The sequence below is a fragment of the Tasmannia lanceolata genome, unplaced genomic scaffold (genome assembly GCF_043159265.1).
Source record: "Tasmannia lanceolata isolate RefF3 unplaced genomic scaffold, GAP_Taslan_0.1 ptg000015l, whole genome shotgun sequence".
Taxonomy (NCBI): domain Eukaryota; kingdom Viridiplantae; phylum Streptophyta; class Magnoliopsida; order Canellales; family Winteraceae; genus Tasmannia; species Tasmannia lanceolata.
Window position 1 is genome coordinate 32,973,365 of NW_027518692.1, and position 132,983 is coordinate 33,106,347.

A 132,983-nucleotide genomic window follows, 5' to 3' on the forward strand; every position below is an offset into this window, starting at 1 on the left:
TTACGTGCCTAGATGGGTCCCACGTAGGCTGGAATAAATTAATTAGATATTTTAGTGAATAATATCAGATATATTTAGTAGTTATTTTAGATTAGGATTCCTACTTAGATTAGGATATCTTTATTTGGCTATTTCTATTATTATCATAAGATCTTTCTAGATCTTTCTATGTTTATTATTTTCTATGTTTATTTGTAAGTGCTTTATATAAGCACATGCTACTGTTAATGAAAGGAAGAAGAAATCTTAATAGAAATTGTGTCTTTTTGCACAAAGGAGGATTGATCCTTCCCTCGAAGTGGATCAAGAGGCCGATCTTCCCTCTAAGAAGAACAATAACGTTACGAACCAAATCGGGTTCGTAACAATTGGTATCCGAAATTCGTAACAATTTCGGATTTCGGTGGAGATCGAAACCAAATTTTCTGAAATTTTGAATTTCGGCCTTTTCCAAATTTCAGCCGAAATTTCAGTCCGAAATTTTGAGATATTGAAATCTTTTTTTTTTAAAAATATGTTACAAAATTTCGTCCGAAATTTCGAAATCAATTAAATATTCTTTTTAAATTATTACCAAATTTCGACCAAAATTTCGGTTTTTGGGAAGTCCGAAACCTGTACCGAAATCGAAATTTTAAACCATGGTTATATGTTTTACTATATACCTGTACACACCCCATTTTGCTTCGCCTAGCTAATGGAAAGCCCACGGCGGCGAACCCTATGATGAATCTCCTTATTGCTAGGAGTAGTGCCTTTTACGGGTGATGTAGGATGGTTTGATTTTTTTAATCTTTTAGAGTATCTTTAGTTAGTTAGCATGAGTTTAGAGATAATGTTTATCGTATTTTAGAGATCATGTTTATCGAATAATTATGACTGCACTGAGAGCGTAGCGGTTTAACAGTGTCGACGTCTTGAAACTGCCAGAGACGCTGTGAACCCAACTTATCTCGACCCCTTGGATCTAGTCATATTATCCTGGAATAGATCACTACATTGGGCCAGAACAGTTCATTAGATTTGATCCAAATGGAACCCTATCCAACATGTGAACCGTGGTTACAGGCTAAAATGGCCAGGATTCTCTTGGAGGGCAAGAGTAGAAGGACAAAGGATTTGTTGGGATTGATTCACACTAATGTGTGTAGACTGCTTTTCATCTGATGAGAGGTGGGTTCGTTTACTTTGTGTTTTTCACCGAATATTCTGAATACAGTTGTCCTTACTTGAAGCGACGCAAATCGAGAACCTTTGAGGAGTTCAAATGGTTCAGAAACGAAGTAGAGAACCAACTGGTCGGTAAGTAAGGCTCTTCCTCTAATGGAGGAGTAGAGAATCTCTTGGATGGTCTTGAGGACTACATACGGGTGAGTGGAATCGTCTCTCAGTGGACTCCACCTGCAACATCAAGGTTGTTGTAAAGAGGAAATGCCAAACCTTGTTGGGCATGGTTTGCAGGTGAGCTTCACAAGTGCACTTATGTTTCTTTGGTGCTACGCCTTAGAAATAGTGTTCTATATCCTTCATTAAGCTGCAACTAAGTCGATACCAAGGACTCCATAATGGATATGAAAGGGTTGAAACCTTCAATGAATAATTTGAGGATTTGAGGTCATCAGGACCATGTGAAAGTCATAAGCACTGAAAAGGTGGTTATGGGAACCGAAAGGTGTGTCCTTACTAGATATCCCAGGAAATAAAGGGTTACTGAATCAACTCAAGCAAGCAAAATTGTTTTGCTAGCCAGAATGCCGCATTCTTGGAAAAAAAGTTCATCCTGAAAATAGATTAGAGAGATACGGTCGCCATGGATGAGCAGCCTGAAAGTTCAATATAAAAGACATATGATGGTGAGCGTAAACCTACACACTAATTGCTTCGGATCACAACATTTATATCCATAACCACAACGTTATTGGAATTCTTTTCTATATATGCAGGAATAACATTCAAAGGAAGCCAAGGTCCTCGGGGCCAAATCCAACTTGCCATCTCGAAATTGCCAGCATCTCCTGCATTTACGGGGAAGCAATATGTATTAAATGAACAACAGAACAAATAATAAGTAATAATAAAATATTAAAATGAGGCCGTAGAAAGAATGATTCAAGTGTATTGATTGGCAACAAATCTGAGAAGGCGAACTTCATACTAGTGTTAATCCGAAGTGGTCAGTGTAGTTCAGATAGAATCCAACTTTTGATTGATTCGGGCACTTGGAACTTGGGATCCTAAGGATCAAGATATGGTCTTTATCAACCCCATTGAATGTCACTCGGAGGGTAAAACGGTCATTTTCCCTAGTTTTTTCCTTCTAAGGAGAAGGGGATTCTCTCAACGTCATCAGGTGGTTAAGAGGTTCTCGTGTGCCTCCCCGGAGATTCGCCGCCCTATTTGATGAGATTCTTGATAGATTGGGTTCGGCCTCAGTCTCTTTCTATAGTGTTAAATGGTCGACCAATGGAGAGGCAGATAGATTGGTTAGACAAGGAGTTTCAACGGAGCGTCTAGAGCTTTTTGATTTTCTTCCCCACTAACCTTTGTTTTCTCTTGTTCTAGCATATTTTGGGTCCTTCTCGGTCCTTTTTAGCTAATGAAATCTTTTCGCCGTTAAGAAAAAGAAAAAAAAAGGAGTATTTTCTCCTCCTATTCTACTTGAGTCAACAACAAAGTTCGAGCTTGGGCGAACTACTGGTTTTGGTAGCCCGAGGACTATTAAACGGGTCTCCTTACTAGGAAACCTACCACCGCCACAAACTGTTACTACGCGAGACGAGTGTTCCCTACGAAAGATGTCTCTCTGATTCTCTGTATATATATACAACAGAGAGAGAGAGAGAGAGAGAGACCTCCATCCGAATATGCCCACAATCACAAAGCTCTTCAGCTTGCAAGAAGCCTCGGAACATAACACAAAGGAGGACTGTTGGGTCGTCATAGATGGAAAGGTAAATGCAAAATAAAGAAAATCTCTCCATTTCACAGAATGATAGACACTTTTTTCTGATGGATGACTCTTGGGTTTTATTTATTTAAGGCATATCTAATGTTTCATGGTACTGAACTATTGATTCTTGCTCTTCTGAGTTGGGTTTGCAAAGAAATTAGGTTGTGGGTTTGTTGTCTCTTTGCTCTGAGAAAAAAGTTTTGGGTCTTTTGTTCATCGGTTTAATGTTTTTATCTGTTTTATGCTTGTTTGAACTATTGATTCTTGTTCTTCTGAGTTAGATTTCCAAGGAAATTAGGTTGTGGTTTTGTTCTTTCCTTCTTCTTTTTTTTTGGCTCTGGAAACAAATTGGGGGACTTTTGTTCATGGATTTAAAAGTTTTGTATCTGTTTTATGCTTGTTTGATGCTTTTCTTCTTGTTATTTCTTTGAGAAGCGACTCCTTATAGAATTGCGTTTGGTTTTCTGATGGGTATTAATTTTTCTATTCGATCAGGGAATGTTCACACTCTTAATCATGTTTTTCTTTGGCTTTCCAAGTTGGGTTATTTCATTTGTGCACCTGATCTACCGAACCCGCTAATGTAATTGTAATGCCCCATTTCTTCTTCTTTTTTTTCCATTTGTAGAAAACTTAGTGTTAGGGTTATCTGTACATGTGGGTTAGTCAAAGCAGTTGTGATGGGATGTGAACTGTCATTGGATAAGCAGAGAATACATTGCTGATAATTGCCTGTGAACTAGATATTGATAAGGAACACATCTTACCAGCCATATCACTCTCTAGGAAAAGGGATGATTTGATAAGCTCTTTTACGTTTCATCTGATATTAGCGATGCCTTCCCAATTTTCCGTGTTATCGAAGGACTAATGCCAATGAAAATCAACTTCAAGGTTTATGAGTGAACACTTACACGACTATGATTTGGGCGGGTATGACTAATGCCAGTGAAAATTCAACTTCAAGGATTATGAGTGAACACTTACGCGACTATGATTTGGGCGGGTATTATCTCTCGTACTCTTGTACATGCTTATTGAGTTGAAAAAAGGGTATGCATTTACATCTAATGGTGGGGATAGTCCAACATTATTAAAGGGGAAAAAAACTTATTGGATCTAAGCTTAGAAGCACGAAGCGGGGGCGGGGGCGGAGGCAGGGAAGCGTGGGGTCTAGAAGAGTCTAAGTTTGGCAGCGTGCGTGTAATATTTTCTTTATATATCTTTCAAAATTCAATTAAAAAATAATAGTTTCTAACCATTTTCATATGTATCTTTCAAAATTTAAGTACAACTAAAAGCTAATTCCTAACCATCTTCATTTGCATGCACTCGTTCCTCTTGCCTTCTGAAGATGCACAAGCCTTTGTGCTTGCTCCAATGAATTACTTTGAAGAGTTAGAAGAGTTTAATGTACGGAAGTTGGTGATGGTGGGACTTATAGATTAATACTAGCAGTCTGGGAGCGTCATAAGAGCGGTTCCTGTCTCGTTGGGGTCGTGCTCCCTGGAAGCTCCTTCCTAAGGAGCGCCGAATCGAGGTTTCGAGATGGGAGCGGCACCCTGAGGGAAGATTCCTACTTCTAAGGATCTAAGTACTTCGTTTTATCTAGCTAAGGGCATTCTAGTGGCCTAAAGTTCTCAAAATGGACATTGGTAGTGGCGGCTCATCCTGTCATGAAAATTAGTATGATAAACCAGTTTCCTTAGTTTTTATGGTACATATATACTGTTTATTTTTGTTGAGAAAATCCGTCGGGCAAATCCAATCCGATCGTGCACAAATTAACGGAAAAGTAGAAAATAAAACTAGCCACAAGATAAACACCAAGATTTATGTGGTCCGGCCAAGCCTGCATCCATAGGCGAGAAACAAGATCTTCCACAATGAGAAAAAGAATATACAAGGATTACAAGGGATTAACCCAAAACCTACAGACCCGCAACCCTTTCCTTGTCCTCTCAACCAAAACCTTACAAGATAAACCCGAGGAAGAAGCCCAAAGATAAATTCCTATTGCCCAATAAATGTAAGTTGATGGGTAGATCCATGGAGCGTTGTTGAGTCATGCAAAGGTTTGAAAATTTGATTACCCCAGTCTTCCCTTGCATACACCAATTGAGCTTTGGTATTAGTACTGCGTTGCTTCATTAATATGTAAATCTCTCCATTTCACAGAATGATAATCACTATTTTCTGATGGATGACTCTTGGGTTTCATTTATTTAAGCCATATCTAATGTTTCATGGTACTGAACTATTGGTTCTTGCTCTTCTGTGTTGGGCTTGCAAAGCAATTAGGTTGTGGGTTTGTTCTCTCTGCTCTGGGAAAAAGATGTGGGTCTTTTGTTCATGGGTTTAATGTTTTTATCTGTTTTATGCTTGTTTGAACTATTGATTCTTGTTCTTCTGACTTGGGTTTGCAAGGAAATTAGGTTGTGGTTTTGTTCTTTCTGTTTTTTTTGTGGCTCTGGAAACTAATTGGGGGACTTTTGTTCATGGGTTTAAAAGTTTTGTATCTGTTTAATGCTTGTTTGATGCTTTTCTTCTTTTTATTTCTTTGAGAAGTGATTCCTTATAGAATTGCGTTTGGTTTTCTGATGGGTATTAATTTTTCTATTCGATCAGGGGTTGTTCACGCTCTTACTTATGTTTTTCTTTGGATTTCCAAGTTGGGTTATTTCATTTGTGCACCTGATCTACCTAGAACCCGTTAATGTAATTGTAATGCCCCATTTCTTCTTTTTTTCCCATTTGTAGAAAACTTAGGGTTAGGTTTATCTGTACATGTGGGTTAGTCAAAGCAATTTTCATGGGATGTGAATTGTCACTGGATAAGCAGAGGATACATTGCTGATAATTGCTTGTGAACTAGATATTGATAAGGAACACATCTTACCAGCCATATCACTCTCTAGGAAAAGGAATGATTTGATAAGCCCTTTTATTTTTCATCTGATATTCGCGATGCCTTCCAATTTTCCGTGTTATCTAAGGACTAATGCCAATGATAATTCAACTTCAAGGTTTATGAGTGAACACTTACACGACTATGATTTGGGCGGGTATGACTAATGCCAGTGAATATTTAAATTCAAGGTTTACGAGTGAACGCTTACACGACTATGATTTGGGTGGGTATTATTCTCTCGTACTCTTGTACGTGCTTATTTTTTTTGTTCTACTGGAAGTTCAAGGAAGTATACACTTTTGATTCCACATTCTGGGGTGAGTTGAAAAAAGGGTATGCATTTAATGATGGGGATAGTCCAACATTATTTAAGGGGACAAAAACTTACTGGATCTAAATGCTTCGTTTTATCTAGCTAGGGACATTCTAGTGACCTAAAGTTCTCAAAATGGACATTGGTAAGGGAGATAAATTAGTTTCCTTAGTTTTTATTGTACATATATACTGTTTATTTATTTGATATTGTTGAGAAAATCCGTCCGGAAAATCCAATCCGCCCTAGCCGCACCTCTTATTGCCGCCATGCTCCAAAGAAGAAATCGAGAGCCTTTATATAACTAGCTAAAAACAGACTTTCCTATTTTGCTCCACCGAATAGGAAACAAGACATCTTTCCCAACAATCTTCACCTTGGCTTGTTTCCCAACCACCTAAAGATTTTCCGTTGATGTCCTTTCCGGTCCACTATCGTTACAAACCACCATTGGCCTTCTGAAGTACCAGCTACACACCCCTTGAATCATCCCAGTTCTGAGTCCTCCTTATTCGATCAATACGACCAATGCACATGTGTAGCTGCCAACCTATCGACTTACAATCATGGAGAAGGATCTCGATTCGTCCTCCCCATCGCAGATACAATCACTTACTCACCATCGTCTGCAACCTGAAAACTTGTCTCTGCACCAACTGGGTAAGGGACCCTATATGTGCGCACTTCATTACCCTGTTTCTATCTAACCATCGAGATCTTAGGAATACTAGTCACTGTGTCCCCGACTAGCCGATATAATCCGCCACACTTCCCTCATTTCATCAGAACCATTTAGCTGCGTGTGATTTTCATGGCTCCACCTGTAACTAAATACCTGCAACCCCTACAGTCCAACTAGCTAAGTGATACTAGATTCTATTGCATCTTTGGGACATACCCCACACCACTCAAAGTACGAATCACTCCATCGAACATCTTGATCTTCATCGTTCTAATTCTCATGACATCACAAGTAGACCCGTGACTCGTCATCCTAGAACACTTCACTTGCCCTTGTCTCCTTCCTGAATCTAGAATCCACTCATTATGAGCAGAAGTGTGATTACCTCTGGAGACTGTGAGAACTTCTCCATCCTCTTCGCTCTGCTCATCCGTTACAATTACCATATTTATAGAACCATTGTCCAATTGGTCCGCTCGCTTTGGAAAACCCCGCTTGATGTGTTTGTATTCCTTGCAACGGTAGCATTGCATGCCCTTTTGTGTTGGCCCTGGATCTTGACCTGCCTTTTTTTGATCCCCCTGTCAGATGACCTTCCTATTTGATTCCCTCCATGAACAACCAATCCATGCTCTCGACCCCCATCAAGAACAGGTTTCTTCCGCATCTCATTCGGTAAGAGCATGCAATAAAGTCGTTACTAGGTTGTCATACGAATCAGGAAGTGAAGTAACAAGTAATAGAGCATGAGATCATACCTTGTTGTCCAAGCTCGCTTTCTTTGAATTAGCTTCCTTCCACCTAGATTGTCTCCTTCTTTCAATTTCTTCAACCTTGTGGATCTGATCCACAAGCTCGTTGAACACAGTCATGTTTTGCAGAAGATCTCCACCTTCCTACATCTTCAACCCGTACAATTGCTGCTTCTGATACAATTGGTTTGCCAAGCCTTTTGACTTGTAAAGCTTTTCTAACTTCTCCCATAACTTAGGCACTTCCTTTTTCCCCCATAACGTTAAACATAACGTTATCTGCCAAACACAATCGAATTGTGATGACCGTCTTCAACTCCATGTCTTCCCACTCGGCATTTGCCATCTTCTCCGCCTTCCATCCTTTTCGTTCAATGCCTTAGCAAATTCTTGTTGAGAAAATCCGTCAGGCAAATCCGATCTGATCATCCTACCCGATTGTGCACAAATTAATGGAAATGTAGAAAATAAAGCAAGCCACAAGATGAACAGGAAGATTTACATGGTTTAGCCAAGCCTACATCCATGGGCGAGAACCATAAACCCGCAACCCTTTCCTTGTCCTTTCAACCAAGATCGTACAAGACAAATCCAAAGAAGAAAGCCAAAGATAAAACCCAATAGAAAAAACCCAAAGTGAAAAACCCAAGAAAACCCCTTTCTTCTTCTTCTCTCTTTTCCTTTCCTTCTCTCTCTCTTTCTCTCTATCCCAAAAGCCCTAGCCGCACCTCTTCTTGCCGCCACACTCCAAAGAAGAAACCGAGAGCCTTTATAGAATTAGGTTTTCCTAAAACCTAAAAACAAACTTTCCTATTTTGCTCCACCGAATAGGAAACAAGACATCTTTCTCAACAGATATATTCCCATCATCTACATTTATATATCAGGGTTACTTTCTTTATATTCACATTTACGCACAATATGAACGACAACAATTTTCAGGTGTAAGATTTAGGGTATACTTAGGGACAAGATTAGATTCTGGTTCGATAAATGGTGCTCTTCCACCCCTTTGAAGGAAACTATTTCCGGAACTATTTGCTTTGGCCTTTTCTAAGGACTATTTTGCATTGGTGAAGGACTATTTTGAGCGGAGAGTAGGTAGGGTAATATGGATGCCCGTCTTCAGGAGAAATTTCTTTGAGGGGGAACTAACGGAAGTGGGTAGATTATTGGAGACTCTGGAAGGATGCTGCATAAAGTCATGGGGGGAGGACAAGAGGGTTTGGAACTACCGTCATCTTGTATCTTGCACTGGATCTTCCAAAGCATCCAAAGTCTGGAGCACCCAGGGTATGCGCTTTCGGCTGGGCGGGTTGTCTCTAAAGAATACATACAATAGACTTCTTGAGAGCTCGGGAGTTATTGATCATCGACTGTTGTGCGTTATGCTTAGTGGCTGGAGAGTCCGTTGACCACATATTCATACACTGTAGGGTGGCAAGAGAGGTGTGGAGTAGGGTATTGTCCAGGTTTGGAATTTCATTGGCTTTCCCTGCTATGCTAGTTGAAGTTTTGGAAGGTTGGCCTAATGTCCCGTGGAGAAAGAAAGGGAAAATTCTTTGAAACCTAGCTCTTTTAGCAACAATTTGGGTGTTGTGGAAAGAGCGTAATGATCGCATCTTCAATGGGTACTTAATGAGAGTGCATTTTCTATATAATAAGATTATTGCCTTGGCCATATCTTGGGTGAGATCGCTACCCTGCTTCCAATTTATATCCGCCTATGATTTATGGTATGGTTAGCAGGGGATTTGTCGTGATTCATATCAGGAACCTAAAGTGACACAAGATTGGGTTCCCCCATCTCAAGGCTTCTAAAGTTGAACTTTGATGTGTGTAGCATGGGAAACCCAGGACCGTAAGGAATTTGAGGTGTTCTAAGGGACGAGAATGGGTCAAGAGAGGGGGGGGGGACATTCATGCCCCCATTGGTATTGTAGATGCTAATGAAGCCGAAGTGAGGGCCATTCATCAAGTTATAAAGTTCATAGAGGGCGAAGACCTAAATAAGGTGGTGATAGAGGGGGATTCACTCAACGTGATGTGGCTTGAAGGGTCCCATTGTTATCCTTGGAGATTCGCATCATTCTTTGATGAAATCCAAGATAGAATTGGCGGTGTTAACATCTTCTACCATCATGTCAAGCGTTTGGCTAATGGAGTAGCTGATAGGTTAGCCAAGTAGGGTATATTATGGGGGTGTGTGGAATTGTTTGACTTCCTACCTCCATAACCTTTTTTGGTTCTCTTCTCCCTATGGCGGGGCATCTGATTGTATTTCCTTTTCGTTTTCTTTTTTTTTGCTCTTTGTTGTGGACTGCCTCGTTCCTTGCTTTATTTTAATAAAATGCCACCATTCAAAAAAAAGGAAAAACATGAACGTAATTGTGACTTTCATTTCAATAAAGTAATTTTATTGCTCAAAAAAAGATTTTCTTTTTCAAACGGGTTTTGCTAAAAAAAAAAAAAGATATTCATGTACACTATACATTCTCAAAAGCTAATATTGTAATATAATTGCAAGGATGTGTTTGGTTGTTACATCAATAGCTAAGCAAAAGGCAGAGTAAAGAACAATCATGCTGACTTGGATCATGGGTTCTCGTGTAATATTATTACCCTGGAGGTTCTAATATAGGCATTGGGTTCTCGTGTAATTGTATTTACCCTGGAAGTTCTAATGTAGCCATTAATGAATTTTGATAAATATACCCACAATCTCGCACACCTTTCTAAAACATCACAAGCATGTGTGACAGATGTTTGACCGCAACCAGTCCTCTCTTGCGGGCCTTGGGACAGTCATGACTCATGACGTGTCAAGTTATAAAGTTCATAGAGGGCGAAGACCTAAATAAGGTGGTGATAGAGGGGGATTCACTCAACGTGATGTGGCTTGAAGGGTCCCATTGTTATCCTTGGAGATTCGCATCATTCTTTAATGAAATCCAAGATAGAATTGGCGGTGTTAACATCTTCTACCATCATGTCAAGCGTTTGGCTAATGGAGTAGCTGATAGGTTAGCCAAGTAGGGTATATTATGAGGGTGTGTGGAATTGTTTGACTTCCTACCTCCATAACCTTTTTTGGTTCTCTTCTCCCTATGGCGGGGCATCTGATTGTATTTTCTTTTCGTTTTCTTTTTTTTTGCTCTTTGTTGTGGACTGCCTCGGTCCTTGCTTTATTTTAATAAAATGCCACCATTCAAAAAAAAGGAAAAACATGAACGTAATTGTGACTTTCATTTCAATAAAGTAATTTTATTGCTCAAAAAAAGATTTTCTTTTTCAAACGGGTTTTGCTAAAAAAAAAAAAAAAGATATTCATGTACACTATACATTCTCAAAAGCTAATATTGTAATATAATTGCAAGGATGTGTTTGGTTGCTACATCAATAGCTAAGCAAAAGACAGAGTAAAGAACAATCATGCTGACTTGGATCATGGGTTCTCGTGTAATATTATTACCCTGGAGGTTCTAATATAGGCATTGGGTTCTCGTGTAATTGTATTTACCCTGGAAGTTCTAATGTAGCCATTAATGAATTTTGATAAATATACCCACAATCTCGCACACCTTTCTAAAACATCACAAGCATGTGTGACAGATGTTTGACCGCAACCAGTCCTCTCTTGCGGGCCTTGGGATAGTCATGACTCATGACGTGTCAAACCACTAAACTTTCACCTGATTCAACGGCCAGTCTCTTGCTGATTTCAAATTTCCCCTTCATGCTACTCTATGAAGGCAGTGTCCTCAATTTATTCATAATTACCTTCATCTCTTTCTCTATAACCAAATTCATACACTTTTTTCAGCATTCATAAGCAACATGCCCACTTTTATCAAATTCAAGTTAACAGTATTGTGTTGTTTGTTTTGCCTCTAATCACATCCAGTTTCCACTAAATTCACCCTCAGTCACATCATAAGCAAACAAACTGTTAACTTGAGTGTTAGAACCTCTCATACTGTTTCAACAAAGAACCAACTTGAGTGCTAGAACCTCTCATACAATTGGTTTGTTGGCTGCAGATAGCACCACTAGTCCTTCAGTTAGGTAAATTTGAGTCTCCAGTGGAGAAAGTCTATCAAAATGACATTCTTGTTTATCATTTTCTTTCAATTTTCAGTGCCAATTGATAAGTTTCTTTTTCCCACTGGCCACAATGGCTACCAATTAATCTTGGGTTTGATTTTTTTTTTTAATCCAAAAATGATATCGCATATTCATGTGTTCATCGTAACCATGTATTCCGTTGTGAGTAGCCAACTCCCAGTACTCATCAGCATAATCATCGAGTGACTTATTTCATTGGCCAATATGCTGAAAATTTTCTTACAAGGGGTCTTGCTCATAGTCGACAAGCAGAAGCCTTTCCTTTTACTTTCATCTTATATTCCCTTGCTACTACTACTCTCCTCAATCTTCCATGCGTCTTGAACTCTATGTTACCAAATAGAGGCTTTGCTTTCTACTTACTCAACTCAACTCAACAAAGCCTTTGTCCCAAGCTAGTTGGGGTCGGCTAAATGAATCATTTAGGAAAAAAATTCATGAAGAAGGTAAAAGGGATCTACCCGGCTCTAATCCTGGTTCTAGTTGGGTTCTTCTACGTGGATCATTTTCTTACATTCTATCCTATCCGAGGTTATGTTCTCTGTTATGTTCCTAGCTATCAAGTTTTTCCTCATTGTTTCTACCCATGTTATTTTCGGTCTACCCGTACCTCTTTTTACTCCCTCAATTTGGCACGAGTCACCTCTTCTCACCGGAGCATCCAAAGGCCTACATTGGATATGTCTAAACCATCTTAAGCGGTGCTCTCTCATCTTCTCCTCGATTGGAGCCACCCCCACCTTTTTACGAATGTCTTCATTTTTAATTCTATCTAACCTTGTGTGGCCGCACATCCATCTAAGCATTCGCATCTCCGCTATACTCATCTTATGCACATGCTGCTTTTTGGGCCCAACATTCCGAGCCTTACAGCATGGCTGGCCTCACAGCTGTCTTATAAAACTTTCCCTTCAACTTGGTAGGAATTTTACGGTCGCACAGAACTCCTGAGGCAAGCTTCCACTTCAACCAACCTGCTCTTATTCTATGGTTAACATCCTCTTCAATCTCTCATTCCTTATGTAGAATTGAACCAGGATATCGAAATATATCTCTCTAAGGTACCTCCTATCCACTAATATTTACTACGTCATCGTCCCGCTTTTACATTACTAAAGTTGCATTCCATATATTCTGTCTTAGTCCTACTCAGTCTAAAGCCTTTAGATTCCAAAGTAGTTCTCCATAACTCTAATTTAGCATTTACTCCTGCTTTGGTTTTGTCGATTAATACTATATCATCTGCAAATAACATACACCACGGCACCTCATCCTGGATACCCTCCGTAAGCTCATCCATAACTAGCGTAAAAAGATTAGGGCTTAGAGCTGATCCTTGGTGCAGTCATATTGTAATTGGAAACTCACTAGACGTGTCATCCGTGGTTCTAACACTAGTTATTGCTCCATCGTACATATCCTTAATCACATCAACATATTAAGTAGGCACTTTTTTCCTTTCAAGGACCCACCACATAACACTCCTGGGAACCCCTATCATACGCTTTCTCCTAATCAATGAAAACCATATGAAGGTCCTTTTTGTTTTCTCTAAATCTCTCCATTAACCCCCTAATCAAGAAGATAGCTTCCATAGTCGATCGTCCGGGCATGAAACCAAATTGATTCTCTGACACCTTAGTCTCTTTTCTTAGTCTATGCTCAATTACCCTCTCCCAAAGCTTCATGGTGTGACTCATTAGCTTAATTCCCCGGTAATTGGTGCAACTCTGAATTTTCCCTTTATTCTTATAAATAGGTACTAATGTACTCTTCCTTCACTCATCAGGCATCTTCTCAGTCTTCAAAATATTGTTAAATAATCTAGTTAACCAAACTAAACCCACATCACCCAAGCATCTCCAAGTCTTAATAGGAATATCGTCAGTCCTCCTAGCCTTACCTAATTTCATATTTTCATAGCTACTCTTACCTCTGATGTTCGGATTCTACGAACAAATCTCCGATTTGTATCATCAAAAGCATTATCAAGTTCTCCCAAATTTGCTATAGGTTCTCTATTAAACAACTTATCGAAGTAACTTCTCCACCTCTCTCTCTTTCTTTTTTTTGATGACGTAGGATGTCCCCACCCCCTTCGGGAGTAGGACTAGTCCCTACGGATACACGCAACGACCCACTCACCATGTGTATCAGGTAAGTCGGGGGCGGGATTCGAACACTCGTCAACAGGGAGCAAACCCATGACTTACGCCGAAGAGCCAACGCCTCGGTGGGTTTCTCCACCTCTCTTTAACCTCGTTTTCTTTTACTAACAATCTTTTATTCTCATCTTTGATGCATTTTATATGATTCAAGTCTCTGCTTTTCCTTTCTCTCATCTTAGCAAGCTTGTAGACATCTTTTTCACCCTCTTTCGTACCTAACCTGTGTTACAAATCCTCATATGCATTGCCTCTAGCTTCCCTTACTGCCTTCTTAACTTCTTTTCTAGCCAATCTATACTTCTCCATGTTCTCCTCATTTTTATATTTATGCAAGCATTTATAACACTCTCTTTTAGACCTAATCGCCTTTTGGACCTCCTCATTCCACCACCATGTGTCTTTAGACGGCGGCCCACTTCCTCTAGATTCTCCAAGTACCTCCCTAGCCACTTTCCTGATATAACTAGACATCCCATTCCACATAATATTAGTCTCCTCGTCAAGACTTCAAGGTCCTTCTTTAAGCAGTCTATCCTTAAACATCTTTAGTTTTTACCCTTTGAGATCCCACCACCTAGTCCTCGGATGTCTAACATCTCTATCTTTTCTCTTCCAACGTTTGATGCATATATCCAACACCACTAGCCTATGTTGTGTGACTAAACACTCCCCGGGTATGACTTTACAATCTTTGCACGCAACTTTGTCCTCTCTCCTAGTGAGGATAAAATCTATCTGGCTACAGTTGTTTCCACTGCTAAAAGTTATCAAGTGTGAATCTCTTTTCTTAAAAAAAATATTTGTTAACATCAAATCATATGCCAGTGCAAACCCTAAAATATCTTCTCATGCCTCATTCCTATTACCAAAACCCAATCCTCCATGATCCCTCTTAATACCTCCATTAGTTGTTCCCACATGACCATTTAAATCTCCTCCTATAAATAACTTCTCTCCATGTGGTATTCCTTGGACTACTTCATCCATATCGTCCCAAAATTACCTCTTGATAGAATCATTTAATCCTATTTGAGGGGCACACGCACTAATAACGTTAATCCTCTCTTCACCTAATACTAATTTAATTAGAATAATTCTATCACCCTTCCTTTTAACATCTACAACCTCATCTCTTAGGCTCTTATCTATTATGATCTCTACGCCATTTCTATTTCTCTCCTTCCCTGTATACCATAACTTGAAACCCGTATTTTCTATTTCCCTAGCTTTTTCTCCTATCCATTTAGTCTCTTGAAGACAAGCTATATTAACAAAATTTCCTTTGCTTTCTACTTAGCGTTAACAAAATGAACTTTTCATTCTTGTGGCATGTTCTTCAAATTGAAGAAATCTTCTACACTATTTAACAGTCAAAGAAGGTATCAGGGTCCATCTTCCCTTACAATTCAGGCACTTCTAGCTGAAATCCACAACCCAACGCTCGTAGTCAGTGGTATGCATCACCTCCAAATTTTTTATTGGTTACAACGAAACCTATTCGTGGATTAGCCATTTAATATCCTTCTCCCAAATTTTCTATAGGATTAGGTTGATCAAGGCCTCCATGATTATTGTCCCCATCTCGATAATCATCAATCTTTGTTGGATTTGGATTTGTATGGTTATCCTCACCTTTGACTGATTTTGGTCACTATTTAGTCAATTTATAGTCGGACTCGGCCATTTTGGCTCTCTCTATGAAAATCTTCATCAGTCCATGTCTGTCCATCCATCCATCTGTTCCATCATCTCAAACATCGCATCATCCCTTTGGCTCTCTGACAGCCCCATGGTGTTTCATTCCCATTGTATGTCGATGTAGTGTAGGATTGTCAAAAACCTCATAATCGACAAGTTTTTTAAAGAGTTTCTGCATACATGATTTTATATTTCCTAGAAATTTCTTCGAAACGACCAAAATGTTTCCATTTCCTTCCACACCAAAATGAAATCTACATGATTTCCTTTTTTTGTCATTATTTATCCGAAATTTTGACCGCAATTCCCAAAATTAGACCAAAATTCCCCGATTTGAGTGAAATTCCTGAAATTTGATTGAAATGGTCGGAAAAAAAAAATGGAAAGATGTTATTATTTGTATTTCATTTCATCAATATACAAAATGATATTTGGTTGGCAACATCATTTAATTGCAAAACAAAGCTATGTTGTATCAGTACGGATACGAGTGTCAGAATCCGACACGGGTATCGAGTGTCGGATTCGGCAAACCTAAAAAGAATGATTCAATTTTATTTTTTTACATAATAATATGGTTATAACAAGTAATATATAAAATTTTCAATATGTTTAGTGGATATAATATTTTATTTTCATTTAAGAAACTTACTATTAGGATGGGTAAAACTCAATATATGTGGTAATTGTAAAGTTGTGGTAGTAGTATTCAGAAAAAACAGATAAGAAAGATCTAGAAGTGTCTAAAAGAATCCTGAAGTATTGGAATCCAAGATGTGACTGACATGGATTCTTCGTCCATTTGGAAGAATCCATGCAACATGGCGGCAAAGTAACCATGTCTTATGCATGGGATGTCAGATCTGCATGGGACCAATAATGCCTCATAACTCTATGCGGTTTTGACATAGAATTGGGGGTCCTTAGAGGGGAGACTGGTCGTTGCGCTTTCTTATACTTCATTACATTGTAGTTCTTTATCGACTTTATTGTTCCAGACACGTGTGACATGTGTTCAATGTGATTAAGCCATTATGGATGTCTTTCTTGCTGATGTGATGGCTTCTAAGTATTTGTGCTTATCTAGCATTTCCTAAGTTTGATATTAAAATTTCATCATTTGTACACGTTTCTGTGATTTTATAAGATTTACACCAAAATTTCCACTGAAACTGAAATGTTTCTTTTTCCATGCCAATTGAAACCGAAATTTAGAAGCTTATCTACAAAAACTAGGGAGGTGTAATGGTAATTAGCAAGCTCCGTGAAATCATAAACTTCTTTGGTACCAAAATTGATGCGGCCAACCGTAAAACAGAAGGGAAATTGATAGAAATTAAGAACAAACAACGGAATATAAAAATCAAGAAAGTGATTCGAATCACTTTCCAGCAAAAGTAACTAAACAAACCTCGACAATAGGAACATATGTACAAGTCCATAATCCTCTAAAAGCATGACTAAGTCTTATCCTTGATCTAAGACCTAACTTGACATAGAAACCCAACTTTAAAAAACCCAAACACAACTTGCACACCCCATGCTTGGTGAATTTGTGGGTTTCTCAAAACCACTTAGAACAACTTAATTAAATGACTAAGACCTAAAACTAATAAAACAATGGTTAGGCGACCAGGCATGAAAGAAGGCCCACCCAAACCCACTTAAATTCTTACCTCAAAATTCCTAACATTAATAAAACAAGATTGCAATCGAAGCCACAGCTCCTATTCATATGCACGTGGTGGGCCCATCTAAAACACCTTAAAGTTTGAAAAGGGTCCTTTTATAAGATTGTTGGAACTCAAGTTCGAGCTCTGCTCTGAACTTCTTTACTTTCATCGTCTTTGTTGATGATTGTTGTCCATCTTTGAAGTCGGACTCAGCATCACCAAGACATAAAAAAATCCCCTTCGGATTCATGCTTGCCTCTTCAACTTTGGGCTCCATGAATTTTCTTTGGAGTATAACATAACGAAAGCTTTCAACATCAGTCTCTTTATTTCTTATCTTCAACGATTTCTTCATCTTGAACGACACAATTTATTGCTTTAGTTCTATATGCCTCACACTAGACATTCTATGAAAGGTGGGAGTAATTCTTATCTCCATGAAGCCAAATTGCTCTCGAATTTTGCCTCCAACTTATCTACTCCATTCTCAATATGTTTTTAATATTCATCATAAGGTTCATTCTTTCTGTTGGAGTTCCACGCAAAAGCTAATAGTCCCACATCGGTAAAGTGAAGTGGATGGGGATGGGTTATAAGGGAATGGGCACCCTCCCTCTAACAGCTAGCTTTTAGGGGTGAGTTCTACCCGGTTAATTCCCCACAAATGGTATCAGAGCTGGGGCGTGGTAACTCCCGGGAAGATCTCGGTAACCCCGGTGTGCCTCCGAGGACGGTGAAATTCCCTCGGAGAAGATCTCGTGGTTCCCATGTAGCTGCCGCGTGGAGGAGCGAGATGGTCCACGTTACTTCTGCGTGGAGGGGGAGATTGTTGGAGTTCCACGCAAAAGCAAATAGTCCCACATCGGTAAAGTGCAGTGGATGGGGATGGGTTATAAGGGAATGTGCACCCTCCCTCTAACAGCTAGCTTTTAGGGGTGAGTTCTACCCGGTTTGATTCCCTGCACTTTCCATGGCCACATCTCTCTCAATTTGTGGTTTCTCTTCCATTCAGTCAATGCTTCCAACTATGTTAAGAAAATGATTTCATCCATCTGTGGATATGCTAAATTGGATCGTGGTTTTGCAAATGAAATATCTTGAAACTTTTAGCAAGTTTTAATTCGCTTTTGACCAGCTGATTCCAATTTATGAAGTTGCTTGCATTATGTTTATAAAGGCACGGTTTTGCTTTTAATTGAGAATGATTAAGTCATTCACTTTTGACTGATTTTAAATCAAATGTGCTCAATTTTATTTGGTGGTAATTGACGCCACTGTTGATAGTTTTTTTTGGATTTTTTAAACTATTTTAATCTTAAGTTTTTCTAAAGTTGAAGATGAATAATTCAGAATCCAGAATTTGATGTTTATGTGTTACTCATTGTTAGGTTCCACCTATGTTATGTTTTAATTTGCAAATTGTGTGATCTTTTATTTTGCCTTGATCGATACGATTCCATGAATTACTGGATTCTCTGTTTATTTTCTCCCCACTTTTCCCGCTCAAACATCATCACCTTTTCCTTTGTACAAATTGTGATTACATATGTAAAGGCATGAGAAGCTGGAAGTTTTTCTTTCAATTTTACATTCTTACTCTTTATGGTTTATACAGGTATATGATGTGACAACTTATTTGGATGAACACCCTGGTGGAGATGATGTCCTCCTCACTGCGACTGGTATTTTGCTTTTTCCAAAATTGACTCTTTTAGCAACCACTGCATGCATTTTCTTCATTAAACAACAATGTCACCCTAACATCAAGAAAAAAAATTTAATCCTTAATTATTTACAACACCTTTTTTTTAATTAATGGAAAACTTCATTGAAAAATCAAGCACGTCCCTACGGAGATGATCAGGGAAAACATAACAAACCAGCCAACTCAAACATGGTCCTCAAAAGGAAAATGATCTCTAACAACCAAAGACCTGAACCATTCAAAAAAAAAAAACCCCGAATTCCCAAAACACCACTCTGAGCCAAAGACCTGCATCTGGGTTGGGCCGACTGGAATGAGTGATGAAAGGAATGGTTGCATCACATAATAATATGTAACTATCATTTAAAATTTTATTATCAACATTTAAAATTTTATTATCAACTTAAACCTTATCTGATTTTTAATCATAATTTTCTTATAGGGAAGGATGCAACTGATGATTTCGAAGATGCCGGGCACAGCAAAGATGCAAGAGAGCTTATGAAAGACTTTTGTATCGGAGAGCTAGACCTGTCTCCAGTTATCCCAGAACTTGAAATCTCTGGGAAGAAGCAAACTGTGGGCACTGCCAACAAGGTCCTTCCTAAGGCATTGGACTACTGGGTCTTTCCAGTAGCCATTATCAGCGTCTCAGTAATAGCAGGTCTGTTTTATTTGCGTAAGAAATAACAATTGAGATTCATGGTTCATTCAAATAATAATACATTTTTATAACTATTTCAAACAAATTTTGGAACACAATAAAGAGTAGAACTTGGTGCAGATGAGCACCCTTACAATTTTGTTGCCTATCACATATGAACATGCATATAATACATACATAAACAGCTTATATAGGTATATTCATACATATGTCTGTAACTCTATATTATTTACTGTTGGAGAAGAAGGCATTTATAGCCGGCATGATCTCTGGGCGACGCTCATGGAGGAATTTACGGAGGCCGTGTTGGCTGTATTTCTCACCTTCCTCTTGGTTTTCTAGTATACCCGCAGTACGATGGGCTTTGTTGATTCTGCAAGAACCATCCAAATTCATACTAGTTAGTGAATTATGATGTTGGCTGAGCTTTTTTTTTACCATAAGTCAAATGAGAGAAAGAGAGAAAGATGACCTGACGTCGGGATTCATGAGCATGTTCCTGGTAAGCTGGAAAATACACATGCCTGTAACGAAGGTCATGGCAGCCATTAATGGATACACCTGATACCAGAAATAGAGCACAAGTTATAGAATATGCGTATAGTTGATCTGTTGTATGGTTCGTTTGTGAATTATTATAAGCAAAAATGGTGGAAGAATCAAAGATATCAAAACATTGAAAAATGAATAACATACATTCCAAACATTCCTGGTCCGCCTAAACCGAAACTTACCCATAAAAAAAAGAAAAGAACGCACATTCCAAATTATCAAAATTCCAAGGAGCTGTTTGGATGTTTTGGGATTTTTTCCCCATGAGTAAACTCATTTTCCTTCGTGTGGAGGGGGGGGGGGGAGGTGTTGTTGTTTCCATGAAAAATATTATTTTTCATAATTTTCTATTCCTTAGATTCAAACGCCCGCCCACGGGAATGACCCATCGTACCTTGTATTGGTAAGAATACTATTAAACACTTAAGATTATCAGGTAATTACTTCTCGGGGACTTGAACAACTTTTACCAGCTAATTGGCTATTTAGAAAATATAAAAAGAGTTCCTTAAGGAGCCCGTTTGGATATGCGGATTTTAGAATCTTGGATTTCCTTAAAATTATAGATGAGAGACAAAAGAAGAAAAAGACCAGCCGTCTTTTTCTGATTTCCCACCCTTTGCGACAGCAAGAGAACAAGAAATCATCACATGTTTCCAGGTTTTAGAAATCTCAGGATGGGGGAGAGATTTCTAAAACCTGGATTTCTTACTTAAAAATCAGAGAAACGTTGCTCGGACAGCATACAGCATGCTGTGAGCAAAAGGCAGGAATGCCCATATCATTTCTCAATTATAACTAGAAAATAGCACTGGCCTCTTTCGATACTCTGTAAAAATTAATTGCATACAAGGCAAGAAAATATAATCTCATTTGCATAAATTAAAATAAAATGGGGCCCACCTTATTCAAAAGTCCAAACAATTTATTTGTTGGGCACTAAAATAAATAAGTTATGCCCCAAAAATCATCTCCATATTATGATCCTAACCCTACAATGGGATGATACCAGATGGGAGACTTAAGATCATCCTACGGAGATGATTTTTGAGAGTGAAAACTCGACTCCCGTATATCTTAAATCGACCCCTAGCCCTAGGGGTCGATTTATAGAGGGACTGCACATGATAGGAAACCTCTATAGATCGTAGGGTTAGATTATCCTATGGAAATGATTTCTGGGGCACAACCTATTTACATTGTAGGCCCAATAAATGGACGGTTCGGATCATCCCATGGAGTGGTGGAGTGGGTCGTACTGTACTTTCTGCAAAATACTGGAATATACATTACAGACACACCATATAGAAACTCTTTTATTTTAGAAATACATGCAGCTACATGAGGACACCATGTAAACTCTCTCTAGTGGGTATATAAAAGAGAACATACCTCTGGTTTGATCCAACGAGTGGGAGCCATTGAACGATGGTTGTGAAGAAATGAATGTATATATTTGTATGGTCTGCTGACTGGGCGATTATATGCACAGATATTGTGTTTATGCTTGCAGGTTTATATAGAGTTCAATGGGAGATAGTAGAGTTAGACTTTTTCATTAGATTTCAATCTCTTGATTTCAATGGGCTCCCCAAGTTTTGATTCCTTCCACCGAAACCAGGTGCTTAGCCTCTTGTTTTAACTTTTAACCCTCCCAAGTCTTCCTCTTTGATTTTTCCGTCTCTACATGTTGAAATGGAAATTAAATATGAACTCTTGTTTTTGATAATGGCACTCCTCAATTTTATTTTCTGACTGGATTTCCATAGGCTCTGTTCTGTTATGTAACTTTGGGCGGAAAGTAAAAGGAAAACAACCTAAATTCCATAGAAATGCCAAAATTCGGGCGCTCTGTTACTTAAATTTGGGTCTGAGGGATTCTGACATGGAATCCGTCAAATCCTACGTGTAATGGCAAAATCATCACTTCAAAATCCACAAAATGGAGCGGAAAAGAGAGGTAGCTCGTCTTGCTTGTAGAAAATCGTGTTATCTAGGGTTCTCTAACGATGAACAAATCCGTCCATCTCTCCCTTTTCTCGGAACATCTTTTCTCTTCATTTTCTTTTATTTTTTGCCACGTCATTTCCGTGGGATTCCAATCCAAGGAATGCAACAGAACAAAGCCATAGCTTTTTTGGAATTCTAAGCTGTAACATTTCTTAACAGCTAATTAGCATAGTGGAGATTGAAAGGGGTGGCATTATTGAAACAAGGGTTATGGTGAAACACAGCACTAATAAGATCAATATTGTCAAAATAGTTAGGGAATGGTATTTTGGGGTCATTAAGGCCCTGTTTGGATTTCCAAGAAAAACATTTGACAGAAAACTTATTCTTGGGAAATTTTTAGAAGGTTACTGATATTTGCCCTACCATGTTTTGATAATGAGACAAACTCACTTGGTCTTTTCCTTTTTAATTGGATGCTGGGAGCTTTTTGGGAATTGTAATTGCTTTTGACAGCTGGTTAAATAATAAAATACAAAGTGAGTTTGTCTGATTATCAAAACATGGTAGTGGGAATATCAGGAAAATGAATGATTATGGTTGATTTAGAGGGATATTGCCATAAATTAAATGTCCCTATAGATAAAATTTGAGTAGGATTGGTTCACATTATCTTTTTAGTACGTAAAAAAAATAGGAAAATTTTCTTTCGAAATCTAGTGTGCAAATTTAGTGAATCAATGTCCGGAATTAGGGATGCAACTTGGGCCGGGTTGGGTCCAGCACTAGCCCAGTCCGAGATAGCATTCCCTGATCCTTAACCCGTCCCAACCCGAGTCTTGGCTCAAGGATAGTCAACCCTAACCCATCCTACCTCCAATGGACCAATTCTATCAACCCTAACCCGACCGCCTAACCTGCCTTATTTTTTTGCAATCCAAGCAGGACCTAAGAATTTGCAAATCATGATAAAATTAGAGGACGGAGTTCGGGTTGGCCAGGGTCTTAACTCTTAAGTCTTGACCCTAACCCAACCCGACATTACATTGCCAAATTCAGGTTTGTCGGATCAGTTCCGATCCGGGTTGAGCCCGAACCATGAACCTAAAATTTTTTTTGGGTGGGCAAACTGGGGTTAGGCAAGACCCCACCAGTATTTAAAAGGAATAACCATTGGAATCCTTGAACTTAAAATTGGGTTTCACATCAAAGACTCAGCAAGAAGGGTCCACGCTTATAGTCCCCAAATCACAGTCTCCTCCACAACAAAGGCGAGAAGAAAAATAAAAGAATCCCATGGCCAATCCTCCAGTCCAGAAGAACACCCTCTACGTAGGTAAGTCTCTATGCCCACATACATTCATACATACATAGACTCTGATGAATAATTTAGTTTATGTCTATTTGTTTTTCTATCAGGGGGTCTTGCAGAGGAAGTGAACGAGACAATCTTACATTCAACTTTCATCCCTTTTGGAGACATCAAAGACGTGAAAACCCCCTTAGACCAGGCCACCCAAAAGCACCGTTCTTTTGGGTTTGTTACCTTTCTTGAGAAGGAAGATGCTGCTGCAGCCATGGATAATATGGACAGTGCCGAGCTTTATGGAAGGGTTCTTACCGTGAATTATGCTTTGCCTGAGAGGATCAAGGGTGGAGAGCAAGGATGGGCTGCGCAACCCCGTAAGTCCTAACCCTAACCCTAACCCTAACCCAGCTTTTATTTTTCGTTTTCTAATTGAATTGGGTATTTTGGGTTGGGTTTTGGGACTAGGAGAGAAAACCTTAAATCTTGACCCACACAACCCAGTAAGTCCAAACCCTAATCCTAGCTTTATTTTTCGTTTCATTTTAATTGGCTAGGGTTTTAGGAATATGGGAGAAAATCCTTAAATCTTGACCCACCCAACCCAACCCAGTAAGTCCAAACCCTAATCATAGCTCTAACCCAGCTTTTATTTTTCGATTTCTTCTTATTTTAAGGAATTTGGTATTTTGGGCAGTATTTTTGGGAATAGGGAGAAACCTTTATTCCGACCCATCTTTTTTTTTAATTATTATTATTATTTATTTCTCTGGTTCTTGTTTTAATGGTGTTAAGTACCTAACCAATACACCAAAAGCTCTTATGGAACGCATTAGGCTAGGCCCTTTAAATCTGTCCCATACCAGGTCCCACCTAGTCCCAGACCAAGGTAGGCCCCTACCCAGGACCGTAATAAATGAATTAGGTTTTGAGGTTATAGTTGTGGGAGAAATTCATTATGTCTTTTTTTTTGTAATGGGTCATAGTAAATCAGGTTGAAGAAGGTAGAGTAGGGCTTGCCCTATCTTCTTTTTTTAATTTCTCTTGTATTGTTATTTTTAGGTTTTTGTTGCTTTTGACTTTTGAGTGTTGTTTTGGTTGGAGGAATATGAATTCAGTTTTATAGGTATGAGTTTGGTTGCAGTTTCAGTTTAGTAGGAACATTTTGTTTTGTTTTAATCGCTTGGATTGTTGTTAAATTTGCTGAGGAAGTTACTATTGCCATTTCATCTTTGAAATTGTTTTTTAGGTGAGTGAAATTTCACATGGATCATGAGTTTTAGGGAGATAATTCTCTTCTAAATGGTACAAAATTGAGATTTTTTTTCCTGAGGCTTTTAGTCTTAGTGGCCATAATTCTGAATCTTTCCTCGTGAGATTTGTGTCAGCCCCTCTTTCGTTCTTTTTTATTCATGTTTTTCGATTAGGTTTATGTAGCTATATCTCAATAGCCATTTTCTTTAGGTATAGGACTTAGCGACAATAAGTGTTATTTCCTTATCATATTAGGTTGTAAGGATGCTTTGCTAAAAAGTAAAAACCTATGTCTAAAAACACGGATGTGACACAGAATGCGGCCAAGAAAAATCCTTGTTGACTCTGCGCCGACGCGTCTAAGAACGCGGTTGACGCAGTCATAACTCGGGAGAGTCAAAGGAGTTTTTTATTGACTCTGTAGGGCAAAACATGGAATACGGATGTGGTGCAACGCAGAACGCGGCCAAGGTAAAAGGGAGTCGACTTGGGCGAGTTCCGAGCCAAGGAGTTTTTAAACACTGGTAAAAGCAACTAAATAATTAAAATAAATGATTTTGTTTTATAAACCTCTCTAGTTATAGAAACTTATCATGCTAATTACTTATTAGGTTTTGATGATAATAAATGTGGCTCTTTCTATGGTAGGTTGGGTTTTAAATGTTCTTTTCTGCTTGTAGAAAACTTAATTACTTATTAGATTTTAGACATTCTTGTTTAAATTCGATAGTTATGGATCTTTCTTAATCAGACTAGTGATTTCTAGCCATAGCAAAAGAATCTCTGTTGTGAGATTTTCCTTTTTGACCCTTCTACTGGTTGTGATTGTGGACCTTTTCTTAACTTGTTAAGAGTTTTAAGGATTCATCTCTAAGTGAGTTTCTTTGAGATCTTAGGTCAAGATTGAGCGGGAGAGGTTTAGGTTTTTGGAAGATCTTTGGTGAGGAAGTGTCCTTTGCTATACCTACCCTAGTCTCTATATGTTTGTCCAAGACAGAGTTTGCAATGCATTGCAGATTGTTTTGAGTGGGCATGGAAGAGGAATTGCAATTTTAGGATGGAAGAGGAATTGCAATTTGAGGATTGGTTTCCCGTTGGAACTTTAATAATGATGAAATTGTCTCTCCTAGATCTTCTTGGTCAGTTTGAAGAGCTTTTTATATTGCAAATGGGAGATGATAGGTGAATTTGGGTAGCTGATTCCCAAGATGGTTTTCAAGTCTCTTTAGCTTTCTTGTATTTTGGAAAGTGCCAATTTCTCCAAGAATTCAGTTTTTGTCAGATGGCATCTTTGCATGGGATCAATACTTTGAATCTTTTGAGAATTAGGTTCATTTGGCGAGTCGATGTGCTGTTGAATAAGGAACTGAGGATATTTATTCATTGCAAGAGGCTAGAATAATTTGGTTTGAAGTGCTAAAATGGTCTGGTGTGAGTTGGATTTTCTTAGGGTCTATCGGTCCGTTCTTAGATGGTTGGAGTTGCTGTCATCTTGGAGGACAGGCCAAGTGATTTGATCTTTGCCTCAATTTGCAGTGTTATGGAACATTTGGAAGGAGAAGAGTCATAGAATCCTTGAGAACAAAAGCTCAATTAGGACGATTATCCCTTTTTTTTTAATGGTAAATTAAGAGGATTATCCTTGAGACTAAAAGTTGGGTTATTAGGTGAGCCTTCTAAGATACTTAGGGGTTTATCGATGCAAGACCATTTTAGAAAATTAGGGGGTTTGTCTCAGTGCACGAGGCTCCCACCATTGCGGGGTCTGGGGAGGGCTAGATGTACGCAGCCTTACACTTGCTTTGCAGAGAGGCTGTTTCCGTGACTCGAACCCGTGACCACCAGGTCACAATGGAACAACCTTACCATTGCGCCAAGGCTCGCCCTCTACCATTTTAGAAAATTAATTTAAAGAAAATTACCAGGGATAAAATGTTTGCAAAATGGTCTTTGTCGCCATTTGACACATTAATTTTAATTGCAGCAGATGTTCTTTGGAGAATCTGGGGCCGGCTGGATTGAGAGGAGTCCTTAGAAATTGTAAAGGAAAGATTGTTTTGGCTTTCTCCAGTCCAATTGGAAATATAGATTCATTGCCATTCCTAATAATACATCCCGTACTTGCTCTTCCTGGGTTGTCTTTGCTAGCTGCATCAAAATTCAGCTTTAAGCATCCCAATGGTGGTGGTTTCCATCTTTGCACTATCTTCATCGTTGCGGGTCTGGTGGGAGAGAGAATTTCCACATTGGCAGAAGTTTTAGCTTTTGGGCAGGGTGTAAGGCTTTTATTACCACCCTTGATGAGCATTCAGGAAAGAAGGGGACAGGGTGGGAGGAGACTCCTTTAACGTTATCGGGTGGTTCAAGGGAAAGCATGAATACCCATACAATGCCATGTGGAAAGAGAAGTTAACTGCAGGGCTGACAAATTAGCTAATGAAGGAGTGTCTCACACTGGTCTGATTATCAGAGACTTTTTGCCAGAGAAATAATTTGGCTGCAGGTGTTATCCCTGCTACTTTTTCTGGTTTATGTTTCTAAGGTTTGTCTTTCAAGTCATGATTGTACTATTTAGCATGATCACATCGATGAGGGAAATAGTGTGATTGCTGGTCTGATTAATAAATTTTGATACTATTCACAAAAAAATGGCATTAGATATTCATTTGAAGCCGAGGCAAGTGATGTAGTGATCCCCTTGTTAAAGAGAGGTGTGAGGCTTGTGACATAGTGATTCACTTGTTAAAAGAGGGCTCTGAGAGGTTTTGACTTTGTGGCATTCTGTGCCCCTCTAACTTACTTTTTTTTTTTTAAATGATGCGCAATTTATTAATATGTAAAGAAGAGCCCAACCGCGGGGGGGGGGGGGGGGGGGGGGGCGCGAGATTACAGAAGAAACATAGTACAAATAGAAGAAACGAATTAGATAGGAGCAGTAACAAATTACGCTCAAGAAGGAAGTCAAATATCTCCGAACTAGCTCAGCTGACCTCATCACGAGCCAGATGGTCTGCCTCAGTATTAGCCAACTTCCTCATGTACTGGACTCTAACTGGAGCACCCTCTAGCTGGTCGCGGATCGCATCTAAATATTCCGCAAACCTCCACAGAGGAGGTGTGCTCTATCCATCCATCTAATGACATTAAGAGAATCCCCCAAGACCGTAAGGTGACCCACATCAGACCTATCCATGATCTGAATGGCTTGCAAAAAGCCCCCTGACCTTCCGCCTCATTAGAATCCTTAAATTCGATGGGACCAGAAAAAGCTCATTTGGTGCCTCTACCTCATCTCTAAGAAAACCACCAATCCCAGCCGGGTTGGGGTTACTAATGCTGGAACTGTCAAAATTTAAGCCACACTGGTTTAGGTGGAGTCCATCATGAGGCAATAGGCTCCAGCCTTTCCATTCTTTTTAATAAAACTTCTGCTATTTATTCAAAAATAAATAAAAATTTGCAAGACTCATGGTTATTAGTTTTTTGTCATGCTTTTGCTTTTCATTTTCCGGGGTTAAAGATTTGGCCACTATATATCTGGTTTTTCACTCATTTGAGTGTAGGAGTTCAGCCTTCAAAATTTTAATTGGACACTTCTCTAATTGTTGCTATGTACAGCATATAGATTAGAGTTTGGGTTATTTAGGGCAATGATATATTCGCACCCCCTGTAGGATTATTCGCAGCCCTTTTAACGTGAATTGATGGTAAAAAGTGTAAAAGTCTCCCTCAATTCACGTTAAAAGGGGTGCAAATCATCCTATAGGGGTTTCAAATTTATCATCGCCCTTTTATTTAGTCTTCTTTTAAGTTTTGGTATTTGAATGATTATATCAGTCCTTATGGTTACCATGATTGATGACTTTCGACTTTTGAGGCTTTAAAGTAGCATGCTGATTCTGGTGTAAATTTTCTGGACTGTGTATTTCTTCAGTTTGGGCAGATGCCGACACATGGTTCGAACGACAGCAGCAAGAAGAAGAAATGCAGCGTTTACAGGCAGAAAATCGTGCTGAAATGGAAGCTGCCGAGGAAATACATAGAAAGAAATTGGCTCAAGAGCACGAAGGGGAAAAGGAGGAAGAAACTGAGAATAAGGATGATCCTATGGCAATAGCAGAAGCAGAGGTTCTAAAACAAAGTAACTAGTTATTAGATAACATAACATAGAAACATGGCCATTCAAAAATAAAAAAAACTGAGAAACATGGCGCCATTGGTGAAAGTGGAAGACTTCTTTCTTATCTCTGCAATTACAAGAAGCTGTTCACTGATATTTTGGGATCTTATGTAATGTTCCATTCATTGAGCACAGTTATATAGGTTACTGTTTGCTACTTGGTTTTGTTGATGGAAACCAACTTCCTCAGGAACTGTTGTATTGATTTAGATAATCATTGTTGTCAATTCCTTAACCAACTTAAGTACTCCAAATGTTGCTCTCCTGTTAAAACTGATTTTGCACATCAGAAGTGACGATGGAATGTTTCAGTGGATTTGGAGTCATGAGATGCTGCTCCTGTTTTGGTATATCAGAATTTCTAGATGCTTCAAGTCATAGAGTAGCTTATTTTTTCACTTTTTGTCACCGCTGTCGCCCTTTCATTGATCCCTGAGTGATTAGTTTTGATAATTTTCTTTGGTAAATATTTTTTCAGCAATTTTATTAATGTTTTTAACCCTCAAATCTACTTTACATTTTAAATATCTTTTTTAGAAAGTCTATTTTAATTTATAGTTAGATATAAATATAAATCATTCCTTAGATTTTAATATTTTTAATAGAAAAAAGAAAAAATTTCTTATATCTTGATTCCTTTCTTTGTCTTTCTTCGACAATACCCTCTAAATTAACGTTGTGATCTTGTACATGAGTTTTGGAATCAAGGGGAAAAAATCCTTTCATTTTGAAGAGTGTTTTTTTTAGGGCAGTGATAAATCGACCCCCCAAAATGATAAATCGACTCCCCATGTGTCTATCTCTCTCCTCTTTCTCTATCTAACCCAGAGGAGAGAGAAAGACACATGGGGAGTCTGATTTATCATATTTGGGAGTCGATTTATCACTCCCCTTTCTTTATTGTAAACTGTTGCGAGTAATCAATAGCAAGGTCCGAGATCCACATCCGCATCTATGAAATGAAAGGACTGAATGCCCAACTCTGCAATAAAAGTGTTACTCAGCAAAGCCCATGTATGCGATTACTTAGCTTAGGTAGCTTACAAAGTTACAAGTAGAATCAGCAAAGCCCATGTATGGCTTCTTCTATCACTCAATAAAATGAAATGTGACCTGCCTAATTCTCAATAAAATGAAATATGATTAGCGGTGGTTCAAATGTATAGACAAAGGATTTTCTTTTTTCGCACTTCTTACTAGTAAATGGGCACACTTCTTACTAGTAGATAATGCCATAGATCTCCTGATAAGTACCCAATAATTCATATTGAACTTCAATGAACTTATCTTGGGGCAATGACATGTTAATCTATCTACCATGGCCCGCCACTGGAGTCACAAAGAACTATCTAAATTGATTTATTTCTGCTGATAAGCTTCAAATGCATAATAGGCACCACAAAAATAAGCTTCTTTCTCTTCGTATACTTATAGTTATTATTTTATTGTCTGCTGGTTGCTTGGAAGGTTTTTGGCTTTTTAGTTTCTAGGTATTGAGGAGAGGGACTCACAGGGCTTTCGAGTTTGACCGAACAGAACCAATCAAATTTAGGGTTGAATTTATACAAACCTGTGAGTCTTTTTTCCTTTTCCCATGACTAGAGAACTAGTGCTTACCAAGCAGTATGAAAATATTTATTTCACTAATCGTGAAGGATAACACAAAACACTAATAAATACTTAAATAGCGTACTTAACAGATAAACATGAAAAGAGATTAAGATAAGAAAGGAAATAGATAAATAAAGATTATCCAAATCTTGACTAGTACCCTAATCTATACTAGTTGCTTAATCTAGCACTGAACAATCCAACGGCACCAGATCTGATACATTCTAACACTGCAAGAAGCCTCCGATGATCCAGTTGGACATTTCAGAGCCCAGATGCTTTACTAGAAAAAAGTCAACAAGAACAAGAATGTTTTTTTTTTTTTTGAATGGTAGATGAGAACAAGAATGTGATCAGAATAACTAATGTGGGTGTGGAAGGCTGGCATTTGGCAACCATGGATAACCATCTAGAGGTGGCATGACACAGTTATCGCCATTGAAATATACACGCCGAGGGAAGGCCCATCCTTTATGGAAAGTGAAGGTTGAGGGGTCCTTTCGGAAGAGGAGCTCTGATTGTACATGTCCAAGAAGGCCATGAGGACCCGCTTGCATGAGCACATCATTGTAGAATTTAACTCCCCACATCATGGCAGTATCATCTGCATAAACAAATTCGAAAAGTTTCAAGTTTTAATACAAGGGGCCGTTTGGATACACAGATTTTAGAATCTTGGATTTTCCTCAAAATCCTGGATGGGAGACAAGAGAAGAAGGAGACCATCCATTTCGTTTCTTTCTAGAATCTTGGATTTTAATTAAGAAATCCAGGTTTTAGAAATCTCTCTCTCATCCTGAGATTTCAAAAACCTGGAAACACAAAATGATCTCCTACTCTTTTGCTGATGGAAAGAAGGGCAAGAGATTAAAAAATGAAGGACGGTCTCCTTCTTCTCTCGTCTTAGGATTGTGAGAAAATCCAAGATTCTAAAATCCATGTTTCCAAACGGCCCTAAGTATCTAAACAAATTCGAAAAGTTTGAAATTTTAATACCATTGAAGAAACTCAGCAAAATCAATATAAAAGAGGATGGATAACTTTGTAACTTACTTTTTGCTTGATAAGAGCTTAACAACTTGAAATTGAAGCCGAAGATCTTCGTGAGGTTGTCGAAATTGGGATGCTGGACAACTAAGTTCCACTGCGTATAGTTCATTCTGTAATTGAAATTGGAGATTGTGACTTTCACCCGCCAGTAGTTTTTGTAATTGAGCTTAACATGCCAGTGTACTCGGATTGGACACATATGGTTGGTACACCGAACTAAAGGTGCATAGTTATTTTTGCCCCAAGCGGAAAGAGCCGAAGCTAAATACGGTGACCCACCCCTGTAAAACAGTTAAAGGGTCCACACATCATCTCCTGACAGATAATTGAAAAGGTAAAAGAACACTAACAGTGTAAAAGATTGAAGAAAATGATTATCAGTACTTACTCTACACAGCTTCCTTGTTGAGTTATATTGTTTTGGCAGCCACAGGAGCATGTTGGGCAAGGGAGAATTGTTTCATTATAGAAAGATGAATGAGAGACACAGCAGGTAGGAGTTTTTTGGGAAAGAAATTGAGAAAAAGTGCAAGTAATATTCCATGTCACTGCAATAAGATATGTAAGGTAAAATCCAGTCAGAAAATAAGATAGTAACCCAATTCAAATTTTTGTCAAGGAGACTGTTATAACATGCTACAACAAAATTGTTAAATAGATGTAATAACCCTAAGCAAAATCTTTAAAATCCAATAATCATAATCATGTCCCAGTTACTAAAAGGGAAATATTAGAAAAGCAAATGGTTGTTGTGTATTATCTCCCAGAATTTTAGAAATCACTTAAAAACTCCCTGTTCTTCCTTCATTAACATGAATAGTATGAAAATCTCACAGAATTACCACAAACTTTTTACAAGGCTAGAAAAGGAAAACTGCTCCTTCAAGTTTTCATAAGTGGAGGCGAATATAGTTGGAATTTCCCCATTAAGAATTTGGTTTTTTTTTTCTTAAAGATTGATTTCCTATTAGTAATCAAATCAATTGAAACTCGCCCAACAGTGCAAGAACAGGAAAGGGCATGACTTTTGTGAGATCCCACATCGGAAAGGGAGGAAAAGTTTCTAGGCTATGTATGTGGATTCTCCCTCTCCCAGTGTAGATGCATTTCCAGCATCTACAAGGGGCGGGCCCCGCAGAGTGGTTGGGCACGGTTAGTGCTGCTGGAAAACAGAACCAGAGAGGGTGGCAAAACCCAGAACCGGACAATATTTACACAGTGGGGTTGGGGCGTCACAACTTTCAATAGTTTTGAACAAGAACTTGCTGTTTTGAAATGAGATAAGCTAAATCCTGATTAGAAAACTCTAGAGGACCAAGAAGTTCAGAGTTCCAACTTACTCAAAGCTTGAGTCACTCTTTTTCCATCGGGTGAAACAAATCGAGTCGGTTTTACAATCTTCGCGGGTCCACATGTATATCCGGGCCCTGGAGCTTTGAGAGTGAAATTATTAGGCACTTTGACAGTCCTGTTAGTCGTTCCAGCAGCGCCCACACTGAGCTGGAATGTACTCGTGGAATTGACCGGATCCTGAACCCATGAACTGATCACTCCTCCTTTGCAACAATTTTCAATCTGCTGGTTATATGGGGTTCCTGGTAATAAATCCTCAACTGCGGGATCCTTTATACAGCAATGAGGAAGGTTCACTTTGTATCTTGAACAATCACCCTGCTCTGTCGCTTGAGCACCAACCATGGACCAGATAATCTCGTTCTTGGCCCATGTCCATCCCAGAGTCCATCCTGGTGTTTGAATATGACGATATTTCTGGTAATTGTAGATTGTAACAACAGCCTGTGTAAATACAGTAACCTTGTTATCTTTTGAACAATTGGAACTTGGAAGGAAATTTTTAAAGAGAGAAAACAACTAACAGAAATCATACAACTTGGCATTACATTCATAGGTCGCAATAGATTTCAACTGGCTTCAAAATTCAAAAAGTTCACCAAAATCATGGTTCACTTCAGAGTGGATGTGAAATGTATGCCACAGCAAAATGGAAATTATAAATACCCATTTTTGTGAATACATGACGGGGCTAGAAGAGCTTAAACGTGTAGAAAATTTCAAGTTTTGTATGTGGATTGAAAACAAATAAATTATGATGTGAAAATCGACATCTTGATACAAATAGAGAAAAGGGTATTTTCTACTTTCACTTGAATACTTCAGTCCTCATGCAATTTCTACATCCAAATGCTCCCATAACATAATCAGAATGGTGCAAATTTAAAAGAACATTCCATCATACAATACTAGTTTACTTTTTATTAAAAGTAGCTAAAGCATAGAGTATGGACTATGGATCATGTTAAGCAGATGGCCAAGCATTTTATTTCCCAGAAGATAAAATGGTGGAGAATCAGATGAACTGGAAAAACATTGAGCTTCCATTTCTTTCGACATAGAATGGGCATAAAACAAATTTTACGACACATCCCAAATTGATAGGGTGTTTCTTTCCACATAAAAATGAATTTTACGACCCATTACTTCGTAAAATTTTCAAAATTTTATCAAAATATGCAAGGTATTTTTTACACCCAAATTGGGCAATTGGGTCAGCCACCCCTCTCTCGAGTCCCTACTAAACCACATTCTCCCCAACCGAGTAACCCCATTTTCCAAAAATACAACCCTTGAGTGTTTTGATCGCATGGGTAACTTCTCATTTCCATTAAAAAGATATAATAGCTCAGTAAGATTAGTCTTCCGCTAGATACTTACAACATAGCCATCCGGAGTCCATTGAATAATGTCCCATTTGATTGTGATATTTCCATTTGGATCAAGCGGGTCAAAAGCTTCTGCAACATAAACAATGACAAGACATGTCAGATGAAAACAAAACTCCTCTCTCAAGACATATCGAAACCCAAAGCTTCAATTTTAATCCTTTTAGAGAACTTCACAACGCTAATTATTAGAAATGGAAATAACACTTAAGTACTATTCCAGGCCTGTTTCAAAACCAAATGTTTTTTTTTTTTTTGTACAAACAGAACAATTTTCTCTCTATTTTTCAAGATCGAAGACTCAACGCAGAAACAAAGTTAGAACACTCCGCTTTTTCTAAAAGCATAATGAAAGATATCTCCAAATTTGAAGCATAAATGAATCTCTTCTTCTTTTTTTCACACTTCATTGTTTCCAAGATCATGAATCTCACCAAAGCTATCCTCTCAAATTGGGAATTCTTTTCATGTTTAATAAAAAAATTCCAATAAATAACAAACAAAACAATTATGGACATACAAAAGGAACCCGAGTTGAAAATAAATGGAAATGATTATTACTTCAACTATTTACATTAGTAGTATCTTTGTCTTCTATTTCATGAAACCCTAGATCTTAAACTCCTAGAATACATAAAAACAGTGTTTCAAAATGCGACCAAAGCAAATCCCAGTCGACTCGGCATGATGTGGTTGAGTACTTGGTCGATGCAGTTGAATACTCCATTGACACGGTCATAACTTGGGAGAGTCCATGGAATTTTGATTGACTTTATAGGGTAAAACATGTACTTGAACAGGAACGCGGCCTAGGTAAAAGGGAGTTGACTCGAGAGAGTTCACGATGACACATGAGAGTTTTGAAACTATGAATATATCTCTCTTCCCATCTCCTCCCAAAGTCTTCTAAAAACCCAAATGCAGCATCTCCACATAGCATTAAATTATATCTTTCATTTTCTCTTGTTAAGAAACAAAATTGCTAAATCTACAATACAGCATATATTTCTTTTTCTTTTTAAAATTTATAGTTTATGTAAAAACAAGATGCTTTACAGACTAATTTATTTTCACCAGTTTTAGCGACCCCGTCCGTAAATCTCTCAGAAAATAAAAGAATGCCAAATTCCTTTTATCAAATCACCAAAACCCAAATTACAAAACTAATTAAAAGAAGATAGAAATTTCTGCCCAAAATCCACTAGCATAAACAGGAAAACCAACCCAAAATGATCGAGAAAAAAATATTTTTCTTTATTTCTCCAATTCTAATAACCCAAATGAAAAGCCTCTTTTAAAATCTACATGAAACTTTCCTTTTCTCTATTTACAGATCATTTCAATAATCAAACTTTATCTTTTGGAAAATGTTCAGGTCAACTACCACATTGTTAGGCTAATTGTAGCCTTTAAAGTTGAAGATAATTTCAACTATGTTATTACCTGTGATCTCAAGAAGATAATTTCTACACAAGTATAAATCTTTTTTTCAATTGTTATCAGACCTTCTGAAGTAAACAAAACCCAAGAAAAAAACTAGCTAAAGCTTGGAACCCAGCAATATAAATATAAACGAGTAAACAAAACCCAAGAAAAAACGAACTGAGAAAAAGATGCTACCAGACCTGTTGAAGTTGAAATGCAGCATAAAGCCAGTAACAACACCAAAATGGTGAAGTTGGTGAGCTTTGAAATGGAGAAAATAAAACCCATCTTCTGTTTCAGAGTTTTGGGTTTTCTCCTCCTTTAAAGCTCAACAAGGTCTTTAACAAGCACTAAAAAGAGGAGAGAACATGGCTATCTTTTTCACGCCAGAGAGAGACAGTGTCAGCAAGCTTAAGATATTAATATACAAGTTGAATGCAAGACTTCGACTTGTTCAACAAAATTCACTTGGAAACTCTTCAAAATCCTTTTTTCCCTGCTTTATAGCAACTTCTTACTCTAACTGCAATCATACTCCCTCCTCAAGTCTCTTCATCTTGCTCAAATCTCTTCATCTCCTATCATCACGCCTTCTCTTACCACTTGATAAACTAATATTTCACGAGATAAAAAATGGGAAATGTTATCAGCACTACTGTATTTTGATGAGGGCACTCCTAACTTTATTAAAAGTACGGTATGGCCCTCACCGTAAGATGATCTAAACCGTCAATTAGATGGGCCACAGCCTAAATAGGTTGTGCCCCAAAAATTATTTCCTTAGGTTGATCCTGACCCTCCGATCTATAGAGGGTTAGGATCAAAACTCTAACATTCAGATCGGAGGGTTATGATCAACCTACGGAAATGATTTTTGGGGCACAACCTATTTAGGCTGTGGCCCATCTAATGGACGGTTTGGATCATCCTATGGTTCGGGCCATACCGTACTTTTAATAAATTGAGGAGTGCTCTCATCAGAATACAGTAGTGCTGATAACATTTTCCAAAAAAATTTATGGTCGCCAAACACGACCTAGATGTTTAATTTATTTGGGGTCCATGCTCCATGACCTATAAAGTAATGGCGAATAGGCATGTCAATAGACCTAGGCTGTCCAACGGATCCCTTGGATCTAACTATAAATAAGAGGGACGCAGACACATGATGTGGGTCCACTGGATCAATCCCAACCCTAAGTTTCACACGAAGAAATGTGTGTATTCTAGACCGTTGATTTGTAGACCACTCATGAGGCAACCAACATGATCTTGGTCCCACAATGAACAGAGCTCCGGTCCGCCAACTCCTACAAAATTGAGGGCTAGCGTTCTCTTGATGGAACTTAAAACGAGGCCTTATAGATTAAGGGCTAGGATCCTATCATAGGAGAAATAGAATAATCATTAGGGAGCAGCCAAGAAGTGATTTTATTTTTAACATTTTTATAAGGCCCTATTACTTTTAGATTATTACAATTGATTGTCAGTCCAAACCTATTATTGGACTCAAAATCCCATGAGAAATGCTAAATTCGCCCCTTTCCTTTCCCAATCCAATTGTTACAGAACCTATTATTAGACTTGAAATTAATAACTGTGAATCTGCTCCAACCGAAGATATTTCTTCTGTTTTTTTAGGGTTTCTCTATCCTTCTTCCTTTCTAATCGTTTTAAAATTTAGGTAATTTCGGCCGAAATTGTGTATTAAATAAAATATAATTTTAAATTACTTCATCGGATCTTGGCCCTGAGGACCAGACATTCCTTAAATTTGGGATGAAATTTCGACGAAATTTCATAATTTTGGCTGAAAAAAATAACGTTTCGGGAATGTGATTTCGGTTTCGGCTTTGACCAAAATCGGAAATTTCGGATTTCAGTCGAAAATTTAAAACCATGCTTTCCTAACAATCATTTTTTGGGTCGGCCCATTTCAGTTGATCGGATGATCTAGACGCTTCATCCATCAAGCCTAGTTTAATATTCTGCCATGAAAATAAAAAGGGAAATGATATCAGCACAGCAATGTTTTGATATTTTTACTAACTCATCTTGTCCTTTAGTAATTAAAGAGCTGTCAAAAGAGTAATTACACTTCCCAAAAACTCTCATACGTCAATTAAAAAAGAAAAGACAAGTTGGGCATCTGCAATTGTTAAAACATTGTTGTGCTGATATCATTTCACAAATCAAAACCGTTTATTTTTGTAATTCTTTATCTTAAGGGAATGTAAGTTCAGCATGGGCCAAGATCATTTGATCGCCTCATTATGTAAGATCAACGGTCTCTATTACACATACATCTATCTTTGTGGGACCCACAGATTGATCATTAGGATTCATCCCTACGGAACTGTGACACCAGATCAACCACAAAATTCAACACCTTGGAAGTTGAAAGTTGAAACCCTATTTTATTCACACACAATATCCAATAGATTCTGTACACAAGACATCAAAAACTCCAGCAAATCCTCAGAAAATCCCCTCTACAGTTCGTAGGTTTCCCGGCAACAAATCTGGGGTTCTCGGCTCACAGAATTTCCAGGCACCCACATCGATTTTACAACTCAAGTAAGATTATCTTGATTTTTATTTTTTTTTAACTATTTCTATCTTTTTATGAATAATTGTCAGGAGTTTTTTGCTGTATGTGTAATCAATCAGAAACAAATTGTAATGTCGTTTTCCTATAAGATGTATTTTGAAATGGGTTTTCTGCAGATTAAGCTCTGTCTCTACAAAAAATACATGTGGGTTTTTCTTTTTTTATTATAAAAGGATTTTCTTTGTAATTCTGATGGTAGAAATGGTGAAATTGGTTCTTTGGAGTTCAAAAAGAGGGTTTTTTTTTATTTTTAATCTAGGGTACTGATATTTTGATTATTGCACTATCCATCTTGTCTTTTTTATTATATAAACAGCAGTTAAAGGTTATTATTGATTTATTGTTCCCAAGAAGCTTTCATGGGCCAATTAAAACAGAAAAGACAAGCTGAGTTTGTGCAATTATTAAAATGTGGTGGTGCCAATATCAGTATTTCATGAATGAATGCAATTAGCAATTTTGACTGATTCTCTACATTTTTTTTTTTTTTCTGTTTTCTTGTTTTGGAATTAAATCATTATCTTTTTTTTTTTGGACAGACCCTTATCAGATTTATTAGCAAAGAATATGAGAATGAGTTGCATCCGAAAATACACTAATCCATTACAATCATCATTAATTTGAAGGAGGTCTTGAAGAAGAGAGAAACATGAAATATAAGAGGAATGAAGAGAGAATGATATTATGAAAGATAGCTTGCAGCCTTGTTTGCCTCTCTCCAAATATGTGAAAAATTCTTTTAGATAAACTTGGCAAGGATCTTCCTGTTATCAGCAACAGCCCTTAGATCTTAGTGAAGAGAGAAAAGTGAAATATAAGAGGACTAGATAGAGAATGATGTTCTGAAAGACAGAAACAACCCTTCTAACCTCCACAATAAAATTTCCCATCTATAACATTGATTGTCAATAGAGAATCTGATTGGAGTTCGAAATTCAGATTGGAGATCAAGAGAGGAAAAGGTTGTCTTAGGTCTTGGAATCGGAAATTCAGGTATTAGAGCTTGGAATCAGAGTTTCTTATCTATTGGCTGAGACTTCTCTTCCTAGTGACATTGATTCTTTATATGAATGAAGTGTTTGCCTTACTTTTTTTTTTAATCTTCTTTTGGCAAAGTTTTCTTTGTCATGGTTAACCAACATTGCTGCAATTGAAGACAAAGAAGTAACTCAGTTTATTCAGTGATTGAACATAAATGTCCAGATCCTGAGTTTCTGAACATGCTCTTCCGTCTGATGACTCGCTCCTCCCAAATTTTATCTATTGCAGTCATTTCCAATGGGAAAACTGTGGACACAAAGAGCCTTCAGTTGTTGTTCTTTAAAATTTCACATGCAACTCCTCTTTTCACTAATTGAAACAATTAACTATAATTTTTGTCTGTCCTCAGAGAAAAACTATCATATCATGAATTTTATGGCAAATTTTTGAGATGAGGAAGTCCCCTTTGGCTTAAAGGTCATTTTTATTACAATAATTTTTGGCATCTTTTGTTTTGACACAAATGGTGCTCATAGATTTATAATTCTTGCAAGACAATTATCTTTGGGCCGCGGATGCGGTAAGTACCTTGTTGGGCATTCCTAGTTAACCCACTTGAGCTGATAACCAAGGAGAAACTAGTGGAGGAATATAGAGATCTCCAACTTGGCAAGATCATTTTCTGTGAACCTGCGGATGTGCTACGCTGATAATTCATTAGTCATAGACTCCCTGCTAGGCACTTGTACTATACATTGGATGTTGATTTAGTCTGCTCGTGATCTTCCTTATTGTATGTTAACTTTTACCAGTCACATTTTTGTACATTAACCTTATATTCCTATCTCCTGTAGCTAATGCTCAAGAGTTGGCAGCTCTGTAAAGCAATTGAGTTGGGAAACTACAATTTTCATATCTTAACACTGAACAGCGATCAGAAATACTACATTGATCATTGAGGTAACCTGTTTTATTACAATTGTAGGCGAAAAATGGTGGTTCTGTTGGGAAGTTATGGGATCTCTATTGAGTTAACATTGCTAGACTGAAATTAGCAGTTTATAAACTTGCATTCCCTGCATTGTTTAGGATCATTTGGAACCATTCTTGGCATGAAAATATTCAAACAAATACTTCCCAGTTTTACACAGAGATTGAAAGAAGTCAGTAAGGTGAAATTTTTTCGAGGTAATTTCAAAATCTATATCTTTTTAATTCTCTCTCTTAATCATTCTATGCTTGCCTTTGTTGACTTCCACCTCTCCTTTCACTGTGCAGCGACAAGTTTTACATATTTCCACTCATCAACAGAAACCTCAGTAGAAGTTCATTCTGTAGAAAATGAAGTAGTGATTGCTTTGGGCAGCAATATTGGCAATAGACTTCACAATTTTAATGAAGCCTTGTATTTGATGAAGAAGTCAGGCATTTGTATCACAAGACATGGCTGTTTATATGAGACTGCCCCTGCTTATGTGACAGATCAACCCTCATTTCTCAACTCGGCTGTTAGGTGTATTACAAAACTTGGGCCTTATGAATTGTTAAGAGTACTTAAGCGGATTGAGAAGGATTTGGGTCGAACAGATGGGATAAGATACGGCCCAAGACCGATAGACCTAGACATTTTGTTCTATGGAAGGTTCAAGATTGACTCGGAGGTTCTTATTGTCCCACATGAACGCCTATGGGAGCGACCATTTGTAATGGCTCCACTTATAGATCTGTTGGGTTCATCCTTAGATAATGATACTGTTGCAAGATGGCATTCTTTTGCGAAACAAAGTGGAGGGCTATTCGAAATGTGGGAGAAACTTGGGGGTGAACCACTAATTGGAAGGGAAGGGTTAAAAAGAGTTTTACCTGTGGGAAATTGCTTGTGGGACTGGTCACAAAAAACCCATGTGATGGGTGTCCTCAATTTGACACCCGATAGTTTCAGTGATGGCGGGAAGTTTCAGTCGATAGAGGCCGCGGTTTCTCAGGCTAGGTTGTTGATCTCAGAAGGGGCTGACATTATTGATATTGGCGCACAATCTACACGCCCATTGGCAACAAGGATTTCTGCAGAAGAAGAATTGGATAGACTAATCCCCGTTCTAGAGGCAGTTCTAAAAGTTCCCGAGGTAGAAGGGAAGCTCTTATCTATAGATACTTTTTACTCCGAAGTTGCCTCAGAAGCAATAAGCAAAGGAGCTCATATTATCAATGATGTATCTGGAGGTCAATTAGATTCTAACATGCATCAGGTAGTCGCAGGACTTGGGGCTCCTTACATTATAATGCACATGCGGGGGGACCCATCGACAATGCAAAGTGATGAGAATACACTTTACGAAGATGTTTGCAAACAAGTTGCTTCGGAGTTATATGCACGAGTGAGCGATGCAGAATTATCGGGAATACCCGCTTGGAGGATTATCATTGACCCTGGTATCGGATTTTCAAAGAGAATTGAGAATAACTTGGAAATTCTTATGAATATACCGACTATCCGAAGAGAGCTTGCTTTAAAGAGCTGGGCGGCTTCTCATTCACCTATCTTGATTGGACCCTCAAGAAAGAGGTTTCTGGGTGAGATTTGCAATCGTCCAAATGCTATGGAGAGAGATCCTGCCACCATTGCAGCTATCACGGCTGGAGTATTGGGTGGTGCTAACATCGTCAGAGTGCACAATGTTAGGGGTAGCTTGGATGCCGCTAGGGTTTGTGACGCATTGTTGAAGCAAAGAAAATCGGTTATGATTGGGTAAACTTTGATTTTAACGAAGTGGACTATGTTCAACTATTGTTTGTTATGAAGCTATGTTGTTTAAATACTACTAATTAAGATTCAAGTTCTACCATTGGCGTCTAATAATATGGAGTTGATACATGAATTCATGGGAGATGTGCTTGAAAAGTTTAGATGCAGATTTGGGTAGTATTACTCAAAAGGGATTAACTCGCGCTTTCTAAGACAATTGACACCTCACATCGGGTAATTCCTTTGTGTTGGGCTGGTTGCTACGAGAGGAACCAAAGAACCTTTGAAGACAAAGCTTTTTCAAACGGGGAAGATAGTTTCCGAGATTAAGTTGATCTCATCTTGGCTTCTTCTACGTGACGACTTTAGGGAGACCATGACTCTTGATCTACAAGAAATGGGACCCAAGGAGAAAAGAGTTGAACATTGGAAACCGCCTCCACCTTGATTTAAATTAAATTTCTATGGATCCATGGGTAAACTGCGTCGGATGGCATTGGCGTAGGAGTTGATAAAGGCAAATGAAGTGGAAATTTGTGCACTTCTGTTGAGAATTTGTATTTTTGTCAGTTAGTATAGTGGTGAAGGTGACTTGGCATATGTACTATCTTAGAGCGCTTGGCAAAATCCAGGTCCTTGGAAACTAGAATAAACTAGTATGATGGGCAGATTAGTTATTAGATATTTTATCATGATATCTCTTCTTGGTCTTGATTCCTTTTTCTTGATCTTGATTCCCTATTTCCTTTCTCTTTTTCTCTTGGCTGCCATGGATTCACATCATATTTAGTCTCATAATGTGTCTTTCTGCCCCATCTTATAGAGAAACTAACAATGAAGAGAGTAGTTTGACTAGTGAGGCTGTAAGAAGATCTACTTTAGTTATGGGATAATCTCTGCTCCAGATGTAATTGTCTTGTTTTGATGTTCCTCGGATTGTCCTTGTTTCGAAATCTAAACAAACTCCTGTCTGCTCAAAAACCTCTTTTGCACTCTTTACCTATTGTCGTTGTTTCGAAATCTAAACAAACTCATGTCTGCTCAAAAACCTCTGTTGCACTCTTTTCATGTGCAAACCAAGTTGAGTTGAAAGTCAGGCAATTGAAGACAGAGTTCCCTAATCTTCTACTGTGAGGCTACCTTTTCTCAAGCAAATGAAGTTTGGAGGAAATTTCTGATTTCTAAAATGCTTAAAATAATCTGAGTACCAAACTGTCAAACAATATCTACTCAAACGTTTTTAAAACTGAAATAGTAAGGGCACAACATCTAATAATTAAACTGTGTCGTTAAACATAGATGATTCATATAAGCAATGGTGCATGCTCAACCACAAAAAATTCACATTTTTTTAATGTAAGGATGAGGATTGCATGATTGGTGTGATTTTAGGTTATAGGAGATCCAAAGCAAGGCCAATCAAATGGATGGCTTATATGAACTTTTCTATAACTCGCGCAAGTCCACTTAGTTTTACCTTGGCCGAGTTCTCATTCAAGACTGAGTTTTTCCCAACCATGGCAATCAAAAACTCCTTTGACTCACCTAAATTAATGAAAAATTGATCGTGCCAATATCGAGTCACCCGAGTCAACACCCTTTTACCTAGTCTGTCCAAGTCCGAGTTCTTGAGCATTGCTGCCTAGTGTTTTGTCGATGATGAAACACAACATGCAGTATTGCAGTAGGAAAGATAAAGAACTTAGCTGTTATTGATAGAACAATATGGAGGGAATCCCGTTACAACATACAAGAAACACAACATGCAGTATTGCAGTAGGCAAGAACATGATTCATGAAAAAATAATATTTATGCCTATATAAGTTCTTTTTAGGTAAAAATGGGTAAAGTAAGAATCCATAGCTCTAATTTATGAGTTCGCCACCCAAATAATCATTGTGAATATATTATCTTATTGATTAACCTTAGGTCCCATAAAATATTTGTGTGTGATAATCAAGGTTTTAAATTTCGGTTTCGGTACCGATTTCGGACCCAACCGAAATCTCGTAATAATTAAAAAAGATTATTTAATTAATTTCAAAATTTCAGACCGAAATTTTGTAACATTTTTTTTTAAATGTAAGGGCCTTAAAAATGATCCTATGGATCTGATTTTTTGTGGACACCCTATCTATGTGAGGGCCTTCAAAATGAATGGTTTGGATCACCCAAATAATGTGGCCCCCATTGTATTTTAAGCTAGTGTGTAGATAACTTATCTACACATGTGTGTAGGAACCGTTCTCTCTTCTAGAAAGAGAAAACGGTTCCTACACATGTGTAGAGAGTTCTCTAGACACTAGCTTAAAATACAGTGGGGGCCCACATTGTTTGAGTGATCCAAGCCATCCATTTTAAAGGCCCTCACATAGATAGGGTGTCTACAAAAAATCAGATCCATAGGATCATCCCAACCCTACGATTTGTGGAGGTAAAATGGATGTCTTTAAACCTTCACAAATTAGTCCAATTTTTGCCTCCAGAGTTCGAATGGTTAGGATGATCCTATGGATCTGATTTTTTGTGGACACCCTATCTATGTGAGGGCCTTAAAATGAATGGTTTGGATCACCCAAATAATGTGGCCCCCATTGTATTTTAAGCTAGTGTGTAGATAACTTATCTACACATGTGTGTAGGAACGTTCTCTCTTTCTAGAAATTCCGAAATTTTGAATTTCGGCAAATTCCAATTTCGGTCGGATTTTGGTCCGAAATTTGAGATTTCGCGAAATTCCGGATTTCGGCAAATTTCGGTTTCGGTCTCCACCGAAATCCGAAATTTTGGATTTCGGCCGAAAGTTCAAACCATGGTGATAATGACCACTGATTTGGTAATCTTTAATGAGAATCCTAGTTCCACATACATATGCATGCCCATTTATAAAATTAATCCAGAAAAAAAAATTAACGGCTGGATCATGGTTTGGGAAGTGACATATTCATCCCCTTCTCTTCCCCGGGCCACCCCCTCCAGTGTAAAAAACTCTGTTTCTTACAGATTGATTGTTGATAGTAAAGGCGAGTTTCTGTTCCATAGTCCCACACTCCCACTCATTCACTCAACCTACAAAGTTCATTTGTCATATAATGTTAAATTGAAGGGCACCCTTCTAAAACAGAGCTGTAAGGGTAAGGTTACACCTCATGTTTTGATTTGATGGAGTGAGACCCATCATCTCCACCCAACCCATGCATAGGGCCGGACCCACCATTTCACATCTCATGTTTTGATGGAGTGGGACGCATCATCTCCACTCAAACCCGTGCATTAGTGTTGGACCCACCATTTTACACCTCATGTTTTGAAAGAGAGGGGCCACCATTTTACACCAATTAATGTGTTCCACCATCCCCACCCCAATCATGCACAGGGTAGGACCCCTCATTTTACACCTCATGTATTGATTGCGTGGGACCCCTTTTGCACTGTGCATGGCCTAGGAGGCTAGGAAAGCCTAATGCTATTTCTAGTACTAGTACTGTACATAAAAGAAAAGAAAATACTCGCTCCCTTTCTTCCCATGGTCCACCCCGTTGTAGTATAAAAGACTAAAAGAGAAGTCTTAAATACACTAGAAGTGGGTGGCCCGGGATAAAAAGGGCTCATATATCACGCCTAATTTCTTGTTGCTCATGTTATGAACCTAATTATCCAATCTGTGTCCAGCTAATCACAAATTGAACATAAAAAATGCCTTTTTTTTATGTTTTAAACCTACCTTACCCAGATAAACTCGCTTTGTTTTTTCTTTACCAGTGTCTTAAGTGTGTAAGCCCTTATGGTCCCTTATTTTTCAAAAAAGTGCTGTACGGGCCTCACTATAGGATGATCCAAACCGTTCATGTGATGGAACACAACTTAAATAGGCTGTGACCCAAAAATCATTTCCATAGGATAATCCTATCCCTCCGATCTATAGAGGTTCCATAATATGCAGTTACTCTATAGATCAGAGGGTTAGGATCATCCTATAGAAATGATTTTTTGGGTACAACCTATTTACGTTGTTGCCCATCGCATGGACGGTTTGGATCATCCTATAGTGTGGTCCGTACAATACTTTTTGAAAAATAAGAGACTATAAGGGCTTACACCATATAAAAACTGGTCCTAAGTATAACCAAATACTAACTTGGGTATAGAAATGACTTCATTTTCTCTCGATTTCCAGTTTTGGGAACTCTTTTTTGAAGCTTCTTACAAACTGTTGAATCCTTGAAACTCCTCCAGCTTGGATTTTGGTGAAATGGGTGTTGATTTTATCAGTCTTTGAAGGGATTTAAAGAGATTTTTTTTGTTTCTCGTCGACCCATTTTCCCACCACCATGAATGCTTCTTCTCCCTCTGGAGCTCAGTCGTTTGGCCAAACAGAAATAAATTGGGATAAGTACATCTCTTTCTGTTTTGAATTGAGTTCCCCATTTAGAGTTTGTTGTTAATCTTTGTCTTACTCGTTTTTTTTGTCGTGAATTCTCTGTTGGGTGTTTGTTATTTTACGGGATCTTTTGTTTCTAATCTTCTTTTTTCTGTTTATTGTAGTTGCTCTTGCTCATAATCATCGTAGCCCAGTTGGGTTTCTTTTATTTTGATAGATTTTCTTTATTATATGTGTATGTATGTTTATATCTATGTGATAAAACTGGATTGCTCCATTGGTTATGTCTTGTATGGATCTTTATTTTGAGTGTAAGCAATTTCGAATCTACAAACCCACCAGAAAAGAGTTCCTTTTGAGCAAATTGGTAGTGGCAAGGTAATTTTTGGCTTTTTTTTTTTTTTTTTGAATGGTAAAGACCTCATTAAAACAGAAGGGGACCAAGATGGTCAATATCGTATCCTTAACTGTGTTACTATTCAGGGATCTAACAATCTACATACACTCAAGGTTCTGGTAACCATTCCCCCCAAAAAAGCTCTGGAATGTCTTATGCTTAACCTACTAAAGTCTCTAATATCTACATAAGCTCTCCACTATCAATTCTTCTTTCAGGTCAAGAGTAATAGCGAGTGGTTAAAAATAATGCTTGGATGGATGTCAAGCTTCCTTCATCTCGTGGCCAAATGTCTCAATATTCATCTTCTACAGATCTTGGTATTGTGAATCAGTGGAATGCCATGATCATGGTATTGTGGAAATGGAAACAACTTTTACTTTTAAATGCATTCTCATATTCTTTCGAGAGATCCTAATGCGTTGTTCATGTTTTCAAGGAAAATAGTCATGTTGTTACTACTATGGTGATGCGGACTGAGTATCCTCACTGGACAAACTTGTATCCCCTTTAGAGTGTTACTTTTCAAGAATAATGAACTTCATCCCGATCTACCCACATTTCGGTTGGTGTGTTAACTGTCTGACTAGATAAATTAATGGTTCCCTGGGCATTTCATCACTAGTTCAGATTCAGAATGTTTGAGAGTTGGTAATTTACTATAGTAGGCTGTTGTGTTGCAAGCTTGTCTTCTTGAAGTCATGCTAGGCAAATGGCTCCAAACATTGTTCTTTATTTCTGAATGGTGTGCAAATAAATGCATATTGATTTCAAAAAAGGAAAAAATCTGTTGCAGAATTAATTGGTCAAAAACTTTCTTTTGCACTTTGGTTGTACAATCATATGATTTGTAACTCATAAATCCGTAGAGTCGCAATTCATGGTTCAATTGGAACCTTATTTGGAGTTGACCATTGGGGAAGAAAGAGTCAAGGGGTTAAGGTTTAGATGAAATGGAGGCTCGATCTCTCCTTATCGGCCTTCAAAGTTTTGTTGAACATGTTAGGGATAGTTTGTGGGTGGAGGGTGACTCTTTCTACATCATTACTTTTGCCAAATGTTGTAGGTCGGCCCTTGGAGACAACACATATAATTGATAGAATCTTGGACATTTTTAGAGTAGGAATTTTTTTCCACATATTTCTAGAAGTGCTAATGAGCTTTTGCAGGTGCTCTCACCAGGAGTGGTGTCCATAGCTATTGTTCTCTTTATGGGGCAATCTGTGCCTCTCTTTTAATCTTCTTTTCAATGAAATTTTTTCTATTATTAACTCAGAATAGAATAAAATAAAAAAAGGGAGCCTTTTATGATTAAAATTATAAAAGAAAAGGGAATCCTTGAAAATTATGCTCCACCATATTAATGACGATTCGCATAGAATTTAACGCTATTGCTTTAGAGAAATTACACGGTGTTTGGGATTTTTTTTCCTTCGAAAAAAGACTAGCAGCAAAAAGTATTAAGTAGGTTTTACGACATTGATCAAAGCCACTCATCTTCTGGGCCTTACAATGGATGGACCATATACCAAAACCCTCCGACATTCGACAATTCTAATTCTCTGATTTTTGGAGACCATTGTTTTAATTTACATTCTAAACCATTATTTTTAGGCCTATAGGATGAATGGTTGGGCTTTTCCAAATGGCGAAAATTTTCGCGGCATGGCCTATCCACGGCGAGGATGAACAAATGAATCATCTAGATCATTGAAAAAATGGTCCCCACCTGTATTTCTGCTCACCATTATTTTTCTTTGGACTAGAATTAGGGCCAGACACAATATAATTTCTCATTGGTATTAGCTGAGCATACTTTGAATGAACTCAGATGATGTTGCGTCATTAGCTAATAAAAATTTAGTGCTTGGATTTGAAGGTTTTCTGTCTATCTCTGTTTTAATTTTGTCTATCTAAATTGGGACTATATTGTTTGAATCTTTTGCTGCTTGTCAACATGCTATTTCTATCTTTACTTGAAGTTCCTACACATACATTTCAACCCATCCCGCAGGCTGGACAAAACCAGATATTATGTCGTAGGCGCCGGTCTCTTTACCGGTGTTACTGTGGCCTTGTACCCAATCTCCGTTATAAAGACCCGGTTGCAAGTTGCGTCAAAAGATGTTGTAGAGAAAAATGCACTCTCAGTTATCAAAGGCATATTAAGGACAGATGACATTCCTGGTCTGTATAGAGGGTTCGGCACGGTCATCACTGGAGCAATTCCTGCTAGAATTATCTTCCTTACTTCTTTGGAGACCACAAAGGTGGCCGCTTTCAAAATGATAGAGCAATTTAATTTCTCTGAACCAACACAGGCTGCTATAGCAAATGGCATTGCTGGCATGACATCATCTCTTCTGTCTCAAGCCGTATTTGTTCCTCTTGATGTGGTATGCTGATATTTTTATAAGAATTTCAACATAAATAATCTTTGCCAAATCACTGTAGATCTGTAGACGTGCAACTCTTGTGTGAATCTTTTTCACCATGGGGCTGATTCTAGAGAGCCTGATAATATACCAACTGACCAAATTCTGGGCCAGAAATATGGTTTTAAATTTCGGCCGAAATCCGAAATTTTGGATTTTGGCAGGGACTGAAATTTAAAAATTTAATTATAAGATTTACAGGAAACCGAAATTTCCACCGAAATTTTGTTTTCGGCTGAGGCCGAAACCGAAATTTCAAACCTTGGTCAGAAAGCATCGTATGATGTTGCAATTTTAAAAACTATGCTTTTACAACCTCAGGAAGATGTGGGGGTTTCCATTATTTTTTCTTTTCTCTTTTTTTTATTGCTCAATTTGGTAGGAAACCTTTCTTATTTACTTTTTAGAGTTATCTGAATGGTAAATCTATTGTTCCTCAACTCAACTCAACTCAACAAAGCCTTTGTCCCAAACTAGTTGGGGTCGGCTAAATGAATCCTTTAGAAAAAAAATTGATGAAGAAGGTAAAAGGAATCTACCCGGCTTTAATTCTGGTTCTAGTTAGGTTCTTCTACGTGGATCATTTTCTTCCATTCTATCCTATCCAAGGTCAAGTTCTATGTTATGTTCCTAGCTATCAAGTCTTTCCTCAATGTTTCTACCCAAGTTGTTTTTGGTTTGCCCCTACCTCTTTTTACTCCATCAATTTGGCACGAGTCGCCTCTTCTCACCGGAGCATCCAAAGGCCTACGTTGGAGGTAAATATATTGTTCCTGGGGTGCATAATTTCTGTTATGAGAAAAAAGGATTGGTTACTTTAGATCTGAAATGGTAAATATATTATGCTTATACCTCGTAATGCTAATGAAACTATGATTTTACCTGAATATAGACAAACCTGCTCTTATGTGAATAAGATTCATAAATGCTTGACAATTCATGGCTTGAGTTGCAGGAGCTAGAGATATTCCATTTGAGACTATTATACTCATTTGTATTTGTTACTAAGATACCATGAAGCAGTTTCGGTGGAAATTTCGGCAATTTTCTTCAATTTCGTTGGAAATCTTTAACATTTCGGTGGAAATTTTGTAAATAAGGGTGAAAACGAAAATCCTAGGCGAAATTTTGGAATGTCGTCGAAATTTAAGCGAAATCTTGTAAAAATCCGGTTCATGGTAAATTTCTTTTTGGTCTTGGCCGAAATTTTAAACTATGGCTACTGATATTGTTACTGATTTTATCTTCTTATTAACATATTTGACTTGCACCATCCATTTGCAAATATGGGATCTATTGCTGATGTATTTCTTTCCTTTCCCCGCCCCATGTATTTACAAGAATGCCAAATTTAGTCTATTTGTATGCTCTTAGTTGGACAAGAAGACAAAACCAAAAATTACTGATTTCATCTATTTATTATAGCGTTAGTTTGTGATTCCTAAGATTATCAATTTGAAGCTTGAATTTGTATCGAGGAGCTATATGTAGAGGAGAACAGCCAAATCCGCCTTCAGAATCTTAATAAAGTGAAATGAATTTGTATTAGGTTAGCCAGAAATTGATGGTGCAAGGATACTCAGGTTATACGAAGTACAATGGTGGACTTGATGTTGCTCGTAAGGTTCTAAAGTCTGATGGTATTCGAGGATTATATAGAGGTTTTGGCTTGTCAGTTATGACCAAATGTCCGTCAAGTGCTGTATGGTGGGCCAGCTATGGGTCAAGCCAACGCTTCATCTGGAGGTATGAAACTGGTCCATCTTCTATGTAATGCATTATTTTCACAAGAGGCTGTTATAAATTACTGGGTCTAAAAAGGTTCTCTCTTTCAGCTGCGCTGTGAAAAAATCATGGTTTGAAATTTCGGATTTCGGTCATGGCTGACACTGAAAGTACATGAACCCAAAATTTCGCAGCAAAATTTCCGAAATTTTAAGATTTCCACCGAAATAGAGGCTTACAGGGAGGCTGATAGATTAGCAAATGAGGGAGTTTCCTATCATAATCATATCATTTGCTATCCTATGCCTGAGTACGAAGATCATAGCAGTACTTACAGTTTTTATTCTTAGCCTATGCTTCTTCTTTTTTCTTTTTTTTTTTGAATGATGAAATTTTATTACAGAAAAAGAGTAATGCTCAATGCCCGAAATGATCATACAACAACAAAAGAAAGCAGAAAAAAGAAAAATACCAGCAAAAGAACAAACAGCCTTTGCTGTTTTATTTGTGTTGTGTTAGATCTATATGTATGATCTTGGTTTAATCACCATGTTCGGCCTTTTTTGTTGTAATTTTGTGTTGATCAATGAAATCAGTTTCTTTTCAAAAAGAAAAAAAAATTCTCCAAGTGCTCTCATGGTTGGTTTCCAAACTCCTAAAGTATATTTGAGTACCTAAGATTTGGCTGCTAGACTAAATCCTTGGTCAAGTATTAACAAAGAAAAAAAAATCCAAATCTTTGGTCCTCAAATATTATTCTCTTATCAAGTTCAACTATATGGTCAGGTAAATTCCTTTTCCAACAGCATCGTGGCTGGTTTTTCTAACTATCCCAACTTTTTTCTTTTCTTGTTTAGGGTGTGTAAGGGGGATAGAGTCCAGTTTTGGGAAGATGTGTGGTTGGGTCTTGGTCCTTTGAGTCTTTATGTTTCCTAGCCTCTATAAGGTTGTCAGGGTGTCGGATTTCTTTGAGTCGTTGGGAGGAAAGGTAGCCTGGTGGTGGGCATTTAAGGATGAGGAGATTAGTGCCTTGACTGTTCTTCTTAGTCATGTCAAAGCAATGGTTACTGCTCCTTGTATCGAGGATCACCATGTTTGGGCGTCATATCTGCGAGTTTTTTATGTTTTGTCCTTTTTCTACGAATTGTTTAGGGCTCATTGCAGGATAGTCGGTGGTCTAAAATGTGGTTGGTTTATGTTCCTTCGAAGGGTCAATGTTTTGGTTGGGTGATGGCTCATGGAGAGGTTAACAATGTGGATATTCTCAAATGCAAGGAATGTGTTTTGGTGAACAGGTGCATCCTATGTAAAGCTGATGAGGTCAGTGGGAATCACATTTTTATCCATTGTTTGATGGCCATATCGGTTTGGAACCACTTCCTCAGAGGTTTGTTATTAGATGGGTGTTCTCTCACGCATTTCTTTATGTCTTGGACGGGTGGTTTCCAAGCATCTTGGAGAGAGGGAAAGGAATGCTAGAACGTTCAAGATGAAGTTCAAGAATTTCAGAGGTTTGGTTTGTGAGGTAAGGAGGATGATATCTTGTGGGCTAGTAGGAATGAGTCCTTTAGCTATTCCATTGTATATATTTATCGGAATTGGATTACTATTATAAAAGATAGGGTGCCTAAGGTTAAATGCACTCGTAAGTGGGTTCCTCATACTATTCCAACCATTAAGCTCAATTTTGATAGTGCTTCCTCAGGCAATCCCAGGTCATCTAGGGCGGGAGGGGGGGCTTTAGGAGACCACGTCGAAGAGGTTTTTCTGGCATTCTCAGGTCCAATTGGGCAGAGTGATTCCAATGAGGCCGAATTTGTGCGCTCCTTACTGGCCTTAGAATATACCGCCGATTTGTCGACAACCAGCATCTTCTTGTGGAGGGTGACTCTTCCAATGTGATTAGTTGGGCAGGGTCAATATTTAGGCCCTTGGTGTGATTCCATGTAGGTGGGGCAATCTGCCCCATTGTAATACTTTTTGCTCTTGATCAATTAAGTCTACCTGATTAAAGAAAACACCTTTGTTCTTGATTAATAAAAACTTCCTCATTTAAAAAAAATATTTTCTTTGAAGCTTTTTCTTTCCCATTGGTTTCCTGGTTTGTAACCTGAACCCATACTGTGTTTTGTCACAATTGGGTAGTCCCCACTTTTTAGTGGGAAAAAAGTGCAAAGCCGGTTTGGAAAATCAGGCTACTTTTGCTAAGTAGATTGGCGACGTTTTTCATGGCATAATATATTTTTTTTCATTCATAACTTCCATTTTTTATGCTCTGTCATTGATATTTGGATCTGGTGACAATATTTCTGCATTTTTCTTTGTGGAAAATTGAAATGCAACTCTCTTCATATGACTTCACTATTTTTAAAGTTGTTAATTGGTTTCACTGAACTTTTCATTCTTTCCTATTGGATGTTTTGTGCAGGCTCTTAGGCTATGACAGTGGTCAGAAGGAAAACGTTCCTAGCCAGTCAACAATAGTGTTAGTTCAAGCAAGTGGAGGAATTGTGGCTGGTGCAGTGGCATCCTGCATCACAACCCCTTTGGACACTATTAAGACTCGGTTACAGGTACTATTCTCGAAATCAAGTGCACCTATTTCTTTTTCCTTTTGTCATGGTAGTTTCCTCAGGTCTGAACTTATAAGCTATTTTTAAATTTTCTACCACAGCAATAGGGATAAGTTTGTTAAAGATTAAGTAAACCCCCAAAAGTGCTTTTCTTATTTACAATTTGGTGCATCTTCTTTCAATGGTTTTAATCCCCTAAATAATATGATGGAATTCAAAAGCACTACCTTAGATCTCCTATCTATTTAACACCTCTTGAGGTGAAGTTTGATATAATCTTCTGAGGCTTTTTATTTAGATATTCTTAATTTATATAAAGAATGCGTAGTCCATCAATATATAAGATATGAGTTAGATATAGAGTTATCATCACTGCTTATCGATTTTGTCTTGAATTTTATTTTTGCCTGTTGCAGGTAATGGAAAATGGAAAAAGAGAAACTGCAAGGCAAGTCATCAAAAGCTTGATTGTTGAGGACGGATGGAAGTGTTTATATAGAGGGCTTGGTCCGAGGTTTGTCAGCATGTCAGCTTGGGGAACCTCAATGATATTAGCCTACGAATATTTGAGTGAGGAACTGTCTTCTTTTCATTAATGATTATGAGATTTCTTAGGCCCTGTTCGTTTAAGATTATGCCAACCGATTGTGAGTCCAAACCCAATTACTTGACTAAACTAAACTCAACTCAACTAAGCCTTTGTCCCAAACTAGTTGGGGTCGACTAATGAATCCTTTAGAAAATTTTCATGAAAATTACTTGACTCAAATTTATGTTTAATTTTGAGTCCAATTATTGGTTTTAGGCTCACAGTCAGCATAAAATCTCAAACGAACTGAGTCCTGCTGTTACCCGTGATATTTTGACTTGATTATAATGACCCAGGCATGTTTTAATTCTCGTATACTAGCAATATTTGTCTATTATGAAGAATCTCGACGTAAAATTTGTTTAACTGTAGTAATTACTTGCATTAAAAAGACATTTTTTATTGTCTGTCCACCATACATGAATAAAAAACATTCATACATTAGCACTACATTAAAGGATACAATATTACAATGTTTTCGTAATTGCTTTAAAACTAAAACATGTGTAATGCTCAAGATATGAACAATATTCAAATTTCTGATACTTGACACTTTTGAATGGCAGAGCGGCTGTGTGTGAGAGATTAAGAGATTTAATCCTGATGGGCATTTATCGGAACTCCTACTGTTCCATTCCCCATGTAACGGAGATTCGAGATTTGAAACTCAGTCAACCTTTGCTCAACATGGCTGTGCTAGTTATGAACATGGACATTTGGTGGTGTTGGCACAAAATTGTTTCTCAAAACAGGCAGTAATAGCGGCCCCAGTCTCCTGGACATTTTGAACTGGCTGAATGACCACTCTTGTTGGTTATGTCACGGACAGATCTTTGTTGCTTTTCAGTCAGTCGCAAATTTTTTTATTTCATTGGAGATATCTACTCTACTCAACTCAACTAAGCCTCTTTGTCCCAAACTAGTTGGAGCCGGCTAATGAATCCTTTAGAAAATTTTCATGAAGAAAAGGTGAATTTCATTGTAGATATCTACAAAACAAATTACCACCTGCAACTTTATACATTACTTTCATTTGAGTTTGTAAATTTATCTTTAGCAAGGAATTCCAATTCTAGCTTTGCTTTTCACTTGCTTTTATTCTGTCTTTTGTGTGATCAATGTGCAACTCGGGTCAGGTTCAACCCGAAAAAAAGTCGGGTTGGGTTCGGATTAAGTTTTCTCAACCCGGGTTGGGTTCGCATGGAGGGTTTGGGCAACCCGACCTGAGTGAAACCCAACATTTTTTATGAAAAATTTATTTTATAAACTTAAAAACTCGTGTTGGGTCGGGTTGAACTAGGGTCGGTTTTGGGTTGGCAAAATGGGTTCCTCGGGTCGGGTAGGGTTCAACCTTGTCGTGTTGGAAAATGGGTTCCTTGGGTCGGGTTGAGGCTCAACCCTACCCGACCCGAGTTGCACCCCTAGTTCATCAATGGAATCATTTCAATAATATGACTTCCATTTCAAAGTATTTTGTAAAACTAGATGAGTCTAGTGAAAAAAATGGATTCTAGACTTTGGATTGAATTTTCAGTCCCATCAATGATTGGTGCTGTGCCGTGTGGTAGCATTCCCTCGACCCTAAGCCTACCTAACCCGGGTGTCGAGTCAAGGATGCTCAATCCTAACCCAACCTGCCTACAAATTTCTCTACTCTAGTCCAACCTTTTTTTTTTTCCAAATTGGGTCTGGTTGGATTCCGGTTAGCCTAGGGAAAAACAGAAATCACACAAAAAAACATAGAGGAATGCTCGACTGAAGGGGTGAGCCTTTGCAAAAATGAGTTGAAAGGGTTCCCACATTGTTAACTCTTAAATGTAAAAGTCAACCAATGGCCCTTTCATCTCATTTTTGCACGGGCTCCCCCCTTCAGCCTACATTCCTCAAAAACAGAACCCTAAGATTTTTAAAATCACGAAAAAAATTTGATGAGGGTGTTCCGGATCACTTCGGGTCAGATTGCCCAGGGCCTCAACCGTAATCCAACCCGAAATTATACGGGGTTGGCTTTTCTCAACCCAACCCGAGCCAAAATTGGGTTGAATCCAACGTCGGGTTCTGGTTGAACGCAACCCAAGTTGTCTCTTGCTTGTCCGCTTGTTTTCTCCCAACAAAATCCAAGCAAAAAACTTGAAAAAGGGTGTTTTTTGCTGGGATTTATTGGAATGATGCTCTTCCTCTCTCTTCTATATTTGTACCCACCAAACACGACTTATTTACATAAATATTATGCTAAAAGCCATTTTAAAATGGTAACAAAAGGAAATGAAATATTTTCCACCATTTCTTTTCCTGGCCACCGCCTTTTAGTGTAAAAAAGTAGATATAAATACACTGGAGCGGGTGGCCTGGGAGGAAAAATGGAAAAAATATATATCACTTCGTCACAAAATCTGATAGTAGTAAGATTTTAACAGCAACGGAGCTCCGGAAAGGTGAAATGTTAGGATTTGAAAAGAGTTAAAATTAGGGTTTTGAGGCTCACAATTTGATTATTTAGATTGTGCATAATAAAGGTTCGAAAGGGCGACAGTTGTATGTGGTTGAAAATTAGGGTTGGAAATTGCATATTTGATTCGGATAGGGGAATTTTTGGATTTAAAAGCGTAAATATGATTCAGATGGTGAAAAAAACTAGGGTTTTGGAAGGAAGATTGGTGAAAGAATAGGGTTTTAATGATAAATTTAGCGTAGATGGTGAAAACTGAGGATTTAAGACAGAAAAGTGGTTAAGATAGAGTAAAGTTAAGTTTTGGAGGGAAAAATGGGTTTCAGATTGTGAAAAAAATGGGGTTTGAAGGGAATTAGGGTTTAAGCTCTTATTTTTGCAATGGAGACAGGACTGGAACAGACCTTGCAAGATGGAAAGCTTCTTCGCCAGGTTAATGCCTATATCGTCGCTCATCTTCGTGATCAGAATCTTAACCAGGCATGGATTCTCTTCCTCAGTCTTTTTCTTCTTCTTTTTTCAGTCATTAACATCATGTTTTCTCTCTAATCTGTTTGATTTGATAAATATTTCCTTGTACAGGCTGCAACAGCAGTCGCTTCGGCAACCATGACACCATTGAATGTAGAAGCCCCTCCCAACAAGCTTCTTGATCTTGTCTCCAAGGTTAAAGTTTTGGAGTTGGTAGTTTGAGTAGTTTTTTTTTCTTTTTTTTCTCTTGTTGATGGTTTCTTGGATTTTTTATGTTTTGAGGTGTTAACAGGGTCTTGCATTGGAGAGAGATGAGGTGTCTAGGGGGATTTATTCTCCCTCTTTGTTCGACTCGACAGGAGCAATACCTGCTGGATATGGCTTGATTCCTGCTCCTGCTAATCATGTTGATTTCAGGTATTGTTAAATTCTACAAACATTTGTTTTTATCTTTCTTTCTTGCCTTTACTGCCCAATATATTGTGGTGTGAATAGTGTATTATACTTGATAGATTGGATTTATTTCTGTAATGACTGCTTATGAGTCTTCAATGGAACAGAACACATTTTTTCCTTGCAACTGTTGGAAGTAGGCACTGAGCAAGTAGAGAGCGTAAATATATAGATGTAAGAGTCAGAATTTTTGTGCTGGGGTTTGCTTTCCTGTTTAGCACAACATAAAAACTCCCCTGCGTCATCGTGGACTCCATTTTTTTTACCTTGGCCGCGTTCCAGGTTTTACCGCTGCGTTTTGGCCTACTGAGTCAAGAAAAACTCTGAATCCCCCCAATTATAAGCACAAATACATACTTAGAAACCATCACCAAGCAACAAAACTTTCCATAATGGCTTAATCACATTGAGCTTCTAGTGACATGCGTTGTTGTGCATGTTTAGAATGATAAAGTCAATAAAGACGTAAATTGTAATGCAGTATAAGAAAGTACCAGTCCCCTCTAAGAACCCCAACTCTATGTTAATACTACATAGAGTTACGAGGTATTATTGATCCCATGCCAATATGAAATCCCATGCATAAGATACAATTACTTTGTTGTACAGTTCAATGATGTTGCCTACCAAATATCATTCTCTACATTACTCAACTTAACTCAACTAAGCCTTTGTCCCAAACTAGTTGGGGTCGGCTTATGAATCCTTTAGAAAATTTTCATGAAGAAGGTGACAGGATTCTAACCAGCTCAAATTGACTAAGTCTAATCCTGACACTAGTTGGGTTCGTCGACATGGATCATTTTCTTCTTTCTATCCTATCCACGGTCATGTTCTCTGTTATGTTCCTAGTCCTCAAGCTTTCCTTACTGTTTCTACCCAAGCTGTTTTCTGTCTACCTCTACCTCTACCTCTACCTCTACCTCTACCTCTACCTCTACCTCTTTTTACTCGAACTTGGCACGATTCACTTCTTCTCACTGGAGCATCCAAAGGCCTGCGTTGGATATGCCCAAACCATCTTAAGCGGTGCTCTCTCATCTTCTCCTCAATTGGTGCCACCCCCACCTTTTTACGGATGTCTTCATTTATAATTCGATCTAACCTTGTGTGGCCGCACATCCATGTAAGCATTCGCATCTCCCCTACACTCATCTTATGCACATGCTACTTCTTGGTAAAATTAAATATCATTCTCTACATTAAACTCAACTCAACAAAGCCTTTGTCTCAAACTAGTTGGGGTCGGCTAAATGAATCCTTTAGAAAAAATCATGAAGAAGGTGAAGGGAATCAACCCGGCTCTAATCTTGGCTCTAGTTGGGTTCTTCTACGTGGATCATTTTCTTCCATTCTCTCCTATCCAAGGTCATATTCTATGTTATGTTCATAGCTATCAAGTCTTTCCTCACTGTTTCTACCCAAGTTGTTTTTGGTCTTCCCCTACCTCTTTTTACTCCATCAACTTGGCACGAGTCGCCTCTTCTCACCAGAGCATCCAAATAATAACATCTTTCCATTTTTTCGTTGTTTTGACAATTTCGGTCAAATTTTAGGAATTTTGGTCAAAATTCCGGGGAAATAATGACGGAATAGAAATCATATATATTTCGTTTCGGTGGGGATGGAAATGGAAACATTTCGGTCGTTTCGGGGAATTTAAAACCATGATTTCATTTATGTCATTAATAGGCTGATACCATCTGATGATTCATTTATTTCCTATTTATTAGTCATATTATTTTTTACAAGCTCTATTGTATATGTTTGTGTGATAGGTACCTAACCCATACACCAAAAGCTCCAGAACTGATGGAACGCATTAGGCTAGGCCATTTAAACCCGTCTCATACCACGATGGGCCTCTCCTAGTCCCATACTTAGGTAGGCCCCTACTTAGGACCGTATCATTTCATCACGCTTCCGCATCCACTGTCCTCAGCGGCCCACTCTGTGGTGACGTTTAGTTTAGCCTTTTTTTCCAGGTAGCCGGCCCACTCCATGGTAACTTCACTCTGCCGGCTTTCACTCTGAATTTTTTATGCCATCTAGCTCTTTCTATGTAGTCCTTGCCATAGGTCGCCCCTTCCGTGACTCGAATACGGGACATGATGGCTGCTTTGATACCAAATGTTAGGTACCTATCCAATATGTCAAAAGCTCCAGAACTAATGGAACACGTTAGGCTAGGCCCTTTAAACCAGTCCCATAGCAGGCTGGGTCCTACCTAGTCCCATACCTAGTCCCATACCTAGGCAAGCCGCCACTTAGGATCGTAACATTGTGGTTAGGGATGCCACTCTTTTGTTATTTCTGGCCACGCATATGTTGGTGCGTTTGTTTTATTATTTAAATATTTTGTAGTTAATACCAAGCTCCTTTTATCAATACTCAGGGTACATGTTTGCTCCTAATTGTTGATATAGTCTACCATGTTTTGATTAGTGAAACCAAATTTCTTACTTGCTATTGTTCAAATCAGTGCTGTGCAGGATACAAAAGGTTCTTCGAAGAGTTTCCCAAAGCATGAGACTAGACATGTATCAGAGCATAAGGTATGTACTAAATGCTGATTTCCGTCATGCCGACCATCTAAGGGTAATTTGTCTCCTGGACGACGAATCCAATTGAGAGAATCACCTTCCACAATCAGACAATCATGATCATTGTTCTCAACTGAGCGTATCCCAATCAATAAATCCTACACCTTTGCATTATTTGCATCAATGACCAATCAGGACTAAGAAAGCTCTCTTGGTATGCCAGATGAGACCCCCGTACCCGTCGACCATAGATGCCAAATGCTCGATCCATTAAAATTACGCTTCACAAAACTAGGGGAGGAGACACCCACCTTAGAGATGATTTTCTTGTGGACAAAAAAAAAAAAAAACTCGATTTAATATCAACCCAAGACCTATGCAAGAGTATATTCAGAGACATCTCTGAAGTCGTAGAGAACTCAACCTACTACACTATCAAAGAGAAGATATGCTGTTGAATGGTGTAGCATTCTTGCCGACACATTCGAAGACTTTTTAGAAGATAAGAGAAGGAGAAGAAGAAGAGTGAGGGAGAAGATGGTGAGATTCTCCACTAAAGAACTCTCCCATGAATATGATATATATAGGCCCAACTAGGTGTTACATGTGTACAAAGAGTACAATACCCCTCACAATACATGTAATGACCAATATACCCTTCTACACTCTTCAACACTCCCCCTCAAGCTGAAGTGTATATACTATAGAACTCCAGCTTGTTACAAAGAAAACTACAATAAACAATAGCGTTGCAACTCGAGCCGGGTTTTACCCGACCCGCATCGACCCGACCCGAAAATAGCCTGGGTTGGGTTCAGGTTTCATGGGTTTCGGGTCGAGCCGGGTTGAGCATTCAAAAGCCCGCATGAATCTCGGGTCGAGCCGGGTTTGAAGGGGCCCGACCCGACCCGAGTTACATAAGTTATAGTATGTACATTTTTTTCTATTGTTAGTTAAAAGTTAAAAGTAAAAATCCACGCACCCACTATTATTGTATGTGAGTGTAATTTCCGCTTCTATGAGTTGAGTTGATTCAAGTGTTTGATTCAGCATTGTTTGATTGTAATTACAACATTGTTTGATTACAGCATTGTTTGATTCAAGTGTAATGTGAGTGTAATTACATCATTGTTTGATTCAAGTGTACTGTGAGTGTAATTTCTACTTCTATGAGTTGAGTTGCCTTGCCAAACAAGAATTTTCCTTAAAAATTTGCGTCAACGTGAAAAAACCCGACCCGACCCGAGATTTATCATGGGTAGGGCCGGGTTTGGGAATCGTGGGTTTTTCGAAAAAAAACCCGACCCGACCCGACCCGAGATATTTCTCGGGTAGGGTTGGGTTCTCCAAAACCCGACCCGCCCGACCCGAGTTGCAGCCCTAATAAACAACTATAATACCCATACAACAAAAAAGGCAATAAGCAATAGTCCCATACACACCCTGCTTGGTATAACACTCCCCCTTAAGCTGGTGTGGTGAATACATAATGAAAGACATAACAAAAAAAGAGCAATGGCCACAATGAGTACAACAACGAGATGACTACCAAAACAACGAGCTCCCCCTAAATCAGCCGTAAGAGCGATCGTTATAGGGCCTTCCCCTGAATCAGAGTGTGGCTATCAAATCTCAACTCAACACCACTCAAGTAAGCCTTTGTCCCAAACTAGTTGGGGTCGGCTAATGAATCCTTTAGAAAAATTTTACGAAGGTGAAAGAATCTACACGACTATCAATCTGCACACAATAAGTATGGAACGGAGGCGCCTCGGCAGGTAAATGGCAATGAAGCACGAACAAAATACTCACACCAAAGGCGCGCACAACGAACAACAACAAAGCACCGTGAGTATACATCAGTAGAACAACACATCACCAATAGAAGAACTTCAACCACCAGAAAGGTGAGAAGAGCCAACAACCAACCAACAAACAGGGTGATAGAAAATCAGCCCATCATAACAACGATCAACAACTAGCGCTCAACAAAGGGGCACACGGCAACCAAACAACACGTCGTCTGGACAACAACAAGGATGAAAGCAACGCCAACGACCGGGTATATAGCCACCAACAATGACAAGATTGAATGCAACGCAAACAACTAGGCACATAGCCACCAACAACGACAAGGCCGAAAGCAACGCTAACGACCGGGCATATAGCCACCAACAATAACAAGCCTGAATGCAACACAAATGACCGGGCATATAGCCACCACCAATGTGGATTGCAACGCAAACCACTACAACGATAAAGGCGTAAAACTACACCAAGCAACTACACTCACCATGTAGAAGCATCAACAAACACGACTTGCAAAGCAAGTCCACCAACAACTATCCACAACAACAAAAAATCAACCACAACCAACCCAACTAATGATGATAACAAACCAACCACAACCAACCAACCAACTAAACAACACATCATAAAGAACTCATCAACAACGTTCAATACCGACGACATCAACCACCCCCCTACAATACAACCAACAAAACGGCACCAACAACAACCAACAAGAACGAGGCCACCAACAACGCAACGAATCATCCACCAACAGCGCACCACCAACAATACCAACTGCAAATTCACTATAAACGCCACCAGCAACTCACCACCAATGACAACCACATACGCCAACACCAAATCACCACTATCAATGCACAAATAAGTCACCAACGAACTACCAACAAAAGGGGTCACCTACATCAACCCGGAACCGCCAACGAGACAACAACAAACACTAAGCTGAAGGAAACAACGAACAACACGAAGAAGAAATCAACCAACCCACAAATCACATAAAGGAGTCGTACCAACAAAGAAGACGAAACTACATCATGCGGAAACGACAACACTACAACACGACAACAACAAGATAACACTCCATCCATGGAATCATTCAACACTCCTCCTCAAGTTGAGGCCAAAGGCCTTCAACTTGCAATGAAAAGAATACTCTCAAGGCACCACATCTCTCTTGGACATTTTATCAAACACTTGGCGTGCGCCTTTGACATCAACACAAACGCCATAAAACGAAACTAAGACAAAGATGGATGGAGTGGAGGGGGGATGAAGCTTTCAAAATATAAAGAATGGAGGATTTAAACCATAAAGAAGGAGGGTTAGGAAACTCAAAAGGAGCTCAAATATGGACTGAGATTTAGAAAAGAAAGGGAAAGAACCCAACAAGGGTATGGATTAACGAAAGAGAGAGATTTATAAAAGGACCAAGAAAAGAGCTTATGGATGGGAAAAGAAAGAAAAGAATAGATAAAAGGGGATCTTTCTTGTTTTTTTTTCCTTGTTTTTTTGTTTGTTTTGGAATGGATAGATTTACAAATGGTATTTACAAAAGGGGTTTGGGGATTAGGAAGCCAACTGGGGTGAGAGATTAGGGTTTAAGGGTATGGATTTATCTTGGGGTTTACGTATTCACTGTTTTGAGGGTTGAGGAAAGATTGGAGCTAGGGTTTTACGGAAAAATAGAAATGGGAGAGAGAGATTTGGTGGTTTTGGGTTTTACGGCAACCCAAAAATGGGTTTGACGCCAAAACAGAGAAAAGGGGGGTCGCGAGAGAGAGGGTAGCAAGAGAGTTGGGATTTAGATATGAAAATGAGGGTGGCTAAAAATAGAGAGAGATTTGTGGGGGCAGCACACACACAAACCAGAGAGAGAGAGAGAGAGAGAGAGAGAGAGAGAGGCATGAGGGAGAATTCTTCTTCTTTTCTTCCTTCCCTAGGATATTTGCTCTGATACCATGTTAGAAGATAAGAAAGAGAAGGACAAGAAGAAGAGGGAGGGAGAAGATGGTGAGATTCTTCACTAAGGAGCTCTCCCATGAATATGATGTATATATAGCCCAACTAGGGTTACATGTATACAAAGACTACAATACCCCTCACAATACACTTAATGACCAATATACCCTTCTACACTCTTCAATGATTGTTTCTTTCCTTCCGAATAACCCAAATTCCACATAACTCGCCTGAATATGTGGAAAATACCGCTTCGTCAGCTCCTCGGTCTTCTGAGCAATATGCCTCATGATTTGCATTTGAGGGGAATTGTCAAGCAGGACTCTTGCAAGTGCTTATAGTTGGAATTACTTAATGTTCATGTGGAAAGAAAATTTGATAATCATAGAACTGATTCATCAATTTCAGCACAGTGAATTGTCAAGGACACTGTCTAGAGCCGATTCTCAAGCTATGGGCTATAGAGCGCCTTCCGACCCTTTTTCTTCCAAATTCCACAGAAGTGGACCCCTATTTGGCCAAGGGCAACACTCCACCTTTCAAAAGGATCTGCAATGTGCTATGGGAAAACCCACTTCTAACAAACCAAGCACAAATGATAAGATCTCTCTAACTACCCTACAATGAATATAGTTGCGATCAATTAATTCTCTTGCCTCTATACACATGGCGTAATGATCAATGATGTTCCTTCTATGACTGCGCAATGATCCTTTGTTGAGTACACACAAATTCTAGTTAGGGTCGAAATACTCCAAATGCTGTGCGCTAGCGAGGAAGACACAATTGACATCAGACGTTGATAGAAAGAGTGAACAAAAACTCTCATTCATAGTCCTGGATCCTGACTCTCCTGTCCTCTCTGTCATTCTTAATATAAAGTGACTCTAGAACCTCCAAAAGCAATGCAACCCTTCCAAGCTCTTTGTTGAAGAAATTCTTGCGTAAAGTGATAGACCTTTCAGGCTCTCTGTCACAGAAATTCCTGTGTAAAGGGATAGACCAGCTTACCATTGTGGTCTCTAATAAAGGAGTCTTTGATGGTCCTCTCGAGCCCCTTCTCCTCGGAAAACAGGTCAGAAAATCTTTCTTTTAGGAGTATTTGACCACACAACAGATCTAACAAAAACTTCACACGATTCCTTCTAATTCTAAAATATGTCCCTCTGAGGGGAACTGGAAGGCCCTTCTAATATCTCTCAAGACTATAATCCCAGCGTTCCTTTTACAGCGATTGGATGCTCACCACCAAATCTAGCACCGTACTTCTCCTCGACCTCGCTCCACAACAAAGTCCTTTCCTCCCTGACCTGTCCAATCCACTTACCCAAAAGAGTTCTATTCGTAACCTTAGTCCTGGAGACCAATCCACCATAGGCCTTAGATTTGCAGACCTTCTATTAACTTACCAAATGAAATCTCTCTCTTTCCTCAGAGTCATCCCACAAAAATTTCTCTTGCAACTGATCAATGCACATACTAACACTAATAGGACACTTTTTTTTGATAGGTAAGTCAGGATCGAACCCTTGACCTAACATTAATAGGACACTTGAATATGTATGAGTAGTAAGTAGGACTCAAATGCTAGAAACAGTTGATTGCTGGTAAGGAAAGCACCTAACTCTGTTTCATTAGAATTCCTGAAGACAATAGCTTAAAATTTACACCTTTATCATTTATAAACACTTCAACAGTCTTCTATATGTTCTACAGTTGTGAGGCTTTGAGTGGTATGAGGTCTGTAGGGTTCAAGATTGGTAGGAGAGAGAGAGAGAGAGAGAGAGAGAGAGAGAGAGAGAGAGAGAGAGAGAGTACACACTAAATATTGTAGGATATTTCCTTTTTTTGGGTTTGGGCATGACGTCAGGTTTTGAACCAGGACAATGGCCTATCAATTTATTGGTATTACCGATCAGTAATTTCAATATGTGATTAGAAGAAGATACTCAAAAAATAAAAATAGGAGCGAGATAAAAAAAGGAAAATGAAATTACATTTGCAACTAATTACATTATTGTACGTATCTATTGTACTAAACTATTCATGATTGATTTCCTGCCAGAACTGATTTCCTTTGAGTAATAAAGTAATGATTTATGAATACCTTTCGACATGGAACCTATGTTTATTCTTTAGGGGTTATTGGATAATTTTTGACCGCAAAATGCTTTTGTTTATAACTTTGGGTTAATCATGTAGAAGTTTCGTGATTGTATTGCATAGTATTTGATGGACTGCTCTTATCTTTAGAACTTGTCCAATCCTCAAGAGTTATACTTCCTTATTCACTCAATTATAGGTTCCATCAATGTTATATTTGAATTTTTTTTAGGAAACTAGCAATTATCCTTGTGCAATCTTTGTATATGTGGTTTTATTTTTACTGACATCTTTTGATAATTTTATTGCTCCAGAATGGCATAACCTATGTGAGTTAAATTTTGTAGAATGTTGCTAGATGTGCAAGATTTAGTCCTGATGGGCGATTTGTTGCAACTGGGAGTACAGACACATCAATTAAGCTCTTTGAGGTTGTTGATTCAACTACCACAGTAAATTCTGAGTTTCACCTGGCTCTTAACTTATAGATGCTTGATTTGTCTTGTAGATTTCGAAAGTCAAGCAAATGATGCTGCCAGATGCAAGAGATGGCCCTGTTCGACCTGTTATCCGGACATTTTATGATCATTTACAAGTATATCTACTTCTTTAAGCCATTAAAAAAAAATCTACTACTTCAATGCCGGAATGATTTTCATAATGGGTGTCCTTAAACATCAAACTAGGCTGCAGTTCCTATCTGGTTGTATTATTATGCATTTTCTTTAAGTATTAGTGGTAAGGACTTTGTCTAGTGAGAACACTGCAATATCCCATGTTGCTTTTGTTTTGAATAGCAACAACATAATTGGCATAGGTATGAAATAATTTATGGTATTAATATTCTTGTCTATGTCATTCCATCAAAATTTTCTAGCTGTATTTCATTAGGATATATTGGAGTCTTTTCCGGGGGAAGTCTTTTTATTTAAAAATTAATTTGATCTGATGAATAACAAAAATTAAAAATCATACTTTGGATTTTGTGGTTGGTGTGGGTAGTGTGCGTGAGGGGAATTCTATTGCGCCTTTGTTTGTTGAAGCTGTTAGCCTCCACTTTTGTGTTATTTTTACTTGATATGTTCAGAAATATTAAAACATGGTATCTATAAATTTCAAGTGAAAAATTAGTTCATTTATGATGTCGAACACTTGGGTTATGGACCAAATCATAGTTACTAGAAGCAAGCATGGGTACGAGAACTGTGTACAGGGTTCTACTAAAAATTTCTGAAGCATTTTAAGTTTTAAGACATTTTTTGAGAGAAAAATATAACTACAAGTATGAGTTCAAAATTGGGATCTCAAAAAAGCACCAATACATATCATTTCCTGATGACCATTGACGTAAACAAAAATATAAAATGATGACCATTGACATATCACTAACCAAATTCTTATGGTATTCCCTGCAAACGCATTCATAATGACAACCAACTTTAAAGTTCTAGAAGGACCAAAATATCTGTCATTTTTTAGCATTAAACATCGAGTTGAAGTGACAACAAAGTTCCAAACAACCAAACCGCATGACAAACAAAAAAAAACTTATGTGAGTACATAACAATTGAAGGCTTTAAGCCACAAAAAGCAAGTCTAGCAAAACCAAATGATAAAAGGGGGAATGGTATCCTTCAAAAAAAGAAAGAAGAGGGAACGGTGAGAAAAGCGACACTTATGTCATAGGCATCTTTCCCTTGGAACCATTAACTGCATTACTCATATCTCTATTGCATCCTCCTAGACTCTGAGCTACTTCTAGTTGCTTGAGCACTTCTTGCAAAAAATGAAGAAGGCATATTGCAACTGTCGAATTGTGGTGCTAGTGATGGTGGAAAAGCAAGATACTGGAATCTATTGGCAGAACAGGACCCAGGCCATGAAATATGCCGTTGAATCCTTAAGTGTTGACTTCAAAGTGGCTACATCATCGATGTCTGGCCATGTAGCATCACCTAACTGAACCACAGCGTCATCAATAGTATGAACCTTTGGATTAGTATCACAATTCACCGATTCCTATGAGCACCTTTAATGCATTCTTCATTTCTATACCTTGAAATCAATTTCAAATTAGAATGAAATAAACACGAAATTGCTTGCCCTTAGTGAAGTTAACCTATTTCTCTTCACATTGAATGAAACTGCATGTACTCCAACACCACTTTGCTGATGAGGTGCTAATGGATTGAGAATGAATCTTATAAACTACATCTCTTAGCTTAGGAGTATCTCTCCCATGATATCACCACGATTCTAAAACTGGATTTCTTGGATTTTTCACATCCCGCTGAGCAATTAAAGTAGAGAATGTCCCCCATTTTATTGCAAAATTAATGAATTGGGCTTGTAGAATTCATCATATCTTGCTACTTTACTCTGTGCTTCCGTGAGACCATTTATAACAGCATTATCATGAGGCCACCTGCCTCTTGTAGCTGGAAAAGCAAGGTATGCAGGATCTTAAAACTTTGGGGTGAGGGCTATTGTTAACAGAATTGGGAAGCGAAAAGTCCCGGAGGTGTTAGAGAGATTGCAACGAAGTATTAAGAGGAATGGGGTGGCCATTTATTGGCACCGGAGAAGTCACTTCTACTGTATTGGGGATTAGTTCATGATTGTAGTCTATCATCATCCATGCCTTGAAGACTTGCCAGAACCTATCATTGTCACTTCATTATCTTTCGAAGTTTATGACATGGAGGTTCAAATGACGGGAATTCGCTGGCATTACCTAGTTTGTTGGTGATGACGTTCTCTGATCGAGTGTTTGTGACCAGATATGGTACAGTTACGAAGGTTTCACAAGGACTTGGTTTGGCACATTGCAGACATTTACTCAACGAAATCAAATTCTTCTTATACGGAGGGAACTAATATGATTCAACAATCTTAGAAATCAGACTCAGTTGTTTTATATTGGACAAATGTTATTTTTTTTCTTTTATTTAAGATTTTCTTTGGATTTAGTGTCATTTATTTATTCAAGCTCAAACTCATCACTAAAGTAATTGACAAGAGAACCCTCCCTCCCGCTTGCGTCCAAGGTACAGCCTTCTCTCCCGCTCTCATTCTCTTCTATTCCTTCTTCCTCCCCTCCCTTCTGTTCTTTCGTTTTTTTCTTTCCCTTTTCTTCTCTTTCTCCCCATCTTCACCTCTCGAAACTGAAATGGCCAAAATGCATACCAAAATCAAAATGCATACCGAAACTGAAATTGTAAGAGTATGTGTTACATAATTATATTTATTTGATTTGCATGCGAAATATGAAGCATGTGTTACATATAAATATTTATACAGAATTATTAGACATGTGCACCAGTGCATGTCACTAGGTGTTTGATGATAAACCATTATGGATGGTTGTCATGTGATGGTTTCTAAGTGTGTATTTGTGATTCTTCTAGCATTTCCTAAAGTTTCATCTGCATATTCTATCATTTGGATATGTTTCTGTATGTTCGTGAATTTGGATATGTTTCTGTATGTTTCGTGATTTTACAGGATTTCCACTGAAATTTCCAACCGAAACCGAAATGTTGCCATTTCTGTTGCAACCGATACCGAAACAGGAACCAAAATATAACACCTTGTCCGAAAGGACTACAGTCTCTCTCTTACATTCCTCTTCGATCCCCCTATTTTCCTTCAAGGCTGGTGTACCCCGGCGGCCACCCCAGCCCCCTTTTCAACCATATTTTTTTTCACGTTTTTGCCCTGATTTAGTGATTTCTGATGCAGGACAACGTCTTCATTCTTCTTCTTTTTCCATATTCTAGTTGCTGTTACAGCATCACTACATCTCCTTTTCACCCTAGCTATAGCTGTCGCAGCCCATCTATTTCCTCCCCTTTATTTTCCTCATATTTTTCTCGCTTTCCATATTACTTCTCCCCACCTCATATTACTTCAGGCTGAGAGCAACCCCCCCCTCTCTCTCTCTCTCTCTCTCTCTCTCTGAGGCCTTCTACATCAAGGCGACCAAGGCATGAAGCCCAGCACACCGCTCCTATGCGTGGATCCTACCATCTCTATTTTCTGCAGCCTACTCTGTAAACCTTTCCCCTTTAAACTTTGACACCCTTATTGCCCTGACCACATCATCTACCAGTATTCCCTTCCATTCATTAGATGTTGATTGGGCTATAGTTAGGTTTATATCATAGATCCAATTATGTGATACTGTATTTGAGATTGTTTATTTTTCCATTAGCTGGCTGTTTTGTTTATGGACTTGTTTGTAACCTACATTGGGCTAAATTAATTTTTATTTGATGAATGAAATCTATAGTTCAGAATTTTAATGAATACCTTACCCTTGTTTAACTTGTTTTGGGAATGTATGTCTCTGTTGTTGTTTTTTTTTTTCTTTTGAAAATGAGTATGTTTTTGTTGTTATTGATCTAAATTCCATTTTATGCTCTTAAATTCTCAAAAAGTAAACTTTGAACCCTAGTTTTGCACAGCATAGAAGCCACGCGACTTAGCTTTTCACCTTCCAACAAACTTCTTGTTGCCATCTCAAATGACGGAGACACCTTTTTGGGGCTGTTTTCAAGGCCTCAATCAACTTAACTCAATTTGGATACCTTTAATGCATTGAATGGAAACCCATTGGCCATTAATGCTTTGAATCAAATCCCATTGGTCATTAACTGTTTTTTGTTATAAAGCCTTAGCCAATAGTTGTTAATTGTGGTTGTAGACCTCCTTTTACATCAATCTTTTTATCATCCACAAGAAAGCTGACACGTGGGGAAACCATGGGATCTTTTGTAGTGTTAAAGTATAAAAGATAAATAACGCCCTTCTTCCAACAGCTTAAGCTTTTTTTAGCGTAAGCTTTTGGAGAAGTTGGTTAGTTAACATGGTATCAAAGCCAAAGGCATGTAGTATTGTAGTTCGTTCTTTGATTATTTGGGCTCATTTGCCCGTTATTTTTCTGGTCGATTTTCATTGTTCGTATCATATTGTTCTATGTTCCCCTGGAGAGTCATCATTTCCTTTTATTATTTACAGTCATTTTTAATTCAGTTTGTTTTAATCAAGAAGGATATAATGGTTCATGTGAGGCCACAACATGTCTGTCAGCCGCAACATTAGCAGTCCACTTCATGTGATTGAAATCAGGCCTCACCACCCTGCGTAAAGGTCGCGAATCTCCACTATAATATTAGCTAGCTTCCAATGTCCAGGAGCCTTACCCACAGGCCATCCCAAGGCATTTTCTGAGTCACCTTCGATGATTAATGGCCCAGATCCGTGTTGAGCGAATCATTTGAGGCCCCAAAGAAGAGCTTTCACCTCCACCTCGTTTTTTAGTCGCAAATCCCTGCTAGACCCAAAGAGGATTGGATGATGTTTCCTTTATCGTCCCGGAAGATTCAGAATACCTTTCCCATAAAGTATTCTGAATTTCATATTTTCTTCTACGTACATTTCCTAAGTTCTATTATAAAAACATTAAAATAGTGTTGGATCTGTTTGTGGGTCTGTGTGCAGTAGTTAATATTTCTAACACTGACACATCTCCATGTCCAGTGTGATGTAAATTTGTATATTATTTGGGCTTGTCTAACAACAGCCTTTAAATATAACCACATCATCTCAGTTTATAGTTAGATTATTGAGTGCAGTTTTCTGCTGCAAATTAGTACTCTCAATGGACATGATTTTTCGGTCTGTTGCAAGGTTTAAAATTTCCGTTTCGGCAAGTGGATGAAACCGAAATTTTGGAACAACCAATAAAATTCGGAAAAAATAGAAATGGCTGAAATTTCGGTCCACATTTCAGAAATCTGGGCTGACACCGAATTCATAGTCAGGGTGTCTGCTTGTTGCATTTTTTATGCTCTTAGATTTTTTATGTCAGTGTGATGATCTTTATAAATGGTTTATTTTTGTTCTATATATACTGGAATACACTTTTCTTTCTGTTGGATACGGTGATGCCAATGTATTCAAGTGACTCTAGTTCCTGCTGTTGGAAATATTACTATTTAGTCTAAACCACTACTAATACAATTGCAGCCGATCAATGATCTGGATTTCCATCCTCAAAGTACTGTATTGATATCCGGGGCAAAAGATCACACCATAAAGTACAACTCTCATTCATAACTTTGATGTCTTTCTTTCTGCCATCTTTTCAGAATATCTTGTTGAGTGTGTTATTATCATATGGGGTGGATTATTATAATTGATAACTTGAGCATACTATAGTAATGGAAGTTTAGACTGATGGTAGACTTACTTTTTCTACTTATCTTTCTGGATGCTTAGAGCTTGTTAAAAGAAGCACTATATTTCCACAATGGGACAAGTTCATGCACGCATTGTACCACAAGTGGAGCCTAATGCTTTTTCAATATGCACTGAGTCTCTAGAGAAGATTGAGGCATTTCTATTTCGTCACAACTCTTTCGGGGGAAGTCCTATTTTTTTTAATTCGTGCTGGTTTCCATGATGGTCCAAAAGGGCAAACCTTTTTTGTTGGTCAATGTTCAAATGATAGAAATGACTGTCTTGTTTATAAAATATCTCGTCCCCGGGTTCCCGGGGCATGACCAATGATCTGACCATTCTTTATTGTTCTAAGGGTTGTCCATCTTTTCACAAGAGGTGGATTTTTTAAATTTACAAGTAGATGTTTTGTTGTGAACCTCTCATATTAGGTCTCTCACTTATGAGTGATTGTAAAAGTAGCTAGATGCCACTCATTGGGAGCTTTAAGGCTCCCTCACTTCTTTTTTTTTTTTTTTTGAAAAATGACATATTTCATTGATATTGGAATAGCATTGGGACCAGGAGTCCACTCTTGCATTACAGAATATCGAAGAGAACTGGAATGGGCATACCCAGGACCAGGAAAAAGAAATCATTAAAACAAAGCAAAATCCAATCACATATCTTTTCTTCCCTTCATCATTCCATTAACAATCTTCTTTTTAAGACTCCAAATGATTCTTTCTACATCCTCATTCCTCCCTTCAAAAAGCCCTATTAGATCTTCAGCCGGCTCACCTATGCCGAGCACTTCTCCAACTCCTCCATTATGTGTTGGATTTGGAAATCCGGCATGTCAATGAGAAGGTGCTACGAAATCCGATCCAAGAATTCAGGATTTTTTCGGTTGGCAATCCTCTCTTCCACCACCCGGATACCTACCACCTTGTTGTCTTCCCAATTCAGCCGTCTCGCATCCCTTTCTTCGCTTAACAGCAGTTTGAAGAAAGGGTGTTTGTACAACGGCGAATGGGTACCCTTGACCGAGTCCATCCCACAGAGCTCGTACATAGTGAATGGACGATCTTCAGCTTCTAGTTTAAATAATTTCCACTGCTTTCGGAGAAGATCTCCCGACATCTCTTTGTGGGTTGGATCATTGATGGAAGCCCTCTCTTTGTCGTAGGTCATCGACCTAATTCTCTTGAGGATGTTTTCTAGAACCAGAATCTCCATGAATAATCTTATATTCCTACCTCTAGAGCACGAAGAAGATTCGTTATCCATATCTGCTTGATTGAGGTTAAGAGAAATTTGCCCAGAAAACCTCGAGGCTCCAAAAGCTTACTTTTGCGCTTCTTACTCCTCTTCATGACTCTATACCCAGGATGCCCTAGAAGTCTTAAAAATCCCCCTATATAGTAAAGATAAGTAAGCAAAAATAAAGAGTAGTGTTCGCAGATCATGGTGACAGGTCGCTTAGGGTAGTGTGCTCCTCACAGGGAAAATATATGGCCCACTTCCCCCTTACCAAAAAATAATGGATTTGCAATTTAACCTAAAGGCCTCTCATCAGCAGAAAATACTAGAAGGTGGGTCCCCCCATCCAAACAGCCAAAGTCTTCTAATGACTGGGGGGAATTTATAGAGAATTAGCCGCAGGTGAAGCCAACCCTGGGTGGGTGGGTGATTAATTTAAGAGATTTTGGAAACCGACTATTGCTTTGCACCCTTATCGCTCCTGAGGACTTCTCCAGAAAGGTTGAACAAAGTTTTTCCTTTGATCTTGCCACCCTCGCCTTAAGTTTTATACCAAGATTGGTCTCGCCAGAAGAAATATTCCTTGCTCTTACTTGGTAACCACCTTTTTTGCTCATCTTGGTGGATAGATCCAGCCACGAAACTTTCCGTCTAGGGGCAGGAGGGTCGATTGACTCTGACCCTACTAGAGAAAGGCAGGATTGAGTAAGGCTCTTGCTTCCAGGTCCCATCACGGCAATCTCAAGACCTTTGTCAGATCCGACCTTGGGTAGCATGCTCTGGTCCGATTCAAAATTTGAATTCTGCAGGGGGCCTAGAGTTTGCCGGAAAGCAATCCCAGAGGTTTCAAATGGCCTTCAGCCAGGGACGATGTTGAGATGTCCAAACCAGCAGGACCCAAAGGGGATTTAGTCAAAGAATACTCGTCTGATTTTTCCGGGATTTCAATCCTAATGGAATAGACGTGATCTAGAATCCTAATTTTAACAAAGGGACCTGAAAATTTCCATCGGGGGCTAAGATTTTGGCCGAAACAAAACTCATATAGTTTTGATGACTGCCTTCCATCTTTGTTTCCAGGACCTTACCAAAAAGACTCCCTATAGCCTCCACTATAGATATAGCCCAAACGTGTAACTGGATACCATAGAAGCCCACAAAGGATCCTCTCCATGAATAAATTCCCTATTCCACGGTGAGAGGGAGAGCAAATGATTCCCAGAGCCTTAGGGCCCTTGGTGAGGATATGAGAGGCCTGCAGTTCTGATTCAAACATAAATAGGAACTCATCGTCCGCCAAGATACAGGGGCATTGTAGAGATGGAATATCCCAAAACTTTTGTGCCCATAGGGAGAGGTCCTCTAAAGATCCTTTGTGGTCTTTCTTTTTCCCTATCAGACATGCTTTAAGAGAGTCCATTCAGACTTCCACTTCCCTACCCGAGATGGTCAAAATCGAGTTACCTCCAATCTCATGTGAGATAATTTTACCAGTATCAAGCCATCGATTGCTCTCACCATAATCAATCTCCAGTCAAGGTGAAGGGCGAGCACGGGTAACCCAGATAGAAGAGCTTCTGATCCGTCCCCTCACTTATTAACTCCACACACAATCACATGTACATTCATATTTGGTAGCGCACACATATGTTGATGTGTACTTGTGTAGTACTTCTGTTTGTCTTGTGCTAGTGTACGGATTTTTAGTACCCGTCCTTCATTCTTCTTGAGCATTCCTATTCAATATAATGTAAGCCTTAAATGCTTTTCAGGTTCTTTGATTTTTCAAAAACAGTTGCAAAGAGAGCTTTCAGGGTTATCCAGGTTGCGCCTATCTCCGTACATGTATTCATTTTCTATAAATATCTTTTATGTATACATTAAGCTTGGTTTTATAAGTTTGGAATGACAGTTATTGCTTGATATTAATCTTGATGAGTCTTGTTGGGAAAATTGTCGCAGGATACCCATAATGTGAGGTCTGTTTCTTTTCATCCATCCGGGGAATTTCTTTTGGCAGGTATTTCCTGTATTAGCTGTTCTTCCTTCTCTTTCTTGAAAACTTTTGAATCTCAAATCAACTTGGCATTGGTTTATAACTAACTTAATAATGACCATAATGTTGTAAGCTAGTTGTTGGTTGGCATCCCAATTTTGTGACAGTTACTTTGATAAATCTTTTTGTAACCATTTCTTTTGGTCTATCAAACCTGAAGGTAGTTTATCAAGTTATCTTATTCCTCCTTGCCTGCAGTAGGAAAGAGTGTTATAGTCCGTATCCGTACTCACAGTAGGCTAGAGTTTTAGATCCTTCCGGCTCTCGCATGGTTTAGTAAACGTCCGCTGTCTTTAGTAGTTTCAATCCCTCCGGTCACAAGCTGTGGTATAATCTCTCTGTCCCTTGCCCCGTTCCTATAGTCCATTAGTAGTCCCTATCCATCTCCCCCTGCCTATGTCAGGCACTAGTCCTGCCTATCCCCCGGCAAGGTACTAGGAAATTTGTGATCCTGGCTACAAGACCGATTGCAAGTTGATGAAATTCAGAAATCGTTTGGTTTCCTATCATTTTCTACTTCACTACAATTTTCTGATTCTTAACTTCATAGCTATGTTACAATTAAGTTGCCAATTGCCATCTTATACATTTTTCTAGTCCATTTCATTTAGGCCCTGTTTGGATTGCAGGAATTTTCTGGAAAAGTTTAGAAAGGAAAATATTTCTAAAAGTTCCTACTTTTTTAACACACAAAAAAAATAAAAATAAATGGACCAACCCTGTTAATTTCTTTTTAGAGGGACATTCAATTTATGATAATATCCCTCTAAATTAACCATAATCATATTGCAGGAGTTTTCTAGAAAAGTTTAGAAACGAAAAATATTTCTAGAAGTCCCAACTTTTTACACATAAAAAAAGATGACTTGAACTAACTCATTCCAAATTTTATTTAGAGGAGCCTTCAATTTATGTCAATATCCCTTTAAATTAACTATAACCATGTCATTACCCTCTAAGTTGTGGAAAGAAAAAAATTCCCAAGAAATTTTTTTCAATCAGAAATGTTTTTCTTGCAATCCAAACAGGGCCTTAGTGCAAAGTATAAGCATGAAATATGCCCATGAAAAAAAAACATGAAATATGTTATCTTGTCTCTTTGAAATCAAATTAAACGACATTGTCCTTGCCTATGGCAAGAGTTCATTATTATTTTGTAGAATTTTCTCTCATGCAGCACTATTCTTTTATTGGTTCATTGGCTAATTATGAGAGTTTAACACATTTACAGGGACAGATCATCCAATTGCCCATTTGTATGATATCAATACTTTCCAGTGTTACCTATCGTCAAATGTGCAAGAAATAAATAGTAATGGTTCTATCAACCAGGCATGTTGGTTCATTTCTTTAAATCTAACCGGTGAATCGACCTTCTACCCTTTTTATTTCAGAAAATTCACAGTCCATGTTGCAGATAATCCAAGTCATTTGAATAATAAGTTTATTTAGACATATTTGTTTGTTTAGGTGCGATATTCATCTACCGGTGGCTTGTACGTGACGGCCTCCAAGGATGGTGCTATTCGGGTATGGGATGGTGTAACTGCCCAGTGTGTGCGCTCTATTATTGGGGCACATGGTTCCACTGAAGCTACAAGTGCAAGTTTTACCAAGGACCAGAGGTGAATGAGTCATTCTAGTTAACCATATGAACTTGTTTTAGTAATTTTATACCAGAAATGATATATGTGATACCAATCTGTTTTATGCCATGTGGATAATATATATTAGTCAAGCTATGGTGCCTGATTTACAGTCTATTATCAATTACTATTTGCAATGTATACTCAGATCATGCTGTCTAGATATGTTATGCTTGGTATACTGTTTAGAACAGGTTCCTCTGTAACATTTTATTAACGAATTATATATTGTAGCATACTACAAGTTAAGAATAGCACAACATATACCTAAATACACCTTATAAAAAAAATTGGAAGATGATTTATGATGAAATAAAGGAGTGAGGAACGTGTATGTGAGAGACCACACATTTATAGGGAAAACCTAGGTGTTAAGGCTAGGAGGTGGGGCCTTCTTGGATTTTGCAAATCATGCATTTTTTAATTTAAATCCTGACAATGCACACTATGAGTCTTTTCACATCAAGGCTAGTTATATACTCAATCCAATTTCGTCATTTGTGATTATAATTCACCACCGAGCTGTAGACACCCCATTTTGTCAAGATCGTACTAATATCCACACGTGCCCACAAAAGGTACACACGTGTTCCATACTTGTTTAGTGATATTTGATTATTACAAACCTTTTGTACATTTTCCAATATAATATATACAAATAGATAATAATTCTGCAATTTAACCATCAGCCTTCCATAAACCTTCTGTGTGTTTAGTCATAATAAAACCACTAGAAGGGGCTGTTCATAGTAGAGAAATGGGTGAATCTATAACCTCCTACATAAAAATCATATTTTTGCAACTAGACAAGCTGATAACCAAGAGTAAACACATGCTTTATACATGGAGAGGGGGGCCTTCTTGGATTTAGCAAATCATGCATTTTTTAAATTTAAATCCTGGCAGTGCCCCTAGGTGCAAGCTAGTGCCCTATAACACTCAATGCACACTGTGAGTCTTTTCACATCAAGGCTAGTTATATACTCAATCCAATTTCGTCATTTGAGATTATAATTCACCACCGAGCTGTAGACACCCCATTTTGTCAAGATCGTACTAATATCCACACTAGCCCACATAAGGTACACACGTGTTCCATACTTGTTTAGTGATTTTTGATTATTGGAAACCTTTTGTACTTTTTCTAATATAATATATATAATAGATAATAATTATGCAATTTAACCATCAGCCCTCCTATAAAGCTTCTCTGTTCTTTAGTCATAAAACCACTAGAAGGGGCCGTTCATAGTAGAGAAATGGGTGAATCTATAATCTCCTCATAAAAATCATATTTTTGCAACTAGACAAGTTGATAACCAAGAGTAAACACACGCTTTATACATGGAGAGGGGGAAAGTGTTGGTACTTCTTTTTAGGGATTTCTTAATGAGACTTTGACTCTCCCCATTTAATCATTGACTTAGTAGAGTTGGGTTGGAATTACTATGGGAAGTTTTACCCCGAGTTCGAGATTTAAAGCTGTTGCAGTATGAATATGTTTTAGTGGTTTATTTTATGTTTTAGTGATTAGTTTTTGGGTTATGCTAGGACCCATCACGGACCACGGTTAATGCTTTCACTGTAATTTTTTCTCAAAACATGTATATGTGAAGCTATAGATTTCATGGGGCTTGACTTCCAAATCCTTCAACTCGTTTCCTTTCTACTCCTTACCTCCTCTCTATTCTACATCTTGTGTGATATTCTCCAAGACTATCCTTCTTTCTTTATTTTAATAAAAACATTGCATTCCAGGATGTTTCCTTTCATACATATTTTGTCATCTGTTGTTTGCACAAAAGATTATGGCAGCTGATATCCACACTACCATATTTTGATAATGGCACTAGGCTCTTTGTTTTACACTCTTTTAATTAGCTTTTAATAGCTGTTACAAAGTGAGTAGTACCATTATCAAAATTTGGTACTGCAGATAACAGTCCCCAAGATTATTTATGAATTTTAACGTTATCAATCTATCCAGTTAGGACACGATTGAAAAGTTTCACGTGACAGTTTATTTTGTGATTTATTATCTATTCTTCCTAAACATTCTTTATGTAACTTGAATCTCTAGGTTTGTTCTTTCTTGTGGGAAGGATTCAACTGCGAAGCTGTGGGAAGTGGGCACTGGAAGACTAGTCAAGCAATATACTGGAGCTATACATACACAATTGCGTTGCCAGGTCGGTAGATCTCTCCAAAATCTTCTTTTGGAAACCTTATAGAAGTTGGTGCATGAATGTTGCCTTTTTTTATTTTCAGAAAGTCATTTGGATACTGCTTAAACATCAAACTCATGATGGGAGGATTCACTTCTCCCAATGACTAAACTGCATAATTGAGTTGCTGGCTTTTCAATCAGGAATCTTCCGAATTTCTTCCAAACAAATTGAGTCCCTCCTTTGCGTCTCTGTTACAAGTTTGAAGACAACTTGTTTTAGAACTCTCAAACAAATGAAAATGAGTTTTTCATGCATCAGTCTACTATCTTTTCAAATAGCCTTATTCAAATTATTGGACAAAAATTACTTGCTTAGAATGTCTGGTGACAAAAATGTAATAGATGAGCCATTAAAAAAATGCAGTAAATGGGAAATTTCTGTTTGGAAATTTACTTTGCCAGAAAATCTCATAAGAAACAGTGATTTAATGAGATTTTTAGCTAGGAGATTTTGGAAAAAAGAAAAATGCCACTTTTTAAAATCAATTAGCAAAGTCTTCGGTGCGAGTTGTGACCAATGTGGAAAATTGAAAATTGAAAATGTATACCGTAGGTTGGAAAGGGCCCACTTTGATAAGGATGATTCTTGCCCCAAAAGATTAGTAGCTCTTTTCCATGTCCCCAAATTGTTTTCTATACTCCTTATCACTGGTTCCTATTGTGGTTTTGATGAAGACCCTATGCAAAGAGCACCACAAAGGTACTTAATTGGAAGCTAAGAAGCACGGGTACTCTCCGGAGGCCCACGCACCCGTGTCGGGTGAGTATATGGTGCGGGTGCTCTTGGGTACTCTTTGGGTGCGTACTCGGTACCACCCAAGCAAAACAAAAATCCAGTTTGGGGGTTTGTGTACGTATCGAGTGCGCATTCAGTTCGAATTAAATCAAAAATTAAATATTTACAATAGAGTGGCTGTCCCATTTAACAAAAGGGGGGTGGGTTGAATATATCAAAATATCTAATATATATAAATATATATCCCGTAATTAAAAACCTAACAACTTAGAAGTAACATTAGATTTTGGTGAAGTAATATTAGATTTTGATGATGTTATTTTATTTGATTGTTCTCTAATTAAATTGTTTGAATTCTTTAACAAAATATTTAATTTTTTTATTTTTATAAATATATAATAAAATATAAAAATATGTTATATTCAATGTACCCTCAACGTACCCAGCTCCTTTTTTTTAAAAATCGCGTATCCACATACTCGTATCGTGTCGTACCCACACCCCGTACCCGTATCTGTGCTTCATTGATTGGAAGTTACTCGGCTTTACACCCTAAATATCAGCTAGGATGCTAGTCCATCTCCTTCAATGATTATGCCAACTAGCAAGCTTTTATAGAGGTTTATTTTAGGATCTATGCAAAAATTGTTTGCCTCCTCTTCCATGTCATTACAAAAAACTACTTTCACTGGCAATAAAAATGTGAAATTGATGGAACATCTGTATTACCTTGATACTCTTCAATCTGTTCAAGTATAAAACTTAACACTTACATGAGACCATGACCAAAATTGAGGAGTGGGGACCCCTTTACTCAATCCCTATTGAGCTTTGAAAATGACCCACGAAGATGCTATTGATTAAAATATAGAACACGTTGTTGAGATACCGGAGAGAAACCAGTTTGACAAAACAATCCTAATCATCATGTAAGGAAATTTCATTCTACATAATCATAGACCGTCAGGTGTACCTTGTAAATTACTCCCTCCTTTCCTTCCTGATGTCTAGAGTCTATATAGTAGATGGTGATAAGTACTCGTCTAGGATTTGTCTTCCATCCATAGAGGTGCTTTGCACCGGTGAAATGATTTCTGGCAAGAGCCTCTTTATTACGAGAGAGGGAGGTATTTTTCCACAATCTTTTATAGACTTCCAACCAAACTAATGTACCTATAGGTAGGGCTGCAACTCGGGTCGGGCGGGTCGGGTTTTGGAGAACCCAACCCTACTCGAGAAATATCTCGGGTCGGGTCGGGTCGGGTTTTTTATCGGAAAACCCACGATTCCCAAACCCGGCCCTACCCATGATAAATCTCGGGTCAGTTCGGGTCGGGTCGGGTTTTTTCACGTTGACGCAATTTTTTAAGGAAAATTCTTGTTTGGCAATGCAACTCAACTCATAGAAGCAGAAATTACACTCACATTACACTTGAATCAAACAATGATGTAATTACACTCACATTACACTTGAATCAAACAATGCTGTAATCAAACAATGTTGTAATTACAATCAAACAATGCTGAATCAAACACTTGAATCAACTCAACTCATAGAAGCAGAAATTACACTCAAGTACAATAACAGTGGGTGCGTGGGTTTTCACTTTTAACTTTTAACTAACAATAGAAAAAAATGTACATACTATAACTTATGTAACTCAAGTCGGGTCGGGTCGGGCCCCTTCAAACCCGGCTCGACCCAAGATTCATGCGGGCTTTTGAATGCTCAACCCGGCTCGACCCGAAACCCATGAAACCTGAACCCAACCCAGGCTATTTTCGGGTCGGGTCGATGCGGGTCCGGTAAAACCCGGCTCGAGTTGCAGCCCTACCTATAGGCTTTCACTTTCACCACCTTTTCTTTCTTTTTTTTTGAAAATTGACAAATTTCATTAATATTAAGTTGGCAATCGGGACCAGTAGTCCCATCTTGCAATTACAAAATATTAAGGCGGACTGGACCGACAATCCGGATCCAGTCCAAAGAGATAAGTAAATCATAAGTATTGGTTTGAATACATCCCTGAACTACACAAAAGGAATCCCTATCCTGCACAAAAGACAAAAAAAACCATATGCTGTACATCTTCTTACGTCCACAAAATATGTACCACCTAAAACAACATGAATCCACCACACACTACTTGACCAGCCTCCAGGGGTCTTGGAGCATCATCTCGCAAGGCTGTGGTAATCCCCCAACTAGACTGAATTCTTTCAAGATCCTCCCTCCCCAAAAAACTATGAGAGTGATCAACATATTCTCATTATAAGGGATTGACTCCAGCATCTCTGGTTAGATCATTCTTGGTTCCGGCTTCCACTCTTCCTACAACCATTACCTCAAGAAGGGATCAGTTTTTACTAGGGGTTTTTTAACATCAAATTATGGGTCATCCTTTTTGGCTTTCTCGATTATGCCCACTGCAGATCTCGCTTGCATCGACCGGAACATTTCTCTAGTCTTTCGTATGTTTTCTTTATATGACATCCCTAATGCATCACCCATTGTCAAGAAGTTATCAAAACCTTGCAATTCTGGGTTCCCCGATTCACCCTCAGTGCTCAAAACCAAAATTCCTTTTCCTTTATCTAACTTAGCCGGTGTCTTAGACTGCTGTAGCTGACCCTGTTTATCCCTTGGACTTCCTAACCCTCAACCCTAAACATCTTCATCCAGACTTGTTCGCTTTGATTCCAAGCTAGCAATCGCTGATTGTTTTTCCTCCTCTCATAAACGTCTTCGTGTTCGTCTTTCCTTTTCCAGTAACTTACCGCAGATGGGCAGATTGCGAAGGAGTGTATGAGTTCCTCCTCACTATTCATCGTAAGCTGGGAAGAGGGGACACCCAAGCTTTGAGTTACTTCCTTTTCTTTCAAGCATTGCTTCTTAGTGGAGAGATTAGCACCTCAGTTGGCGTGGGAGATTCCTTCCTTGCCAATTTTTCATTATATTTTAAAGTTTTTAGGAGTTCCAAGTCTTCGTCCACCAAAGCGGGTCCCCCCCCCCACAAACTACTAGGGCCTTCGCAACAAATTTTTTCAGTCATAGCTGGACCAGAAGAGGGTTGAAGGATATTCAATTTGTGAAGGCTTTTTGAATGAGGCTTTTTCTTCCTAAGCCCACTTTTGGGATGTACACCCGCGAGTTTCCAACCAAAAGATGAAAGGCCGCCGCGGGTGGTCAAGATGCAGAAACTTGGTCCATAACCCTTTTTAGGTCTAAATTTGCGTCCACGTGTAGATTTAATATCCGGGCTCAGGTTTGATCTAAAAAATCTATTTTTCAATTTGAGTGATTTCCGCTCCCTAACCGATTTAAAGTTAGAAGATTCCACAATATCATTTCTACCCGCCTTGCCCTGGAGCCACGTGGCACTCCCCTTTTTGACTTCGTAGAATACAGCAAGGTCACGGGTCCCAACAGCTGGGCCTTCCTACTCCCTGACAAGACAATGACAGGATCTGGGGAACCACAAGGGTAGGTAGGAATTTCAAATTTTGAAAGTGGGGCCACCGGATCCAATTCACGTCCGGTGACCATAGCCACAGAATCCGGTAAAGCCTCTGCCGGAGAGCCTTTATCAGAGAGAGATTGTTCGATATTCCCAAAAAGGGGAAAATTGTCTTTACTGCTGATCTCTCCCACAACCGACACGGCCAAGGAATTAATACTGTTTTCGGACACAACTTTGATTCCCACCGAATAAATGGTGGAATCTACCCTTAGATTAATGGCACGAGGGATAGCATTCCAAACAGGGGAAATAACCAGAGCAGAGGCAAAGGTCAGACAGTGAGAGTGATTACCGGACAGCTGGGTCTCAAGGACCTGACCCAGGTGCGATCCAAGAATTTCCACTGTGGCAGAGGACCACGCATGAAATGGGATATTATAAAACCTTAAACGGACAGTTCGAGCTCCCGAGTTATACCTCAGGGAACCAAGGTCTGAGGGAGGAAAGGAAATCCCCAAAAGCTTCCCCCCCTCGCCGAAGGATAGTCAAAGCTTGGGTCTCCGAAGAAAAGCAGAAGATGATCTCCACAGGATTGATGGCAATAGGTTTTTTCAGGTTAGGAATGGCCCAGAATTTCTTGGCCCAGTCCCAGATATACCAGAGCAGAGGCAAAGGTCAGACAGTGAGAGTGATTATCGGACAGCTGGGTCTCAAGGACTTGACCCAGGTGCGATCCAAGAATTTCCACCGTGGCAGAGGACCACGCATGAAGTGGGATATTATAAAACCTTAAACGAACAGTTCGAGCTCCCGAGTTATACGCAGGGAACCAAGGTCTGAGGGAGGAAAGGAAATCCTCAAAAGCTTCCCCCCCCTCGCCGAAGGATAGTCAAAGCTTGGGTCTCCGAAGAAAAGCGGAAGATGATCTCCACAGGATTGATGGCAATAGGTTTTTCCAGGTCAGGAATGGCCCATAATTTCTTGGCCCAGTCCTAGATATCCTCTAGGAGCCAGGATCCAGATTCCAGATTGCCAATAAGACATGTTTTAAGATATTTTTTCTTTCTTCCACCACCGACATCGGGATCTCCAGACAACCATCCTCTTCTTAGGGAGTCACTTGGGGTTGCTTCGGTGTCCAAACTAGATTTGAAATTTCATGATCACGAGGAAGCAAGCATTTTCTGCAAACGGTACGTGTGCCAAAGTTCCTGTAATTGCACTTTGAGCATAACCAGTCGCGCCCATTCGAGAATCCTCTGCGAGATGATTCCGCTGCTCGCCGACCAGGGAACTCCCTAACTCCAAACTCCAGTTTCCTTCCCCTAGTATCCCATTCCTCCAAACTTCCCAAAGAACCTGCATGTGATCTCCGTGGATACCATTGGGCCCAACGGGGTCTCTCCGAATTAGACTCCTGCCCAAAGGAAAATAAGAGTCTTCTACAATAGGGGTTAGAGATCCAAGCGAATCAAAAACTTCCATAACCGAATAGCCTCCATCTAGGCAGGCCAAATAGGGCTCCGAAACTCGCTCAAGGTTAAGTCCACAATCACATACTAATCTAGGATGTTGATGGAACCCCGAGGGTCCCGCCGGGAAAGTCCTCTGATCCCGGAAAACTTCCCTTATGGTCATACTTCCTGACCTCCCTTATTAGTCGAGTCACGACCTTTTCTTTCTTGTGAATAAAGAAGCTACCTTTTTTTTAATGGCTAGATATCATTAATAGAAGAAGAATATGGAAAGCCGCCCGAGATAGATGGGCAGAAACATAAAAAAAATGCAAAAAATAAAAAAGATACAAAAACTTCAAGGCAGAAGAAAATCGAAAAACTCGAGCTCTGGTTTTCGTGCTCCTTCCCTAGCTAGTCTACCTACCTCGTCATTTGCAAATCTTTTAACGTGGTGGAAAATCACGTCCGCCGCTCCAAAACGTTCCATGATCTCTCATCCATCCAACTCCCAAACCTCCAGAGGACCGACTTATTTTCTTTCAGCCACTTGATGACATTAAGAGTCTCCCTCCACAATAAGCTTATCCAAGTCAATGGACTCCTCTAACCTGAAGCCCTGCAAAACCACTTTGATTTCCGCCTCATTAAAATCCGCAAACCCGATGGGGCCTGAGAAAGCCCACAGCGTGGCTCCCGCCTCGTCTCTAAGGAGACCACCAACCCCAGATAGTCCTGGGTTACCGAAGTTGGAACTGTCAAAATATATCTTGGAAAAACCAGGAGGCGGAGGAGCCCATTGAGGGCCGCCCCGCTTAGCACTCTCACTACTAAAGCACATTAGCACACCTCCCTCCGGCCATACCAAAGATCACGAGTCGAAACAAACTTGAAACTAGGGAGGGATCTAGCCTAGAAATAGTCAGTGCGATTGCCATAGTGGAAGTGTGATGAGGGCTTTTTTCTTCCCCATTGAACACTCGAGCATTTCTTTCCTTCCATAACGACCAGATCGTAGCCAATAGAGAAATCTTCAAGAGCACCTTACCTTTCTTTCGCCAAGGGGAAAGACCCCAACTATTTACAACATCCGGTAAATGAGTGGGAAACACCCATTGAATCTCAAATCTTTGAAGGATCCTGCTCCAAACTAGCCGAGTGAACTTACATTGCAGAAGGAGATGATCCACTGTCTCCACTGCTTCTAGGGAAAGAGCACAATGATCCACAATCAACATGCTCTGACTCCTGAGATGATTGACGGTGAGAATGTTATCCAGAACCGCTGTCCACCCAAATGTACATACCCTAGGAGGAGCTGGAATGGTCCAAATTTTGGCCGCCTGCAAAGATCCCGACTTGACACTGAATTCCCCGGATCTGCAACAAATCCAAACCCTCTTGTCTGCCCCAGAGCAATTGTACTGCGCATCAAGCGACTCCAAGATCCGAGCAATATTCTCGAGTTCCCGGTCAAAAAAGGGTCTCTTGAAATTGAAATTCCATGCTAACCCATTCTCCCCATGGACCATGTAGTCTGATACCCACGCCTCCTTATTGGGAGCGAGCATGAAGAGATTCGGGAATTGAATCGAAAAAGAGGACTCTCCACACCACTTGTCCAACCAAAACCTGATCCTTTCCCCTGAATCGAATTTATAACTTTGATTCAAAATGTCTCTCCAAACTGTAACCCCCTTTTTTATGAACTTGTCATCAGAATACCAATTGCCAGGCAAAGTTCCATACTTGTCTCCAATTAACCTTACATAAGAGCTGTCTTTCCTCCCCAAAACGCCAAAGCCACTTGCCCAGCCGAGGTACATTCACTTCCTCTTATCTTCTTATACCCTTTGCAAAAAAGGGAATCTTCTTTGGACTAATTCAATTCTTTTATTGACACCGATAGGACATTTCAGAACTGACAATTGATAAATAGGGATATTAGCCAGGACTGCCTTAATATACCCTAGAGAGACCAAGTTACGGTTCCAGATGTCAAGCCTTTTTTCCACCCTCTCGACTATGAGCAACCATCTCAGATGAATTAAATGAACAAGACAAAATCTGTTGAAAAGTGAGTTTATGTGGCAGTGATTTAAATGATTAAGACAAAATCTGTTGAAAAGTGAGCCTATGTGGCAGCTCTCATAAAGCCTATGTTCCATTCCAAAAAAAAAATGTGGCAGCTCTCTCATGCAACTGCCGGTCCGCGAAATGTCCTCCCATAGAATTTGAATTGGTGATATACCTGGTTAATGAATGCTGGGGTAATTTTGAACCATTTCATTTTTTTTAATTTATGGAAATATTTAAGTGTTTCTTTCGTTTCCTTGGTTCATAAAGATAATAATTTTCCTTGCATACACTCACAACATGAGTTATCTCTGAGCTTGTTTTTTTTTTTAACATATTAATGGCATCTCTGATACTTGAAAAAAGACTGCCATTGTCCATTCTAAAATGCTCAGCTCCACATACCAAAGTTCCTTTATCCTTTATAAATGGAAGTTTGCTAAATCCTTAATGATTCTTATTAGTTGTCAAATAAAAAATCTGGACGCAGGCTGTTTTCAATGAAACTGAGGAGTTCGTTCTATCCGTTGATGAGCCAAGCAACGAGGTAAGTTGTCATTTTCTATATGCTTGTGGAACTCATACTGCAATCTGTTTGTTCAATGGTTGGATTTGACTGATATAAAGGAGTTGCAGATTGTTATTTGGGATGCTCTGACTGCTGAAAAAGTAGCAAGGTGGCCATCCAACCATATAGGTGCACCCCGGTGGCTAGAGCACTCGCCAACTGAGGCAGCATTTGTTTCTTGTGGAAGTGATAGGTCAGTCCGATTTTGGAAGGAAACCCTTTAGGTATGTGATTGAGAAATTGGTATCCCATGTTAATAATGCAAAGGAAACATCAACGTGATAAAACTTCATCAATGAAGATGGGTTGAAAAAGGCTTTACTTCTCCAAATTTATAAACTACTCGGTGGGATGTCTAAAATTGTCGCAACTGTCAGGGTATACAAAAGGGAATGATAGTTTAATGGGTATTAATACTTTAGGTTTTTGCTCCATGATATTAATCTTTGCAGTGGATTTCATCTCTATATTCTTTTGATGACTTGGAATTTTTTTGGAAATGATTCTTCAAATGTGAAGTGATTGGAATTCCTTCATTATATCAATACCATGAACCTGCTTGCCGAACTTCTAGTCTTGCAAATTACTGAATGAAACTAGAAATGTGATTGTCTGTTTTGGACCTGGCAATTTCATATTGGTTTCTATTAACATCTACTGAACATTAGATGTTTTGCAGTGTAACTCAAAATTAGCTCTTTTTTAGGTCATTATGGCTCTCATTCTTATATTTCGCTTTCCATATTCGCATTGAATTTAACTCTCTCAAAGTTTTCCATTGCCAGCGAGAGATTTCGTAGATTATAAAAGAACCAATGGCCTTTTGGTCTGAAGCGAAATTTGAGGACCCGAAAGCCCTGTGACTAAACATCTAAAATGGAGAAAATGTGGTTGTCTTTCTTGCTTTGGCATTCAGCCTCTGGCCAACCACTGCCACCCTTTTGTCCCACTCTTGGTGATGAAGGATGTTGAAGTTTTCTTCTCAGACTAAAATTCAATTGATCTATGATGTGTTTCTAAAATGCTCACTTTTTATAACCCAAATGCCCTCTTTCACAAAGTCGGTTTTCAAAATATTTTGAACCAATTTATCCAGTGTTATAAAAGGATAAAATTTAGTTTGACTATACAAAAATTTCCCAGATTTCAAAATCAAGAAATGATTCAAAAATGCTCACCTAAAATTTGGACCCTAGTCCAATAAGCTTTCAACTGGCCCAACTTTCAGATTTGATTTTAGAAAGTCCTTTTTTTTTTGTTAACTTCAAGACACCCATGTTTGAGAATTAGTTCCACACCAAGTGATTGCAGCCATAATACCAAACATGATGCGACTGCAAGTGGCCATAAACAGCCTGTTCTGGATAACCCATTGAATCTTCTTGTTTTAGAACAAAGCTACATCCCATCTCCCTTTGGTGTGAAAAAACATTTTCCAATTTTGGAGAATGTTTTGAAAGCCCATTTAAGGGCTTGGCTCCAGAACCAAAGGAAAGACTGAGTCACCTCAATGCTCTGCCGGAAGATTCTTTTATATTCCCCTTGATTTTATACATAGACATGAAGTACACCAGCAGATTCGCTAGAGCTGCCTTAATCAGGGTAATTCTTCCCCAAATGAGAGGTATCTCTTCTTTCAAGATGCGAGCTTCCTTTCTAGTCTTTCAAGTACCGGATCCCAAAGACATATGTCAGGCAAACTGATTCCCAAAAGTAGGCAGATCCTCTCTTCCTATTGAGGCATGGTCGACCGACATGAGCAAATCTCATAGCTGTTTACAATCATTTGAATTGATTAAAACATAATTTGCATAAAGATTTCAAACGTTTTGAATAGAAACCCCATGTTGGAAGGTTGACCTCCTTATTTTAGGTTTGTGGCTCAATCCTAGTAAGAAATCTTACCCTTAGTTCCATCCATGATTCAAAGATTCCTTTTAGATTACTTCATACATCTCAGTTAGTTCTTGTTTAGATATTATTAGACGTTCACAATATGCATTAGACTGCTCATGCCATATTTTAGATAGCACCCAATAAAGGGGGTTAGAAATTAAGGGAAATGATATATTCACCATTTTTTTCCTTGGGAGAACCCCTTCTAGTGTAAAAGACTAGTCATAAATACAGTAGAGGGCTACCCCAAGTTAAAAGAAAGGGGCGAATATATCCCTTACCTAAATTAATACTTTAATTTAAATCATGATTCTTTAGTAGAGATTGACTTCATTCGGGTAGGATTGATGCCTAACACCTTCCAACCTCGCGTCTAAGAAAGAATCCATTTCCGGTGAAATATGCGATCGAGGCTTAACAGAGTTCACTTATGGGTCTCAAGTCCAGTCACTTGAGTGACCATTCTGAAACAACAAACCAAAAGGTTGGAATCTTCAATTCTTTAGAATCAAGAGAGGACTAAAGCCATCATATAAAATCAATATCACCGATATAAAATCTCTTTTATCGATATTGGATGGTAGGCATCTGCTTATGCATTTCTTTCTCTATGTTACTTCGATAGATGTCTAGCATTAATCATCTTTTCATTCATGATCATATAATTACATAGTGAGGAATGCCAAACTGATCGCAGAAAGAAAATATAGAAAGTAAGTGTAACAGAATAGGAAGTCAGAAAGGCAAAAAGAAGAAGAAGAACTCTACTCATTAACTCTACTCATTTTTCTCTGTTGTTTTTAAATACAGACAAGCCTCTAATTTTGTATTAGCTAGCCAAATGCGCACCGAGAGAATAAATGCGCCCAAATTACCGCCAGAACGGCGAAGTTACTCCTCTAATAACGGCGAAATATTTCTCCTCTAATGGTGAAATTAAGGGTCAATATAAACGGACAGTAACAAAAAATAAAAATATAATTTTGAGGAAAGGGAAAAAGCTTTGGGCCACAGGCGTGGCCGGCTGGGACGGGCGGCGCGGGCGTGTGGTATAGCCAAAAGCCCACCGGATCTACTTGGTGGCTCATGCGCATAGGCCCCCCTTTTCCTCCTCTCATTCGGAAGTGAAAAGCTTTATATACCCACAAACCTTTCCTCCACTTTCCAATGTGAGACTATTCACTTTTAATGGGAAGAGTGAAAACTCACTTTTCAAATAAAAGGTGATAGATGTGTAAACAAAACAAACATTTTGAAATACAAGAAATTGCCAATTTTTGTATTAAAATAGCAACAGTTTATACCTAATTTTCCTTAGGTGGAGTTTAGCCTCTAGCTCAAACTGAGGTTGGAGGTTCAATCCCAGCTTACCTATAAAAAAGATAGTAATTTTTCATAGGCAAGTCTTATTCCTTGAACTTTCGATTTATATATTACTGCTCTAATTGTTTTTTTTTTTTCCCGACTTCATGAGGTGTAGCCTATTTGACATCCTGCAATCAAGAATGGTTGTTATATATGAATGGAAAGGATGTTGATTCTTGGGGCACAACCTATGTATGATGAAGACAGACAGATGAATGATCTGTATTAAAGAAAATGGTATGCAGCTGTACTTGTATCCCTCATGGCCCATTGGTTTCTTAATAAAAAATTATAGCCGTACCCATATGTTCCTCAATACAAGGAGAGGAGTGTAATTATTAAAACCAGGCATTGCATAATTACTCAAAATAAGGAGAGGAGTGTAATTATTAAAACAAGGGTCTGCAGATATTATCTTCCGAATAGAAATACAAACTTCCAATCTGAGTGAGAGAGAGAGAGAGAGAGAGAGAGACTTCACTTCAATTTTATTTGACTTCCCTCGTCTGATTTTGAAAGCCGCATCGTCTGGTCCTGCAATTCCAAATCAATGGTGTTGATTACTCCTGCACCCATAAATTGAGGGGCATCCACGTTTATAAGGTGCCCCCGGTATTGATTTGCCGCCCAACCCAGGATTGTTTTGATTCAGAGTGGGATAAAGGATTGTTTTGGTATATCCTGCGAGAAACCTTCTACTGATCTCCGAATCCATAAAAAACTCTTCTTCTTCATTGGAGCATTCTGCAATGGACCCATTGTATTCGGTCCTTCCCTCGCTCTTTCCAGCTACTACACACACACTATTATCAGTGGTGAGGAGGAGAACTGAAAAAAATACTACAAAGTAACAAACCCATTTCTTCATTCTCCTTTCCATGCCTCCTCCTTATCTCTCCTTTCTCACTAGAAAAAACTCTGTAAATAATAGAGCAATCAGAGCTTAGGATAAGAAATGAGTGGAGTTTAGTCTTTATCTAAACAATCCAAATCCCCTTTCGAGCCTCCAAAAAAAAAAAGCAAAATGTATGGTTGAGATTTCATCTGGGGTTTCTCGTAAATGACTAAAATACGCCTGCACTAGTAGGAAAATGATAACCGACACTTTGAAATTGTTTTTGTCATGTTCAATCTGCATTTAGATCCAAATGCATCTGCCTCAATAACTTACCCTGTCGGCAGGGTATATAGGCAGAATAAATATTCATTTGGAGAATGATGTTTTCAACAATTTCAATATGAACACTCTTTATCTTCACTTTTCTAATTAGTTGTTGAATGCTGTTACAATCCTCCAAAGCATATCAAGATTTTTGAAAAAAAAAGAAAGAAAAAAGCATAAGGATATGGTTTAATTTAGCTTGGTCTCAATGAAATCTAATGAATTCAGTCTTTTAAATTTTAAAATGTCCAACGTTAATAATAGAAGAACTATATTATACAGCTGAAGTCACTGCTGAAAGGCTTCACTAATTAAGAATAGCTGTAGTTAAAATCGGCGTGATCATGTTTTGATAGCGGGTTCAACTCACCTTGCTTTGCATTATCTAACTAATTGTTAAAGGTTTTAAAATTCTGGAACACTTTCCAATTTGTAAGATTTCAAGATTGAAGAGCTGTGACTGTCATGTTTTGATATACCAGTGACTCAACCCTGTCTATGAATATCAGCTAGGTATTGATAAGAGTGTATGGGCAGTTCAAAATCATTAGAGTTGCTATTTAATAAAATGTTATTTGGATTTCCTCATCAGTAAGCACACGACTAATTATTTCACTAGCTTTTAATAATTAAAATTTTAATCGATATGATTTATATTTTATTTTTGTGTTTTTTATTTGTAGGTTGGACATAAATAAGCAATTGAGAGGAAAATGCTTGGCGGCTCGCTGAACCATTATAGGACTTTTTAGAGTAGCTTTAATAGATTCATTTAATAGTTTGTTGATTTAATGATTGTAATGGTTGTTGATGTAATGGTCTATGAATTAATTATAATGGAACAAGTTTAAGTAATCATTATAATAGTTGGTTTATGTAAATGTTGTTTATTTTGAAAAATCGAGTTTATGTATGAAATTTGTTCTCTCTCTCTCTCTCTCTCTCTTTGTTGTACAAAAAGCACCCGCTGTCAAATATTCTATAACCACAGAGGCAATTTTTTCCTTATAAATAAAAGCATATTGACAGCGGAGGCAAAATAGGCAAAATAAACAAGAAAATGGGCCTTCGATCACTGTCAACGGAGATGATACTTATTCTGATCCTGTCGAAGTCAAGTTTCCGAAGGTGACACTGTAAAAAAATCCTGCAGGGGCTAATCCTAGCAACCTAAAAGTTCCCAAACTACTCAAAAAGCTTAAAAGACAGTTTTCTTTCAATAATTCAAAGAAATCACTTTCAATGTTTCTGTAACATCTTTTTATAATAAAAAGAAACCCTAAAAGCTAATTTAAGAGCTAATCAATTAATCTCAATCTTCCATCTAAAGCAAGACAATTACAAATTAGAAGCATGACTAAAACAACCCTAAAATAAAAATCATGCAATAGACATGTATCATATCCGTAAATCACTCATAACTACCTCACCCAAATCGCATGAGTAGAAATGTGATTGAAAAGCTTTTCTAATAATACCAAAATCAAGTCAGATAGGCCAGATTTGATTCCTAAAACATAAGCTATAAATAAGAAGACAATTGTAAAAGTTGAAGAATAAGAGACTTATTTCACGGCACACGTTTTTTATTGCTTTCATTCGCATCACATATTACGGTAATTTTAATTTCTTTGAAATATTTTCTTTTATTTTTTACTATGTTCTAATATTTTTTTGTCATTGTTGGATATTTTACAGATGGAGTTGAGCATTAATTCTGTGTATAAAACGATTGGCCAATTTTGAACATGTCTGTGTATTTAGTGCCTATTTTACATCCGACATCAAGAATAGTTATGATATATCAATGGAAAGTAATCTTTCCATTGATGAAGACCAGCACATGAATGATTTGTATCATAGAGAAAAAAGTATGCATCCCGTGCTTCTATCCACCCAAGGTTTTCTTAGAAAAGTAGGCCCAGACACGATATAATTCCACAAAATGAGGAGAAATGTAATTATAAAAACAAAGGACTGCATGCTTACTCAAAATAACCAGAGGAATGAAATTTTTAAAACTAGTAACTGCAGATATTATCTCCTAAATATATAGAAATACAAACATCCAATCTGAGAGAGAGAGAGAGAGAGAGAGAGAGAGAGAGAGAGAGAGACCAGTTTTCTTTAAATCCCAGGCTTAGACCTGCACTGATAAAATCCTTTACATCCATGGCCCACATATGGTGAGGATAATTGAAAAATATACTACAAACAAACAAACCCATCTCATGAATCTCATTTCCATGCCTTCTCCTTCTCTTCTCTCTCTCTCTCTCTCTCTCTCTCTCTCTCTCTCTCACACACACACACACAAGAAACAGAGTAAAAAATTACCCTTGTAAGTAGAGCAAGTAGAGCTTTGGATAAGAAATGAGTGGAGTCTTTTTCTAAACAATCCAAAGGCCCTTTTGGAGCAAAAAAACAAAAGTGGGAGAGAGAAAATAGAATGAAAGAGACACTGTCCAATCACGCATGTACAAAGTAAAATGCATGGTTGAGATTTCATCTGGGGTTTCTTTTAAATGACTAAAATACCCTTGTTGTTAATAGGAAAATGATGCGTGCATGCAGCTACACAGACATATCTACCTATTTTATTATGGAAATGAAAAAGAAAAAAAAGGGGATGTTCGGCTCTCATAACCGACACTTATTGGGTCCCAATTGTTTCTCGTGTACATGATCGGATCTGTTGATTAAAATGGCGACAGTAAGTCCAGCCAAATGCCATTGAGAACACCTTGATCAGATGATCCTAGGCCCTTGATCCATTTAAGGCTTTTTTAGGGTTTGGCCAAGAGAAGCTAAACTGTATTTAATTATGACTACACTTTAGACTCGAGAGGGCTGTCCCAAGTAAAAAACAAGGCGAATATATCATTTTCCTTTCCACAATCAATCACATTCAAAAGGCCCATCATACTCTAACATTATCTATTAACACTTTTAGTTTTTCAATCGATCTTGGTTACATCTTACCGACCCAATTGCTAACATTAGGAATCATTCAATTGCAATTAATCATCAAAGGCTTCAATTTTCTGAAAAGTACACATAAATTAACAAATACATTGTCACCATTTCATTCAGAATGATGCAATTGCCCTAGGAGACCCTCTAGAACTATCAAATTTGGGCATTTGATTCTCCAATGAAGCAATCAAGTGAGATGGAAGCTCAAAATTAACCAAGTTCTGCAACCTCATCACACATTGAATAGTTAAATCTTTATAAATTGAATGCCATAGGAAATTTACATTTTTAATGTATTTAACAGCTTGAGAGGGGATTGGTTATTTCGGTGGCCCCTGAGCTGCACTTCTTTCTTTTGCAATTGGGCTACATTTTATCTTCATTCTCTCGAAATCATAAAGTACTTACTATAAATTCCATCTGGAAACCATACAACATTCAAAACCTATTGCATGGAAAATAAAGATGGAAGAACTTACCAACGAAAGAAAAATTAATTTTCCATGAGAGAGAGGATTGGAAACTTCATATTGTTCACTTTTATCGTGAACAGAAGAAATGAACAGGAAAATGGGTCAAAACAGTAAGTATAGTGAGTAACCCATCTCTATATCTACCTCTTCAAGTTGGTGTTTCTTGCTGTACTATTAAAAACCCTTATCAAACCCTCGATCTCACCTATTTTTACTTCAAAAGATGACCACTACCCGTGTTACTATTCAGGGTGTTACTATTACGACCACAGTTGCCAACCATACTTCTTTGGTAGACAACTACATTAGTGAATTGAAGTCCTTTTTTAATTTTAAAAGTATGAAAGTTGTAGGCTTTGATGTTGTGTGGAAGGCCAACACTAGTGGTGGGATCACCAACAAGGTTGCAATATTACAGCTTTGTGTTGAATCTAGATGCTACATTTTCCAGCTTCTCTACTTTGATAGAATGTCCCAATCACTGAAGAGTTTTCTAGCTGATCCTAAAATTACTTTTGTTGGAGTGGGTATTGGAGGAGATGTAAGGAAGCTTGAACGGGATTATGGTCTGGAGTGTAGGAAGTATGTTGAGCTTGGCAAGTTGGCCGCTTCGGTTTATGGGAACCCTTGCCTCATAGGATACAGTTTAGTGGATTTAGCTCGTGAAGTGGTTGGTCTTGACATTGTGAAACCTTCAACAGTAACTCAAAGAAATTGGAATGAAAGACTACTCACAGAGGAGCAAGTGAAGTATGCTACTATTGATGCTTATGTATCCTTTCGCATTGGGAAAAGGTTACTCACTTGGTTCTAGAGGTTTCTATGGTTACGGTGATGGGCTTCATTACATGTCTTCTTTAGTACTAGTTTCTAGTTCTTTGGCAATGGGTTTTCTTTGGGGATTCTGTTAGTCTTACTATTGTGGCCATATTGATTGGGCTAAGGACTAAAAATATAAAGCATTTAGCCTTGAACCATCATTGAGGCTTAATGATAAATATGCCCCTGACCAACGCCGTTTAGCGATTTTTACGATTTAATGATAAACAGGTGGATTTATCATTCCCATTTTTTTTTAAAGCCATTTCGCGACCCATTTTTGCATTAGAGAACAGCCACACATTCTTACATTTTAGCAGATTTTGTCTTAGTCATTTAATTCATCTGAGATTGCTGCTATCTCTTGAAAAAGTGAGCCGCAAAATTGCCAAGATCTCTTTTTATTATTATAAGCAAATGCAAGGTGCCATACTTCATCATACCTCATGCAATTTAAAAATGATATTTTAGGGCTAAATTTGTGCAACTTTTGGGTTAGTCATCGCAGGATTGGGTTTTGAAGGCTGTTCATTGCATTCAAGGACTTGTATCTTCGAACAAAGTGGGCCCAAGTGGTTTTTTTTAAAAAAAAAAAAAAAAACGTAAACCTACGTATGGGCACCATAAAATGAATATTTATTAGAAAATTTATTAGGGCCCACATTGTTGAAAGATCCAAACTTTCCGTTTGTTAGCGCCACCCCCCAAAGAGCTAAAATGAACGGTGTGGGTCTTTGAAGAAGTTGGGCCTATGTGATTTTTTTAAAGAACACCCTATCTATGTCAGGGTCCAACAAATTAATGGGTTGGATCACAACAAATTAGTGGCTGTATCAATCCATCTTGAGGATGGAGATTCTAAGATTGTTCCTATCTGAGTCAATATCCTCTTTTAAACAGTTGCCAAGAATCCCGAGTCCATGTAATATGGTGGTTAACTTCTATGGGGCTAGCAAGATGTACCATCGTGCTACATACACATTAAGGTGATAAAACACATCTATTTTTTCTCTACTTATGGTGCAACTATGTTGAGCTAGGCAACGGCCTCTAGGCTTCTTTTTGTGGCTCTAAGATTCTAACGTGTATAATTTCCTATGTAATGATACAATCAATCCGAAACAGTTAAAATTGGTGCAATCGAGATTAAAATGCTGGTCTTTGGGGTCCTATTACTTTATGTGGCTTTATATGTTCTTCTGTCAGGTTTTCTACTTGTGAACCCAACCCGACCCAAAATTAAATTGGGTTGGCTTTTCCCAACCCATAGCTGGGGAAGGACAATTAACCCAAGCTATAATCGGGTTAAACCTGTTGGATTGGGGTTGTGCCCGACCAAAGTTGCACCCCTAAAAATGTGGGGTCCCAAAAATTAATTACAGTCTTAGCAACCAGGGTTTATTCCTGGTATGCCATGGACCTCCTTTTAGTCTTTAAATCCAATCCTAACCCTCCAAAATTCCGAGAGCTATCCTAGATCATAGCTAAATCTTGTTTTAGTAATTTCAACCTAGGCGCCTACCTAAGGTATATATTAGGGAGTATAATAGCTATTGACAGATTAACTTCCATGGATATTTAATAGCTATAAGAACATTCGGTAGTCCCTTCTACCCAGCTCCCATAAGCACCAACAGCTCCACTTCTATCTCGTGCAGTGGGTTGCATTTTATCTTCAGTTTTTCAAAATCTTAGAGTGAATACTAACTATAAATACCATCTTGAAACCATACAACATGCAAAACCAATTGCATGGGAAATAAATATGAAAGCAGTTACCAAAGAAAGAAAATTAAATTTACCATGAGAGCTGGGGAGACTTGGAAACTTAATATTGTTCCACGCTTCCCGTGAACATAAGTAATAAAGAGGAATATGGACCGAAACATAAGTATTGTGAGGAACCCATCTCTATATATACGTCTTCAAGCTGGCCTTTCTTGCTGTACTACTTGAAACCCTTCTAAGAGCCTTACTCATAACTATTTCTCTTCTAAAAGATGACCACTACTCATGTTACTATTCAGGGCCTTTCCATTAGAACCGCAGTTGTCAGCCATTCTTCTTTGGTAGACAACTACATCAATGAACTTAAGTCCTATTTGGGTTTTCACCCTAAGAATGTTGTAGGCCTTGATGTTGAGTGGAAACCCAACACTAGTGCTGGGATCACCAACAAGGTTGCTATTTTGCAGCTTTGTGCTGGTGAGTCTCAGTGCTACATTTTCCAGCTTCTATATTTTGACACAATGCCCCAATCACTGAAGAGCTTTCTAGCTGATCCTAATATTACATTTGTTGGAGTGGGTATTAAAGAAGATGCTGTGAAGCTTGCAGGGGATTATGGTCTGCAATGTGGGAACTATGTTGAGTTAGGCCCGTTGGCCGCTAGGCTTCTTGGTAGCCCTGACTACAGTGGATACAATTTGGAGAATTTAGCTCGTGAAGTGGTTGGTCTTAACATTGAGAAACGTCCAACTGTGACCCGAAGCAATTGGAGTGAAAGACAACTCTCTGAGGAGCAAGTTAAGTATGCTGCTATTGATGCTTATGCATCCTATCGCATTGGGAAGAAGTTACTGGGTTGATAGGCTTTGATTTGGGTTTGGATTACTAGTAGTTTCATGTCATGTCATGGGTTTCTTTTTGTTTTTAATTTTTGCTTGCTTGGTTTTCTTGGGGGATTCTCTTAGTCTTGCTTTTGGTGGTTTTCTTGGTTAGGATGGGTTGTTATGGCTTGTCATGGAATGATGTAGTGAAATGAAATTTTGGGTTTTGGAATTGTGGTACCAAATTGATATTTGCCTTTCGAATAGTATTTGTTAAAAACGATTCACTTGGATCATTCATCTGAAAGGCAACTCAAAAAGGGTTATTTGATTCATTCTTGCATTTCTTTAAAACCACTACTCCATGTTCATGTTCATATACCAGAGTTTCAAATGACCCAAGTAAACGTGCTCGGGTTACCCACACGTTCATGTAAATGTTTAGATTAATTGGAAAGTAAATTCATGGAGAATTACAATAATATTTACTCTCATTAACATACAATGGCTACCTCGATGAAAGACAACCAAACCGGTGCATTCAAATTGATACAATTGCCCTAGGAGATCTCTAGATCGTTCAATTTCAGCCATTCGGTTCTCCCATCAAGACTTCAATTGATGGATGCTTCAAATTCTGCAAGTTCTGCAAGCAATCACATATTGAAATGTTAAATCCTTAGAAATTGACATCTAATCAGAAGATCTAATTTGTTCGTTAAATTTTAAATTTGTCAACAGACATTCGTCACATTCCCATCTTTTAGTTTGCCCTTGTAAAAATGCACATTAATGAGATTAACCGTGCCCTTCATTCTCATTCCTCATTTTCTCTAAAAAAGTTTTAAATCAATTTACTAATGGCATCAGGGCACCCCAAGTCTCTCTTCTGTTTACGAGAAGAAAAGAACTATGAAGTTTTCAAGTCTCTCATACTTCTTTTCTTCTCGTAAACAGAAGAAATGAATCAAAATAGTAAGTATAGTGAGGAATCCATCTCTATTTATACGTCTTCAAGCATTGTATTTTTTGCGTTGTACTAGAAATCTTTTTATGAACCACAATCATATCTTAGCTATTTCTTTTGATAAGAACCACAATCTTTATAACAACATGAACCAATCATATTCAATAAATTTCCCAAGAAAAAAAAATTCCATCAGAAATGTTTTTCTTGCAATCCAAGGCCTAGGGAAATGATATACTTGACCCTTTTCTTCCCTGGACCGCCTGTTTCAGTGTAAAGGAGTATGCATAAGTAAACTTGAGGGGTTGTCTGAGGGAAGAAATGTGGACGGAGAAATTATATGGTTCACGGTCGTGAATGCACCTGCAGCCCAAAAAAAAGTGTGGCCCACAATACTTGGGTGATCTAAACCTTTCATTTGTTGGGCTCTGATATAGCTAGGATGTGTCCTGAATATTTTCTCCATAGGATGATCCTAACCCTCCGATTTGTGGAGGTTTCTGCTGTTAAGTATAAAAGATCAAATAACGCCTCCTCCAACAGCCTAAGCTTTTGGAGTAACGTGTCGTTTCACATGGTATTAGAGCAAAGGTCCTGACTTCAAACCTCGATATATCCTTGATGTCAAAAATTCGCATGCAATGATCAACCCAGAAGTAGGGTCACATGTGCCATGTGTCGGACGATAAAACTAAACACCTTGGATTTGAAAATATAGGCTCAAAGAGATGTTAAATGATCTTGCAAAAGGTAGAGGCTAAAACATCGATGACTCTCTCATTGTAAGTCCAACTGTAATGAAATCAGTCTCTATCTGCTCATCTTGAAGTTCTCTTTCAAACACAACAACTGAAAGAAAGAGGGGCCACATGTGAGGAGTGTTAGAGTATAAAAGAAAAAAATAACGCCCTCTCCAATAGCTTAAGCTTTAATTTAGAAAAACTGGTTGTTTCACATGGTATCAGAGCTAGATGTCCTGAGTTCAAACATCCTTGATAGCAAAAATCCCCATGCAATGGCTAAACTCAAAAGAGTGGGTCACATATGCCAGATTTTCTTCCTTATTCACTCAATTATAGGTTACATCAATGTTATATTTGAATTTTTTTAGGAAACTAGCAATTATTCTTTCTGCAATATTTGTCTCTGTGGTTTTATTTTTACTGACATCTTTTGATAATTTTATTGCTCCAGAATGGCATAACCAATTGTGATTTATGTGAGTTTAATTTTGTAGAATGTTGCTAGATGTGCAAGATTTAGTTCTGATGGGCGATTTGTTGCAACTGGGAGTACAGACACATCAATTAAGCTCTTTGAGGTTGTTGATTCAGCTACCACAGTAAATTCTGAGTTTCACCTGGCTCTTAACTTATAGATGCTTGATTTGTCTTGTAGATTTCGAAAGTCAAGCAAATGATGCTGCCAGATGCAAGAGATGGCCCTGTTCGACCTGTTATCCGGACATTTTATGATCATTTACAAGTATATCTTCTTCATTAAGCCATTCAAAGAAAAAAAAAATCTACTGCTTTAATGCCGGAATGATTTTCATAATGGGTGTCCTTAAACATCAAACTGGGCTGCAGTTCCTATTTGGTTGTATTATTATGCATTTTCTTTAAGTATTAGTGGTAAGGACTTTGTGTAGTGAGAACACTGCAATATCCCATGTCGGTTTTGTTTTGAATAGCAACATAATTGGCATAGGTATGAAATAATTTATGGTGTTAATAATCTTGTCTAAGTCATTCCATCAAAATTTTCTAGCCATATTTCATTAGGATATATTGGAGTCTTATCCGGTGGAAGTCTTTTTTTTAAAAAATTGATTTTATCTGATGAATAACAAAATTTAAAAATCATACTTTGGTTTTTGTGGTTGATGTGGGTAGTGTGCGTGTGGGGAATTCTATTGCGCCTTTTCGTTGGAGCTGTTAGTCTCCACTTTTTGTGTTATTTTTACTTGATATGTTCATAAATATTAAAACATTGTATCTATAAGATTCAGTGAAAAATTAGTTCATTTATGATGTGAAACGTTTGGGTTAAGGACCAAATCATAGTTGCTAGAAACAAGCATTTTAAGTTTTTGGACATTTTTTGAGAGAAAAATATAACTACCAATACATATAATTTCATGATGACCATTGACAAACAAAAATATAAAGACAACGAACTTTCAAGTTCTAGAAGGACCAAAATATCTGTCATTTTTTAACATTAAACATCGAGTTGAAGTGACAACAAAGTTCCAAACAACCAAACCGCATGACAAACCAAAAAAACTTATGTGAGTACATAACAATTGAAGGCTTTAAGCCACAAAAAGCAAGTCTAACAAAACTAAATGATAAAAAGAGGGAATGGTATCCTTTAGAGAGAGAGAGAGAGAGAGACTTCTAGTTGCTTGAGCATTTCTAGCAAAAATCTTTCCCTTGGAACCATTAACTGCATCACTCATATCTCTATTGCATCCTCCTTGACTCTGAGCTACTTCTAGTTGCTTGGGCATTTCTAGCAAAAAATGAAGAAGGCATATTGCAACTGTCGAATTGTGGTGCTAGTGATGGTGGAAAAGCAAGATACTGGAATCTATTGGCAGAACAGGACCCAGGCCATGAAAGATGCCGTTGATTCCTTAAGTTTTGGCTTCAAAGTCTGGCCATGTAGCATCACCTAACTGAACCAACGCGTCATCAACAGTATGAACCTTTGGATTAGTATCACGTTTCACAATTCCTATGAGCACCTTTAGTGTATTCTTCATTTCTTTACCTTGAAATCAATTTCAAATTAGAATGAAATAAACACGAAATTGGTTGCCCTTAGTGAACTTAACCTATTTCTCTTCACATTTTGAATGAAACTGCATGTACTCCAACACCACTTTGCTGATGAGGTCCTAATGGATTGAGAATGAATCTTATAAACTACATCTCTTAGCTTAGGAGTATCTCTCCCATGATGTCACCACGACTCTAAAACTGGCTTTCTTGGATTTTTTACATCCCGCTGAGCAATTAAAGTAGAGAATATCCCCCATTGTACTGCAAAGTTAATGAATTGGACTTGTACAATATCGAATTCATCATATCTTGGTACTTTACTCCGTGCTTCATTGAGACCATTTATAATAGCATTATCATGAGGCTACCTGCCTCTTGGAGCTGGCAAAGCAAGGTATGCAGGATCTTAAAACTTTGAGGTGAGGGCTATTGTTAACGGAATTGGAAAGCGAAAAGTCCCGGAGGTGTTAGAGAGATTGCAACCAAGTATTAAGAGGAATGGGGTGGCCGTTTTTTGGCACCAGAGAAGTCACTTCTACCGCATTGGGGATTAGTTTGTGATTGGAGTCTATCATCATCCCATGCCTTGAAGACTTGTCAGAACCTATCATTGTCACTTCATTATCTTCTGGAGTTTATGACATGGAGGTTCAAATGATGGGAATTCGCTGGCTGTACCTAGTTAGTTGGCGACGACGTTCTCTGATCAAGTGTTTGTGACCAGATATGGTACGGTTACAAAGGTTTCACAAGGACCTGGTTCGGCACATTGCAGACATTTACTCAACGGAATTGGATTCATCTTATGTGGAAGGAACTAATATGATTCAACAATCCTAGACATCAGATTCAGTTGTTTTATATAGACACATGTTATTTTTTTCTTTTATTTAAGATTTTTTTTGGATTTAGTGTCATTTATTTATCCAAGCTCAAACTCATCACTAAAGTAATTGACAAGAGAACCCTCCCTCCCGCTTGTGTCCAAGGTACACCTTTCTCTCCCCCTCTCATTCTCTTCTTTTCCTTCTTCCTCCCCTCCCTTTTTTTTTTTTGAATTGGAGCCTCCCCTCCCTTCTTTTCTTTCGTTTTTCCCCTTTTCTTCTCTTTCTCCCCATCTTTACCTCTCGAAACTGAAATGACCAAAATGCATACCAAAATCAAAATGCGTACCGAAACTGAAATTGTAAGAGTATGTGTTACATAATTATATTTATATGATTTGCATGCAAAATACGATGCATGTGTTACGTATAAATATTTATACAGAATTATTAGACATGTGCGCCAGTGCATGTCACTATGTGTTCGATGCTAAACCATTATCGATAGTTGCTATGTGTGTATTTATACTTATTCTAGTATTTCCTAAAGTTTCATATGTAAATTCTATCATTTGGATATGTTTCCGTATGTTCCGTGATTTTACAGGATTTCCACTGGAATTTCCAACCGAAACCGAAATCTTTCCATTTCCGTGGCAACCGATACCGAAACTGGAATCAAAATATAACACCCTGCCCCCAAGGACTACAGTCCCTCTCTTTATCCTGTCCTCTCTTGCATCCCTCTTCGATCCCCCTATTTTCCTCCATGGCTGGTGCACCACGGCCGCCACCCCAGCCTCCTTTTCAACCATATTTTTTCACATTTTCGCCCTGATTTCTGCTGTAGGATAACGCCTTCATTCTTCTTTTTCCGTATTCTAGTTGTTGTTACAGCATCAGTACATCTCTTTTTCACCCTAGCTGTCGCAGTCGCAGTCGCAGCCCATCTATTTCCTTCCCTTTATTTTCCTCATATTTTTCTCGCTTTCCATATTACTTCTCCCCACCTCATATTACTTTCAGGGTGAGAGCAACCCTTCTCTCTCTCTCTCTCTCTCTCTCTCTCTCTCTCTCTCTCTCTCTCTCTCTCTCTCTCTCTCTCTCTCTCTCTCTCTCTCTCTCTCAGAGGCCTTCTACATTAGGGCGACCACCAGCACACCGCTCCTATGCGTGGATCCTACCGTCTCTATTTTCTGCAGCCTACTCTATAAACCTTTCCCCTTCAAATCTTTCCCTTTAAACTTTGACACACTTATTGCTCTGATCACACCATCTACCATAATTCCCTTCTATCCATTAGATGTTGATTGGGCTATAGTTAGGTTTATATCATAGATCCGATTATGTGATACCTTATTTGCGACTTGTTTATTTTTCCATTAGCCGGCTGTTTTGTTTATGGACTTGTTTGAAACCTACATTGGGCTAAATTAATTTATATTTGATGAATGAACTCTATAGTTCATAATTTTAATGAATACCTTAGCTTTGTTTAACTTGTTTTGGGAATGTATGTTTCTGTTTCTGGTTTTTTTTTTTTTTTTTTGAAAATGAGGATGCTTCTGTTGTTATTGATCTAAACTCCATTTTATGCTCTTAAATTCTCAAAAAGTAAACTGCGAACGCTAGTTTTGCTCCACATAGAAGCCATATCACTTAGCTTTTCACCATCCAACAAACTTCTTGTTGCCATCTCAAATGATGGAGACACCTTTTTGGGGCTGTTTTCAAGGCCTCAATCAACTTAACTCAATTTGGATACCTTTAATGCATTGAATAGAAACTCATTGGCCATTAACGGCTTTGAATAAAATCCCATTGGTCATTAACTGTTTTTTGTTATATAGCCTTAGCCAATAGTCGTTAATTGTGGTTCTAGACCTCCTTTAAGATCAATTTTTTTATCATCCACAAGAAAGCTGACACGTTGGGGAAACCATGGGATCTTTTGTAGTATTGTAGTTCTTAGATTATTTGGGCTCATTTGCCGTTTATTTTTCTGGTCAATTTTCATTGTTCGTATCGTAGTTGTTCTACGTTCCTCTGGAGAGTCATCAATTCCTTTTATTATTGAAAGTATAAAAGATTAAATAATGCCATCTCCATCAGCTTAAGCTTTTGGAGTAGCTGGTAGTTTCACTGGTATATGAGCCCAATTAAGATCCTGAGTTCAAACCTCCCGGATGGCAAAAAATCCACATGCAATGGCCAAACCCAAAAAGGGGCCACATGAGTCACTTGTAGGCCAACCCTAGAAAGAGGGACCACACGTGAGGGGGAGTGTTAAAATATAAAAGATTAAATAACGCCATCTCCATCAGCTTAAGCTTTTGGAGTAACTTGTAGTTACACAATTATTTACAATCATTTTTAATTCAGCTTGTTTTAATTGAGAAGGATATAATGGTTCATGTGAGGCCACAACATGCCTGTCAGCTACAACATTAGCAGTCCACTTCATGTGATTGAAATCAGGCCGCACCATCCTGCGCAAAGGTCGCGAATCTCCACTATAATATTAGCTAGCTTCCAATGTCCAGGAGCCTTACCCACAGCCCATCCCAAGGCATTTGCTGAGTCACCTTCGATGATTAATGGCACAGATCAGCGTTGAGAGAATCATTTGAGGACACAAAGAAGAGCTTTCGCCTCCACCTCGTTTTTTAGTCGCAAATCCCTGCTAGACCCAAAAAGGATTGGATGATGTTTTCTTTATCGTCCCGGAAGATTCAGAATACTTTTCTCATAAGGTATTCTGAATTTCATATTTTTCTTGTACTTACTGTTCCTAAGTTCTATTATTAAAACATTAAAATAGTGTTGGATCTGTTTGTGGGTCTGTGTGCAGTAGTTAAATATTTCTGACACTGACACATCTCCAAGTCCAGTGTGATGTAAATTTTGTATATTATTTTGGGCTTGTCTAACAGCAGCCTTTAAATATAACCACACCATCTCAGTTTATAGTTTGATTATTGAGTGCAGTTTTCTGCTGCAAAGTAGTACTCTCTATGGACATGATTAGTCGGTCTGTTGCAAGGTTTAAAATTTCGGTTTCGGCAGTGGCTGAAACTGAAATTTTGGCCAAAATACTGAAATTTCAGAAATTTCAGAAATTTTAGCCGAAATTTTGGAACAACCAAAAAAAATCGGAAAACATAATAAAATAGAAATGGTTGAAATTTTGGCCGACATTTCAGAAATCTAGGCTGACACCGAATTCATGTAGGTCAAAATTTTAAACCACGGTCTGTTATTTGTAATTCATGTGTTGAATGTTAATGCTCATTATTGAATTTGCCTATCTCATACTCGGGGTGTCTGCTTGTTGCATTTCGTTATGCTCTGTTATATTTTTTATGTCAGTGTCATGATCTTTATAATTGGTTTATTTCTGTTCTATATATACTGGAATACACTTTTCTTTCTGTCGGATACGGTGATACCAATGTATTCAAGTGACTCTAGTTCCTGCTTTGGAATATTACTATTTAGTCTAAACCATTACTGATACAATTGCAGCCAATCAATGATCTGGATTTCCATCCTCAAAGTACTGTACTGATATCCGGGGCAAAAGATCATACCATAAAGTACAAATCTCATTCATAACTTTGATGTCTTTCTTTCTGTCAACTTTTCAGAATATCTTTATTGAGTGTGTGTTATTATCATATTTGGCGGATCATTATAATTTATAACTTGAGCATACTATAGTAATGGAAGTTTAGACTGATGGTAGACTTACTTTTTCTACTTATCTTTCTGGATGCTTAGAGCTTGTTAAAAGAAGCACTATATTTCCACAATGGCACAAGTTCATGCACCCATTGTACCACAAGTGGAGCCTAATACTTTCTCAATATGCACGGAGTCTCTAGAGAAGATTGAGGCATTTCTATTTCGTCACAACTCGTTCAGGGAAGTCACATTTTTTTTTAATTTGTGCTGGTTTACATGATGATCCAAAAGGGCAAACCTTCTTTATTGGTCAATGCTCAAAAGATAGAAATGACTGTCTTGTTTATAAATATCTCGTCCCCGGGCTCCCTGGGCATGCCCAATGATCTGACCATTCTTTATTGTTCTAAGAGCTGTCCATCTTTTTGCAAGAGTTGGATTTTTTAAAATTACAAGCAGATGTTTTGTTGTGAGCCTATCATATTAGGCTCTCTCACTTATGAGTGATTGTAAAAGTTGCTAGATGCCTCTCATTAGGAGCTCTAAGGCTCCCTCACTTATTAACTCCACACACAATCACATGTACATTCATGTTTGGTAACGCATACATATGTTGATGTGTACTTGTGTAGTACTTCTGTTTGTCTTGTGCAAGTGTTACGGATTTTTAGTACCCGTCCTTCATTCTTCTTGAGCATTCTTATTCAATATAATGTAAGCCTTAAATGCTTTTCAGGTTCTTTGATTTTTCAAAAACAGTTGCAAAGAGAGCTTTCAGGGTTATCCAGGTTGCGCCTATCTCCAGTACATTTATTCATTTTCTATAATATCTTTTATGTATACATTAAGCTTGGTTTTTATAAGTTTGGAATGAAAGTTATTGCTCGATATTAATCTTGATGAGTCTTGTTCGGAAAATTATCACAGGATACCCATAATGTGCGGTCTGTTTCTTTTCATCCATCCGGGGAATTTCTTTTGGCAGGTATTTCCTGGATTAGCTGTTCTTCCTTCTCTTTCTTGAAAACTTTTGAATCTTAAATCAACTCGGCATTGGTTTATAACTTAATAATGACCATAATGCTGTAAGCTAGTTGTTGGTTAGCATCCCAGTTTTGTGACAGTTACTTTGATAAATCTTTTTGTAACCATTTCTTTTGGTCTATCAAACCTCTCATCAGTCTTGAAATTCAGAAATCGTTTGGTTATCTATTATTTTGCACTTCACAGCATTTTTCTGATTCTTAACTTCATAGCGATGTTACAATGAAGTTGCCATCTTATACATTTTTCCAGTCCATTTCATTTAGGCCCTGTTTGGATTGCAGGAATTTTCTGAAAATGTTTGGAAATGAAAAATATTTCTACAAGTTCCTACTTTTTTTACACACAAAAAATATATATAAAATGGACCAACCCTATTAATTTCTTTTTAGAGGGATATTCAATTTATGATAATATCCCTCTAAATTAACCATAATCATATTTCAGGAATTTTCTAGAAAAGTTTAGAAAGGAAAAATATTTCTAAATGTCCAAACTTTTTTTACACATGAAAAAAGATGACTTGAACTAACCCTATCCAATTTTTATTTAGAGGAACTTCAATTTATGAAAATATCCCTTTAAATTAACTATAACCATGTCATTACCCTCTAAGTTGTGGAAAGAAAAAAAATTTCAAGAAATTTGTTTTCATCAGAAATGTTTTTTCTTGCAATCCTAACAGGGCCTTAGTGCAAAGTATAAACATGAAATATGTTATCTTGTCTCTTTGAAATCAAATTAAAAACATTGTCCTTGCCTATGGCGAGAGTTCATTATTATTCTGTAGAATTTTCTCTCATGCAGCACTATTCTTTAATTGGTTCATTGGCTAATTATGAGAGTTTAACACATTTACAGGGACAGATCATCCAATTGCCCATTTGTATGATATCAATACTTTCCAGTGTTACCTATCATCAAATGTGCAAGAGATAAATAGTAATGGTGCTATCAACCAGGCATGTTGGTTCATTTCTTTAAATCAAACCGGTGAATCGACCTTCTACCCTTTTAATTTCAGAAAATTCAGAGTCTGTGTTGCATATAATCCTAGTCTGTGGGAGTCGAGAGCTCAAGGCTCTCAGGAAATGAAGGGGGGGATCTTTTTGTAAATATGCTGGTTTGATGCTTTTTGATGGTGGGTTTTGTTTTGTTTAGGGTAGGCTATGGTATTTTCTGGTTGTTGAAAGGGTTCGGAATCTTAGGAGTGGCTGGAAGCCCCATGTTTAAAAAAAAAATTCTGAAGAATTAAGGATGGGTAGGTTGGTCTATCGAACGTGCTTGAGGGACACTGTCTTTTGAGCATTGTCTTTCGCAACTTAGGGGAGTTTTCTCCCCTAGATAGCCATTCCTAACCATGAGTATTCTAAATTACCAAGGTGGGTGAAAAAACGCTTTAGGTTCTTGATTCATTTCAAGGCATAATAACTCCTTGGTTTCTTTATTAGAATGGATGATGTGGGGATTATATGATGTTTCTGTTGTTGGATGCCTTTGGAAGGCATAGTGGAAGGTTGCCGGAAAAATTGTTATGCAAGGAAGTTTTAGATGTTGATGGAGTTCTGCGAGATGTTTGGAGGAAGTTTGTATACAGTTTTAATGTTTTTCTTTTGGGATCCAGGAGTATGCTCCTGGAACATCATACTATGTAATTCCTAGTGGGACTACTGGTGCCCATGTTTATTTCATGGTACGAATATAATAGTCACTTTCCAAAAAAAAAGTCAAGCTATGGTGTGATTTACAGTCTATTATCTATTACTATTTGCAACGCATACTCATATCATGCTGTCTAGATATGTTATGCTTGGTATACTGTTTAGAACAGGTTCCTATATAACATTTCATTCAATGAATTATATATTGTATCATACTACAAGTTATGAATAGCACAACATATACCTAAATACACCTTATAAATGTTTAAAAAAATTGGAAGATGATTTATGATGAAATAAAGAGAGGAACGTGTATGTGAGAGATCACACAATTCATGTGTATGTGTTCAGTAGCTCAAAATTGAATTTGTGAGGGTTTTCAATCCATTGATCTTTGGATCATGCGGCTCTAATGGATCACAAACAACTTCATGGATCTTTTGATACTATATTAGATTTGCGAGTGATGATTATTTTACCATTAAAACAAACTATTAACCCTTTTAGGAGGTTGAAGACGAGGTTAAGGAACAGGTCCTTGATCTTGTCTCCCTTTCCTTTCTTTTCTTCTCTTCTTCTTCTTCTCTTCTCCTTGGGTTGTTCTTTGTGTGATCTCCTTTGTGGGCTTAGCCTTGGAGGAGGACCTCCTTGCATTATGTGTGGGAGGAGCTAGTCTTGGAGCTTCCCAAATTCGATGCGAAGCCTTGGGCTTCTCACCTCCTTATGTATAGGGAAAACCTAGGTGTTGAGGCCAGGAGGTGGGGCCTTCTTAGATTGGCAAATCATGCAATTTTTTTATTTAAATCCTGACAGTGCCCCTAAGTGCCCTATAACACTCAATGCACACTATGAGTCTTTTCACATCAAGGCTGTTATATATACTCAATCAAATTTCGTCTTTTGAGATTATAATTCACCACTGAGCTTTAGACACCCCATTTTGTCAAGATCGTACTAATATCCACACGAGCCCACATAAGGTACACAGGTGTTCCATACTTGTTTAGTGATATTTGATTATTGCAAACCTTTCGTACTTTTTCCAATATAATATATATAAATAGATAATAATTCTGCAATTTAACCATTAGCCCTCCTATAAACCTTCTCTGTGTTTAGTCATAAAACCACTAGAAGGGGCCGTTCATAGTAGAGAAATGGGTGAATCTATAATCTCCTACATATAAATCATATATTTTTTTTTGAAAATTAACAAATAATATACATATATTTTTGCATATAATTTACAAAGAGGAAACTGTTGGTGAGCTAGCTTGCCCAATCACATGGGTCCCACATTTTGGGGAGTGATCCAAACCATTCATTTGCAAAGCCTTAACATAGATAGGGGGTGTACCAAAAATCAGCTCCATAGGATCATCCTAACCCCTCCATTTGTGGAGGACAAAAATGGGGCAGATTTGTGTCTGTCCATTTTTGTCCTCCACAAATGGAGGGGTTAGGATGATCCTATGGAGCTGATTTTTGGTACATCCCCCATCTATGTAAGGGACTTTCAAATGAATGCTTTGGATCATCCTAACAATGTGGGCCCCCATGTGATTGGGCAAGCTAGCTCACCATAAGTTTGGTGAGCTTAAGCTCACCAACAGTTTCCTCATTTACAAATAATTTACATATATTTTTGAAAATTAACAAATATTTTTGCAACTAGACAAGTTGATAACCCAGAGTAAAATCATGCTTTATACATGGAGAGGGGGAAAGTGTTGGTACTTCTTTTTTAGGGATTTCTTAATGAGACTTTGACTCGCCCCATTTAATCATTGATTTAGTTGAGTCTATGGGAAGTTTTACTCTGTGTTTGAGATTTGAAGCTGCAGTCTGAATATGTTTTAGTGGTTTATTTTATGTTTTAGTGATTAGTTTTTGGGTTATGGTAAGACCCATCACAGTTAATGGCGTTACTGTAATTTTTTTCTTCAAAACATGTATATGTGGAAGCTATAGATTTCATGTGGCTTGACGTCCAAATCCTACAACTCCTTTCCTTTCTACTCCTTACCTCCTCTCTATTCTACACCTTGTGTGATGTTCTCTAAGAGTGTTCTTCTTTCTTTATTTTATTAAAAACATTGCATTCCAGGATGTTTCCTTTAATACATATTTTTTCATCTGTTGTTTGCACAAAAGATTATGGCAGCTGATATCCACACTACCATATTTTGATAATGGAACTACCCACTTTGTTTTACACTTTTTTAATTAGCTTTTAACAGCTGTTACAAAGTGAGTAGTACCATTATCAAAATATGGTAGTGCAGATAGCGGTCCCTGAGATTATTTATGAATTTTAACTCTATCAATCTTTCCAGTTAGGACACGATTGAAAAGTTTCACATCACAGTTTATTTTGTGATTTATTATCTGTTCTTCCTAAACATTCTTTATGTAACATCAATCTCTAGGTTTGTTCTTTCTTGTGGGAAGGATTCAACTGCGAAGCTGTGGGAAGTAGGCACTGGAAGACTAGTCAAGCAATATACTGGAGCTATACATACACAATTGCGTTGCCAGGTTGGTAGATCTATCCAGAATCTTCTTTTGGACACCTTATAGAAGTTGGTGTATGAATGTTGCTTTTTTAATTAGAAACTCATTTGGATACTGCTTAAACATCAAACTCATGATGGGAGGATTCACTTCTCCCAATGACTAAACTGCATAATTGAGTTGCTGCCTTTTCAATCAGGAATCTTCCGAATTTCTTCCAAACAAATTGAGTCCCTCCTTTGCGTCTCTGTTACAAGTTTGGAGACAACTTGTTTTAGAACTCTCAAGCAAATGAAAATGAGTTTTTCATGAATCAGTCTACTATCTTTTCAAATAGCCTTATTCAAATTATTGGACAAAATTTTTTGCTTAGAATGTCTGGTAACAAAAATGTAATAAATGAGCCATTAAAAAATGCAGTAAATGAGAAATTTCTCTTTGGAAATTTACGTCACCCGAAAATTTCATAAGAAAGAGTGATTTAATGAGATGAGAATTTTTGCTAGGAGATTTTAAACAAGAGAAAAATGCCACTTTTTAAAATCAATTAGCAAAGTTTTCCTTGCGAGTTGTGACCAATGTGGAAAATTGAAAAGTGACTGAATACCGTAGGTTGGAAAGGGCCCACTTTGATAAGGATGATACTTTCCCCAAAAGATTAGTTGCTCTTTCCCATGTTTCCAAATTGTTTTCTATACTCTTTATCACTTGTTCCTATTATAGTTTTGATGGAGATCCTATGCGAAGAGCACTACAAAGGTACTTGATTGGAAGTTACTCGGCTTTACAGCCTAAATATCAGCTAGGATGCTAGTCCATCTCCTTCAATGATTATGCCAACTACCAAGCTTTTACAGAAGTTTATTTTAACACTGGACATCGCTTCAAGCAATCTTAGGATATATGCAAAAATTGCTTGCCTCCTCTTCCATGTCATTACAAAAAACTACTGTCATTGGCAATAAAAATGTGATATTGATGGAACATTTGTATTACCTTAATACTCTTCAATCTGTTCAAGTATAGAACTTAACACTTACATGAGACCATGACCAAAATTGAGGAGTGGGGACCCCTTTACTCAATCTCTATTGAGCTTTGAAAATGACCCACGAAGCTACTATTGATTAAAATATAGAAACACGTTGTTGAGATACCGGAGAGGAACCATTTTGACAAAACAATCTTAATCATCACGTAAGGAAATTTCATTCTACATAATCATAGACCGTCAGGTGTACCTTGTAAATTACTTCCTCCTTTCCTTCCTGATGTCTAGAGTCCATACAGTAGTTGGTGATAAGTACTTTTCTAGGATTTGTCTTCCATCCATAGATGTGCTTTGCACCGGTGAAATGATTTATGGCAAGACCCTCTTTATAACGAGAGAGGGAGGAATTTTGCCACAATCTTTTATAGCCTTCTGACCAAACTAATATACCTATAGGCTTTCGCTTTCACCACCTTTTCTATCTCGTGAATAAAGAAGAAGCTGCCCTTTTTTTTAATGGCTAGATGTCATTAATAGAAGACGAATATACAAAGCCGCCCGAGATGGATGGGAAGAAACATCGAAAAAAAAAATGCAAAAAAGAAAAAAAGATACAAAAACTTAAAGGCAGAAGAAAATCGAAAAACTCGAGCTCTAGTTTCTCTGCTCCTTCCCTAGCTAGTTTATCTCCCTCCTCATTTGCAGATCTTTTAACATGCTAGAAAATCACGTTCACACCTCCAATATGATCCCTGATCTCATCCATCCAACTCCCAAACCTCCAGGGGAACGACTTATTTTCTTTCAACCACCTAATGACGTTAAGAGAGTCTCCCTCAATGGATTCTGCTAGCATAAACCCCTGCAAAACCGCCCTAATTTTTCGCCTCATTAGAATCCGCAAAACTGATGGGGCCTGAGAAAGCCCACAACATGGCAACCGCCTCGTCTCCAAGGAGACCAACAACCCCATATAATCCCGGGTTACCGAAGCTGGAACCGTCAAAATTCATCTTGGAAAAACCAGGGGGCAAAGGAGTCCATTGAGGGCCGCCAGCTTAACACTCTCACTACTAAAGCACACCTCCCTCCAGCCATACCAAAGATCATGAGCTGAAACAAACTTGAAACTAGGGAGAGATCTAGCCCAAGAAATAGTCAGTGTGATTGCCATTGTGGAAGTGTGATGAGGGCCTTCCCCGCCCCTAATCATTCGAGCATTTCTTTCCTTCCATAATGACCAAATCATAGCCAATAGAGAAATCTTCCAGAGCACCTTGCCTTTCTTTCGCCAAGGGGAAAGACCCCAACTATTTACAACATCCGGTAAATGAGTGGGAAACACCCGTTGAATCTCAAATCTTTGAAGGATCCTGCTCCAAACTAGCTAAGCGAACTTGCAGAATGAGAAGATCCACTGTCTCCCCTGCCTCTAAGCAAAGAGCGCAATGATCCACAATCAACATGCTCCGACTCCTGAGATGATTGACGGTGAGAATCTTATCCAGAACTGCCGTCCACCCAAATGTACATACCCTAGGAGGAGCTGGAATGGTCCAAACTTTGGCCGCCTGCAGAGATCCCGTGCAAGGTGTGAGCTGCTGGTAAAACAACTTGACACTGAAGTCCTCGAATGTGCAAAAAATTCAAACCCTCTTGTCCACCCCAGAGCAACTGAAGTATTGCTCATCAAGCAACTCCAAGATCCGAGCAATAGTCTTGAGTTCCCGATCAAAAAAGGGTCTCTTGAAATTGAAATTCCATGCTAACCCATTCTCCCCATGGACCATGTAGTCTGGTACCCACGCTTCCTTATTGGTAGCGATCATGAAGATATTCGGGAATCCAACCGAAAAAGAGGACTTTCCACACCACTTGTCCAACCAAAACCTGATCCTTTCCCCTGAATACACCTTGAATTGAATTCCCTTATTAAATTTATAACTTTGATTCAAAATGTCTCTCCAAACTGTAACCCCTTTTTCTGAACTTGTCATCAGATGACCAATTGCCAGGCAAAGTTCCATACTTGTCTCCAATTAACCTTTACCCATAAGAGCTGACTTTCCTCCCCAAAACACCAAAGCCACTTGCCCAACAGAGCCACGTTCACTTCCTTCAATCTTCTTATACACAAGCCCCCAGCCTTTACTGGTTTGCAAACTTCCTCCCATTTTACCAGATGCAATTTCCTCTTCTTGTCTGATACCCCCCAAAGGAATCTTCTTTGGATAAATCCAATTTTTTTAATGACACTGATAGGACATTTGAAAACTGACAATTGACAAATAGGGATATTAGCCAGGACCGCCTTCAGAAGAGTGATTCTACCACCCCCCCCAGAGAGACCAAGTTACGTTTCCAGGTGTCAAGCCGCTTTTCCACCCTCTTAACTTTGAGCAACCACCTCAGATGAATTAAATGAACAAGGCAAAACCTATTGAAAAGTGAGTCTATGTGGAAGTGATTTAAATGAATAAGACAAAATCTGTTGAAAAGTGAGCTTCTGTGGCAGCTCTCTCATAAAGCCTATGTTTCATTCCAAAAAAAAAATGTGGCAGCTCTCTCATGCAACAGCTGGTCTGCGAAATGCCCTTCTGCAATGGTCGCTAGCAAATCCCTTATTTAAATCTCCTGCCATAGAATTTGAATCGGTGATATACCTGGATAATGAAGGTCGGGGTTGAAATTTTGAACCATTTCAATTTTTTTTTAATTTCTGGAAATATTTAAGTGTTCATTACGTTTCCCTGGTTCATAAAGATAATACTTTTCCTTGCATACACTCACAACATGAGCTATCTCTGAACTTGTATTTTTTAATGGCATCTCTGATACTTGAAAAAAGAATGCCATTGTCCGTTCTAAAATGCTCAGCTCCACATGCCAAAGTTCATTCATCCTTTATAAATGGAAGTTTGCTAAATCTTTAATGATTCATACTAATTGTCAAATAAAAAATCTGGACACAGGCTGTTTTCAATGAAACTGAGGAGTTTGTTCTATCTGTTGATGAGCCAAGCAACGAGGTAAGTCATCATTTTCTATCTGCTTGTGGAATTCATACTGCAATCTGTTGATTCAATGGTTGGATTTGACTGATATAATGGAGTTGCAGATTGTTATTTGGGATGCTCTAACCGCTGAAAAAGTAGCAAGGTGGCCATCCAATCATATAGGTGCACCCCGGTGGCTAGAGCACTCGCCAACTGAGGCCGCATTTGTCTCTTGTGGTAGCGACAGGTCAGTCCGATTTTGGAAGGAAATCCTTTAGGTATGTGATTGAGACTACCATCCCATGTCAGTAATGCAGAGGAAACATCAACATGATAAAACTTTCATCAATGAAGATGGTTAGAAATGGCTGTACTTCTTCAAGTATATACTACTAGGTGGGATATCTAAAATTGCCATTACTGTCAGAGTATTGTAGTTTTTCATACAAAAGGGAATGATAGTTGAATGGGATTTAATACGATAGGTTTTTGCTTCATGATATTAATCTTTGAAGTGGATTTCATCTCTATATTCTTTTGTTGGAAGTCCATTATATCAACACCATGAACCAATTTGCAGAATTTTTGGTCTTACAAATTATTGAATGAAGCTAGAAGTGTGAGTTTGTGTTTTGTACCTGCCATCAAGGGTTTACGATTCTTCTATATCAATCACATCTTGGGTTTTCTATTAACATCTACAGAACATTAGATGTTTTGCACTGTAACTAAGAATTAGCTTTTTTTAGGTCATTTTGGTTCTCATTCTTCTATAGCAAGTTGCGTTCATCCCCCATGATTTCTCTTTCCATATTCGCATTGGAGAGTGAAATATCCCTAGGACCCATGATATCTGTTTTCTACTTCTCCCCAGGGTATAATTCTGGCGAAGATTCTATCCAAGGAACCAACTTGCCGTCTGAATTTAACTCTCTCAAAGTTTTACATAGCCTAACCCCTGGCCCTGGGCTTTGGCTGAGAAGCCAACTTTGAGGATCTAAAAGCCCTGTGACTTTTAACAATCTAAAATGGAGAAAATGTCTCTAGCTTTGGCATTCATCTGGCAGACCACTTCCAATGAGGAACACTATAAACTCCCTAATTTGTCCCACCTGTAGTTGATGATGTTGTAGTTTTATTTTGAGTGAGATGAAGGATGTTGTTGTTTTATTTTTAGTAAGACTGCCTTAATAGTACTCAAATTCAAATGACGCAAGGCATATGTTTCTAAAATGCTCACTTTTCTTAACAAAATACCCTATTTCACAAAGTGAAAAAGTCAATCTTCAAAGTATTTCAGACCATCCAATGTTATAGAAAGGATAAATCTAGTCGATGTTGCCCATAAGCGACTTGTTGTCAAAGAATGGTTATGATATATCAATGAAAAGTCATCTTGTTTGTGATGAAGACGAGCAGCACATGAATGATATGTACATAGAAAAAGTGGTATGCACCAGTACTTGTATCTCTCCATGGTTTTTCTTCAAAAAATAAAAAAATAAAAAATAGGGCTAGATCCCATATAATTCCTCAAAATAAGAAGAGCGTAATTATTTAAACAAGTAACTGCATAATTCCACAAAATAAGGACAGGATTGTACTTATTATGTAAAACAAGGAACTGCATGTATTATTTCCTAAATACAAATACAAACATCCAATGAGAGAGAGAGAGAGAGATTTTCTAATTTTGTTTAACTACTAGGAGGAGTCCTGCAATCATAATGTGAGGAGCATCCACGGTTATAAGATCCCCCTGGTGTTGATGGGCGGTTCACTGGACTATCGGCGTGATATATAACAGGATAAGTGATATACTTTCCTGCTGCCAGAAACCTTCTACTGATCTCCGAATCCATCAAGAACTCATCTTCTTCAATACATTCTGCAATGGACCCCTCGCATTCCGTCCTTCCCTCGCTCTTTCCAGCTACACACACACTATTATCAGTACTGGTGAGAAGAACTGAAAAAAATACTACAAAGTAACAAACCCATCTCTTCATTCTCCTTTCCATGCCTTCTTCTTAACTCGCCTTTCTCACAAGAAACACTCTGCATATAATAAATGAAATTCCAACACCTCGCAGTAGAGAGCTTTGGATAAGAAATGAGTGGAGTTCCATCATTTCAAAACAATCCAAGTAGGTCCCTTTCGAGCAAAATAAGTGGGAGCTAGAGAGAATGAAAGAGACACTGTCTAATAATAATAATAATAATAGTGCGTGTAAAAAGCAGAACGTATGGTTGAGATTTCGTCTGGGGTTTCTCCTAAATGACTAAAATACCCTTGTACTAGTACGAAAATGATGCCTGCGTCGCACATCTAACTATTTTGTTATGGAAATAATAAAGAAAAGGCTCTGATGGCCGACATTTATTGGGTCCCATTTGTTTCTCGATCGTGTACATGATCGGATCCGTTGATTAAAATGGGCAGAGTTGGTCCGGCCAAATGCCGATGAGCATACCTTATCTCTTATGCATGAGAGGTCCGTTTTACATCGGACCAAGACCATGTGGTTAGCTCATGATGTTCTATACAGTCAATGGTCTTGATTGCACTAATCCCAACAATAACTCTCTCTCTCTCTCTCTCTCTCTCTCTCTCTCTCTCTCTCTCTCTCTCTCTCTCCATGTAGGAAAGCTGGTTTTCTAGTTAGGGGTGGCAATGGTTCAGTTTCGGTTCGGTTTTACCCCAAACCGAGCCGAACCGAAATTTGAATTGGTTTGGTTTAACCAAACTGAAACCGAATTTTCGGTTCGGTTTCAGCTCGGTTCCGTCAACTTTGCCATCCCTTACTCATAATCAATGGAAATCTTCGGTTTCGGTTTGGTTTGACTCCCAAATCGGACCGAACCAAAATTTGAATCAGTTTGGTTAAACCAAATTGAAACCGAATTTTCAGTTTGGTTTCGGCTCGGTTTCAGTTCGGTTCGGCCAATTTTGCCACCCCTATTTCTAGTACGTGGAAGCTAGACTTTCAAAATGGGTTGTTATGTTCAATTTGCATTTAGATCCAAACTAGTATTCCGGGCCCATGCCATGCAAAGGAGTAAAATTATGTGCCCCACACCATCAAAACATCCGCTGTAAAATGGTGGGGCCACACTAATGCATATGTTTGGATAGAAATGGTGGACCCCACACCATCAATAACATTAAACATAAAATGGTGGGCTCCACCTTGTGCATAGGTTTCTGTGTTGGGCCCCACTCATCATAGCCTGACGTGTAAAATAATGGGCCCACCATATCAAAAAGGAAATGGTGGCCCCACCCATGCTATGCTTTGGTCTAAATGGTCAGACCGCACCCCATCAAAACAAAACATGAGATATAAAAGGCTTTCTAGTAAAAAAAATTGGGAAGAAAGTGAATGGCAATGGAAAGAAACATGCTCAGTATTAGGGGTGTAAACGGATCGAATTCGAATCGGATAGTGCTATATCCGAATCCGAATTCGTTTACAAAATTCAGTATCCGTATCCGAATTCGACTTCGACGGATAATTAAAATTTATTACCGAATTCGCATCCAACAGATATTATTCGAATTCGGATATTATCCGTATCCGTTTATCCGAATTCAAATCCGAATTTAATTCGAATAATATCCGAATTCGGATATTATCCTCATCCGTTTATCCAAATTCAAATCCGAATTTAATTCGAACCAAATTCAAATCCGAATAATATCCGTATCCGTTTATCCGGATTCAAATCCGAATTCATAAACAGATATCTGAAACGTTTATCCGGATTCAAATCCGAATTCATAAACGGATATCTGAAACGTATCTGTTTATCCAAATTCAAATCCGAATTCATAGACAAATATCCGAATTTAAATCCGCAAAATCCGAATTCGAATTCATAAATAGATATCCGAATTTAAATTCGCAAAATATTTTATAAGCGCGGCGAGCAAGCCCCACCGTTCGCTTTGTTTTCCTTAATCATTTGTTTAAGGCAATTTTCTCATTAACCCTCGGCCCGTATTTATACCCACAGCTTCACACAAGTTTTCTCCTCTATCCCGATGTGGGACTAAATTTGCAAAACACCGTGTGAAGGCTAAACACCGTGTGAAGGCTGAAGTCTAGATTGTGGACCCCACCTTGTATGTCCACATCGCACTTTAGTCATCTGTGACAATGAGTTTGTTCCCGCATACATTTTTCTACCTCCCTAGAATTAGACCAATGGGATGATGGTCCATGGCATCAATCAAGCAATCCTAACCGCCCAATCAGTTGCCTGGTGATAAATAATAAAATATAAAGGAAGAGGCAACTAGGCAGAAAGTCACTTTCACCATCAATAGTAAATGGTAAAAGGGAACATATTACATGAAGGAGAGTGGAGAGAAGTGATGGAGAATAGAAGAAGAGCACAATTATGTAGGAAATCACTTTCACCATCAATAGTAAATGGTGAAAGGCAACACATTAGAGTTTTCCTAAAAGGCAACATGAATGAGAGGGGCAAGTTGAAAAGGGTTAGGATCAACACTATAATATTCAGATAGGAGGGTTATAACCTATGGAAATGATTTTTGAGGCACAACCTATTTAGGCTGTGGCCCATCTAATGGACGGTTTGGATCATCCTATAGTGCTGTCCATACCATACTTCTAATAAAGTGAGGAGTGCCCTCATCAAAATACATAGTGCTGATAACATTTCCCTATTAGAAAACTGAAAACCCATATGGTATTCCGAGTTTTTATATGATGCTCGACCGTGAAGTAACGTCAAAGCGGTGCCACCCTTGATATTTGATCCAACAGCAGATCACTTTTTAAGATGCTGCTGTTGGATCAAATATCAAGGGTGATACCTCTGGCGTACCACCTTGACGTGACATCACAGTCGGGCATCAGATAATTTCTCTGGTATTTCAAGTTGACTTTCTCTTAAATTAATTCTAATAAAGAGGGGAAAAAAGCAAAATCTTGGTTTCGATCGGAGGGCTAGGATCATCCAATCGAAATGATTTTTGAAGCACAACCTAATTAAGTTGTGATCAATCAAATGGACGGTTTTGATCATCCTTTGGAGTGCCCATATCACACTTTTTTTTTGAAAAAATAATGATTTTTATCATTATTTCGGTTAACCGAATTTTTTTTTAGATAACCGAAACCGAATAACCGAATTGCCAAATAAAAAAACCGAAACCGAACCGAAACGGAAAAAAACCGAACCGAACCGACCGAACCAATTCGGTTCGGTTCGGTTATTCGGTTTTAACCGAATAATGAACACCCCTACCTCCAAGGCTCCAAGCAAGTAACCATATTCATTTAATTTCCCTCTAGAATGTGGAGAGAAAATAATTTTCAAGAAAATTGTTTCTATTGTAGTTATTTTGGATTTATTTCTAAGAAAATTATTTTCACGGATTCGGATACACGGATACGGATTCGGATATACGGATACGGATATTCGGATACGGATTCGGATATTCGGATCCGGATATTCGGATACGGATTCGGATCCGGATATTCGGATATTCGGATCCGGGTATTCGGATACGGATTCGGATATACGGATCCGGATCCGGATATTCAGGATAAACGGATGTACTTCTCGGATTCGGATGTTAAACGGATCGGATGTACCATTTACCAGATTCGTATCCGCTAAGAGCCGGATATCTCATAAACGGATTCGGATAATATCCGCTTCAAACGGATTCGGATAATATTCGCTTTAAACGGATTCGGTTGCGGACGGTAATCGGATTTTCGAATATCCATTTACAGGCCTACTCAGTATTGATAGATAGATGCATCTGCCTCAATAGCTTAGATTGTCGGCAGGGTAGGCACAATAAATATTCTTTTGGACAATGATGTTTTAATAATTTTAATATTGACACTTTTATCTTCATTTTCCACTTTCTAGTTAGTTGTTAAAAGCTGTTACAATCCTCCAAAGCATATCAAGATTAAAAATATAACCCATCTTATTGAATTGCAAGAGAACCATTTTTGGCAGAAAATATTTTCCTTGGGGGAAATGATATGCTCATGGGAGGGATATCTTCATTAATTGAAGCCCTCTATAAATAAAACTTGAACCTTGGTCAAGTAAACAATCTAAAAACAGAGAATTTATATGGTGGCCAACCGTGAAAACAACAAGGGCAGAGTGTCCCTTGATTTTTTATCCTGGTCAAACCCTCTTTTTTGACTTTTCACTTAGATAAAAAATCAAGGGACTGAGTTTTGACATTCTGCCCTTGTTGTTTTCACTGTCGGTCACCATATAAAAACTCCTAAAACAAGAAAGTCTATTTAAGTTTTTTTCCCTTCGGAACTTTACCCAAAAATTCTTTTCTATTGCTGCATGCAATGGACGTGTTGACTGTGTTATGCTAAAATTGCATTATTTCATAATTACTTTGTTGGGATTTTGAAGTTAAATGTTGAATATCCTTAAATTAAGAGGATTGCAGAGGGGTTTTGAATTATAATCAAGACTGTTGATCTTGTAGACCACATGGTCCTAGTCCCTGATGTTGACGAGCTCCATAATTCGAACCCACCGATATTTTCATGGCTAGTGAGTTCTGTACTGCAGACTATTCCATCTTTTCCAGGGTATGATTCAAGAAATAAAGAAGAAATTTGTGTAGATGATAGGTTGCATAGGCCCGTTTCCATCAGAGAGAATATCACATAGTTTTGGAGGAGATTTCTGTTTCTCATTAAAGGGATTGAAAATCGTCTCATTGCGTGCATGTGTTAGATTCCTTTATCTCTTTTCATGTAATGTTGGAGCGTATATGTTTGCACACCCCTGGGCCATCTCCGACATTGAATTCCTCTATGCTTTCTCTAAGAGGGTAGTTCCATGATCGTGACTCGGCTAGAGAAGGTTGAGAATAAGGCTTCCCCACTCATGAGCCTCGATCCAGGGAGTTCGAGAGAGAAATCCTATGAATTCCATGGGTCTTCTATGCAACATGGGAGGAAAACCTTTTTGCCACCCTTCTTATGGGCCCACTTAGGCCAATTCTCCCTGATGGCTGTTAGCCTGTTATGCATTTCAACTGCTTAATTTTCGATATTTGAGGCAATTTGGCCCAATTTTTTGGAGGAGAATGAGAAGCATCACCTCCCTACCATGATGGGTTAATATTACTGATCAATAAATCCTATCCGTCGAAGGTACTTTTTCATTAGTTTGGACGATTATAATAATCTTGTTGGTGAGATTTTGTCGTCATGGCCTGTCTAAGGTGCGGTCCAATGAATGAATGAATGAATGATTCCATGCAGCTACATGTCTGGCTGTGACCCACTTGTCTCATTAATTTTTTAAATTTCGCGACTAATTTTGTGGAGGAAAATAGCTTAAACGGGGTTAGGATTTGCTTTACCTTCTCAAATTTTCCTCCTGCATTTAGGTGTAACGAGTAAATCTAAGTATTGTTAGTGCTGTAACTTCATTGCTATGAACTTGTCAAAGTTTTAACCTAAAGCAGAATTTATAAAATTCCCATGTTGCTATTTTGACGTTAGAAGTTGATTGTCCTTAAAGCAAGGAGATTGATGAGAGGTTTTTAATTAAGTATTTGGGCTTCCAAGATGCACCCCATCAACCCATGTATTTGGGATGCAACGAGAACGAGTTTGGGTCAGGGTTGAGGCCTTGGGCGTCCTCCAATTTTATCATAATTTTGCTAGTCAATTTCACCACACAGGCTGGTCATGTGGAACGACCACACAGGCTCACTTTTAGAATATGCTGTCTTGTTCATTTATTCATCTGAGGTGGCTGTTCTACCCTGCAAAATTCAGCCGCAACATGGCTTTCTGCGAAACTGCCTAGCAAATCCCTTCTTAAGATCTTACGAATATATTTCTTTTGCTTTTCACTAGGCTAACCCGAATCAAGCCCGATATTCAAAAAAATGGGTTAGATGGGTTAGGTTATAGGGTTGAGAGGATGAGAATCTAAGAGGTCTTGATTCTGATTGTTCTATTAAACTTCTCTCTATGTTTGGAAGAGTGTTTCATTTCTCAGGCTAGACTGTTTGGAAGAGTGTTTCATTTCTCAGGCTAAACCGGATTGACGGATTTGGACCTCAGACCCAAGAAGTTCCTTCTTGGTCAGCTCGCTTTCTAGATTCCTCAGACATCCTTCGGATGCATCATTTCCCTGCCATAAGGTTTGGAACACTCTGGTGCCCAAAAAAAGCCAAGCCTTCTGCTGGACGGTAGTGCTTTAAAACAAAATCAATACGATGGATAGAATCAAGAAGCGAGGCATTAGCATGGCAAACAGGTGCATTCTATGCTTGATGGGGGAAGAGTATCAACCACATACTCATCGATCGTAAAAAAAACGCTTACAAGATTTGGACCCAAGTTTATGAATGGGTTGGCTACCAATGGTGGCTTCAGACTCAATAAAAAATGTCATGTTGGGATGAAACATTAAGAGGCAGAGCCAGGAATTTACACTTTGGGCAGGGGGGAATGGCCCCCCTCATATTTTATGTGCTTCTGGCCTTGGGAACATTGTTGGTATAGGTTCAATAAGAAAGATTTTATGAGGTCTCGTCCCTTTACAGTTTTTTAGGAGATTTGGCAAAGAAATGCTCGAATTTTTTAGGATAAATGTTCTTCCTTCTACCTTCTAGCTTGGAAGATCAAATACAATGTGGCTATGTGGGCTATTCATCATCAAGATTTTTGTGGTTACTCTGTTGAGGGCATTATTAGGAATTGGAAGACTATCTCATCAGTCACTGTCACAAAGAAGAAGAAGTCAGCTTTGTGGAAATCTCCTTCCCCAATACTCTTAAACTCAATATTTAGATTTAGATTATCTTTGGTTGTGTTTTGGCCTTTATCAGCAATGTGAAATATATTCCTTGTCAGATTTTTTTTTCTAGAAAATTATTTTCTTGTCCTTGATTTAGAGGGAAATGATATGGAAACGGCTAATTTAGAGGAATATGTCCTAAATTGAAGTTCTATATAAAACTTGAACGGCACAACTTATATTTTTCGTGTAAGCAAACAATGGAAAAGTATGAAATTTTGGGGTAGTTTTTTTTTTTAATTTTACTTTCCAAACTTTTTCAGTAAATTCCTGCAATTTAAAAAGGCTTTTGTATGTGTGTCAAGATCGGATTCGGAGTGTTCTTCTTGTCCTACTTCCCATGTTGATCTTGACTGAAACATAGCGGGTCCATTGACACCCCCAGGCTTCCGGTTTGTAATTGTGGTTTTATGAGTAACAGAAAATTGCATATTCTATGATCCCAACTTGATGGGGCCTGCCGGATAGGTACAATAATCTCACTGATCAAACAATACTATCTGTCGAAGAAATGAATGGGTGGTTAGGATCATCTTGTTGGTATGATTTTGGCACCATGACCCATATCTAAGGTGGGCCCCACTGAATGATTGATTCCATGCAGCAACATGAATGGCTGAGTCCCCAAGCGTCTCATTAACTCAACTCAACTCAACTCAACTCAAAGCCTTTGTCCAAAACTAGTTGGGGTCGGCTAATGAATCCTTTTAAAAACTTTCAAGAAGAAAGTGAACAGATCTACCCGGTTCAAATTGACTAAGTCTAATCCTAACACTAGCTGGGTTCGTCTATATGCATCATTTTCTTTCATTCTATCCTATCAAAGGTCATGTTCTCAGTTATATTCCTAACCCTCAAGTCTTTCCTCACTGTTTCTACCCAAGTTGTTTTCGGTCTACCCGTACCTCTTTTTACTCCATCAACTTGGCAAGAGTCACATCTTCTCACAGGAGCATCCAAAGGCCTACGTTGGATATATCAAACCATCTTAAGCGGTGCTCTCTTATCTTCTCCTCAATTGGTGCCTCAAGCGTCTCATTATTTTTTTTTTTAAAATCTATTAGTTTTGAGGTGGAAAATAGCTTCAATGGGATTACGATTACCAGATCGAACAAAACAAATTTTCACTTAAAGTATGGCTATGGGTCCATGCAATGAACCTGTTGACTGTATCATATGGTAAATGTTGAAATTTCCAATTACCAAGTCTGTTTGCTAAATGTTGAATCTCCATAAGGCAAGATTGCCCAGGGCCTTTTAATTACAATCGAGACCGCTGATCTAGTAGGGTTGCGATTTTCTCTTAAAAAATTGAATTTTGAAAAAAAAAGTTTAACTTCTAGTTTGATCAGGGAAACCACTGAAAATGAATCTGCTAATGAAGGTTACAGATTCGGTCAAGAGTTCAAAAGCTGGAAAATGAACCAATAGTGTAAAAGACCCACATGCTAATATACTTAGGGAAAAAGGACATATAAGTCCCCACAGCAAAGGAATCTCCCATGTGGGCTCCAGGACACCATCATCTTCATGCCAAATCAAGATTTGGGCTTGGGAATTTAGTCGTTGGTATCTCCTTTGGTACACTTTCAAAGACTCCAGATTCCTAAAAAGCACTCTTTGCTCCTTACAGTGGATCCACATTCAAGTGAGCAAACCAGTTGACAGTAAATATGGTACCCACAATTCAGCTATAAACAATAATTCAAGCAAAAGGAAGGTGATGTTGTTAGACAGCAAAGAATACGCTGCGATGGGCGAGAAAGAGGAAGGCCACCCAAAATAAAAGAAACAGTTGTATCCATGAGGATTTATAATCCTATAGAACTCAGAAAATCATCCTGTTTGAAGTCTTCTAGCATCTCGTGTGTTGCAAGCGCGGTGTTAGAAGATCGGCGAATGATAAGGTGGATGCGCTTGCCAAGCGCGGTGTATCCGGTGGACATATTATGTGGTTTGACCATCTTCCTCCTTAAGGAGTGGTGTGCCGTTGATTGTATCTGCTTCTTATGTCTTCTTGTATTCTATTGTAAATATGGGAGTTCCATCTCGGTCTCCTGTTTTTCCATCATTTATAATATTACCATTTCAAAAAAAAAAAAAAGCATCTCGTGTGTTGCAAGAAGAGAGCCCTGTTAACTGGCGAGCTGAAATTTGGTGTTTCAGGTGAATCTTGTATCCTTAGTGAAAATATTGGATGGCAATTTAAATTTACTTTATTAGATTGTACATTTTATTTTCAATTTGGCTATGATGATCAGTATTTAATCAATAGAATCAATTTTAATTGGTTTTGTTTCTCGGTGTTGTTGGCTCCCCAAGCTTTCAAGTTTCACCACAATTCCAGGAATGAGCTCAGATTTGCCAGTGTATGATTTTGCTTCCTTCTCTCTTTCATGTTCAGACAATCAGACCCCACTCTTACTTTAACTAATTTTGCCAATAATCAATAAATTAAATGAAGCAAGCAGAAATAAAATCATATAGGCAGATATTGATGACACAAAATACTTACACGAGGTGACCTAGCTACAACCGTAATATAGTTCTAAGGATTCATGTAGGTTCTGAATTGTATGTTGCTCTTCAGATGCGTGTTGCTCTTGGAGCGGCATTTCCTCGTAGATTTTAAGATCTGCGTTCTCTCGTCATACTTCTTTTCTTCTCGTAAACAGAAGAAATGAATCAAAATAGTAAGTATAGTGAGGAATCCATCTCTATTTATACGTCTTCAAGCATTGTATTTTTTGCGTTGTACTAGAAATCTTTTTATGAACCACAATCATATCTTAGCTATTTCTTTTGATAAGAACCACAATCTTTATAACAACATGAACCAATCATATTCAATAATTTTCCCAAGAAAAAAAAATTCCATCAGAAATGTTTTTCTTGCAATCCAAGGCCTTAGGGAAATGATATACTTGACCCTTTTCTTCCCTGGACCGCCTGTTTCAGTGTAAAAGAGTATGCATAAATAAACTAGAGGGGTTGTCTGAGGGAAGAAATGTGGACGGAGAAATTATATGGTTCACGGTGGTGAATGCACCTGTAGCCCAAAAAAAAGTGTGGCCCGCAATACTTGGGTGATCTAATTAAACCTTTCATTTGTTGGGCTCTGATATAGCTAGGATGCATGTGTCCTGAATATTTTCTCCATAGGATGATCCTAACCCTCCGATTTGTGGAGGTTTCTGCTGTTAAGTATAAAAGATCAAATAACGCCTCCTCCAACAGCCTAAGCTTTTGGAGTAACGTGTCGTTTCACATGGTATTAGAGCAAAGGTCCTGACTTCAAACCTCGATATATCCTTGATGTCAAAAATTCGCATGCAATGATCAACCCAGAAGTAGGGTCACATGTGCCATGTGTCGGACGATAAAACTTAAAACCTTGGATTTGAAAATATAGGCTCAAAGAGATGTTAAATGATCTTGCAAAAGGTAGAGGGTAAAACATCGATAACTCTCTCATTATAAGTCCAACTGTAATGAAATCAGTCTCTATCTGCTCATCTTGAAGTTCTCTTTCAAACACAACAACTGAAAGAAAGAGGGGCCACATGTGAGGAGTGTTAGAGTATAAAAGAAAAAATTAACGCCCTCTCCAATAGCTTAAGCTTTAATTTAGAATAACTGGTTGTTTCACAGGGTATCAGAGCTAGATGTCCTGAGTTCAAACATCCTTGATAGCAAAAATCCACATGCAATGGCTCAACTCAAAAGAGTGGGTCACATATGCCACGTGTAAGGCCAACCGTAGGAAGAGCGGCCACACGTGAGTGGGAGTGTTAAAGTATAAAAGATCAAATAACGCCTTCTCCAACAGCTTAAGCTTTTGGATTAGTTGGCTGTTTCACGTATGCACTGTGCCATCCATTTTAAACCTCCCCGAGTGAGAGGGTTAGGATCCTCCTATGGAGAATGTCTCCCCCCTCCCCCTCCCTCCCCCCCCCCCCCCCCCCCCCCCCCCCGCAGTATATATCTAGACCTAACAAATGAATGGTTTGGATCAACCCAAACAATATGGGCCCCATTTTATTTTTGGACTACAACGTGCATCCACGGCCGTCCACCATATAAAATCTCTTAGAAGCGACTCATAGTTCCATTGGAAGATTTGTATTATCCGGCCGTTTACGCCTTTTTTTGTTTTAAGAGAATGAGAAAAGTTACCAACGTACGAAGATGGGTTACGAAACAATAATCTTACTGATCAAACTAAAAATCTTTTCACCAGTTTGGACGATCAACTTGTTGGCATGATTTTGTTGCCAAGGCCCGCCTAAAGTGGGGTCCACTAAATGAACGATTCAATGCAGCAACATATCTGGCTGGGACCCACTCGCCTCATTAATGTTTTTGCTCCTGTTTTTGGGGAGTAAGATAGCTTAAGTGGGATTAGGATTTCCTGCTAATTACCAAATTCTCCTCCTGCAGGTGGTTTTAAGTTGTAACTTGCTATGTCTGGTTTTTGTGAAATGTTATAGCCAAAGAAAACGCTTAGGGGCGTGAATTTATTGTGGGTCCAATGTTTATTGGCCTGGATCCAAATATTATAACAAATCACATGTGGTTTCTTAATTGTGTGAAAAGTAAAATAGTCCCTCCATGTATCGGATTGATAACATTCCCACACACAGCATTGTGACTCGCCAGGGTCGAGTCCATTTTACCTGGGCCGCGTTCTTGTCTAGGTTTTTGGACCCGCCAAGGACGAGTCCATTTTACCTTGGCCGTGTTCTTGTCTAGGTTTGTGATTTGCCCGACAATGACAATTAAAACTCCTTTTGTCGCTCCTGAGTCAATGTGACATGAGCAGCCGATTAGTCAATTGTTTCGATATAGAATAGCTTCATCTGTGTTTTGGGCTGCATCAGTATTTTGAAACATGAGAATTACCTGCGTCCATCGCAAAAGGCATTTCGCGGCTGGTCTGTGGCATGTCAGACCAGCCACCTCATGAATGGAGACAAAAGTTCTTGCTTCTATTCACGAGGTGGCTGGTCTGACATGCGACAGACCAGCTGCGAAATACCTTTTGCGATGGACCCTAGCAAATCCCTTCAAACATTGTGAGATATATTCTTTTTTTGGATTTTATATAGAAAATTATTTTCTTGTCCTTGATCCAGAGGGAGATGATATGATAACAGCTAATTTAGAGGAATATGTCCTAAATTGAAGTTCCTCCTAAATAAAACTTGAACGGTACAATGTATATTGTTTCTTGTGTAAGCAAACAAATGAAATTATGGAGGTGATTTCTTCCTTTCCAAAAATTTAAGTAAATTCCTGCAATCCAAAAGGGCTCTGTACAGGTCTCAACAGATCCATCTATATGGATGGACATAGCTGTATCTAGGGCTGCAACTCGGGTCGGGCGGGTTGGGTTTTGGAGAACCCAACCCTACCCAAGAAATATCTCGGGTCAGATCGGGTCGGGTTTTTTTTTGGAAAACCCACTATTCCCAAACCCGGCCCTACCGATGATAAATCTCGGGTCGGGTCGGGTCGGGTCGGATTTTTTCACGTTGATGCAATTTTTTAAGGAAAATTCTTGTTTGGGAAGGCAACTCAACTCATAGAAGCAGAAATTACACTCACATTACACTTGAATCAAACAATGATGTAATTACACTCACATTACACTTGAATCAAACAATGCTGAATCAAACACTTGAATCAACTCAACTCATAGAAGCAGAAATTACACTCACATACAATAACAGTGGGTGCGTGGGTTCTCACTTTTAACTTTTAACTAACAATAGAAAAAAATGTACATACTATAACTTATGTAACTCGGGTCGGGTCGGGTCGGGCCCCTTCAAACCCGGCTCGACCCGAGATTCATGCGGGCTTTTGAATGCTCAACCGGGCTCGACCCGAAACCCATGAAACCTGAACCCAACCCAGGATATTTTCGAGTCGGGTCGAGTCGATGCGGGTCGGGTAAAACCCGGCTCGAGTTGCAGCCCTAGCTGTATCCTATGACACCCCTACAAAAGCACTTTTGGATTCGGAGTGTCTTGGACACAATCCATATCCGTTCCAAATCGACCTCGCATCTAAAATGTGTCCACCGATCATGCTATTGTCTTTAGATACTGTCTAAGTTCGGATTGGAATGGTCCGCCGGACCGTCTCGGTCAATTGACACCCATAGGCTTCTGGTTGTAATTGTGGATTTTTGTAGGGGTAACAGAAAATTGCCTATTCTACGACCTCAATTTGATGGGGCCTACATGGAAAGATACATCAGTATCTGGTACCCCACGTTTCTCATTAATTTTTAAAAAAATTCTACTTTTGAGGTGGGAAATAGCTTAAATGGGATTTGGATTTCTAGAAGGTGATTACAGCACAACTATATTTTGATACATGAACACATGTATCTTGTCTTGTAGTATTTAATTGTCTCTTATGTGCTTTTTGGGAACCGTAATAACCCTTTTACAGCTCTTTAAATATTAAAAGACAAGATGCATGAGCGCATGTTATCAAAACATGTTTATGCTGAAATCATTTCCCTTTCCAGAAACGATTAAAATTTTCACCTGCTATTTAGTTGAAACGAATAGGTATTGCTATGGATGCATGCAAATAGTAGGGGTGTCAATGGACCAAGACCGTCCGACGGACCATATGAATACAAACTACAGGGTCTGAACACATTACTAGTATCCAAGGACCCATTTCAGGACCTGTTCGTAGGATCCGAAATTATTATCGATCAGATCCGGACGACCAACAAAAGCCCTCAGGAAGATTATCCTAAATCCTATTTTTAGTATTTTTTCATTAATTTCTCTAAAGTCCCAAGTCACTCCTCTTCATTCTCTAACCATTGACCCTTAGTCCATAGCCCACTGCGTTGCCGCCGTTGGGGACTCACCCTCTCAACCATGGTTTCAAATTTTGGTTTCGCAATGCATTTCGGTCCTCACCAAAACCAAACTTTTCAGCCGAAATTTCAGGCGAAATCGACTAAACCAATTATGATAATTTTTTATTTCATAGAAAATTTCGGCCGAAATTTCAGGGAAAACAAAATTTCGATCAAAATTTAAAACGAAATGTTGTAACGTTTCGGGTGTCTACAATTTACCGGACCGAAATTTCAGATTTCAATGGAAATTTAGAACCTTGCTCTCAACTACCTGTCATGTTTGCACTCTCCCTTTTCTCAGAACTTTTAACTGTGTAAAAAGTAATCAGGACCTACTAGGAGAGACTGATGGGCAGTCCGATTTGAAATTGATCATGACCAAGACTTATGAAGTATGATCCCAACAACAATCTGAATCCAATCTGACCGATAAGAGATTTGAATGAATCATGACTGAGACATAGCTGGATCCGATCCAAAGTGGATCCAAAGCTAAATGTTGAATTTGTCCATTACCATGTTGAGTTTTTTTTTTAATGCTAAATATTAAATCTGCTTAAGGAAAGATTGGCAAGGGTCTTTTACTTTTTAATTACAAACGAGACTTATCTGGTCACATGCCCAACATCAAATTCATAAGATAAAAGGACTACAAATATCAAGGGTTTAGCTTTTCAAGGTGGAACCATAAATGAGGCTTTGGGGGAGTTTGGATCTACGGAAAATAAAAATATGTGTGCTGAGGTGCAATTTTATTCGATTTTTTTTAAAAAAAAAAAAATATATACATCATCTCTGTCGGCCTCTATCTCCCGGACTCAGCCTTGTGTGGAAAACGACCTAGCCTAAGAAAGGAATAGATAGATCCAGAATCCAGATCACCTTT

At 38.4% G+C, this 132,983-nt stretch overlaps 9 protein-coding genes across 12 annotated transcripts; 7 read left to right on the forward strand and 2 right to left on the reverse strand.

The window, feature by feature from the left end:
• Positions 1 to 2,731: 2,731 nt before the first annotated feature.
• Positions 2,732 to 19,777, forward strand: LOC143845536 (cytochrome b5). Its single transcript, XM_077353914.1, has 3 exons — positions 2,732 to 2,951; positions 18,888 to 18,954; positions 19,420 to 19,777. Exons 1-3 carry the CDS (start codon positions 2,865 to 2,867, stop codon positions 19,665 to 19,667), a joined length of 402 nt encoding a protein of 133 aa, XP_077210029.1. The 5' UTR covers positions 2,732 to 2,864; the 3' UTR covers positions 19,668 to 19,777.
• Positions 19,684 to 21,735, reverse strand: LOC143845537 (B12D protein). Its single transcript, XM_077353915.1, has 3 exons — positions 21,586 to 21,735; positions 20,114 to 20,202; positions 19,684 to 20,014 (listed from the first exon to the last, which is right to left on the reverse strand). The coding sequence occupies exons 1-3, from the start codon at positions 21,613 to 21,615 to the stop codon at positions 19,867 to 19,869; spliced, it is 267 nt and encodes an 88-aa protein (XP_077210030.1). The 5' UTR covers positions 21,616 to 21,735; the 3' UTR covers positions 19,684 to 19,866.
• A 1,585-nt stretch (positions 21,736 to 23,320) lies between these two features.
• On the forward strand, positions 23,321 to 29,122 carry ATE1 (ATPase E1). 2 transcript variants are annotated; one of them, XM_077355520.1, is made up of 3 exons: positions 23,321 to 23,479; positions 23,563 to 23,826; positions 28,638 to 29,122. In XM_077355520.1, the coding sequence occupies exons 1-3, from the start codon at positions 23,440 to 23,442 to the stop codon at positions 28,850 to 28,852; spliced, it is 519 nt and encodes a 172-aa protein (XP_077211635.1). In that variant the 5' UTR covers positions 23,321 to 23,439; the 3' UTR covers positions 28,853 to 29,122. The 2 variants fall into 2 exon arrangements, with proteins under 2 accessions (XP_077211635.1, XP_077211636.1); XM_077355521.1 differs by having other exon boundaries at positions 23,336 to 23,475.
• A 1,418-nt stretch (positions 29,123 to 30,540) lies between these two features.
• On the reverse strand, positions 30,541 to 36,305 carry LOC143846663 (protein COBRA-like). The gene is made up of 6 exons (XM_077355155.1): positions 35,911 to 36,305; positions 34,278 to 34,357; positions 32,885 to 33,341; positions 31,933 to 32,092; positions 31,548 to 31,825; positions 30,541 to 31,098 (listed from the first exon to the last, which is right to left on the reverse strand). Exons 1-6 carry the CDS (start codon positions 35,996 to 35,998, stop codon positions 30,857 to 30,859), a joined length of 1,305 nt encoding a protein of 434 aa, XP_077211270.1. The 5' UTR covers positions 35,999 to 36,305; the 3' UTR covers positions 30,541 to 30,856.
• Positions 36,306 to 38,058: 1,753 nt separating this feature from the next.
• Positions 38,059 to 42,789, forward strand: LOC143846662 (folate synthesis bifunctional protein, mitochondrial-like). 2 transcript variants are annotated; one of them, XM_077355154.1, is made up of 5 exons: positions 38,059 to 38,287; positions 38,861 to 39,314; positions 40,157 to 40,262; positions 40,392 to 40,490; positions 40,581 to 42,789. In XM_077355154.1, exons 4-5 carry the CDS (start codon positions 40,415 to 40,417, stop codon positions 42,053 to 42,055), a joined length of 1,551 nt encoding a protein of 516 aa, XP_077211269.1. In that variant the 5' UTR covers positions 38,059 to 38,287; positions 38,861 to 39,314; positions 40,157 to 40,262; positions 40,392 to 40,414; the 3' UTR covers positions 42,056 to 42,789. The 2 variants fall into 2 exon arrangements, with proteins under 2 accessions (XP_077211269.1, XP_077211268.1); XM_077355153.1 differs by lacking the exon at positions 38,861 to 39,314.
• Positions 42,790 to 46,164: 3,375 nt separating this feature from the next.
• LOC143846666 (uncharacterized) lies at positions 46,165 to 55,237 on the forward strand. The gene is made up of 6 exons (XM_077355159.1): positions 46,165 to 46,442; positions 48,842 to 49,223; positions 50,812 to 51,008; positions 53,416 to 53,560; positions 53,977 to 54,130; positions 54,716 to 55,237. Exons 1-6 carry the CDS (start codon positions 46,381 to 46,383, stop codon positions 54,736 to 54,738), a joined length of 963 nt encoding a protein of 320 aa, XP_077211274.1. The 5' UTR covers positions 46,165 to 46,380; the 3' UTR covers positions 54,739 to 55,237.
• A 1,175-nt stretch (positions 55,238 to 56,412) lies between these two features.
• On the forward strand, positions 56,413 to 88,148 carry LOC143846665 (Transducin/WD40 repeat-like superfamily protein). Of its 2 annotated transcripts, none has more exons than XM_077355157.1 (14): positions 56,413 to 57,078; positions 57,181 to 57,264; positions 57,362 to 57,486; positions 60,005 to 60,077; positions 66,287 to 66,370; positions 66,448 to 66,534; positions 71,970 to 72,040; positions 75,197 to 75,269; positions 75,387 to 75,444; positions 76,712 to 76,812; positions 76,951 to 77,105; positions 79,207 to 79,315; positions 87,571 to 87,627; positions 87,717 to 88,148. In XM_077355157.1, exons 1-14 carry the CDS (start codon positions 56,980 to 56,982, stop codon positions 87,870 to 87,872), a joined length of 1,332 nt encoding a protein of 443 aa, XP_077211272.1. In that variant the 5' UTR covers positions 56,413 to 56,979; the 3' UTR covers positions 87,873 to 88,148. The 2 variants fall into 2 exon arrangements, with proteins under 2 accessions (XP_077211272.1, XP_077211273.1); XM_077355158.1 differs by having other exon boundaries at positions 56,443 to 57,078; positions 75,197 to 75,248.
• Positions 88,149 to 95,743: 7,595 nt separating this feature from the next.
• LOC143891945 (3'-5' exonuclease-like) lies at positions 95,744 to 96,334 on the forward strand. The gene has a single exon (XM_077396433.1). It carries the CDS (start codon positions 95,744 to 95,746, stop codon positions 96,332 to 96,334), a length of 591 nt encoding a protein of 196 aa, XP_077252548.1.
• Positions 96,335 to 98,339: 2,005 nt separating this feature from the next.
• On the forward strand, positions 98,340 to 116,823 carry LOC143891946 (cleavage stimulation factor subunit 50-like). The gene is made up of 13 exons (XM_077396434.1): positions 98,340 to 98,914; positions 100,967 to 101,006; positions 101,093 to 101,176; positions 101,254 to 101,340; positions 106,994 to 107,064; positions 107,889 to 107,940; positions 108,080 to 108,137; positions 109,058 to 109,158; positions 109,821 to 109,889; positions 112,088 to 112,107; positions 112,287 to 112,395; positions 116,335 to 116,391; positions 116,481 to 116,823. The coding sequence occupies exons 1-13, from the start codon at positions 98,340 to 98,342 to the stop codon at positions 116,634 to 116,636; spliced, it is 1,479 nt and encodes a 492-aa protein (XP_077252549.1). The 3' UTR covers positions 116,637 to 116,823.
• Positions 116,824 to 132,983: the final 16,160 nt, after the last annotated feature.

Coding starts and splice junctions, on each gene's coding strand:
- LOC143845537 (XM_077353915.1), bottom strand. CDS start 21,615: ATGGCTCCCACTCGTTGGATCAAACCAGAG. Junction 20,203..21,585: donor CTCGTTGGATCAAACCAGAG/GTATGTTCTCTT, acceptor TTCTGGTATCAG/GTGTATCCATTAATGGCTGC. Junction 20,015..20,113: donor CTCATGAATCCCGACGTCAG/GTCATCTTTCTC, acceptor TGGTTCTTGCAG/AATCAACAAAGCCCATCGTA.
- ATE1 (XM_077355520.1), top strand. CDS start 23,440: ATGGCCAATCCTCCAGTCCAGAAGAACACCCTCTACGTAG. Junction 23,480..23,562: donor GAAGAACACCCTCTACGTAG/GTAAGTCTCTAT, acceptor TTTTTCTATCAG/GGGGTCTTGCAGAGGAAGTG. Junction 23,827..28,637: donor AGGATGGGCTGCGCAACCCC/GTAAGTCCTAAC, acceptor GTATTTCTTCAG/TTTGGGCAGATGCCGACACA.
- LOC143891946 (XM_077396434.1), top strand. CDS start 98,340: ATGACCACTACTCATGTTACTATTCAGGGCCTTTCCATTAGAACCGCA. Junction 101,177..101,253: donor CATCAATTAAGCTCTTTGAG/GTTGTTGATTCA, acceptor TTTGTCTTGTAG/ATTTCGAAAGTCAAGCAAAT. Junction 101,341..106,993: donor CATTTTATGATCATTTACAA/GTATATCTTCTT, acceptor ATACAATTGCAG/CCAATCAATGATCTGGATTT.
- LOC143846666 (XM_077355159.1), top strand. CDS start 46,381: ATGAATGCTTCTTCTCCCTCTGGAGCTCAGTCGTTTGGCCAAACAGAA. Junction 46,443..48,841: donor ACAGAAATAAATTGGGATAA/GTACATCTCTTT, acceptor CCCATCCCGCAG/GCTGGACAAAACCAGATATT. Junction 51,009..53,415: donor AGCCAACGCTTCATCTGGAG/GTATGAAACTGG, acceptor TGTTTTGTGCAG/GCTCTTAGGCTATGACAGTG.
- LOC143846663 (XM_077355155.1), bottom strand. CDS start 35,998: ATGGGTTTTATTTTCTCCATTTCAAAGCTCACCAACTTCACCATTTTG. Junction 34,358..35,910: donor CTGCATTTCAACTTCAACAG/GTCTGGTAGCAT, acceptor TTTATGTTGCAG/AAGCTTTTGACCCGCTTGAT. Junction 32,093..32,884: donor AAGAGTGACTCAAGCTTTGA/GTAAGTTGGAAC, acceptor ATCTTATTGCAG/TGACATGGAATATTACTTGC.
- LOC143846665 (XM_077355157.1), top strand. CDS start 56,980: ATGGAGACAGGACTGGAACAGACCTTGCAAGATGGAAAGCTTCTTCGC. Junction 57,487..60,004: donor GCTAATCATGTTGATTTCAG/GTATTGTTAAAT, acceptor TGTTCAAATCAG/TGCTGTGCAGGATACAAAAG. Junction 66,535..71,969: donor CATTTTATGATCATTTACAA/GTATATCTACTT, acceptor ATACAATTGCAG/CCGATCAATGATCTGGATTT.
- LOC143845536 (XM_077353914.1), top strand. CDS start 2,865: ATGCCCACAATCACAAAGCTCTTCAGCTTGCAAGAAGCCTCGGAACAT. Junction 2,952..18,887: donor GGGTCGTCATAGATGGAAAG/GTAAATGCAAAA, acceptor TGGTTTATACAG/GTATATGATGTGACAACTTA. Junction 18,955..19,419: donor TGTCCTCCTCACTGCGACTG/GTATTTTGCTTT, acceptor ATTTTCTTATAG/GGAAGGATGCAACTGATGAT.
- LOC143891945 (XM_077396433.1), top strand. CDS start 95,744: ATGACCACTACCCGTGTTACTATTCAGGGTGTTACTATTACGACCACA.
- LOC143846662 (XM_077355154.1), top strand. CDS start 40,415: ATGAAAATATTCAAACAAATACTTCCCAGTTTTACACAGAGATTGAAA. Junction 40,491..40,580: donor TAAGGTGAAATTTTTTCGAG/GTAATTTCAAAA, acceptor TTCACTGTGCAG/CGACAAGTTTTACATATTTC.